The sequence below is a fragment of the Lepidochelys olivacea genome (genome assembly GCF_965140295.1).
Source record: "Lepidochelys olivacea isolate rLepOli2 genome assembly, chromosome: 23".
NCBI lineage: Eukaryota > Metazoa > Chordata > Testudines > Cheloniidae > Lepidochelys > Lepidochelys olivacea.
The window spans coordinates 2,858,056-2,959,771 of NC_140433.1; the positions used below are offsets into that span (position 1 = coordinate 2,858,056).

The 101,716-nt window shown below is 47.0% G+C and overlaps 2 protein-coding genes across 3 annotated transcripts; one reads left to right on the forward strand and one right to left on the reverse strand.

The window, feature by feature from the left end:
- Nucleotides 1-776: 776 nt before the first annotated feature.
- ACTN4 (actinin alpha 4) lies at nt 777-80,779 on the forward strand. 2 transcript variants are annotated; one of them, XM_084612346.1, is made up of 21 exons: nt 777-991; nt 42,164-42,278; nt 43,761-43,880; nt 47,995-48,081; nt 48,784-48,871; nt 49,401-49,479; nt 49,940-50,021; nt 50,956-51,041; nt 59,708-59,800; nt 60,080-60,310; nt 62,077-62,224; nt 66,569-66,719; nt 68,932-69,040; nt 69,186-69,326; nt 69,783-69,965; nt 70,872-71,006; nt 72,036-72,215; nt 72,947-73,093; nt 74,333-74,413; nt 76,707-76,865; nt 78,024-80,779. In XM_084612346.1, the coding sequence occupies exons 1-21, from the start codon at nt 842-844 to the stop codon at nt 78,180-78,182; spliced, it is 2,724 nt and encodes a 907-aa protein (XP_084468472.1). In that variant the 5' UTR covers nt 777-841; the 3' UTR covers nt 78,183-80,779. The 2 variants fall into 2 exon arrangements, with proteins under 2 accessions (XP_084468472.1, XP_084468473.1); XM_084612347.1 differs by lacking the exon at nt 50,956-51,041 and adding an exon at nt 51,620-51,705.
- A 15,478-nt stretch (nt 80,780-96,257) lies between these two features.
- LOC311511538 (galectin-7-like) lies at nt 96,258-100,805 on the reverse strand. The gene is made up of 4 exons (XM_084612220.1): nt 100,720-100,805; nt 99,547-99,635; nt 97,484-97,691; nt 96,258-96,589 (listed from the first exon to the last, which is right to left on the reverse strand). The coding sequence occupies exons 1-4, from the start codon at nt 100,756-100,758 to the stop codon at nt 96,434-96,436; spliced, it is 492 nt and encodes a 163-aa protein (XP_084468346.1). The 5' UTR covers nt 100,759-100,805; the 3' UTR covers nt 96,258-96,433.
- Nucleotides 100,806-101,716: the final 911 nt, after the last annotated feature.

Consider the following 101,716-nt stretch of genomic DNA (forward strand, 5'->3'; position numbering starts at 1 on the left):
CTGCCCTCCCCTTATGAATATTAACAAGGGGTTACACCGCACATACAATATAAATATTCATGAGGGAAGGGGAGGAGGGGCTAACCACAATATGAATATTCATGAGGGAAGACAATGTCACGTGCAACCTCCACTCAGGATATGAATATTCATGAAGCAGCGACGTTGTCACACCCACAATATGAATAGTCATGAGATATCACAACAATCCCACCTCTCATATGAATATTCATGAAGGAGGGCAGGCTCCATGAACAATATGAATATTCATGAGAGGGAGGTGCCATCCCACGCCACACATACAGAGGGCATTGATTGTCATTGGCCACACACACTGAATATTCATGAGGGGAGAAACAGGCGTGTGGCTCTCAAGAAGCCGTTGTGGGGACATGCGCAGGCGCAATGCTATGGCGCTGGGGGGCAGCGGGAAAGATGGACGCAGGCGCACTTGTCAGACCCCCGAGAGGGCGGGAGAGGAAAAGGGAGGCCAAGGGAGAGCGCAGGCGCAGGCGCAGGGTGGGCCCGAGGACGTGGACGGGGCAGGTAGTGACGTCCCGCGCGGGGGGGGAAACAAGGCGTTTTCAGCGCCTGCGCCCTGAGAGTTTGAGCCTGGCGGAGTGGGTGAGGCCACCCTTCGCGCCGGCCGGGCGTACGACGCAGGCGCCCTGAACCTCCCCGTCTCGGGCGCAGGGGGCGGGGCTCGCTTCCGGCCAGCCGCGCCCCGCGCAGGCGCCGCGCGCGCCGGCCCCTCCCCGCGGGGCGGGGCGGCCCCGCGGCGCGGCTCCTCCCCTCAGGCGGAGCGGCGGGTCGGGGCGCTGGGCCGGGAGCCGCGCGGACCATGGTGGATTACCACGCAGCGGGGCAGCCCTGTCAGTACGGCGGCAACGGGCCCAGCTCGGGCGGCGGCCTCAACGACTACATGGCGCAGGAGGACGACTGGGACCGGGACCTGCTGCTCGACCCCGCCTGGGAGAAGCAGCAGCGCAAGGTGAGGCGGGGCCGGGGGTCGGGGGAGCTGGGGGGGGGCCGAGGAGGGGGGGGACTGGGGTCGGAGGGACTGGGGGGACCGGGTCGGGGGTGAGGGGCTGGGGGGGGCTAGGGAGAGAGGGGGCTTGGGGGAATGGGGTCTGGAGGTGGGAGTCGGAGGGGCTGGGGGGGCCGAGGAGGGGGGGACTGGGGTCGGGAGGGGCTGAGGAGGCGGGGCTAGGGGAGAGGGGGGTCGGAGGGACTGGGGGGACCGGGTCGGGGAGGAGGGGCTGGGGGGGTCGGAGGGACGGGGTCAGGGGGTCTGGAGTCGGGGGTGAGGGGCCGGGGCGGGGCTAGCGGGAGAGGGAGGTTGGGGGGACGGGGTCAGGGGGTCTGGAGTCGGGGGTGAGGGGCGGGGGGGGGACTGGGGTCGGGAGGGGCTGAGGAGGGGAGAGAGGGGGGTTGGAGGGACTGGGGGGACCGGGTCGGGGGTGAGGGGCTGGGGGGGGCTAGGGAGAGAGGGGGCTTGGGGGAATGGGGTCTGGAGGTGGGAGTCGGAGGAGCTGGGGGGGCCGAGGAGGGGGGGACTGGGGTCGGGAGGGGCTGAGGAGGCGGGGCTAGGGGAGAGGGGGGTCGGAGGGACTGGGGGGACCGGGTCGGGGACGAGGGGCTGGGGGGGTCGGAGGGACGGGGTCAGGGGGTCTGGAGTCGGGGGTGAGGGGCCGGGGGGGGCCGGGGCGGGGCTAGCGGGAGAGGGAGGTTGGGGGGACGGGGTCAGGGGGTCTGGAGTCGGGGGTGAGGGGCTGGGGGGGGACTGGGGTCGGGAGGGGCTGAGGAGGGGAGAGAGGGGGGTCGGAGGGACTGGGGGGACCGCGTCGGGGGTGGGGGGCGGGGGGGCTAGGGAGAGAGGGGGGTTGGGGGAATGGGGTCTGGAGGTGGGAGTCGGAGGGGCTGGGGGGGCCGAGGAGGGGGGGACTGGGGTCGGGAGGGGCTGAGGAGGCGGGGCTAGGGGAGAGGGGGGTCGGAGGGACTGGGGGGACCGGGGCGGGGGTGAGGGGCGGGGGGGCTAGCAGGAGAGGGGGGTTGGGGGAATGGGATTAGGGGCATTAGAGGGGCTGGGGGGGCCGAGGAGGGGAGGCTAGGAGAGGGGGGACGGGGTTTGGAGTCTGAGGTGAGGGGCTCTGGGGAGGCTAAAGGAGGAGGCCTGGGAAGGCAGGATTCAGACTGGGGGCTGAAGGGGCCTCTGGGTGTGAGGGGGGACTTGCTCTGGGGGGGTGGCCTGGGTTGCGGGGGCTCTGTGGCTGAAGGGAGGGGGCTGAGGGGAAAAGCGGGGCTGGGGGGCTGAAGGGGGAGGCGTGGGCTGAGGTGACTCGGGGGAGAGGGGGGCTGGGGGGAGGGAGACCTGGGCTAAGCAGAGGTGCAAGGCGAGGGGAGGGTGTCTGGGGTGAGGAGACAGGGAGGGGTCTGTGGGTCTGAGCGAAGAAGTGTGTGAAAGGGTGCCCGGAAGGGTGGGGAGGGAGTGGCTCTCGGCCTTAGGGGCAAAGGGGGAGTGGTGAGTGACAGGTTTGGGTGGGGAATGGGGGTTTCTGTGGGGGTGAGTCTGGGACTCAGGCTGGGAGATGCCTCAGCGCAAGGGGAGGGGTGGGCGCTCCATGAAGTGGGCACTTAATAGTTTGGGTTGTGGGTCCTGACTGGGGAGTCTCTAGGAGGGGATTGAGGGTGTGTGTGTGCGGGGGGGGGGGGGGCAGGGTTAGGGACCTGCTACTGGACCCTGCCTGGGGAGGCATCAGGCAGGTGAAGAGAGAGCTTGGTCTTGCGGGGAGGGTGCTTGTTGCTGACTTTGCGGGGCTGTGACCTGGGAGAAGCAACAGTGTTGAGTAAGAGGGAGATTCAGGAAGGGCAGGGGTAGGAAAGCGGTCTCTGCAGGGGATGAGGACCTGCTGTTGAACCTAGTCTGGAGAAACATCAGCTCAGGGTGACGGGGGTTAGAGAGGTATAAAGGGGAAATGGGCTTTGGTCCTGGGTGGTCGGGCAGAATATAATGGAAAGCCTGGGTGCTTGTGGGAAAGAATGGCAAAGAGTCCTGTAGACCTTATAGACTAATGTGTGTGGGAAAGAATGGAAGGGGGTGGGGTGGGCCTGGGTGTCAGTAGGTGTTGGTTGCAGGAGGAAGCAAGAGTCATGGGGGTTGGGTGGGGCAGGTTGAAATGTATGTGATGTTGGGTGGAGAACAAATTCCTAGTCACTGCTTTGAGGTGCTCCCCTTTGAGTAATCTACCATGGGTGGGGAATGCTGAGAGCCCCTGGAAGGGAGGTGCCTGTTTCCCAAACCCCTTCCCTGGAATCTCCTTGAGATCTCTCTACAGCACCACTGGGAGCTGTTGACCTATGGAGTTAGTGGCTTCTGTAATAGATCCCTACTGCATCCCTGCCCCTTTGAAGCAATCTTCTCCACTGGCTGAGTTTCATTCCTTGCTCTTGTCTGGTCAGCTGAGAGAGCCAGATATGGAGTGACCATGGAGGTGAAGATTCCAATCTATATGCTTTCCTTGTATGTCTAAATAGTTTTGTGTAAAAATTGACTGGCCCCTGCTGCACCAGCTATCTATATTAATATATAAAAATGCACCTATTGTGATCTCTAGCTGCATGTACAAAAACGCTACAATGCACAGACATTCATTAATAGGCACATGGTCAACCATGGACAGCCTTAAAAATGCTGAGGGTGTTACCCTGCCTCTTATAATCACTCCTGAGGGCAGCTGTATGTCTGCTAGCAATAACTGATGTGGTTCTGTGAATCCTGCTGGGTTGCAGGAATCCTTCCTTCCATTTCTGTGGCCTGTGATTTGGAAATATTTGCTTGGGTGGACTAAACTTGCTGTGATGGCATCAGAATCCTCTCTGGTTTGTTCAGTGTTCAAGGTATATTGGAGTAGTTGTCGTCAATTCACTCATGGCTGAGCTCTGTGCTTCGGGCACCTTTTTGTGCCCGATGCATCTAAAACCATGCGCACATTTTAATGTGTGTGACACTTGCAATTCATATAGCTTTTGCGTTCCTCAGGATGAGAGGATATATTTGAATGAGAACTCATTTTACAAAACTACACCCTTAAATTTAGCAGGTCCTGTCTTGCAATGACTGCAGCTGTGAATTCAGTCAACTGAAGCCGGGAACTATTAGGACTGCAGCAGTATTAACACTTGCGTTCTTATATAAATCTGATGTCCCTCCCCCAACCTCATCCGATTTTATATTGGGAGTGTCACAAAGCTGGGTAGGGCACATCTTTTTTCCTCTCTCCCTTCAAGTCATAGGTGACTCTGGTAATTAAAAAATCCTATCATCACAACAGGGCAACACCTTGCTTGTAAGACTCGATTGTGAAGAATATGTGCCATTTTCTCTGCCAGTTTTTCCAGAACCCTGGAAATGTAGCAATACATTGAGCATTCGGACCTATAGCTGATTTTGCATTCATGTTGGTTAATAATTTGAAGATTATTTGTGTTTCAGATTTGTTTCTTTAGGCAGGCAGTGGAGAATTCAAGGTGGCTATCTGCTATTTTGTTTAATTATCTTAATTGCATGCTATTTAAGACACAGCTAAGAATATCAGAACAAAATTCAAGGAGGTGGAGGAATTTTTAGACTCCATGCTGGCAAGAGAAGAAACTTTCAAAGGGAGTATTTTATTCTAAATGTAACAAGTATGTGTTTGTTAAAACTATGTAACAAGTCTGTGCTGTCAAGCTTTGTGAGTTTAGGCTGAAATCAGACCGAAGATATTTTAAAAATAGCCAGTAGACTGTTTCAACAGTGTGTAAAAGCCAACTCACATTGCTAATGATTTTTCCATATTTTGAGGGATAGTGAAAATGGCTCACTTTTAAATCATGCTGATGCATTACTATTAAGAAAAGGTTCTGCCCTCTCTCAAGTATTGAACAATAGCTTAGTTCCACTTAGATCACCTGGCTAAAGGTTTTGTCACTGTGACGTGGCACCTTAGCTGCTCTTCTTGTGGGAGAACGCTATTAATGCTCATTGTTTCAGGGTGTGTGATTTCCATGATGTAGAGCTGCATGAAGCCCGTCCCATATTCTCTCCCCCTGCATCCATTTGTCCTTCGCACTTCACTGAAACTATTTTACTATGATATGAAACAAGCGGAGACACCTTTTCGAAATTGGGCTACAGCTCTGCAGTCAACTGGAAATTGTTTTAAATACATCTAAATTCCTCTAAGAATTGTGTGATAAGAAAAATTGATCGTTCAAGGCCTTGTTGATACTGGGCTTTGAACCACCATTCCAGCTAAACTGGCTTCAAATGTGGATTGACTGATGTGGATAGGACCAGACTCTCAAATCAGTTCTCCAAAAGTTGGTTTTCCAGTCAAACTTTTTTTTGAAAGCTATCTTAGAGCAGATCTACACTAGAAAGAATTGTTGATTTTAATAATGCTGGCATAGTTAAGCTGACAAAATCTTCCTATTGTAGATGTAGTTTATATAGGTATGAAATTCACAGCTCAGGGAACCAATATAAGCCATACTATTGTAAGCAATCTTACACCTGTATAACACTGTGTTTAGTAGGGCATGTAAGTAAAACTTTACTGGACATCAGGCCTTAGGCACTGTGGCTCCATCTATGCAGCTCAGATCATGTTTGGAACTGTGTTTAAACCAGATCCAGGCTTTGTTTTCAAATGTGGTTAAAAGCCCAGTGTAGACAAGGCTCTTGGTGTGGGGAAACCAGAGTGAGACTTGACCAAGCAGGATGATTGTTATAACATGACAGAGCCCCCTGATCATGCGATTTGGCCCTGTTCATATAGGCAATATCAGGGCACCGGTAGCTTGTTTTATGTAGTAAAAGATGAGAAGTCGTAGAACTGACTGACTTGGCCTTAAATGTGGCTGTTGTTTTTTTTTTAAAAGTCATTTTGGCTGTATATAATATATATTAGATGCTTAATTCAATTAGGACCAAGTTAAGAGAATGTTCTAAGAGAACAATGGTGATGGATGGGGAATGTCAAAGCACAGTCTAGACCAGTGCCTCTCAACCTTTCCAGACTACTGTACCCCTTTCAGGAGACTGGTTTGTCTTGTGTACACCCATGTTTCACCTAACTTAAAAACTACTTGCTTACAAAATCAGACATAAAAATACAAAAGTGTCTCAGCACACTCTTACAGAAAAATTGCTTACTTTCTCATTATTTTTTAATTATAAAATCAATTGGAATATAAATATTGTACTTACGTTTCCTTGTATAGAGCAGTATAAACAAGTCATTGTCTGAAATTTTAGTGTGTACTGACTTCACTAGTGCTTTTTATGTAGCCTGTTGTAAAAGTAGCCAAGTATCTAGACGAGTTGATGTGTACCCTCTGGAAGACCTTTGTGTACCCACGGTCAAGAACCAACTATCTAGACTGATACAAGCCCAATAAATGGGGAGGGGAGGTGACACTTCATAGTTTAGTGGTCACTGTGATCTTGATATTTGAACAGTTCAGTTTAATGTTTCATTTTCACACCTTATAGTGAATGAAAATGCTGATGTATACATAGCAGCTGATGTATACATGCCATTGCATGCTATTTTGGCTGTTGTACTGATTTCTGAAAGTTTAGTGCATTGCCTAAAGGTATCTAATCCTTCTCCCTTTAGCTATATCTCATCTCATTTTGCCAGATTTCAATGCGAGTTGCTGCAAGCTTCACTCAAACTTTGAGGAGATGATAAAATGTAGTTAATACTTCCTTTTACAAAAACAGTTGGCACTTCTAAAATAGCTGGAATGTTTGTGCTTGGAAAATCACAAACAAGTGTTAAGCTAGTGTTTGAGAGCTGAGCTTTCTGGCAGCTGTGGAAGGACAGGGAATCCTGGAGAAAAACGACATTTACTTTTGCTTTGAGCTTGTGCTTGGAGATCTGGTGCCACCTTTGATTAAAAGGAGGTGGAACAAGTGTTGTAGCCTAATTTTGGTGGATACTTGTCCACTATCACACAGGTGCAGTGGAGCTGTTTGGGGTAGGGACGGGACCGGAATATTAGGAAGGTTGAGATGAAATAGCAGGTTAGGAATAAAGTGTGTGTGCATGGATTTGTGGGGATTGGGTGCATTATAAGAATAATCGAGAGCACTGAAAATCAAGGATGAGGTGAATTGGAAGAAATTAAGGGATTGTGTCAGGACCAAAATGTAACTTACCAAGATGCACGAAGAAAAACTGTTTGTCTGATCTTCACTTGAGGTGGCCAGGTTTGCTCAGTAAAGAAATGCTGAATGTTCTTGCAGGTTATGTTTAAATTGGCATGCTAGTGGAAGTACAAGGTTCACTGATTTCAGAGCAGAAGCAGCAGTTTCAAATTCCAGTCTGCTCAAAGGCTAATCTAGTTTAAAAAAAAAAAAAATCCCTTCACCCTCCCCAAAATAATTCCTGCTTCTTTCTCAAAGAAATCTTTGCTGTATTTAACTGCATCAGTACAGAATAAGTCTCTTAACCAGTGGTTTCATCAAGACTATAAAACAGAGAACTCAGCATCTAACTTATTGAAATACTTTAGCTGTGTGTCCTTTTAGGTTTTTTTCTTGCAGCACAATGCTTGGAACAACTGACTGTACAGAGAAGCAGAGAAATTAGCTCTGCTGAATGTTAATGCTTAGCACTTGTATAGCAGTTTACTTCAAAGTGCTGTACAGAAATTAGAGGCAGTTTGCTCTAGTGGATTGAGCTCAGGACTAGGAGCCAAGAATGGATTCTGCCACTGGCTTACCGTGTGGCCTTGAGTAACACTAAACCTTTGCCTCAGATCACCTGTCCTTAAAAAGGCAATAATACCGAACTTCCTTGTGTGGGGTGAGGACTAATGCTTACAGAGCACCTGCACAATGTGCATTAGAACTGTTAGGTGTTTTAACTTCTCAGTGAGGCTTCAATAGCATGCCGGAACACCCACACATCAGAAACTCACTTTCATTTTATTGGTGTCTGAGCAAAAGGCAAAGACCACTTTGGCATATGCTTCTCTGTATTCTTGGATAGTCCCCTTAGCAACTTGGTCACATTTATTTGAAGAGGGCCACAGAATAAATAGCATGAAGCAGAAACACGCTTTCCTCTATAGGATGCTTTCAGCCATTATTGGTTCGTTGGTCATGTTCGTTCAACCATCTTGCATTAATGTCAATCCTTATACTTTTAGTTAGTTTACTTCGTGCCATTTCTACACCTGTTGTTAGTGGGCCCAAGAGTTCAAATTTGTCTGGAGTAGTATCAGTGTGAGGTGCTTCAATCATTTCTTTAAATTGCTCATTCTGTGCTGCATGGACAGTGATGGTTTTTAGTATCAAAGATGGTTGTAACTTACAAAGTTCAAGACTTTGCCTTTCAGTTTTACGGCATAATCACAGACTTGATTTTTGACAATTTTGGGATTTCAAAGATGAACATAGACCATTCCTATGTGAAGCTGATATTGAAGAGTTGCTGGAAGGTTTGAAACAGAGATATGAGTTGTCATGGCTATGTTTTGATGCAGTTGTCATCAAGTCTCATTTCCAGGGTGATGAGTCATCACTCTTCCATTTCAATAGACAAGGTTTCATTCAGTAGCAAATTTGAGCTTGAAAAATGCAAGTAAACTGATTTTTCTGCTGCTCTTGAGACTCTGACTTCCTATTTAACTTGTGATGTTTACACTTTACTGTAAAAGAATGATATAGTTCCATTATTTCAATTCCTTCAACTGCTTATTCCCCACTATTTTAGCTTTAGCAACTTGAGTCAGATAAATTCATACACTGGTGTGCGATCACTGAATACTAATCACCAACTTGCAATATTGATCAGCAGGTTTCATATTTCCTATATTTGAAGCGAAAACAACCACCTATGTTCTGTCTGCATTTGATTTAAAACCACATTAATTAAACACATCTACAGTGGAACTCCCACCGGTGCCATCACTGGTGCTGCTGGGAAACTTTCTGTAAAATTCCCTAGTGTAGATAAGGCTCCAGTGAATTCAACAGTGAAGACTGGAAAACAAGATGAGCTTGGCAACTTTATACATAACCACAGGATTGAGTGCTTTGTCCACCTGCTAGTATTTGCTAGATCCTAGCAAACCAAGTCATCTAGCAGTTCACTACTCCACCCACTCCCCTTTCTTCAACATCTAAAGGCTGAGCAACATCCAGAGTGACAGAGTAGTGCTCGATAACTGTTCTCCCTGTGCTTTTAAGGAGCAGTGGTCATTGTTTCTGTTGATTCATTGCTCGTAACAGGCTTCTCCTATGTCTTTTCTGATCCATCAGTAACAATTGAATGGCTTTGAGCTCCTGGCTGACCTGATGTACATTGGACTTCTAGTTTATTTCCTGCCAGTTAAACCACTTACAGGGATTTGGTGGCCAAGGCTTTCCTCTTCAGAAGTCACTTTTCTCTTTGAAAGAGGAAAAAGCTGCAAGTTTTATCTACCGAGCAAAGAATTTTGACTAAAAAGCATCTGTTATAGTGAAATGCAAGTCATCAAGGCTCTCTGGTCCTGAGAGGGAAAACTCTAATACAAAAAATATATAGGGAAGGTAAAATTTAAACTCAAATATTTTTTTGTAAGGATGGTGAAGGATGTAGTAAAGGTGGCAACCTCATGTCTTCTTGCTCTGTTGAGCTGCTACGGAAAATTCACTGTGTTGTAGCTCCCTGCTTTGGACTCCTTTCTAATGAGCAGCCCCACTGTTTAAACATATCTCATCTGTTTTTGTTGGGGGGGGGGGGTTGCACTAATGAATTCCTTGTAAACTTAAGAAGACATCACCGTACTGGTAACATGCTAGACTGAATTCAGTCATGTCTCTGAACTAGAAGGAGAAGCAGAAATAGCAGTGGCAGGCCACAGGGCTACTTAGATTCCAGCAAACACTGCAACACCGCAGGGAGTCCCTGACATTTAAACACTTCAGCATGCTATAGAAATAAAACTGTCCTGTTAGAGGGTTTACAGTGGATTAATGCATTGCTCAGTATGAATACTGACTCCTGTAGTGAAAGGGCAAGGGATGTTACAGTTCAGCAAAAGACTACATAAGACCATTTCACTGGTATTGAATAGGTGTATATCTGTGTGCATACACAAGCCATCCAAACAGTTGCGGTTTTACTGCTGGTATGTGTCCAGTCTCTGGGGTTTCTGTGATGGAATCTCAGCTATGTGACATTAACAGCAGGGCAGAATCTGTCTGCATCCTCTGCGTCGTTTTCCAAACACTAGCAAACAAAAAGCAAATGAGTGCCAGTATTCCGCCTTAATGGAAATGTATATCCTAGCCATATGTTCTGCACACTTATTTCCTGTTGTGTTGATGCTGGAGAGATCACCATTTTCACAAGAAGATGGTATCTTTGAGTGAGTCAGTGGAAGCCATCTCCTTTGCTGCGCAGGAAAGCAAAGTTGGAAAACACTGAGGCTTGTTTTACAAGTTAACTTGGTTTTCTTGTTCTTCCACAAGCTTGGAGTGTAAATCCAAATTGTGTAACATTGGATTTAGCTTCCAAGGTCTTAGGCTTGGAGACATACCATTTTTGTACAAAAACTACCTGCGTCCTTGAGCTGGTTTGAAGGGCATGCTAATGATTCAGCCTTTATTAGGTTATCTTGTAACCATGATTTAAACTTCCTTTGGACCAAATCCAGAATGTAAACATCCCACTGATTCTGAAGGTGGTTACATTTTTGTATTGTCTCGATTTAGATGCCAAGTTACAGACAACACGTTTGGTCTACAGTATGATGCTGTGCTGTGTACGGGAGAATGTTTGTGAAGGATTACTGTTAGTAACTACCTTACCTAACTGTGCCTTCTCACTCTGCATCGATAGGGCATTTGCCAGATTGAAACAAGTGCATATGCATAACTTCTGAAGAGAGGATTAAATTGAAATAAACAAAAGCTGTACTCCAGACAGAGAACCTAGGACTTACATGAAGAATGAAGAGATTGTAAACTCCCTTATCCATTAGCAATCATAGAATAGCAGGGATTTCTTTCTTCTCCTACTTGCCTCACCATATCTTTTCATAATGGTTTTATGACACTATGAATATGATGTAGGAGTGGCTACTTGTTCAGCTGTTAAAGATTCTCAATCTTTCTCTAAAAACATTCAGCTAAAAAGAGTTCTGGGTGATGGAAAATCTTCCAGTTTGTTGAGCTCCCTCAGCTCCCATTGGCTTTGGGATCTAGGGGTGCTCAGCACCTCAAAGAATCAGGCCATAGGAAAACTTAATACACGGAGGGTTGACCTTTGAAATATTCTCTCTGGAAGAAAGAAAAGGAGGACTTGTGGCACCTTAGAGTTACCCACTGCCTGTTTTAAATAGTGGATAATCCTCATTGTACTGTCTTCACATATCTTCATCTGTCACCAGTAAAACAGGTCCTCGTGTCAAAGGTATGCTGGACACATAATAGCAGTTATATTTGCAATCATCATGACAAAATCTTGTGAAAGAATGCTGAAATTCAATCTTGAAGAATCGTGCTCTTACAATGACTGCATTTTTGCTTTGAGTCTGTGTCCCATACCTATTGCTGACCAAGTGTAATAGTAGTGATCCATTCAAATGGTGGTGTGATGTAACCATCAACTGTGGTATCGGTGCCCGAGAGGGTACACAAGATGTAAAAGGTTTCACTAGGAGTACCCTTCTCAGGGCATAACAGCGGTTCATAGTTAGCTGTAAGAAATACTTAAACTGTATAATGGCTTACTTTCTAAATGCATAAGAGAGGATTGCAGAATATTAAACAAGGCAACAGCTTAATTATACCACCACCCATGAGGCATCTACTTTATTGGAGGAGTTGGCAAGTGTTGGGTTTAATAGCTAGCTTTATTATGCTGGATGATCTGCCAAATGCTTTGTGGTATGGCAACATACCTAGCAGAAAGCTAATGGCATTTTACTCCACATGGCACCTGTCTGTATACCAGGACTAATAACAAGGCTATCTGATTCCCACTTGGCTCAAATTCCTTTTGCCTCACTTCAGAGCTACAGTGGGAACACATGCTTCTTATTGTAATGCCAGTGTTAAAAGAAATGCCTCAGTCTTGCTCAGTTTGCATTATAGGCCTTGTTGTAAGACATGACTTACCAAATACCATCTGCATGTGTGGTTTCTGGGGGCAGGAAAGTTCATAGTTTAGAGCATGGCTTAAGTCTGAAAAGGCTGAAAATGGCCTGATGGAGTTCCATGTTTGTCACAATGTTTCCAAATCAAATGTGTTTTGTTCACAAGTAAAAAGCATTTTCTAATTTCCTGCCCTGCTAACAGGGATCTGTGAGTCAAGCTGGATTCTTCCCTCTGGATCTGTAGTAAAGATTCTGCAGGCCAAATCAGACGGTTGACACCTGTGTAACCTTATTGTCTTCAATAGGCATGTACAAGTGTAACAGACTGGAACATAATAAACTTCTCTCAACAAGGACTTGTGCTGTGTTAGATTTATGGAGGCAAGTTAGGGCTGGTCTATACTAGGTTGACATAGCTACATTGGTTGGAGTGTGGAAAAATCCGCATCCCTAATTGCCATAGCTATGCTGCCGTAATCTCCAGTGTAGACACAGCTATGTTGATGGAAGAATACTTCTGTCAAGCTACCTACCATAGTTCAGAGAGGTGGGTGGCTTAGTCTCTCAGTAGTGTCAACATACCGTCAGCTGAAAGCTTTTCTCTCTACTGGCAGAAATACATTTCCTGCACAAACAAATGTCAAATTAGACTTTGAATGCATGCAACTTTTTACACAGACGTTCTTGAGCCTTTGCTGAAGATGTAGCCAAGTAAACAAGATGGCCATTTCTGACAGCTGCACTTGGGATCTAATCTCTTGACTGTCAGGGGTGAAGAGAGTTGTAAGATCCCTTTCGGTCGGGAGGAAAAGTGGGAGCAGTATAACTTAAATACAGTCTGTCAACCTAATTCACTTTTTTCTTAGAGTCAGAAAAATTTCACTCAGTGAGCGTTTCTCTTTTTGTTTAGAGAATAAAAATATTCGGTTAGTATTGAACTAGGAAGGAGCATAGAGGTGTATACTAGTACTCTGTTTTAGATGCAAAGAGTTAAATCAAATGCTTTATTTAAAAGATGCAATAAGTAGCTGTTCTGGTAGTTAGTTGTCCAGCAACAGGAAGATATAAAACAGATACAAAGTTCATGTTGCATTAGTATCATTAACTTGAAACTTGTCACATGCTTTTTGTGACAGAGGATGGGAAAGGGTTATGAAATTGTAGGCGGAGACTTTCAAAGCTGCCTATGGAATAATCAGGCATCCAGATTCTCTCTAGATAGCCTTGAAAATCTTTAACTATAATCTTAGTGAGTTTTCTCCAAGTTCTGCCTACATTGGGGTAAAAAAATAACAAAACAAAAGGCTGTCTTTGTAAAGCATCTGTCTAGGAGTGTGACCCTGACCTCTAGGTTGCTACCATAATACAAAAAATAGAAGGCCGTTGAATTGAAAATAGGTGTTCATATGAGCTGTCTGGTCACTTCAGAGAGCACTTACTGAGATGGCTAAGGACTTGTCTGTGCTTAAAAGGCTGAAACAAAGACACTACCTATGCTGATGGCTTCTCCCATCAGGGTAGGTAATTCATCTCCCTGAGAGGCAGTAGCTATGTCAATGGGAGAAGTCCTCCTGTCCGCATAGCACTGTCTACGCTGGGAGCTAGGTCAGTATAACTGTGTTGCTCAGGGGTGTGGACTTTTCCACACTCCTGAGTGGTGCTATTATACCGACATAAAGTCTAAGGCTTTCAAGCCTGGTAATGCACCCGTGAGAACTTGCAGGCTCTTAATGTTTTTGTGGCTGAAGTTGGGATTTAAATATAGTATAAAACTCCCCCGATTTTAAGACTTCTTCTGAATGAGAGGACTTGAGTGAAGGGGGTTGCTGAATGGAAATCTTTCTTGGAGTCATAGATACCCCTTGTAGCAATACAGCAGTAAACTTCTATGGTAGGTGGCTTATTGCAAACTAATTGTGGGGCAGAATGCTTCCAGCCTTGCCCTTTTAAATGATGAAAGGTTTTCATTTTCTCCTGTTCAATAACTTTTCTAATTCTTCAAGGTCTTGTGAAGGATGCAAAATCCTGCAACTCTCAAATGATCTCTGTTAGAATGACAGTCTGGTGCACATAATAGTGAGCTGTGGTGTCAGTTACTTATATAAACAAAACTTCAGTCAATTCGGGAGTGAATTCCTGCACATGATCATCTTACTTGAAAGTCTTAATCTCCATCTGTTTTTCTTGGTTTCCTTTCCTTATAAGTGGAGTTTGTTTGCAGAAATGTGGTACCGAGTTCTGTCAAGATGACTGGGATGGGCCACTTGTCATGGTCAAGGTGCATAGCAAACCTGAAATTACAAGTTTCACAGTGATTAATTAAACATTATCCCACTGCATTGCTGAGCAAGTTATTGGAGAAACTGATGTATGCCGGTCACTGTACAAATGAATCTGAATTCTTTGTGTCTGTATCCCAGAAGAGCCATAAATTTGTCTCCTTCCTTTGACTTTGTCACCGGTCGGAGCCTCTTTACCATGTAAGGACATGAGAGCAACAGCAACGAACTTTAAGAGCAGCGTCTGTCTACAGGACAGGTAGAACAACTGTTCAGAAGGCTCAGGTTTGAAAACTCCCAGAGCTGAGAGTCTCTTTTGTTCTGATGAAGGTTCTCATCTTCTGCAGTGGTAGCTGGCATTCAATAGTTTGTTGCAATGGAAGAAACAAAATCTTACCATTGAATTGGGGAAGAAAACAACTGCTAGCAAATCAAGTGACCGATCAGCCTACGTCTCCCCTTGTGGGAATTGAATCTAAACTTGCTTATTAGTACATCTAGTCCTGTAGTTCAGCTTTAATAGCAGTCTCACTTATAGAGGAATTACTTCTAACATTCCCTGAAGGATAACTTTGACCTAAAAAAGAAAAGGAGTACTTGTGGCATCTTTAGAGACTAACCAATTTATTTGAGCATAAGCTTTCGTGAGCTAGCTGTAGCTAGTCTCTAAGGTGCCACAAGTACTCCTTTTCTTTTTGCAAGTACAGACTGACACGGCTGTTACTCTGAAACTTTGACCTACTATTCAAGCAAAAGTAATCCGAATGGGTCTCATGAGGTCTCAGCTGAAAAGTCTTGAGACCGTCACAAAAATTTTCTTTAAAAATCCTACTTTTATTGACCAGTACACCAGAGCAATAGTGAGCAACAAAATTCACAATAAAATAAAACCAGAGAAGAAATAAGAACAGGAGCTAGGAAAGGGGGAAAAAGATTTGAGTAAAAGTACATGGAATGGAATGGTATGCCAGCTTAAGTGATGTAAAATTGGTTGCAAGGCTTAGGTGTTGAAGACCTTGGTTAAGTCTGGAGTAACTTTCTCCATGGGAGAACCAAACAGTAATAAATGGGATTAGAAGAATCCTGCATGAAGTTGTTGGGACTCATCTTGAGTGTGACTTTGGGGGTTTTATAATACAAATACGCTTCACTGACTCATTTGGGTCAGGATTACATACATATCTGTTTCAATCAAATCGACTTGATACCAATCGGAAGCTATTATAATTGTGCTTTTGCCACAAGAGCATGATCAGATCTAGATTCTATTCTCTGCTCAGCCAGGTCTTGGATTACTGATGCTTCATTTTTTACTGAGTGTACTAAAACATTTACTAATATATTGCCAGGTAAGATAAGCAGTGTGAATGGATCAAAATAGTGAACAGTGTATCTTGTGGTATTCACTTATGATAATTTGCAAAATTCACCAACAGTGTGAATTAGTAAATTGCTAATATATTGTCAATCCCATGCTTTCCGGGGAAAACTCCAATAGACTAAAGCCTATTCTACTAAATCTTTCATAGCCGGATGTTTAATTCAAAGCTATCTTTCCCTAGCGCTTTGTAGCGTAAATCTGGATGTAGTTTTTTTTTCAGAACCCAAGATTGCTAAGGCGTAAACTGCTGTTTTATATTGATTTTAACACTTCTGGCTTTTTCTCCCCTCCCCCAAAATTACCTTAATTTTCCGTGACATAAATGGGGCAAACTTATATTTAGATCTAGAAATCTGACACTGGAAAAAACATCTTGAGGAAGATTGGGCATGCTGAGAATTTGAAGCACAAAAATAAACTTTTTACAGCTCTGAAAGTCTGCTTCTATGCCTCTAACTGGTAATTAAGTCATCAAATGACACAGCAAGCATACCAAGGTTTGAAAGAGGTGTGTCTGTTCAGACATCCGTTCATCCCTAACTGGAATATACAGTACATAGTATATCTATTAGACTATAGTATGAGTCCTCTTCAGTGGTGGCTTCATATGTTTTGTATTGCTGCTGCTTTGGATGAAAAGCATACCCATTGCAATAGCATACAATACCAAAATCCACTGCTGTCGTGCAATAATGGATGCCTAGGCATTTAGCCAGAAGAAACATGACTGAATGTGCTTTCCCCAGCCTTCATGGATCTTGTAAAATCTTTCCCTTTAAATATTCATATTTTAATTTTTAAAGAGAGCAGCATTAAACCTGTAAGAATTAAGTTGAGAACCTGTAAGTTAAATCTCAGCCCTTTTGCCTCCAAAGACTTTGCTCTCAAACACCTAATTGTGTATCTCTTCTTCGCTACATCTCTACTGATTGATAGGCTAGGGAAGTGGAATCTGCAACATTGTAATGAGTGCCACTTAAAAGCTAAATACAAGAATAAACTTGCTAAGTGACTTGGCCAGCAGCACTGAGTGCTACCCATGTGGCATGTCTGAGCTCACAAGTGCCTGTGGATTCAAGCTTCCTAGGCTAAAGACATTGCAGAGATTCTTCTTGTGAGGAAGAATAGCAAATGGCCACGAACAGGTGACTGCAGATGCAGTCAGGCTGTGCATAAAAATGTGTATCAACTGTAGAGAGGGGAAGTGGTTACAAAAACCTTGAAGAGGTAGGATATAGGCTCGTAGGGAAGTCTCTGAAAACATCAGCCTACCTCAGCCCTAGCCCATGTCACTTATGCCACACAGCCTTTAGTAGATCCTGTATATTTATGGTAAAGCGTCCTTGCTAATGGAATAGCCTGACTGCCTAATTGACTGATCCTCATAGAATCTTAGAAATGTAGGGCTGGAAGGGACCTCAAGAGGTCATCTAGTCTATCCCCTGTGCAGAGACGGGATTAGGCATACCTAGACCATCCCTGACAGGTGTATGCTTGACAAGTCCTTAACTACCACTACCAATGACAAGTGAGTTGTAGCTCACGAAAGCTTATGCTCAAATAAATTTGTTAGTCTCTAAGGTGCCACAAGTACTCCTTTTCTTTTTACAACTTCCTTAGGTAATCTCTTCAGTATTCAACAACCTTTAACTTTAAGGATATATTCTTAATATCTAACCAGAATCTCCCTAGCTGCAAACTAAGCTGATTTCTTGTCCTACCCTTGAGTTCTCCAAACTCAGCCTGATCAAATAATACAGCTTCACTATTTTAAAATCCTCATCAATCCAGATACTACATGGCTTAATTCCTTCTTCCCAGCTAAGTGTGAAAAGAACAGGAGTACTTGTGGCACCTTAGAGATGAACAAATTTATTAGAGCATAAGCTTTCGTGGGCTGCAGCCCACTTCATCGGATGCATAGAATGGAACATATAGATATATACATATAAGTTGGAAGTTACCATACAAACTGTGAGGCTAATTAGTTGCGCTATTATCAGCAGGAAGAAAAAAACTTTGGTAGTGATAATCAAGATGGCCCATTTAGACAGTTGACAAGGTGTGAGGATACTTAATTTAAGGAAATAGATTCAATATGTGTAATGACCCAGCCACTCCCAGTGTCTATTCAAACCCAAGTTATTGGTATCTAGTTTGCATATTAATTCAAGTTCAGCAGTTTCTCAAGTCTGTTTTTGAAGCTTTTCTGTTGCAAAATTGCCACTCTTAGATCTTTTACTGAGTGGCCAGGGTGGTTGAAGTGTTCTCCTACCGGTTTTTGAATGTTATGATTCCTGATGTGAGATTTGTGTCCATTTATTCTTTTGCGTAGAGACTGTCCGGTTTGGCCAATGTACATGGCAGAGGGGCGTTGCTGGCACATGATGGCCTATATCACATTGATAGATGTGCAGGTGAATGAGCCCCTGATGGCGTGGCTAATGTGATTAGGTCCTATGATGGTGTCACTTGAATAAATATGTGGGCAGAGTTGGCATCAGGCTTTGTTGCAAGGATACGTTCCTGGGTTAGTGTTTTTGTTGTGTGGTATGTGGTTGCTGGTGAGTATTTGCTTCAGGTTGGGGGGCTGTCTGTGAGACTTGACATTAGCTCTACATGTGACATAATTGTACCATTTTCCAGTAACTTGAAAGTTACTCTTTACTAAGGCACCCCTTGAATGACTGTTTCATTCTTAGGTTTGGATGATTTGTCTGAAATGGTTATTCAGCAATGCAAAAGCTTTTAAGCTTTCTGTTAAAGCTTCTGCAGCTTGTATGAGAGGTTAGGTTTGTCTATCAAATTTACTACATAACCACTGTGGGCTCTCAAACAGATCGGAAGAGAAAAATGTAAAATCATTCGTATCTCAATCCAATATCTTGCGATCAGGCTGGCTTATGGCTGCCTCAAACTGTTCTGAACCGTTTTTTCCCTGCATAGGGAGAATTGGTTTTGTTCAAGTAGGCAGGTTACCTAAACTATCAGAACTGAAAATACTGTGCTCAGGCAATCGTACAACCTACAGGTAGGTGAACCTGATCCGAGCTATCACAAGGATTTGTTATAAAGATGAAAGATTGAAGTCATTCTGAGAAGTGTGGCAGAAAACCAGCAGCAGCGTTTATTTAGGTACTGCTTGTCCTAGACGCCATCCGTCCCACTCCCCTCGCTTCCCCAAAGGCCACTTCCTGCTGTCATTCCTCCTCAAGTTAGCTTCAGTCTCACCAAACAAAATCAGATGAACAGCCTAATAAGGCAAAAGAATGATGAGAATCTCCCTGGCCGCGCTTCTTCCTAGTTTTTCTGTGTGGCAGCAAATTAGGAGAATCTTACCGAAACAAGTGACTCAGACCAGTATGTGAAGCATCCATTAACTGCCCCAGGAAATTACTAACCAACTTCTGGTGGCTTTGGGCAGCAATACCCAGCTGACACTAAACTGCTTAAATCAGAATTAACAGAGCCATAGTCTCTAAAACTGGCTGCTACTTCAGTTTCTTTTATACATTGTATTGAAAGCCCAAGGCTGGCTAAATGTGTTGAGTACTAATTTGCATACTTGCTAACAAGGGGCGAAGAGCTTGAAAGGGACTGTTCATTAACATAAGTTCAAGGAAGGCAACATCAATCACAACTGGAAATCCACAAATCACAACACTTCTAATAATTTTGCCTGTTTCCTTTGCCTAGGTGAGCATTAAAGCTGGTTGTCAACACTGGAGCTAAAGCATAGGGAAATGGTCACACACACTTCATCTGATTCTAATCAAGCCAGTGTAATACACAACTTCTATAGCATCTTTCATCCAAAGGCCTCAAAGCACTTTACAAACATTAGGTAATCTTCACAACACCCTCTGAGGTGGTATTGCAGATCGGAAGTGGGAGGTAAAGAGGAGAAAGACCTGACCAACATCACACGGTAAGTCAGTAGTAGAGTTGCAAGTAGAAACCATTGTTCTCTTCCTAGGCTACTGTTCTAACTACTAAACATCACTTTCTCTACAACCTGAGATAAACCTTGGGTCTCCTGACTCCCCATCCTATGCTTTAGTCACAAGATCCTCCTTCCTCAAACATGAGGATAACAGTTCTCAGGAGTCTAGTTCCTCTTAAGCCAACTTGCAGAAGTTAGTACATTGAGTGTGCATTTTCCAATTGGTTGCAAAGTTATAAGACTGTGATGCCCAATAGCATGAAGCTGATGCCCTAAATTAATCTCATTATCCAAGTAGTGTTTCTCTCTCTCTCTCTCAGCTACCTGTTTATCTGGAAGGCCATGTCTTGTAATTGCCTTGGTGGGACAGTTATGTAAATTAATTGCTAATTATCAGTGAAGAGTGAGGTAATGTGTAACTTGATTTTTCAGCTGTGCAATTAAGAATATGTTGAAAAATGTCTTACTCTTATTTTAAGGCCTCTGATGAATATTGCTGAGACATCTACGAACAGGCTGATAACTTGAAGCACAGGAGCTGTTTCCTGTCTTAAGAGCTTGCACAGGAAGTTTGTTAAAGATGATGTCGGTGACCCTGCCAAAGGGGAGGAGGTTAATTTTTTGAAGCAGCAGCTGTAGCGCTAGTATGTTAGACCAAGAGCTTGCCTACAGGGTTTGTTAAGCCTATTTGGTAATCCAGTTTTACCGTTAGCCAAAGTGATTAACCTTCCATTAATAATAATCTTCAATTGTCTCGTGAACTGGTAACCCATCCCCTCAAATCATCACTGATTCCTAATCATGTCACTTGCACTCCTTACTGCATTGGGTGGGTTTCTGATCTATAATCAGACTACATGGAAAATCCTCTTTATCCCCTCCGGATATCTCCCAAATGGAGAGATCTTGAAGCACAGAAATCATGGCTTCTGCCCGACTGGAAGGCCAGCAGCTGAACTGGAATCCAAAGGTATTTGAAACGTTGTCGCACTTGATAAGACTTAGTGGTCAAACTAGTAGTCTGTCGTGGATTAAAAACCTGTTGACAGTGTTCTGACCCCACAACGAGCTGCCTTTACACTGAGTCTTTAAAAATTCCGTAATGGATAATGTGTCATGAAGTCAACTGGCACTTGAATACTACAGTGAACGTGGTATAGGTGCCTAGACAGGTCTTTTGCTGTTCCAGAGCATTGGTTCTCCAACTCTTCATTCCATGGACCACTTTAAGAGACCTTTCAATGGGACACATCCCTACTACGTTGCCAGTGTCCCTGTTCTAATGACCACAGGCCAGTTTAAGAGCTAATACTTTAGAGAAGTCTTGCTTGCTGTAAGTGCAAAAAAAACTGTTTGGGAGGTGTCAGACTTTAGATATTGTCAGATGGTTCCATTGGTATCTGGGGAAGGGTTTTCAAAGGCACAAATGAGTTGTGTCCAACTCCCATTGGCTTTCACCCTGTCCACCCAGTTGCCCTTTGTGCCTTTGAAAATTTCCCACAAGGTGTTCAGTTTTTGGAATGAGTTGATTGAAGGAAAAGCACAGACAAAACATTAGCAGATATCGATGAAGTGAGACCCGTGAGGAGGTGAGATTCTGAAGAGAGATCAATAAACTAATACAAAAGAGGGATACAGTTTTGGGAGGGAATGTGGGTGAGGTACTGTCACTGCCCCTCTTCCACATATGCTCTGGTATTGGCTGGAACCCTACAATAACCACAGCACGCTTGTGTAGAATCTTCTCTTCCTCTAGGTGCTGCCTGTTGAAAATTTCACAAGAATGGAAGTTTGAAGCAAAATTCTTATAAATGTCCATTTCCTGCCAGGGTGGTAGAATGGGGCATACAGGCATGGTGGGTGGGGATGTCATTTTGTGCCTGAACTACAGGTGTAGTAAGAAGGTTGAGGATGTTCTTAACAGCTCACCCTGTGTTTGACAGACTACAAATTGGTGGCACTTTCATACCAGACAGATCTTGGCACTTCTCAAAGCAGGAACTGTCTCAAATACAGCATGGTGGTCATCCTGCCTCAGTGAGTTCAGCGTGGCCAACCAGTTTGACTTCGCCTTAGGTGACTGTTTACTTGCACTCTTACTATTACTTGACTGAACTTTAGGTATAATGATTAGGTTAAATGTTTCAGCTAAAAGGGTGGTTTGCTCAGTTGGGTAGAGATGATGTGGAAACAGATGAAATACTGGTAAAGCAGGGTTATACATTTGCATTTTTCATAGGATCCACTCTGGAAGAACACCCATATGACAACATTCATCAGAGCCTGCTTATCCCACAATTTCCCAAAGCTTGTAAGGGCCTGTCAGGAAATTGATCAGCAGACCTATACCACTGTAGAATTTCCCATGGGGACACTGTTTTGGAATAAAAGTTTTTTTTATGTAGAAGTAATTTATTAGGGAGTTGTATGGTATCGCTGTAACAGTATACAGGTTTCAGAGTAACAGCCGTGTTAGTCTGTATTCGCAAAAAGAAAAGGAGTACTTGTGGCACCTTAGAGACTAACCAATTTATTAGAGCATAATAATTATAGTAGCAGTATATAGCAGTATAATTATTCTGCTGTAGTTCAGTTGGTTAGTTTCTCAGTGTAGACAGGGTTAGCCTTTAAGTATATAAATGGATCTTAGTTTGCATGAATTCTTCTGTCTTCAAGAAGTCAGCATAAAGTCTGCTCTTATACACACTTGACTTAAAAGGAAGGTTACAAAAATATGAAAAAAAACTATTCATGTCTTGTGTCCACATAAAATAAGCAAAACTGATGTAACTTGCTGTGCGTACAATCAATAGCTAAACAAATTCAAATTCCCTCTAAACAAAATACATGAAAAATGATGGCTTTCCATCTGCATATCAGCTCTGTCTACATTTTATGCTAAGAGTAGTGTCTAACAGTTGTTAGTATGCGTACAGACTTGATCCAAATCACTAAATTTTACAAGCAAGCGGCATGATCAGAATCCAAGACTAGAAGCCAAGAACTCTTGAGAGCTAATCCGTCTTCTGAGTCCCTCTATGACTTTGGGTGGTAAGTATCTTATGGTTTGACTCTTAATGAAAGCTAGCTAGTATCCACAATTTACATTGAAAACCATGTCGGTTGACAGTTGGGCCCCGTCCAGTCACGTAGGCCAAGTGTCCAAATCAGAAGGCACTTAACTTCTGACTCTATTTTCCCATGTGAAAAATGGGGATAAAGTCTGTTGTAAAGCAGTGTTGGCATCCGTGGCCTTTGACGTGTGCACATGCTGCAAAATTTATGGTGTGTTGGGGAGCCACATGAAAAGTCTTCCCTAAACATCATTGGTTGTCGGGCAAATACTTGGCTAAAACAGTGTCTTATTTCAAAGGTCAAATTTAGAGCTCTGGATGGCCTGGTGGAGTAAATTCCACTGCATAGGAAATACCCTGAAAACCTGTCAGAGGCCGATACAACTTGACCCACTTTTAAAACTTTTTTTAAATTTGGTAGCAAACTTTTTTTATTTTTTAAAAAAGGTTCCTTTGAAATCTCATAAACCACAAGGTGCAGTTTATAAATGGATCCATGTTTCCATCTCCTGCATATTTGAATGGTCTCTAAATTTCACAGCTGTCTTTATAGCACTTCCTGGAATTCAGACAACATTGAGTCTCTGCATGTGTCACTTGCACTGTCTCTAAAACCAAACTCATAATGCCAGTTTTGTGTCTTCTGGCTTTTCTTTCTGGCTTTAAACCTGGGATGTCACCTTGTCACTTGACAGAGAAATGTCACCTTGGATGTCATCTTGTGTCACTTGGCAAAAATCAAATAGCTGTGAGACAACTGCCACTGCATCAATTCAGTGTGAGGCCAAGACTTGTTTTGTGTTAACCCAGCCAATGTTTGTTTTATGGTAGCACCAATGTTTTAGATCAGATTAGGTTATAAGCCCTTCTAGCATCCATGGGAATGCTTCCAGTGTTTCTCAACCTCTTAATACTGTGAGTAAGCTACAACAGAAGAGTTGCAGGACCGCCTTCCATCTAGCTATAAAGAGGGCGATTAGGAATCCCTGAAACCTGGTAACTCATCCGGTTGAGAACCTATGATTTAGTGTACTCCGTTCACACTGCACAAACTACTGTTAATTCTACAGCCACCTCCTCCCCCAGAACAAAGCCAGCTTTGATACAATGCTTGGAAAGCACTTCTCCAGGGCCTCACTGGGAGGGAAATTCTAGGAGCACATGTAGACTCTGCGGTTCCAGTAATGTGTGGCCACAACATAGCGTTCGTGTGGCAGCTCTTTTGTCCGCAAACTGCTCCTCTGTGAATTTAGATACATTATTAAATCTTACTCCCCTTGTTACTGTGCACGCCCAGTAGTGTTTGGCCTTCGCCAATATTGGTAATTTTAAATATCGTTGCAACTGGCAGAAACGTATAGTTCCGTTGAGAGTGGCTGACGTTTTCAAATTATTTTAATGGTTACTGGCTAGTTCACACCTTTATGAACTCGACCAAATTCCAAATGCTGGCCCAGTTTGCTGCTGTTTGTGGAGGAAGAGTTGGTTTGTAAAGCGATCGATGGTGTCTTGAACCATGTTTACATTTGGGTAGCTAATGAAACCTTTATTCCTTAGTGACAGAACTCCTAACCCTAAATGCCCCAGCTACACCCCAAAACTGTGAAGGAGCATATTTGTATATGTGGATCTCTGTTGAAATCCTGACAGGGAAAATTAGTGTTTTCTCACTACATAGGTTTAGTGACCGGTACCGCCTTCTGGGTGTTCCTAACTACACTCCTCTTCAGACAAGCAAGAACAAGAAATTGAATTATTAATGTCTGAATAGAAAGTACTTTCCTAGATCCTCAACCTCTGCTGAGGTGTTGTCCTGGTTTTGTTGGTTTTAGGACTTGAAAAAAACCTGAAGCAGTAATAAATACATTGATGAACATGCTCGTGGCTTCTGTTTCTCAGTGGTTTATCTGTCTGGCACTCCTCACAGCATGAGGGCTGGAATTCATATTGCTATCATATGTATTACAGTATGCATATGAAAGTGGCTAAAGCCTTAGTTCTCAGCCAAGCATTTCTATTAAAGGTCTTCACTCTTTACATAAAGCACATACAGCTTACTTCTCACACTTCACTGCCGTCAGTGAGACTGAAGTTATATAAAATGTTGTCTGCTTGCAAACTGTCTTGTTTACTAATTTTTAAGTGAGGACCGGACCTAGTATTGTGATGCCAGTGGCTAGTTCAACATGTTATGAAGCTTTCTCCCTAGAAATTGTACGGTGGTGAGCAAGAGAAGCGAAACAAATTGGAACTGCACTATTTAACCATGTAACTTGTGGAGTCATCGTGCGTGTTGTTATTCCCCAGTGGACAACTCAGCAGATTCACTTTGTGATGTTGTACAGATTCTATTGCTGCTAGAACATTCATGAAGATGACTTAACTTTGGATAGAAGTTGTCTCCAAACTTCATGGAAGTTGCAGCACCTTATTCTCTGTGTTGCTACTTTTCTGCTATGGTTAGAAAAGATTTTGGGTTTAAACATTTTGGTCCCTGTCTACAGTGGAGCTTCTAAAACTCATTTTATGCACAGTTGGGCCCCATCCAATCACGTAGGCCAAATGTCCAAATCCGATTAGCCTGAATTGGGTTTTAAACCCATCTGGCAAACTTTGGTTGAATCCCATTGTAGCTGGAAGCTTGTAACTTTGATTATCAGCAGTGATATAGTGATTGAGTCTGGCCCTTTAATTTTAAACTTAATTTAATTCATTAGATTAGATTAGAATTTAAAGGTACCGTAACACATAACACTTTGTAAAAATCGAGTGTATGCAAGGCAGCATGTTTAACATGTGATGAGCTGGTCAAGTTGGCTTGAATTCATTCAGATTTGTACACGTTAAAGCAGATGCTGCTTTGTCTACATTAGAGATTTAAAATATATTCATTAACATGTTCTAACACACACTTGTTCTCCTCCTCAAAACAAAACAACCCTATTAACTGTTTTTTGGCTACATGTTGTGACAATGTTAAGTTTAACATTAACTACACATCAAAGCCAGTGTGCCCATTAAGCTAAATGAAAAGAGCTGGTGTTTTTGAAAGTAAAGGTTACCTTCTGCCTGAATGAGGGGAATGTAACAAAGTGAATGCTAAACTTTGAATAGTGTAGTAAGAAAATGCTAATCTTGAAGAAAGCAGACCTTTGGGGTTCTGGGTGTGCCAAAGTGATTGAGCAGGGAATTCCTGTTTAGAGAAACTGATGTGGTGAATTTCGGTTGATTGCAGATTGATGATAAATATCTTTCAAAACTAGTATCATAGCTCATTACAAAAGCACTTCAGACTGGTAGCAGATTGTGCTACAGGATAAGAAAAATAAACAGTTTTTGTCCTGTGCCATTACTGAGCCTGAAGTGCTACAGTTGTGGCCCCTTTCATCTTGGAAGGCTTAATGGCCTCACTGTTTCCTATGAAATGACTTTGTTACTTGAAAGCTTTGTAGCCACACTGACTTAGATGTTGAATGACATCGCTCCCCTGCTCCTAAGAAAGGCTTGAGCCAATCATAAAAGCCACAGTACAACTCTTTGAAGAGCTAAGGCTATTGCCTGCAGGATAATGGCATCCTGTTAACCATGTTTACTATTACTTGTGCAAACTGAACTTCCAGCTCATCTTATATTAGTTGTGTAGACACATGCAGCCTTGAGGCAGAGGTGTCAGGAAATCTATATTTAGGTAACCATAAACCAGTAACTGAAGCTAAGCAGACGCCTGTGTAGTTTAAAGGGTTGGCTTATATTTGGGTTTGGCATCAGGATTCATTTCTCATACAGTGAGTCTCCCCATATAGGCACTAACACATCCTCCTAATGCTCCTCTGAAGCAAGTGTTGTCTTCATTACCTGTCTGTCCATTTCTTCATCTGTGACTTGCCCCAGGCCATAAAAGGAGTGGATGTTAAAACCAATATTAGAACTTGGGGTTCCTGTCTTTGAGCTGTTTCCATGTATAGTGCCTGCATTGTGTCCCCTTTTTTCCTCAGCCTTAATGTGATTCTATTTGTACTTGGATTCTGCATGTCTGTCTTCTCTGGGTTTTCTGTGCTGTAGCAGGCTTTTGGCCTGCTTCACTGATGAAGCACATCTGGAGATGGATTGAGTCAATGACTTGAATTCAAGCAGTTGGCTGTCTGATTTGGATAATGAATCTGCACTGTCTAGTGATGGTGAAGGAAGGGTTAAACAAATGCCTCTACTTTTAGATTCTCTAAATCCAGTTTGCTTTTGGATGTGGCAGAGCTTGTTTTTGAAGCAAAAGCTCTTTGTGAATGGCATTCGTGATACATTGGAGAACTGGCTGCCATCCCAGTTCATGTGTCCGCGCAGCCTCTGCACAAACCAGCCCTAACCCAAGAGGCCTGCTCTCCGGAGGCAAAAATAGACACAATTAGAGGCCTTTTCCTTTCAAATGCCGTCTTGTTAACGTTGTTGCGTGTGTGGTTTGGCGGTGGGTGAGAAGAGGGAAACACAACTTGTACAACAGAGGCAGCAGACCCACTAGCGGTGCGGACAGGAGCCTTTTAAGACCCAACATTTGTTCGAACAGCTTTTAATGGGTAAGAGAAGAAGGTAATTGAGTGAAGAAGTAAACAGAGGTCAGGGGATTGAAATGGAAAGAACTCTTGATTACCTCAGAGCAGTGTAGGTGGTGGCAGCTGCCTCATTTTGCACCACACCAGCGCAAGAGGACCTTGAGGGCTACATGCTGCCAATAGACAAAAGTCACCAAAGGTACTTTAACCTTCAGCAGCAATTGGCAGAAGGAAAGCTAGAGCTGAAAGTCGGAGAGGCATGGGCTTTTGGTATAAAGGAAGCACTCGTGCATCTTAATGTGCCTCAGATACACTGAGTGGGGTTTAGGGCCTTGACTGTACTGATTAAATGGAAGCTGGGAATCTAGCTGCCATTAGGTTTCTGAGCGGTGGCTGTGTTAGTCTGTATCAGCAAAAACAAACACAGCTAGCACTCGGAAACCTAATGACAGCTAGATTCCCAGCTTCCATTTAATCAGTACAGTCAAGGCCCTAAACCCCACTCAGTGTATCTGAGGCACATTAAGATGCACAAGTGCTTCCTTTTTATATATGTGTGTGTGTGTGTGTGTATATATATATATGTGTGTGTGTGTGTGTATATGTATAAAAAAAAATATTACAGCCCATGAAAAGATGGGATTTGCCTTGAGTCATGCACCTTATCTGTCTACCGTCACTGCTAATTATCAGGCTAACTATCTAAATGGCTTTCTCCACTTATCTGACTGACCCAGTCAGGAGCTGTCAGAAAGTGGTGTTCTTGCCATCCGTCACTCCCCTGTTAACTGAATGTAATGTCAGACCTCGTAGGTTTCCTCACAGAAGAAACTGGCTGCTGGGCTGTGATCCAAAGTTAGAGACTTTATCAGACTCTGCCTGCTCCCCTCCCTTCAGAGAGGCTGGCTCAGTACCTGCTTGGCTGGTTTCCTGTCTAAAAGTGGCTGAGGTTCTGGCCAGCCAGTTCACATGGAAGGAGGGAGGGTGGGCGGGCACACACTGAACTGTAATGTGCTTAGAAAAGGGAGTGCTTCTGTTAAGAGATTTTTGGCAATCAGCAAGATTGAAAAAGGAAATGAAGCATGCACTAGGTATAATGGAGTTTCAGTAAATGGATCTGAAGTGGTATGCTCTCGCCACCAGAACCTCAGCTCCACTTGTCGATATCTTGCTTCCTCCTGTTATATAGTAAGTGGCACAGGGAGCTAGAATCTAGGACCTAGGCAGCAAGGATTTTCACCTCATAGCTATTCTTCCTTCTCCCTCCTCCTGCTTCTGCCATGGACTGTCTGGAATACAATTATGTCTGGGTTAAGGGACCAACACAGTTATTACAGTAAAAATCGTAGTGTAGATGGGATCTAACCATGGACTGACAAAGGCTTTAACCCATGTAAAAGGGCTCTTGAGTAACTATTAGGTGTAGACCCAGACCCATGTAAAAACCGGTCTCATGACTTGGTATAACCATAGTGTTAAGGAATATCTGTGGGTTTCTATCAAGTCTGCCTGGTGGCAGCAGGGAAAGGGATCCCAAACGGCTTAGAACGGAGCTGGAGTCTCTTGAAGAAATAAGATTATGTGGAGGCTTTTAATTATTCAGCTCCTGCTCTTTATAACAATTTTTAAATCGTATTGGCTGTTTTCATAGTATTTCTGTAATGATCACTGGGTGAGTCCTGCCAGAGAGTAAGTCTTGCTTGTCAGACTATTGTAAGGGTGGGGTTCCTCTGAAGGCAGTTAAAACACTGCTCAAAAGGTATGGCAAGCTAGCTGGCTCTTGTACATCTACTTTGGTAATCAGCAGTCTTAAAAGCATGAAGGGAACAAAGACTATCGTGAGGACAACTGAAGCTGATCAGAGAGCCCTTTCTGTACAACAGTTTGACAATTACTTGGAGCAGAAAGCCAGTCTAATGTGTAACACAGCAGTTAGAGAAGTAGCTGCTCTTAAAACTAATATCATGCATGGAATAGTCTTTGCGGTGTTGTTTGGTAAAACTGTAACAAGACACACTACCATTGTAGTGAACCCAAGTAGTAAGACTAGCCCTCGAGTTGGACAGCAGGGCTAGAATTCTGAAGTCCCAAGTGTATTTTAACCCATGTGCCAAACATAGCTTGAATTAGTCAGAATATTGCATGGAAAAATCTGTTTGCATTTTGAATTTTACTCCTTTCTTGTACTTTGCGTAGGGGTTTTTGATGGGCAGTGGTTCCTTGTCTTCTCAGGTCTGATTCAGATTTTGACTCTCCTTTTCCATGTGCTTGGAGTAATTTAATTGGAGTTGTCTTGGTGAGAGCACTTAGGTTTTTTTTTGGTTTGTTTGTTTGTTTTGTTTTTTTGATGGCCATGCATACAATGACGTGGCAGGCACTGGTGCAAGACTGCTTTTAGTTCCCACCTTGTTTGGTGATGAAATTTTGGGTAAGGGTGGAATGGTCGAGCAAACTTCAGGTGGCTTTCTCTAGTGGAACTCTGAATAGAAAATACTTTACTTCCTGCATGAATCCCCCAAGACTTGACTGTAGCTCAAGAAAGCCATCTGTATCATGAAATGGAATTTATGATGGGCTATAACCTATATTGGCCCATAGGCAGTCAGAATCTGCTTATCAGATGACTTTCGCGTGGTACTGGAACACCTTATTCCACCTTTGTAATTGACTCTCTTGAAATCTGTCATCCTGTCCATATAAGGTAATCTCTGAGTTCCTTTCTGTTGGCACAGTGGTAGGAATGTCAAGGTAATGCAACTGCCTCAAGTAGCCCATTCTCCTCCTCGACACAGGAGCTAGTCACATGGCTTAGAAATGTTTCAGCATGTTCAAAGATCAGCTGCCATTTCACTCTCCACCTTACCCGTAGGAATTTTGGGCTTGATCCTGCAAATGCTGAGCAATTCAGGAATGTGTTCATCTTACTGACATCAATGGAAGTATAGGGTGTGCAGCACCTTCAAGGAGGCACTCTGCCTCATTGCATCAGGGAAATGGTTAGCAAGTTGCTGCTTTGATGTGGACACACATCGCAAGTTCATTTTTCTCTACGTATATGCTAGGGGTGTTACGGATCCACAGGATCGGTGCTACATCCTGAATTTTAAACACTCTTGGAGGAACCCCTGCTCCAGACCACCGGAAGGGGTCTTGCTCTTCTTTCAGGGTGGGCCACACAGTCTCGCCTCCTCCAAGTCTGATCCTCTGGACTCCAGCACTCCTGCTTCATGCTGTGAGCTCTGCCCAGCAACTCCAGTTGAAATAGACTCCTCGTTAGTGACTTGTACACTCTTCAGAGACTAATGCACCTTAGTAAGTTCGTGTTTGCAGTGACACCAAGCAACAGTTTAAAAACAGTGATTCATTAGTCAACTGGAACGCAGCATTGTTAGTCCTTGCGTTAGAATAGAGAATGACAATTAAAACATAGTCCATCTGATCAAGCCAGAGGAATCCATCAGCCATGTTGTAGCAGATTCCATGTTGTGCCCTTTCTCTCTGACGCCTTAGTCCTGGCTGAGAGCAGCCAGCTTCTTCCAGAAGCCAACTCTTTATCCCCTGCGGTTCACCTCCCAGTCCTTTGTCTCCAGACAGGGCCATGCTGAGCTCACCACTCCACCTGCTGGCGCTTCCTGCTCTTAAGTGTCAAGTGTTCAGTTGTTACTGCTTCCATTGTCTCTCTAGACCCTCTGTTTTGAGTCAGTTTCAGTAAGTTCCTTAATGAGCCTATTCATTGTAGCCAAGACAGCAAGGTGACCACCCACACTGCCCCAAGAGCTTCCACTGGGTAGCAATGGAAAGTACAGAGAAACTGAAGCATAGGATTCATAAAAAATGTTACAGAAAATTCCCACTTTGTCCCAATGAGCTAACTTAGGTCAGTAAAAGTCTTGTATTAAGGCATACTGTTTTGTAGTGTTTAGTTCTTAATAAAGAACTAAATACCAATCACTGTCTCTCTGCAATTCAATACCTTTATGAAATTTGCAAATACATGGCATAAGATTTAAAAAAAAAACCAACAGATTGTGATCAGACCACAACTGGCACTCATTGACCGCCTTGCTGGCAGAGACACCAAGGTTTGATTGTGTCTGAAGCTGGAACTGCTCCTGCAAGCCCAGAGTCCTTCCAAGTCACGTTTTGGGGCACACTGGCAGGGGTTACCATATGGAGGAAGCTTGTTCTGTCACTGCCTTCCCTGTTCTGGGCCGTCACTCTCCAGGGCTGACAACTTGGCACTTCTCAGCAGCATTACAATTCAGATTTTTTTGTGGTTTTTGGTGGAGGGAGGCAGTGAATTGAAAAGCTTGACTCTAAAGTTTTACAGCTTTCTGATTGCATCAGTTTTGGATTACCAGTAACAGGCCATCTTTTGCTGGCTAAGAAAGGTGCAGTTATAACTCTCTGCCCCCACACATCCTGTGTTGCAGTTGCTCTTCAGAGTGAAAATTTTAATGTGAATGTGTAAAATTAAAATTTCCTGAATCACAGTCTTCCAGGTTTTTTGTGTGCATTGGCTTGATCCCATGTTGAAGGAGAACACCACCCAACTTCTACAGCCGCTTGTATGGCTTGGCAAGAGGCTAGTTCCTGTGCCAGGCCAAGCCCTTGTGAAGCAATTGAGTCAGACGTTCCAGTCCCTTTCATCTTGCTCCTCCCATCCTATACTTACACTAAGCAATGTTGAAGGAGGGAGAAGGACTTAGTTTCCTTAATATTGTCCCCCTCTTGAGTACACAGCACTTGTTTGTTTAGCATTACACCCTAATTTGATAGTAAGGACCAAGGCGTCTGAATATGGATTCTAGTTTATTGGCATTCTGTCCTCCGTGTAGTCTTAAAGATGTGTGAGGTTGCTGGGAAACCTGAGCTGATTATCGTCAAGCTCCTGTTCTGACCCATCAGGTTAATGACACTTGAATAACATCAGCACTAAGTAGCATAGGCTTCACTGTCTGGGTTTTCGTTCTTCTCCATAGCTGCTGCTCCAAATTCTGTTCTTAAACCAGGGAGGGTAGTGCCATGCTGCACATCCTCGCTGGGACTTGATCCAGCAAGCTTCAGGGCAGAGAGAGTGAGTAATGGCAGCAATAAAGGGCTGAGATTAACATGTTGCTCCTCTCATTCTGGACTAGAGTAGGAGTGAAGACAGTGTGGCTAACTACATCTACTACACAAACATCTCTGTCTTCCCCAGGTCAGTGGGTGACTGTTTCTCTGAGGCTTCAGCACTAGGACAGTGTAGCACATGGTGGCTTTACAGAGCTTAATTCTGTTGAGTTTTTCTTTGTTCTGAGAAATTCAGGTGTTTAACCTATTAAATTAGAGCCAAACACGAATAGGTCACCTGCTGTATAATAACTGAACTAAGATATTCATGCAGATACTGAGAGCCTGTGAGGTAATAGGTAAAACTTAAGGTACAGAAGTTAAATGCCACCTGTCTCCATAACCCATAGGATAAATTCCTTTGTTTTTATTACCAGTTTAGGGTTGAAGTGTGGGCATAGAACATAAGCAGTTAGCAGGATTGGGGGAACGACGGTAACAAAGCAAGGCGAGAACTACTAAATCTAGGGTCCCAAGTCTACTCTAGTTAGGTTTATATTACACTTGGCTATCAGTCAAGTTCTTAACTGTTACAAGGCAATTCCAAACCAGCAGCCTGTGGGATTAGTATTAGGGTGGCATGGCTGTTTGTAACAGCAACAGACTATGCCTGTTGTTCACAAATTCTGTGGAAGGCTGTCGCTGCTATGGCCTCCCTAACTTATCTGCAGGCTTCACTCACGTGGTGCTGGGGAGCCCATTTTACTTGTGACGCTGTCATTCAGCAGTCCCCAGTCTTTACCCACTCTCTGTCCTCAAGGAGACTGACTCATTAGACTCTAGAGTGGCTTTTTACCAGTGTAAATGTTACTCTGACACGTCACCTTTGAAGGTGACCCAGCTAGATTCCCATTTAAGGTCAGTCCTGGCTTATTTGTATTTCTGCAGTGAAAATGACGTGGCACATGCGAAGAGCAGCAAATGGTGAGCGTCCTAATAGCTGCTGGGAGGAAGGTAGCGGGATTAATGTGCAGGAAGAAAGTGATCTTATTTCCCACGTCAGAATCTAGCTCATGGAGTGCTCCTGCCTCCACTGTAGTGCCAAGGAGCCCGAGTCATGGACCAGAACCGCACCACGCTAAGCGTGCACAAAACACGCTCCCTGCCCCAGAGTTTCAAGTCTAAACACAAGAGCCTACAGATGGGGAGTATAAGGAAACTGACAGTACTTGTCAGCATGATCGGCAGTGGTCTCAGCCTGTCAGCAGCCTAGCCATTGTCAAGGATGCTGATGAAATTGCTTTGAAGGTGTTAATGGGGAGCTCCTCCCAAGGGCCTAGGACAGGGGTTCTCAAACTGGGGGTCGGGACCCCTCAGGGGGTCATGAGGTTATGTGGGTGGTCACAAGCTGTCAGCCTCCACCCCAAGCCCCGTTTTACCTCCAGCATTTATAATGGTGTTAAATATATACAAGTGTTTTTAATTTATAAGGGGGGTCACATTCAGAGACTTTCTGTGTGAAAGGGGTCACCAGGACAAAAGTTGAACGTCACTGGCTTAGGAGAAAGCAGGAAGGTGCTTGTTTGAAAATTTAACAAGTGGCCAATGGAGACCGGCGTCACTGCCCATTGGATATTGAACTGTAGTTGCTCAGTGGGATTTGGTTCCTGCCCTTGTGTCTCTTAGCTTAGGATTAATTGGTACCATTAAGCAAAAACGGGTGCAAAGGCTCTTTACAAGGTTCCACTACAGCTTCTAACCCTATTGTATCCGGCCCCTGTGTCTCACTTATAGTTGTAGTGTAGACAGGGTCTCAACAGCACTGAGTGTATTGTGAGGTTGGCTGTGAAATACCTGAGTGCAGTCCATCAGGATTTAGCTAGGTGCTGTACCAAAGGCATAATGCCAGCCTTTCTTAGGGTACCGCCACATCATGCTTGAACATGGAGTCTGTTGGGAACTCTCTGCATTTTCCCTAATGGTCATTTTTGTGCACAGTACAAAACTACTGGGTGACACTCCGTCCTCTGATCGTCAGTGCTAGGACTGAAATAGCAAGGCGTCCAGTTCCCTGGCAGTGCTGTGGAAAATTTTGCATGGTACTTGCTCAGACTAGGTCTGGCTGTAACCAGTGCTGCTTAATTCGTTCCCTCACTTTCATAAATGCCAAATACACCCATTTATGTGTGGAGTTGGGTTCCTAATTGGAAATGGTGCAGTTCTACAGCTTGGCTTTACAACACTGTTCGCTTGGGAACAAATTAGCCTCTCAGGTTGGTCCTAGTTTGACTCTTAAGGATCAAAGTTTAAACCAAATAGTCTTTAACCTGTCCCCAAAAAGGTATAGGCCATAAGGGGTGGCTTGTACAGGTCAAGCTAAAATCACTGACTGGGGTGTGACAAAATAAATTGAACAGACAAAACCGAATACAATGGGATAGTAGTGTAAGGGCAAGTGTTCAATAAAAGAAGCTCTCCGGGTGCTTCACCTGTGCTACCAAAACACGGAATTGTATATTTGATGCAGACCAAGTCACATCTGTATTTCTTTCTGAAAACTTCTGCTTGAGGAACTTGTGCATATAGGAGGCATTTTGCTTGCTCCATCTTTTGTCCATATCCAGACCAAATACATCACTATGCAGACTAACAGTACATGAAAAACTTGCAGTACAAGAAGCTGAAAGGATCTTAAAGCATTAGATGGGGCATGAAGATACTTTAAACCTATATAGGTTTCAGAGTAACAGCCGTGTTAGTCTGTATTCGCAAAAAGAAAAGGAGGACTTGTGGCACCTTAGAGACTAACCAATTTATTTGCGCATGAGCTTTCGTGAGCTACAGCTGTAGCTTAGTCTCTAAGGTGCCACAAGTACTCCTTTTCTTTCTTTTTTTTTAAACCTATATAGTCTCCTTTAGTTGGGGATTCTGCATAAATGCAGTGGTGGCCATAATTCATTACCTTCTAAATATATATGGAATATCCACTGTTCCTTGGGCCCGTAGCTTCAGTAGCATTTTATATTTTCACAGCAGGATTATTACTTAAAACACTCTATCATGAAAGTAACTTTGTGGAAATTAGAGGTTAATTGAGTGAAACAAAAATGTTTAGAGTGCAAACTGGAGGCTTTCCAGATGCAATACAACTGAAATCTATACCACTGCGCCTCTCAAGGTATTTACCTTTTACCTACCCAAACACCAGAGCTTTTTCTTGTGTGTAGGAATGACTGAGTAAGAAAACAGAATTCTACTTCTAGGTGCTAAAACTTGGGAGCAGTTTGAGTGAATCAAACTAATTTATGCTATGACTAGGGACTAAAAATCAACAAAAGAAAGTATTCTTATCTAGTGGTTAGAGCAGAGGACTGGGAATAGTCTCTTGAGTTCTGTTCACAACTCTGCCGCTAATCCAGTGTAGGGGATCAGGGCAAGTTGCTTCCTTTTTCTGTGCCTCTGTTTACTAATTCACAACATGACTGGAGTGGGAGGAAAAGGGCAGAGAGCAGAAAAAAGCAACTCCCTATTGATATTGAGGCTTAATGTATGTGAACCATGCTGAGATTTTTGAGACTAATATGTACTGCCATAGTTACTAACCTGCAGTGATAATCACTGGGTCTCTTGTAGGGCACATTTTTCTTTGCTTTGTCTAGTGAGTCAAGCCAGTTCAACTAGAAGTGTAGAATTCAGGTGTCACTGAGTTGTTGCTGCATCGTGGGTCTCTGGTCAATGTTCCATGACGCCCTGGAGAATAAATTGCTCTTGGCCTCTGGAGCTAAAACCTCACTCAGTATGCTTATGTCAAGAGACCTTGAAGCATATCCTAACTGCATGGCCTTCTTAATCTCCCTTTGAGCTTTCAGGGTTTTACTTTGGTAATGCCTGGATTCAGACCACTGCCCAGAAAGAAAGTGCTGAGTCAATGGAATCTACCAATGGAGATTTTTCTTATAACTCAGATTTAATCAGTTTTGTTGATGTGCATAGAGTCTGTTTCAGAGGTGCTTTGACTCAAGGTGAACTGGAAGTCCCAGAAGTAACAGTTGGTGGAACTACTACTACCCAAAGTTTTCTGTAACCAATTTTAACACTCATAGTTACTTGCAGTAGTTCTGTTGTACTGTACTTGGTGCCATGATTTCCAAGGAGCTGTGAATGGTGGTGCGCTGCCCTCGAGTCAGAATTGAGTTAATGCCCTGTGATTGTGCTATCAGGATGTTCTACTATGGGAACTCCTGTCTAGTCTCATGCCAGTCCTTGCAAGTCTACTTACTAGACTAAACTGTCGTTTCGCATCCAGAAATCCAGCTTGTATTCCTCTTGGCTGCTTTTAGGACCAAGCATGTTAATTATTTATCCATTGTTGCCAGAATAGCATCCATTGGTGAGGATAGCCAGATCCACTTCCCTCCATGCAGAGTATTTTGGCTGAACCTATCAGAGGTTGTCCCTGACGATGTCATCCATAGGCTCTTGTGACGTGGTTGGCACTAATTTGTTAATAGCTATTACAGAAATTCTGACATCCGTGTGTCTCCATCTGTTGGCAGGAAAGGGTAAATCAGTCCCGTGGTTGGTAGAGGAATGTCCAGGAATGGAAACGTCCCCTCCCCTGCGGATCCCAAGGTTACAAAATGTGGGAGGAGGAAGCTTGAATGGAACACAGATTGGATAAACTTTGTCTATTCATGTGAAGACCAGATGGTTCTGAAGCTGGCTTTCATATCCTCCTTTTCATTGCTATAACAGGAAATGCAATTCAGTGATTAGGAGCAAGGGAGTGAGTCAGAATTCACTGGTGCTATTCCAGACTGCACAGCTAACTTGTGGGGTTCTGTTCACCCTTCCGTAAAACTGGGCAATATGTACATTAGAAGGGTTGTGTGGCTTGGTGTTTATAAATAGCTTAGTCAGCAGTTCTCAAACTGGGTTGGGGCCCCAAAGTGGGTCACGACCCCATTTTAGGCTTGCTGGGACCTGGGCAGCAGCTGAAGCTCCACCCCCACCCAGGGCAGCGGGGTTCGGCCTGCAGCCCTCTCTTCCCCCCCACCCAGGGCAGCGGGGCTTGGGCTCTGACCTCCCCTCCCCCCAGGGTCATGTGATAACTTTGTCAGAAGGTGGTTGTGGTGCAATGAAGTCTGAGAAACCCTGGCTTAGATTAAAGATGCTAAGAGTGGAGTATTCTAATAGAAAAATAACTCGTCCTCTGAGTCTAGGCTGGGGCGGGCGAACTGCAGCCTGTGGGACAGATTTGGCCCACCAGCTATTTTAATCCGGCCCTCGAACTCCTGCTGGGGAGCAGGGTCTGGGGCTTGCCCCACTCCAGCCAGGGAGCAGGGTCGGGGGCCGCTCGACACGGCTCCCGGAAGCAGTGGCATGGCCCCGCTCAGGATTCCACTGAACATGGAAGTAGTAATTGTTTACTTGTCTGTCCTCAGTGTCCATGCTAAAATCCCTAGAAATTCAGTGCAAAACCAAATGGCTCTGTACCTTTACTGTGTGGCATAAAGTGTCCCTTTTCAATGCTGTCCTGTGTAACTTCCCTTGGTACTTGCAGTGCTTTGGGAATGCTTTTTTGAAGGAAAAAAATAAATACTAGAACTGGGTTTACCTTTTTTCATGTGCAGCATCAGAATCTGCATTAGTGAACTTGGCTTGCTTACCATTCCCTTATTTTTCCCAAATTCTAAGTGTATCTTTGGTTCTGTTTAGTTACACAACTGAGGAGATCCTTCTCAGACACTGTTAATGCTTTCAGAGCTGCAGCTGTAGTTCAATGGCTTTGAAGGTCTCCACTCTCCTACCTGAATTAGAGCACACTGTGTTCCCAGACGCTGTCCCCCTGCTGTTTAGTGAAATAAACTTCCATTGTTGAGAGCTTACAGGATTGCTTCCTTATGACGTAGCGCAACCTTTGATTTCTGTCTTTGAAAGTCCTTTCCTCCCTTCACCTCCCCCCATCGCTTTGAAGATCCTTATGAGATGCTGATTTACCTTCCTCTCCTCCTTTGGGGTCATTAAGCACATGTTTCACAAGAGTAAGGTGGGGGGAAGGCACTTAAAATGTATAATTCTTGGTAAACTGTATTTCAGTGAGTGGCAACGTTTGAAATCTGGTGCCAGTTTATCAAGTGGGAAAACAGCGCTAGTGTAGTTCTGGGGTTTCTTTTAAAAGCTTACCTTCTAATTCTCTCATTGAAGGGGGGGGGGGCTTTTTTCCCCTCTCATCCTTATCAGATGAATGGCTCATTAAAAACTGTCATTGAAACATTCCCCAGCAGTGAGCTCACCAAAGCCACCAGGGATTGGCCAGCAATGTTTGGGGTAGAACAATACTTTCCGTTCATTCTTTCTGCTTCCTGGCTGTCCAGAGGGGTGTGTCAGCAGTTTTAGGAGGGGCTGTGCTGTGACACACATGGATGGATTTTGATCCTCATCCCTTCCCAGCAACCACGGACTCTGCCTTGGTCTGAGAGCACAATGTGTTGGTTGTGAAAGTTAATCATAAAAGGCACAGCTCCCCATAGCTGGAACAAGAGGTTCAATTGCTTGTGGATGCAACAGGTCTTGGAAAGGTGATTCCACCCTGTAATTTCCCATCCCTTCCAGGAAAATGTGTGGAAGAAAGGTGGCAGGCTTGCCTCAAGCCACGAGGAGGTCTGTTATGACTCATGTGTTTTTGAAACCTTGTCCTTGGAAGCAGGTTTAAGTGCTAGTGTTAAGGAAAGGGTATGGGGGAGTTGTAATTGATCTGCAGGGAGGCAGAATAGAATGTCACTTGAAGGAAATAAGTGATCAGTGTGGTCTTAACTTGCCAAGAATCATTGATATTTCTGCAAATTTCCCTTCTTAAGACCTAAGTTATATTTGATTCAGCTGAACTGGTGGGTAGCATCAGAGGGATTCCCCCGCAAATTCTATGGTAGAGACAGGACTGGGAAAGCAGGTATGCTGAGAAATCCAGAAGAGGAACTAATGTATCTATTTTTATGGTGAACTGAGTTCTGTGCTAAACCTTTTGGAGAGGAGGACAGTGGGCCTTAGCTATAGTAAAACGAGGCTTTTCCACGGTGGAAGTAACTTTCTCCAAAGCAGCATAACTAGTGGCTGATTCTGAAAAGTCTTTAGGGCATCACTTCTCAGCTGCTCTGAATAAGTACTGTGCTACTCACTTCTTGAGAAGGCAGAGCAGTTTGTGAATTTGATATCAATGGGTGTAACTCCGTATTACAACAAAAATGATGTTTGCCATTAAATCAGAGAGTAAACTTCCTGGAGGAAAGGGATGGCTTTTTATAGCATCAAACACGCTGGAGTTCAACAAATATTAAACTACAATGAGACAGCGGCTTCCTGTGACTACAGCTCATCACCCCAGCTGAGGAGGCAGGCTGGAGGGTGGGTGTAGTTACATGACCACAATTTGCCACTTGCTTAATTGCCTTTCTTTAGTGTTCCAGGAAGTGTAGCCCGTGTGCCTTACCCTGGCCTTTAGCAATCTTAACTACTAGGAACACAGTGTCTGAGGCTAGTTTTTTACACTTTAAGTTCAGACCATAATTCATTTGGGTAAAAGGCAGCACGAATGAGTTTAGACTAAGCAGCAGGAGATGTTCCTTACATTAGATGTGGTCTGGGTATTTAGAGGAGCTGGGAGTTGGGCTGAAGAGGTGCCTTTGTATCAGGCTGAGTGTCAGACTAAAACAGGGCAAAACTCATGGGAAGGGGTCTAAATTGTAGGCCACGCTGTAGTAAAATGGGAAATGGCTGCATATGAAGAAGAAATTACACCTCAAGCATTAGAGCTTCCTGTGCCTCTGTTCATGATATATGGGGATCTTCACTGCACTAATTCTCTAGAACTACAGCTTTCAGCTGTGATAAGAATTTTGTGTATCTAAACTAAAAATACTTGCTTGTAAAACTGCATGGAGTCTCGCTAAAACTGCTGGTAAAGTGAAGTCGTTTTCTATTCCGTTACCTGGTTGCTTCAGAAAATGCACACTTATATCTAAAGCACATAGCTGATACCTAAAGCTACAAGAATATGAAACATGTTCCATGTTTAGTGTGTCACATAGTTTTCGTTTTACGCTCTGAAGAATGTTTTATGATGCTGAGTATCTAATTCCTGGACAAAGAATGAAGTATGGTCAACAATCTTGCATAGACAGTAGGGGGGAATGGAACATTCATTTTACTTTGATTGTGTGAGTGTGCAAAATGACCAATCCTCTTCTTCCCCACAGTAGACTCTCTAGTAATTCCTAATGCATGTTCTTCTGTCCCGCCCTATGCATTGGGCATGCTGTCCTCTGGATGAATGGAGGAGAACTGTTAGAGTGAATTGCCATTTCTAGATTGGTGTAAATTTCTACCATTGGTTCCATTACACTATTTTTTCCAAGCGCACACAATCAAGATGGATGGTTATGTAAGTTCTCAGACTTGCCAAAGATCATTCTTCATCCTTGCAGTCTCGCTTCCTTTGCTATATGGTCGTGTCACTTTCCACTTTCCAAGTGCTCTTCATCAGATAAAGAGGGTAAATCTGTGGCAGCTCTTGAAATGGGCATATCAAAATCCTTAGAGTTTCACATTTTAACCTTGCCATATTTGCTGTCTGAAGGCTGTGTGTAGGGTAGAGTGTCAATTCAGCAGCTACTGTCTAGGAGTTTTTGAATGAACAGGGTTAGTAACAGTTGCCAAAACAAATGGTGACTGGCTTGAACACTCTTTTGCCTACTGCTTCTGACTTTGCAGCAGTTCATTGTGTTCATCTGGTGGCAGTAGTCTTGTGTTTTTTTGGATGTGTGGAATTGTTAATGTAGTGTTTCTAGAATGACAGATCGTAACATCTTCACTAAGTGTCTCCCATCTGAACAACAGCTTACAATATTGCATGTGTTTAATATTGTTCCCTGTAGCAGGGGTCGTTGTGATGTTTGTGTGGGGGCTAATTAAATTGACACTAAATTGGAAGGATTGAACTCCTACAGCGCAGGAGCTAAGCCACACCGTGCCATTTAGCATGTGGTGGTTTTCACATCGGAGTTTTGGTATGTTACACAAATAAACTCGTGCAATTTTAAGCTCCGTAGCTCAGTGTTTAATTGTTTGCCACAGCGAGGAGGCCACAGGAAGCCAAGAATAGACCGAAGGCGTCCAGCTAGAGCCAGAAAGATCTTTCTGTCGTTCAGTGCAAGAATTGCTTGGGCGCTCTGCAGCAGTTTTTTCGTCCCTGTTAACCACATACCTCAGCAGCATAACAAGGACCTGGTCATATGTATTTAGAAATGCTCACCATATTTAGCAATGTCCACTAAATGCGATTCTGTCTTGAAAACCACTCAAGCTCCCTCTGATTCTACAAACGCCATATTGGTACTTGGTCAAGTCTAAAAGGTTGGGTCAGGCTGTGTTGTTCTACTGCAACCAGTTAGTCTTGCCACAAAGCAGAATAAAGTGGTGGTTCTTGGAATAAGTTTAGGGAAACGATAGCAGAGCTAAAATCTCTGTAAGATGGTTATGATCCTGAAAGGGGGTGATCTGACCTAGAAATGAAGAGTGAGCCCAGTGAATATAATCACCAAAGATAGTGAATTAATGTACATGTGCATTAATGAGACCTGCACCACGTTTTGGTGTATTGGATCCAAATAGGTTAGTTCATGTAAAGCTGGATGGCTTGTCCATTTCTAAACTGAATGCTGCAATATCACACCCTCCTTATCTTATTCTTCCAGACTTTTACAGCATGGTGCAATTCTCACCTGCGGAAAGCTGGCACGCAGATCGAGAACATAGATGAAGATTTCCGCGATGGCCTCAAACTCATGTTGCTCTTGGAGGTCATTTCAGGTGCGTCCCTGACACTCTACTGCTACTGTACCTGGTACTTAAAGAATCCCTGGACCTTGTGCTCCCTCCCAATCTGTCACTTACGCTTGGGTTGTAAGTTTTTTGGCCTAGGACTGTCACCTTGTTTTGTGTGGAAAATGGGGCTCTTCTCTTCTCTTAGGGTATGTCTACGCTGCAGTGAAACACCCATGGCTGGCCCCTATCAGCTGTCTTGGGCTGTGGGACTATAATATTTCTGGGGTCTATGTTCAGGCTCGGGTCCCACAGCTCGGGGTTCCACAGCTCGGGGTTCAACCTGAGCCCAAACATCTACACCACAAGTTTACAGTCCTGCAGCCTGAGAGGCACCTATCACAATGTAGGTTAAGTATGATGCTGTCTTTGTAAATATTTATATTACTGGAGGGCAGGGGTGGGCAAAATTTTTGGCCCAAGGGCCACATCTGGGTATGGAAATTGTATGGCGGGCCATGAATGCTCACAAAACTGGGGGTTGGGGTGTGGGAGGGGTTGAGGGCTCTGGCTGGGGGAATGGGCTCTGGGGTGAGGCCAGAAATGAAGAGTTCAAGGTGTGGGAGGGAGCTCCAGACTGGGGCAGGCTGTTGGAGTGGTGGGGGGGAGAGCTGAGGGCTCTGTCTGGGGGTGTGGGCTCTGGGATAGGGGGTTTGGAGTGCAGAAGGGTGCTCTGCGCTAGGATGGAGGGGTTCGAAGGGCAGGAGGGGGATCGGGGCAGGCGGGGGGGTGGAGCTCAGGGGTGCAGGCTCCAGGTGGTGCTTATCTTAAGCAACTCCCGGAAGTGGTGGCATCCCTCCTCCAGCTCCTACACAGAGGCGCAGCCAGGTGGCTCTGTGCGCTGCCCCATCCGCAGAGGTCGTCCCTGCAGTTCCCATTGACCGTGATTCCTGGGCAATGGGAGCTGCGTGGGCAGCACTTGGGGAAAGTGCAGTGTGTGGAGCTCCCTGGCTGCCCCTACGCATAGGAACTGGAGTGGGGACATGCCACTGCTTCCAGGAGCCACGCAGAGCCACAGCACGCGTGGAGCAGGGCAAGCCCCTGACCCCGCTCCACAGCTGGAGCGCCAGAGCGGGACAAGCCCTGGATCCTGCTCCCCAGTGGGAGCTCGAGGGCCAGTTTAAAACATCTGAAGGGCCAGATACAGCCCCCGGGCCATAGTTTACCCACCCCTGCTGTAGGGCCTAGGAGCCCTAATAATGGAATCAGGACCCCTTTGTGCCAGGCATTGTACAGACACAGAACAAGGAGACAGCCCCTTCCCCAATAGTCAGGTTTATAATGCATGTTTTAACAAATTATTCAAGTATGAGTAACCTTTGCAGCAATCTAGAAACAGATCTTCTGCCCTTGACATCATGGTAAAGGGACTAGTTTCATATTAAACTTCTTCACTTGTCTTTCCTACCGGTGATTTTAGCTCTCACCTGAGACTGTAAAAAGAAGCTGTAACTTTTCTGTTTCCTTTAGGAGAGCGATTACCCAAACCAGAACGAGGGAAAATGAGAGTGCATAAAATCAACAATGTGAACAAAGCTCTAGACTTCATCGCTAGCAAAGGAGTGAAGCTGGTCTCTATAGGAGCTGAAGGTATGTAATTTAGGCTTCTGAATGTATCAGCAGCCAGCCTCAACTCGTGACTACAGTAGAACCTCAGTTACGAACACCTCAGAAATGGAGGTGGTTCGTAACTCCGAACAAAACGTTAGGGTTGTTCTTTCAAAAGTTTTCAACTGAACATTGACTTTATTCAGTTTTGAAACTTTACAATGCTGAAGAAAAAACGTTCCTTTTAACCCTCTTAATTTAAATGCAATGAGCACAGAAACAGTTTCCTTACCTTGTCAGATCTTTTTTAAAGGGGAAGGGTTTTTTAGTAGCTTATGTTTAACACAGTACAGTACTGTATTTGCCTTTTTTATGTTTGCTGTCTGATTGCGTAATTCCAGTTCCAAGTGAGGCGTGTGGTTGATCGGTCAGTTTGTAACTCTGAGGTTCTACTGTATTAGGAGTCATAGGTCATACCATCTAATTGGAAGTTATTTTCTCTATACAGTAAAGTGTTGGAACATTTCAGCCCTCCTCTCCGTCAGGAACTAAGAGAAGACTGGATTATTCAAATAACTTGAATGACACCAAATGCCTATAATTCAGTCAATAGAAAGAGAGAAGTTGGGCCAGAGGTTCATATTACTGGGAGCCTAACTGCATTTAAACAATGGTAGTTGGTTGCAATTGCTGTAGTTTTGCTAACATGTGGGGTAAACACTTTTTAGTAGAACTCATTCATTTCTAAAATGTAACTTGATGCTCACCATGCCTGTTTCTTAGATGGCAAGAATAACACTTGGAGAATAAGAGTTATAGACAGCTAAGGTCAACTCCAAATTCTGGGTGTCCAGACCTTTGGTAGGCAAATCACCAGGAGTGCAGTAAATGTCAGTTCTGGTGTGGGTTCATCCATCTCATCAGTGGTGGAGTTACTTCTCTCCTCCCTCTATTTTGGATTAATGCGTTAAGCTAAAACTCACCCCCTAAGTAAAAGAGCTGTCCTTCTGTTGTATGTACCAAAGCATATTTGGCGAGGGAGGGGACATTTATCAGGAGTTATTACTGCAGTTGGAAGTAGATGCTGCTCTTTAATAGATGAATACGGTATGCATGGGGCTTTACAGACAGACATGGCCACAAAGCAGGGCTTGTACTTGCCATAACCATAAATATCAGTGTTGATGCCTGCCATAAAAATACTGAAGAGACCTTGATCCCACCTTACTGTTGTCTGAATGCTAATGGGGTGGGAAAGGAAAAAATCTCAAACTTATGGCTCATCCTGGGAATTGTTATGCAGTCAAATGTCAGTGGAATCAGCAGCAATGTTGGCTTAGAGTATCTGAGCGTAATGCACGTGGTCTTAGCCCTGGGTGAAGAATGTCTTGTACTGAACAAGGCTTGTAAGTATCTCCTCTTCTCCACGGTTAGGTCCATCCAAGGGAAGCCAAGGATGCTCAAGGCAATTTAAAAGCTTTTTGGGAGCTTGGAAATTAATATTGAACCGTGGTGACTGCCTATAAAGCCATTGAACAGTTAGTTCAAGGCATGTTTCTTTCTCCATGGTCAGTTGAATGGCGGCATGCTGCTGTTTTTTTAAACTAATTGCCATTACTTCGTGGATCAAAGAATGTGCCCAGAAAAGCAAAATATTTGTATTTGCATTGTTCCAAGTCTCCAGGCCTGGTATTTCTTTGAGCTTTGCCAAACATATATATGCTGGCAGTCAACTTGTTATGATTTAAAAAACAAAATTCCTGCTCTCAGATCAGAACCTCAGATTTTCTTTAGTGGTTCTTTACAGCTGGACCCACTCCCGGCTCTGCCTCTCCTAGCTGCATTTATTTAATTTGTCCAAAGAAAAACACCCTGGTTAAACAGACCCCCCAGAGGAGCTTCACAGAATTGCAGAATAGTGAGAATTTCCAGATAGATGATCCATTAAAATGCTATTAATGGTGAGTTCACTTTGGAAAACTATTTCTCCATTTACGCAGACCAGAGTTTTTTGGATATTTCCATAATGAAACTTTACAATAAAGCCTGATAGCATGAAAAACAAAATAGTTTTTATCCTGTTTTTTTACATTTGTCTGTGTCTCTGCAGTTTCTAAATGAGAAGTTTGAGGGAGAAGTACTGTATTTTCTCTCACTATTGCAAATAACTTAAAATCTGTCAGTTTAAGATAACTAGTTTGAATGCAAAGTATCTCTCCTCTCTTCCTTCCCAAGAAGGATAGTCTAGAAGAGAACTAAATTCTTCCATCTCCGTATTGGTGGTTTCTGTACGTGCATCAGTACTCATCTATTTATAGTTCTCCACCTTTAGATTGTCCAGGCTACTGCCTTTTTAAATGTGTTTTTCCCCTTGATATTTTTGTTGGAGTTTAGAATGTGGGACTAAATTTGGTTAAATTACCCACTGAGGAATATAGTTACATTAGACAGAAATATTTTATTAGCATATTTGAATCCCTTATGCCTCAGGGTATAAGCAAACCACCGAGTGGTGGGGGTTCGGAAGAAACTCCCCTTGGAGCAAGAAACCTCTGCCTGTTTCCTCCCTCTAAAGCATCTGGTGCTGGCCACCATTGGATAGGATTCTGGGCTGATCTGATATGGCAGTTGGTTCCCCAGGAATACAAGCTGCAGCTACTTTCTCTTTATAGAACCTGTTCTTGCTCACAAGAACCATGACCTGTTCCTTGGACTTGTGAAACTCCCACTGTTGCTTAGACACCGAGGGATGTTGCTAGGACATCACTTGGCACTAGGCTACTTGCAGAGCCAGTTTGAATTAATCAAGTAACATGGCTTGCACTGAGGTTACATCTCTAAATCTAGTGACTGGTGTCTTTTCTCTTGACTATACCTGAAACCAGTGCATGTTCCAACTAGTGCCATGTTGCAATTCAAGATGTAGGGGTGGGGTGTTCAATTTACAGAAGCCAACTTATCCACTGAGCTCTCCTCCTAGACATCAGCTGTTGCTGTGACTGTTCAACAGCCCCCTTGGTACCCAGACTTAATTCTCCATGCTTCCAAGGATTTATTTGGTTTGGAAGAGGCTTTTAGCTGCTCAAGAGACGTGAGAAATTCCATGTCTAGTTGTTCAAAGAAATGATCATCTTGCTATCACTGTTTAACTAAAATAGGGTCTCTTAATCTCCATAATCAACAGGTTTCCCACTCTCCTTCATTTCATACGGTTGAAAGTAATGGCTGCAAACTCATCATTTTGAGGGGGATTGAAAGAGGCTTTCTTGCTGTATCTAGATGGCTCCTGGCACTGTGACTAACTAGCATTGTCACATACTGAGTGCAGATGTAGTTAGCTTTGTCCACATGGCAGTGGGTGTTGCAGCCTATTACTCTAGAGAGCTGGGTTTAAATATAGGTTTGTGGTGAGGTCATTAATGAAATCTCCTGTGTCCTTGCATGATGATGCCGAGGTGTCAGTTTTGTAGCCATTAGCCTTGGCTGCTCATGGAATCTGGGGGGGTGGAATTTGAGTGGGGATGAACTGTGCGTGGCAAGCTTGTGCTGTCGGGCTGTCCCAGTGCTGTCTGACTCTCTTTGAAAATTGCCAAATGTACCCGGGTATATTAGACACAAAGTCTAAAGTCTGGATTCCAGAAACTCCATGAGTGTTGCTAGTGAAGCTTTGAACACTGGTCTGATACCTCTGCTCCACTGTCTAGTATGGATATACAAAGTGGAGGCCTTCTCTCATTGCTGCTTATTTGTCCTTCAGAGATTTGAGTCCTCAGATGTGAGCTCCAACTTTGAATGAAAAGATGAGCCTCCATATATCCTTTATTCAAGTGTTGTCCCTCTGTCCTCTATAGAGTAAAATGTAAACTGGTTAAAGACACACCAGAACTTAAAATCCTGAAGTGTTTGAGTCAGAAAGCAATAAACTCTTTCTGGATGTGCGGACAGTGCAGTGAGCTCAGTATTTGGCTTTAAACTGGACCCCAGGAAAATTCTAGGTGTTAATGGCTGTTTACTGTAGTGCCTCTTGAAATCCTTCTCCTAGCTTGCTTGCACCTGGAAGTTGTTTGCTGATGTGTCTGTATTAAGAAAGTGAGGTTTTCCTCCATCCCTGGTGAGTTTAATGTCAATGTTCTTCTCTCCACTGTTGCTTTCACAGAGATTGTAGATGGCAATACAAAGATGACATTGGGAATGATTTGGACAATTATCCTTCGATTTGCCATTCAGGACATTTCTGTGGAAGGTAAGAGCCAGGCGTGTGCAAGCTGTGTTCTTATGGTCTGCTTCTTTGCTCTCCAGCACATTAGAGGGATCCGTGTAACTACAGCACAAAGAATGTATGATGGGGAAGATAAAACTGGTGCAGTGAATTGATGCAGTTTTATGGTAATCCAGGACAGCTCATGCATCACGTTTCCTAGACATACTTCTTTTGCATAGCTGTCGGTTTCAGTAAATCAGTTACTGTGCTTCTGCTTCACTTGGTTTGTTGGCTGTTAGTGCTAAATACCCGATCCCTGTGAATCTGGGACTGCATGGTGGGTGGCCGGTGTTTTTCCCCTGTGCTGTTCCAGATTTTGGGATAGTCCCGCCAACCACCTAATGGTAATAGAAGGAAGATGAGCTTTTTTACCCCATACTTGCAGCTGTCTTGACTCAACACGCCAACTGGAGACTGTCCTTCTTAGTTGGAGACAACCACAGTGGAAAATAAACTACCCTGAATATGAATTGCAATACTTGACTTGCATGTTTGTGATCAGGTTGGCTTGTGACTCAGACACATGCTGTAACACTAACACTAAACGGGGCAGGTTGCATCCTTTACTGTCTGTGGATAAGTCTGTCATCTGTTGCACTCTTGTCTCATGTTCTTGGCTTAAAACTCTACCAGGAGAGAGACGCTCCTGGGCACAGTCCCTTAATTGCCCTGTGCCTTTTGCAGAGACCTCTGCCAAAGAAGGCCTGCTGCTGTGGTGTCAGAGGAAGACGGCGCCCTACAAGAACGTCAATGTACAAAATTTCCACATCAGGTAACTGCCTGTCAGACCCCCTCTTAGCAAGTGCTTGAATCTGTCTGCTCCTTTACACGCTTCAGAAAGAGCTCTCCATGTTGTCAGGCTCTGCTGCGTGTCTTGAAGACAGCAAGAAATAACCCATTCCCTTGGCCTCACAGGCATCTCCATGAAATATTCAATGGGTTTGCCATTAGGGAAGCGATGCTTGTAGCATGGTTTGGCCGGAACAAAACCCCCAAATTCATGCATGTTTTGCTCTTGTTAAATCTGCAATTCCAGCCATTGCTGCCTCTTATCTGGGCTGTCATTCTCAGGAGGGCCTGGGGGTGGAAGAACCTGAAATGCCCGATCTAAAGGAAGCATGCAGTTAACTGTGCATAGTACTCAGTCCTGCTGCTTCTAGAGGCATTAAATCAAGGTGAATGGAAAAAAAATAATCTGTTGGACTCTACTGTGTATTGGTGATCATTTTCTGTAGTGTATTATACAGATACATGTATCTAACCCCACGCACCAAGCCATCTAACTCTGATCTCTTTTGTAGCTGGAAGGATGGTCTTGCTTTCAATGCCTTGATCCACAGACACAGACCAGAGCTCATTGAATATGACAAGCTCAGAAAGGTACATCTCTGCAGTGGCCATGTTATCCTTTCTTCAGAAGCTAAGTTGTGCTGCTAGACGCACCCCAGGGAAACACACGTCCCACTTAACCTCTCAGACCCCCATTGTCGCTGCTAGCTGTGTGTCTTATTAGAAGGCAAATTCAATGCTAGAAGGCAGGATTTGAAAAGATCTTCCTGTCATAAGTTAGACTCTGTTCCATTCAGTGAGACAGGAATTTGAGTCTGGCAGGGAATGGTCGGCTAATGGGAGCAGGTGACTAAGGAACTTTTGGGTCATTGGTGGAAAAGGTTAGACATGAATGCTACAGCAAGTCTGCCTTCAAGTGGAAATAGGGGAGATGTTAGACCTCCTGCCAAGCAGCCCTTGCAGCAGCCATGCCATCTGTGTTAGAGGGAGCTGTCAGAGACTCAGGTTCATAACACCCTCACACGACTTTTTACAACTGTCCTTTTCCCAGGATGATCCTGTGACGAACCTGAACAACGCCTTTGAGGTGGCAGAGAAATACCTGGACATCCCCAAGATGTTGGATGCCGAGGGTAAGCATTCCAGGCACTCGCAGCAGGAACCACCTGGGTCAGTGGAAGTTCCTGCCATTGTTGTGGAGATGACCCAGTCCCATGAACAACTTGCTTGTCAAGGCAAGAGGAAAGTGCATTTCCTCCATTGCTGTGTCACGTAGGACTGGGCATCAGGTGGTCTGATCTGATAGGGCAGCCAGCCTGGCTTGTGTTTAAAAGTCAGAACTGGCCTTCCATACAGCATTCACATCTCCCACCCTTTCCATGACTAGGCTTATATTTGAAAGGCCACGTAAAGCTCTGTAAACACATGATGGACCAGAAATTTGTTGTCAAATGCATCTTGCCATATTCTGTTTTCACTAGCAGTGAAGCTGTCCCAACCGGAACAAATTGCCCTCTGTTACCTTGGCCTTTTCCAGCTATTCATTCACATTTGTGAATGTAATGCTCACGGAACATAGTGACCTTTCCTGGGTAGGGCCGTGGTGTGTACTGAACAAGAAGTGAGACCACAATTGAGTAACAGTTGGTTACTTTGGGTAAAAGTGCACCCCACTTCTTGTTTTGTGTGGTGGTAATCTCACTTGACCATCACCACCACTAAATCCTGGGGCCAACATTCCCTTTTTAAAACAGTCGCAAAAACAGTAATAGCTGCCCTATGTAAAATGCAGTACCCGTAGCTGCAAATGGCTTGTGTTCAGTCTTCGTTGACAAGCTTATCTTTCACGTTCTGTAGTATATCCAGGACAGTTTTGATGTCCTCTTCTGACCATCCAGATATTCTGGCACTTCTTTTTTTAGAGAACTGCTTATCTACAGGACTCCAGAGTGGTGAAGAGCGGGTTTCTTGAGATGATGTGCGAGATGTGCCTTGGCAATCAAGTCTGACTCAGTGTGAAACCAGGCCCTCCCCGTGAGGGCATTAACACTTATTGTTCGCTTGCAGACATTGTCAACACAGCTCGCCCTGATGAGAAGGCCATCATGACCTATGTATCCAGCTTCTACCATGCATTTTCTGGCGCGCAGAAGGTACCGGAGGCAGCTGTGTCCATCTCGTTATAACTCTTCGAACTGCAGCATCCTACGCTGACCCAGTTTTTCTTGCAGATGGCAGTGGTCTCTTGCTGACTGGAAAGCAAACCTCAGCTAGTTCATACATGCTCCGGGAGCTGTCCAGCTTCCATGGCTCCAGCTATTATGTAACACTGGAGGGACCAGAAAAATCATCTTTATAGAGTAGGTGACTGGGCTATATCATTAGTGGCGGGGGAATTACGTAGCAATAAACAGCAGGAGAAATCAGCTTTTCAACCAAGACCTTTGTGAATCTGAATACCAAGACCGATAGCCAGTGTCTCAAATCAAGGGCTGCTAGAGGAGTGTAGCTACTCATCTTGGGAGAGTCTCAGACTTTAAGGGACAGAAACTCTGAACTGAGTGGGAAAGATTTAAAGCCGCAAAATAGCCCATTTGGCTGAGTCACGCTTCAGCTTAGGTTTGGATTCCAGTCTGAAGCAAGTGCTTGTTCCCCCTCAGCTGCATGCCAGAGGGGCTGGGAGGTTCCCACGCTGCTCTCTTCACTCTCTCCTCCCTTTCTTTCTGCGCAGATATTGTAGGCACTCTCAGGCCCGATGAGAAGGCTATCATGACATACGTTTCCTGCTTCTACCATGCTTTCTCGGGGGCTCAAAAGGTGAGCTTTTGGCAGGTGGAATTGCTTCTGCTTCTACGCATGTTTTGTCTGGTTCAACTGCCACTAATCTTGCACACTAAGCAACTCACTGAGGCTTGTTACATTGGCATGAAGGGCTTATGAGAAATGTGACGAGTGAAAACGGCTGGAATGATCGCTGGCCACTGAGATTGGTGGAGAAACAAAAACATAGTCACCGGCAATAATAAAAATCTGGGGTGGTTTGTACTTTGTACGTAGCGCGGCCAATGAAGGGTCACTACTTCAGCAGCCAATGGGGGTGAGAGAAGAGAAGTAATCACTCAGTTTTTAATTGATTGTTTCACTGTCCTCCAAACACTAGTGTTAGATTCAAGATCTTCACAGTAGCATTTTATGGAGCTGGAAGGGAGTAAGCTAGCACTGTACTGGCTTACGTTATGGCAAGCCATTCTCTGTGACAGTTACAGGGCTGCTTGCCATAATCCCCTGGCTGAGTCTCGTTTAACACGCTTGATACAAAGATGTCTAAACTCAAACTGCTGGCCCAGTAGAAATTTTAAAAAAATATTCCAGCTGGGGATGTGCGGAAGAGGCATTATTAAGTGCCCAAATGACAGCCCCCAGTGGCTGTTACGGTGCAGGAGGATAGCTGACAAAGTGCTCAGCTGAAATTAGCATGCAAGTATTTATGATCGTAGTGGGACTCTTGTATCACTAGCATAATGAGCACAAATCTGGATGACTCTGCTGACTTAATCAAATTTGATTCTGCATTAGGCTTTTCATTTCCCATGAAAATGCCATGTCTGTGCAAATGGCACTGCTGTCAGTTGATTGGCGCGTAGGATAACAGCATCACCAAAATCATTTGAAAGTCTTTGTGATGACAGTTTAACCTTGTGTATATCCTGTTTGCTTTCTCATGCGCGGTTACAGTTCTTATCCAGAACACTTATCACTGCTGTTAATATGCCTCTCATACTAGGCACGGCAGCAAAAGTCATGCCAAATGAAATTGGCATCAGCATTTCTATTAAATGCTGGTTTCCCTTGTTTAGCTAGAATATCCTTCTCGGCCCCATTTCATCTTAAATATTGCCATTTGGGGTGGTTTTGTTTCTTCGGCGGTGGAGAATATCACTAGGAAGGTTAGGTCTGGGAACACAAACTTGTTAGAGTTCTGTCAATCAGACATTGCTTAAACACTGCACAAGCAAACTAAACAGTCAACTCTTTGAAGAGTTTACCTGACAATGCCCAAATCCATAATAGGTTAGCCTTGCTGTTACCCTCTGCTATTGTAGGGGAAAGGACAGATGTTCTCTGAAACCAATATGGCTTTTAATGTAGACAACTGATAGGGAAGAACATCTTTCAATGGCAGCTAGATACCGCCACTTGATGACTTTTACTGTCATACCATTTTCAAGAGCGTCTAAGTCCCATTTTCAAAAATGACTTTGGTTCTGGGGTCCTAACATGCCTCTTAATTTTCAGTGAGACTGTCTCCCAAGTGCCTAAGTCATTTTTGGAAACGGGACTTACGCTCTCTGGAAAATCTTACCTTAGACTCTGGCATTGCCCTGACTCACTATGATCTCAATTGTGATAAGTCATTATACCTCTGGTTCTTGGAATCAAGCACCTCTGTTAATATCAAATCTACTATGGTTACACTCTTGCCGGGACTCTGCTGACTAAAATCTGAAACTAGATTACAAGCAGGAATTTCTGTGCTGCTTCTGCTCTTGGTGTTCTTAAACTGTGGTTTTCCCTTCCTTCCCTTACCACACTAAATGCTAGCATCTTTTTTAGCATTTAGAATGCAAATCCAGGTCAGTTGGATTGTCTTTAATTGCTTGTGTAGCTGCTGTAGTTTAGACGTTCGAAACGCATCTTTACTTGCTGATTCACTTTAAATGCCATTTTAGTGCTAACTAGGTTTCAGGGGATGAATGAGACATTTCGATGCCTTGCTGCAGACCAAGGGTGCCTGTCCGGCTTTGATTTTTAAAGAGAACTGTTGAGTAAACTCTTTGGGGGCAGGGACCATGATTGCCCTCTAGGCTTGTACAGAAGCCAGCACCACTGGGGCCTTCTGATGCTACTGAACCAAGTGTTACTGTAGCGTCTGTATTACTTGTTAAACCGGTACTGGAGCAAGGCTGAAACTAGTCTCCGATCTGACATCAGTAACTGAGGCCCAAGTCCAGATTAAGTGCCTGGCCATTACACCCATGTAAAATGGCACTATTCTAGTTTGGTAGTGTTTCCTCCCGCCTTTTCACTGGTGTGAATGATTACATGCAGCACAGGGGAACAGAGAATCCGGCTATGAGAGTCCAAGAGGGGCTCAGGCAGAACTAGAAACATTCCATTTCAAATGCAAGGCACCAGATGTGCTACACCTGGGAGTTCTTGGACCAAAGATGGGGGGAAGCTTCCTTTATTACTTGTTACCCTAGTTCTGAAGAGCCCCATTGTGCTAGCCACTATACAAACACAGAACAAAAATGAAAGTCTGTGCCCCGAAGAGCTCACAGCCTGAGACAACAGATGAATACAGACACATGGCGGAGTACAAGAAAACAACGAGACCATATTAGTCAGTGGGATGGGCAGTGGTCAAAGCACACTAGTATCATAGAATCATAGAATATCAGGGTTGGAAGGGACCTCAGGAGGTCATCTAGTCCAACCCCCTGCTCAAAAGCAGGACCAATCCCCAATTAAATCATCCCAGCCAGGGCTTTGTCAAGCCTGACCTTAAAAACTTCTAAGGAAGGAGATTCCACCACCTCCCTAGGTAACGCATTCCAGTGTTTCACCACCCTCCTCGTGAAAAAGTTTTTCCTAATATCCAACCTAAACCTCCCCCACTGCAACTTGAGACCATTACTCCTTGTCCTGTCCTCTCCTACCACTGAGAATAGTCTAGAACCATCCTCTCTGGAACCACCTCTCAGGTATTTGAAAGCAGCTATCAAATCCCCTCTCATTCTTCTCTTCTGCAGACTAAACAATCCCAGTTCCCTCAGCCTCTCCTCATAAGTCATGTGTTCCAGACCCCTAATCATTTTTGTTGCCCTTCGCTGGACTCTTTCCAATTTATCCACATCCTTCTTGTAGTGTGGGGCCCAAAACTGGACACAGTACTCCAGATGAGGCCTCACCAATGTTGAATAGAGGGGGACGATCACGTCCCTCGATCTGCTCGCTATGCCCCTACTTATACATCCCAAAATGCCATTGGCCTTCTTGGCAACAAGGGCACACTGCTGACTCATATCCAGCTTCTTGTCCACTGTCACCCCTAGGTCCTTTTCCGCAGAACTGCTGCCTAGCCATTCGGTCCCTAGTCTGTAGCTGTGCATTGGGTTCTTCCGTCCTAAGTGCAGGACCCTGCACTTATCCTTATTGAACCTCATCAGATTTCTTTTGGCCCAATCCTCCAATTTGTCCAGGTCCCTCTGTATCCTATCCCTACCCTCCAGCGTATCTACCACTCCTCCCAGTTTAGTATCATCCGCAAATTTGCTGAGAGTGCAATCCACACCATCCTCCAGATCATTTATGAAGATATTAAACAAAACCGGCCCCAGGACCGACCCCTGGGGCACTCCACTTGACACCGGCTGCCAACTAGACATGGAGCCATTGATCACTACCCGTTGAGCCCGACAATCTAGCCAACTTTCTACCCACCTTATAGTGCATTCATCCAGCCCGTACTTCAACTTGCTGACAAGAATACTGTGGGAGACCGTGTCAAAAGCTTTGCTAAAGTCAAGAAACAATACATCCACTGCTTTCCCTTCATCCACAGAACCAGTAATCTCATCATAGAAGGCGATTAGATTTGTCAGGCATGACCTTCCCTTGGTGAATCCATGCTGACTGTTCCTGATCACTTTCCTCTCATGTAAGTGCTTCAGGATTGATTCTTTGAGGACCTGCTCCATGATTTTTCCGGGGACTGAAGTGAGGCCGACTGGCCTGTAGTTCCCAGGATCCTCCTCCTTCCCTTTTTTAAAGATTGGCACTACATTAGCCTTTTTCCAGTGATCGGGGACTTCCCCCGTTCGCCACGAGTTTTCAAAGATAATGGCCAATGGCTCTGCAATCACAGCCACCAGTTCCTTTAGCACTCTTGGATGCAACTCATCCGGCCCCGTGGACTTGTGCACGTCCAGCTTTTCTAAATAGTCCCTAACCACCTCTTTCTCCACAGAGGGCTGGCCATCTATTCCCCATGTTGTGATGCCCAGCGCAGCAGTCTGAAAGCTGACCTTGTTAGTGAAGACAGAGTCGAAAAAAGCATTGAATACATTAGCTTTTTCCACATCCTCTGTCACTAGGTTGCCTCCCTCATTCATTAATGGGCCCACACTTTCCTTGGCTTTCTTCTTGTTGCCAACATACCTGAAGAAACCCTTCTTGTTACTCTCAACATCTCTCGCTAGCTGCAGCTCCAGGTGCGATTTGGCCCTCCTGATTTCATTCCTACATGCCCGAGCTATATTTTTATACTCTTCCCTGGTCATATGTCCAACCTTCCACTTCTTGTAAGCTTCTTTTTTATGTTTAAGATCCGCTAGGATTTCACCGTTAAGCCAAGCTGGTCGCCTGCCATACTTACTATTCTTTCGACACATCGGGATGGTTTGTCCCTGTAACCTCAACAGGGATTCCTTGAAATACAGCCAGCTCTCCTGTAGCCGAATCATTCATGTGTTTTGTAGGCATCATGGCTTCCTTGAAATGTATTCTGGATTTGAATGGTTCTCTTCGTTAGGAATTGATTTGCCCATAGTAGCAGATATTGATCTAATCTGTTGTATAGTCTAGGGAAGAGCTGAGGATCCTTACGAGGGCTATTTTATGCAAAGAGTAGCTGCTTGCATCTTGACTGCCTATCAGTTTTGACGAAGTTTTACTCAGCTAAAGGCAGAATGGCATAGCTGTACCTAATCAGTAAATTACCTCATCCACAGGCACTCTGATGACTGATGTTTTAAGGCTCATAGATTGAGACTAGAGGTGACCTTTGTGACATCTCGTCCGACCTGCGTAACACAGGCCATAGAACAGGGGTGGGCAAACTACTGCCCGGGGGCAGCATCCGGCCCTTCAGACGTTTTAATCTGCCCCTCGAGCTCCTGCTGGGGAACAGGGTCTGGGGCTTGTCCAACTCTGGCGCTCCAGCTGGGGAGTGGGGTCGGGCTTGCCCCGCTCCGCACGGCTCCTGAAAGCAGTGGCATGTACCTGCTCCAGCTTCTATGTGGAGGGGCAGCCAGGGGGCTCCACACATTGCCCCTGCCCCACACGCTGCCCCTGCAGCTCCCATTGGCCAGGAACCACGGCCAATGGGAGCTGCAGAGGCAGCACCTGCGGACAGGGCAGTGCACAGAGCTGCCTGGCCGCACCTCTGCTTAGGAGCTAGAGGGGGGATATGCCGCTGCTTCCGGGAGCTACTTGAGGTAAGTACTGCCTGGAGCCTGCACCCCTGAGCCGCCCAGCCCAGATTCCCCTCCAAACCCCTGCATCCCAGCGCAGAGCACCCTCCTATACTCCAAACCCCTCATCCCCAGCCCAACCCCAGAGCCCGTACCCCCGGCCGAAGCCCTTTCTCCTGTCTCCCACACCCCAACCGCCTGTCCCAGCCCAGAGCCCCCTCCCACACCCTGAACTCCTCATTTCTGGCCCCACCACAGAGCCCGCTCCCCCAGCCAGAGCCCTCACTCCCTCCTGCACCCCAGCCCCCAATTTCGTGAGCATTCATGGCCCGCCATACAATTTCCATACCCAGATGTGGCCCTCGGGGCAAAAAGTTTGCCCACCCTTGCCGTAGAACTTCCCTATAATAATTCCTAGTGCAGATCTAGGATTCTGGGCAAACATTTTCCACATGCTGCATAAGTTTGTCAGCGCTAGATCCTGTTCAGCTATAGGATGTGATTATTAAAGATCAGGATTAACTTGGTTCGTAAAGTGTGAAACTTTTATAGGCTGGAAGCATTAACCTTGTTAGCCAATGTTTGAAAAACACACACTGGATACGTATTCCATCTGGACTGAAATTTTTCTATTAAAGTCTGAAGTTGAGTGTATTAGCTAGCACTTCTCCCAGGCGCTCCCTGGGAGGGTGTAATGTGTGAAATTCTAGCCTGGCCAGTGTTTTTTATTGTTCTTTGTCTGATCCCAATCTTTAGGAGCACAGCTGGCATGTTCGTGGCATCAGCTGGTATTTATTAGCTTCTCGTAGCATGCGGTGGTTTTTCCAATGTTCTTGTGTGTCGTGCTCTTAATTCCAGTCCCAAGTTTGAGGTGGCAACTGATGTGTGCTGCATCATGAGCATGTCTAATATGTTTAAGTGGTACCCAGCAGTGTGAGGAGAAGCATACAGCCTAGAATCCAGACTGCTTATCACTTATGTTTTGTTGCTAAAGGGAATCAAACTTCTGATGTCTAGTCTTTTTGGCAATTCATTTCCCCAGCTCTGTTTTCCTCTCCCCATCCTCCTATAGACCCTCTTCACTATTTCTGTTGATGTCTGGCTTTCAACTCCTCCTCTTGGACTCTTTCTGTGCTGCCTACAAGGTACTTGATCTCTTGACTTTCCTTCTTTGCATCCACGTATGCCACTCTCCTACCTAATACACAAGGGAATTTCACCTTACCCCACCTGCCTCACAGATGAGGAAGGGGCAGAAGGAAGGCGTGTGTACGGTACGGAAGGCTGCAGTGAAATCAGTCAGCAAACGGGAATCAGTCAAAGAGAAATGATTGTTAAACACGTGGATGCTTATGGCTCAGTGCCGTAGTTCTGGGAAGACCCAAACCCAAAATGCAGCTGCTGAAATGCTGTGGAACACTACCCAGGCAGTGATTTGACAAATAGCTAATTCTGGAGCTAAATCCTGAGTTCGTTAATTATTAGGAGTCAACGGGTGTTGAATAAGGAGTGGAATACACAAAGTGGAGGGATTCTGACACTACTACAAACACACTTACTTGGCAAAATACTAATTTACGAACTCTGCGTTAGTCCAGCCAGTTAACACTCCAAGTAAGAATGCAGCAATCTGGTCTTGTACTGTTGGCGGGTGCAACTGACCATGTGCTCCATTCTTATAAACCAGAGAGCCAGGTGCGGTGCCTAGGGGAAGATATGGGATGCTGGGGAGGGGTTCTGGGAGCAGCAGTGGGAAGGTGCCAAGTCAGAGACTTTCATAATTGGTATAGGCTGGCGCCAGAGTCTTGCAGTGATGGGCAGATCCTCACTCTGGTAGCTAGCTAGCTGCTTTCACAAGGCCATGGGGATGGGTGGCCTTGGAGATACAGGCACATGAGGAGCAGTCATGAGATCTAGGTCTTTCTCCTTGCTTTGCCCCAGACTCAGTGGCATGTCACTTCCATTTCCCAATCTGTAAAATGGGGGCATGCCTACCTGACTGGGGTGCTGTGGAAATGCACATTAATGTGCAGAGGGCTTAATCTTCCCCCTCAAGGCAGTGGAGGGGCTCTGGCCAATAGCCATTCAGATATCACCTGCTTATGCTGAGCTTGGAAAAAGCTTTGATCAGTTGGATCCAACCGAGCCCGAAGACCCAAGCGCTGTTGGAGGTTCCCAGGGCAGCTCAGGAAGCGGGCACATCTGTAACATGGCACCTACTTTCCAGTTAGTCCCACTAGCACAGGCAATGCCGGTCTGGGAGCCGGAGCCACGGGAGCCTCCCTGGTGGGTGAGTTGCGCTGTCATGGCAAGTTATGCAAGGGGCATCCTCTAGCTGATGAAGCCTCAGGGTAAATCTTCCACATGACATGGCAAGTGCGGATTAAACCTGCCAGCAAGCCCTTCTGAGGGGACTGGTCTAGCTTCCGAGTGGCTTTCCTTTCCTCTCTGTGGGGGCTGGACAGATCGTAACACTGCTGGCTTCTCCTTTCATGCATTGTCCTTGCAGCTCTGCTGCAAATGGGTCTAAAATCTCCCCCTCCTCCCCTTTTGCCTCCCCCCAGGCTGAGACAGCAGCAAACCGGATTTGCAAAGTGCTGGCTGTGAACCAGGAGAACGAGCACCTGATGGAGGACTATGAGAAATTGGCATCTGATGTGAGTCCCCCTGCCTTCTGATTACTCTCCTGTGTGGAGAGGAGCTCTGAGCTGGAGGCCGACAGGGATCCTGGTGGTTTATTGTGGAGGGTGGCCTACACGTCTGGGATGTGAGAGAGCAGGGATGTCAATAGCCGGAGAGACATGGCTCCATGGCATATTCTGTGTCAGTTGGTACATTCCCCAGCATGACTGCGACTTCCCCATTGAAGGGCCAATGACAGGTATGTTGCTGCTGCTCCTCACGTCCTACTTAACCAGTGTCTGCTCGCCCCGCAGCTGCTGGAGTGGATTAAACGCACTATCCCCTGGCTGGAGGACCGGGTCCCACAGAAGACCATTCAAGAGATGCAGCAAAAACTGGAAGATTTCCGTGACTACAGGCGTGTCCATAAGCCTCCCAAAGTGCAGGAGAAGTGTCAGCTGGAGATAAACTTCAACACCTTGCAGACTAAACTCCGGCTGAGCAACAGGCCTGCCTTCATGCCTTCGGAGGGCAAGATGGTCTCGGTGAGTAATGGTGTTTGTCTGAAGCAATGAGGCACTGAGGGGGAAGGGTAAAGCAGAGTGAGGCCTTTACCACAGTGGAGTGAGCAGAACTGAATTTGGCAGAGATGAAGAGGGAGCGGTCTGTACCGAAAGCTGACTTGAGTCTGCTTACTAGCTCCTATTAACAGTCCAGAAGCAACTTCCTCTTGGGTGACCTGCTTATGGGGTACTGCAGCCAAATGTTGGATGCCTTGTGGGTGGTCCCTCCGTACTCTGCACGCTTCCTGGCAGTGCTAACACGAGTGTCTGGAGGAGAAGGACTTGTGTGCTCATGCTGGAAGATTGAGGGCCAAATCCAAATCTCTCTCACACCTACAAAACCCTGCTTGGGTGTGCATGGGTGTAAGTGAGGGTCGTCAGCAGTCAGCTTCTCCCTTCATGTGCATTGGCTACTATTTCAGAGCCTAGTGTCTCCTCAAGGCCTGCAGTGTAACCGACCTTACTGCATACTCCTTGCCTATGCCCAATGTAACAAAGAGTACGTCGGCACAGCAGAAACTGTGTGTGGATGGGTCAGCCTACCCGAGCTAGCGTGAATCCCGCAAGCATGGCTAACGGCCGTGAAGACAGCACAGCTTGGGCTGCAGGCCAAGTAGAACAATCCCAGCATATACCCGACTGCCAACTCTGCTCGCTCTGAAACCTGCAGGGCTGTGGCCTCGCTCTCCTTGTTATCTGTGCTAGTCGGTTTCTGGCAAGCTCAAGTGGGCTAGCTCTGGCACTGTTTTGACCATGTAGTCGTACCCTAAGCCAGTGGTTCTCAACCAGGGGTCCAGGGCCCTCTGGGGTCCGTGAGCAGGTTTCAGGGGGGCTGCCAAGCAGGGCCAGCGTTAGAGTCACTGGGCCCAGGGCGGAAAGCCGAAGCCCCACCACATGAGACTGAAACCCCTGGGGCTGAAGCCTGAGCAATGAGGGCCCCTGTGGTGTGGGGCCCTAGGCTACTGCCCTGCTTGCTAACGCCAGCCCTGGCTTTTATATGCAGAAAACCAGTTCATGGGCACGATGGGCCATGGAGTTTTTGTAGCATGAAGGGGTGGCCTCAGAAAGAAAGGTTGAGAACCCTTGCCCTAAGCAGTGAGGTCTCAGTCCCGTTTCTCAGCTGTATGTGCCAGAGATGCACATGCTTTTTTGTTCCTGGTAGCAAATATTGTGTGGCATGTAGCTTCCCCCAATGACTGGTGTTGCTGGTCTGCCAGTCTCCCAAGGGTTAGTTATTACATATACACATGCATATGGCATGGCAAACGCTAATGTTATAACGGAGATGGTGTTAACATCCAGTATGGGAAAGGGAAAACCTGATGATGTCACCCTGGAAGTATGGGCCATTCATAGATTCTGAGGCCAGAAAGGAACCATTGTGATCATCTAGTCTTACCCCCTTGTATTACACAGGCCAGAGAACTGTCCCAAAATAATTCCTAGAGCAGATCTGTTAGGAAAACACCCCATCTTGATCTAAAAATTGTCAGTGATGGTTAATTACTTGTACTGTTAAAAATGTACATCTTATTTCCAGTTTGAATTTGTCCAGCTTCAACTTCCAGCCATTGGACTGTTAGATCTTTCTCTGCTAGATTGAAGAGCCCATTAAATATTTGTTCCCCAAATATGTTCCCTGTCATGTTGTGATTCCCCTTAGGTGCTTCATAATCTTGCTGGCAGTCTGACACAGCCCTTTCTTGCTCTAAACGCCTTGTTTCCTATACTCCCCCTCCCCCCCACAGGACATTAATAATGGCTGGCAGCACTTGGAACAGGCGGAGAAAGGCTATGAAGAGTGGCTGCTGAATGAGATCAGGAGGCTAGAGCGACTGGACCACTTGGCTGAGAAGTTCAGACAGAAAGCCTCCATCCACGAGTCCTGGACAGAAGGTAGTCACTTCTTTCTGAGGCCAGAGACGGGCTGAGGGCGAGCTAGATCTGGCAAAGGAATCCTTTTAAAGCAGGCTGAATGGCTGAGAACAGTTGCTCCTCTGGCTCTGATAGCATGGCCCAAGAGACGGAGGCCTGAACCCCAGCAGGCGTTGGGAGCTCTGAATTCTGATTCTGCGCTATTGACTCTGTCACTCTTTGAGCAAGTCACTTGGCACTCAGTCCTCCATTTCTGGAATAGGGAAACTGATCCTTGGCTACCTTTTGGTAGTATTGGGATCTGGAGATGAAATGGCCCAAGGAATGGTATTAGCTGCATTAGCAAGTCACTTTGTGCCTTCCAGCTGTCAGCATTATGGAGCCGTTGTACTGTACTGCAGCTTGGCCGTGTTTCCAAACTACTCTCTGGGCATTGGGTGTGTGTGCGTGGGACTAGTTTAAGAATAGAAGCTACTGCTCTGTACTCAAGTCCTCACCGCAGGCAAGGCCAGGAAAACACTTGTCCTGTGTTTTGAACTCTGAATGAGCACTCCAGGTGTGGTTGGACCCCGGATTAAAGCAGACAGGTTCCCCGAATGCATAGGCAGTGCTATTCTTGACAGCTTCGTCATTTTGTGCAGGCGTTTTCAGATGGGACCAGGTGAAGTTTAGACACTGGCAGAAGCTTTACTTTCAGCTGAAGCTGTCTGTTTAAATGGTCCCCTAGCCAGTCCCGTAAGCAAATGCAGGCAGGTTAGCAGTCTTCCTCTTCCTCAGAGGCTGTGCCCTTTGACGCAGTCACTGTGGCTTGTTTACGGTTTGCTCGGGCTTTTTTGTCTCCCCTCCCTAGCCAGATGGCTAAACGTGACTGCTAACCCTCCGAGCCTTCCAATATGGCAGCTGCATCTGATTCCATAGAAAATACAGTAATCCCCTCTCCATACTAGAAGGAATGTTCTCATCGCCCAGGCTGGGAGAATACCACACGGAGCATTAAGGGGAGAAAGGGGCTTGCTCTGTCTTTGGGAGCGGTGCTTGCAGCAACTCAATCTGGTTTTGCTTTTTCCTTCTTAAAAACGTGATTGCAATAACTGAATTCGTAGAACGGATCCATATGGTCCCTTTGGGCAAAGATGGGGGGGATTCTGGAGTGGTGAGGAACAGGACTGATGCATCAGGCAGGAAGCCTGCTTTTTGGAGAGGTGACTGATGAGAGGGTGTAGGATAGCTGAAATGCTGCTTTGACGGTGTGGCAGTTAAACAGTAGTGTTGTGCCAAAGTGGTATCTGACTGGCACTGAAGCTTCCTGTAAGTTGCTATTAAACTCCACCTCCCCTGGAGAAGCTGACATGGGCGGGGGCAGACAAGCTACTAAATGATTTAGGCTCTGTTTCTCTGGAGAAACTGCCCTCCATGATGACTAACTTGCCCCTTGGTCCTCAGCAGTGTGAAGTGGTTTTCCGTTACCTATAGTAACTTTCCTTATTGTGACCTTGCTGCGTCCTGCCAGTACACAGGAGCTCAAGTCCACCAGTCCTCCCCCCACACTAGTCCCTGACTGCTTGGACAACGGAGACCCTAGTCCTTTAGTGCCTAACGTTCCCTCATCCTAAAACAACTTCATGTGCTCTGCACAGCACTGCTGAAATGCAGCCAGCTCTGGGGTTGAGGGCAGCAGCGAGGTGCTCAGCATGCTGCAGATCCCTTCTAGTATCTGGTAGATCTGTGGTTTAAAACAGCCATTCCTCTCTACGGATTGGTGACAGGGCTCAAGTGAAAGCTGGCAGTTTGGGTGGGGAGGAGTAAATGGAAAAAGTTCCCATTATATTTCCCTCACTTTGTCATCTATTTGGGGCGGGGTGGGGGGGAGAGAGAATGTGAGCCAGGAGAAAATTTAGGATCCTCTCTTCTGCCAGTCAAATGTAGACTGGCTGGGGCTACTGCAAGTCTCCAAAACCTGGCTGTTGAGAAGGCACATGGTGTCCGTCAGTTTGTCTGATGGCTCAAGCTTCCAACAAGCCAGCTGTCTCCTCCACAGCTGAGCTTATATTTGGTCTTGTCCTTTGTCACCATCCCGGGTGAGGGCCCAGGAGGTGTTTATCAGCCTCACTACAGATTCCTGATCAGCAGCTGTATAGCCCGTTTTGCTGCAGCAAAGATACGGGACTAGTCAGTTACCAGCCACACCCTGCTACCGCATCCATCAAAGCGGAGACCAAGGAGCTAAGTTACCAGGGAGGTACGGAGTCCTCGAATTGCAGCTCTAAGGGGGATGGTTCTTTGAAGTCCACAAGCTGTTGAGCTTGGTGCTAGAAATGCCATTTTAAGATCCCACCTTGACTCCAGAATAAAGCTGTCAGTGCTCAGTAGTGTTTGGGGAGCTGAGAATATAATTCCATTCGTGTCTCCAGACTCTGCCTAAAGTCCTTGGTCCCTGTGTAAAGATCCTTGCAGTACCCCGTAGATTGTGTGTCCCCTTCCTTAATGCAGTGTTGTATGCTGGAAGCAGGAGAAGGGAGAGAAGTAACATGTCCCTTTGGAAGACAGGAGATCTAGATGCCTATTCTTATGACTAGGGCCTGATACTGTGCTCTCTGGAAACAGTCAAGCTCTGAAAATGGGGCACTGTTTGGAGGGTAGGTGCCCCTCCTTCTGGGATCAGAGGAGGACAGTAACTTGACTTATTAGCTAGTAAATTATGTTGGTATTGCCTGGAAGCCTCAGCCAAGACCAGGACCCCATTGTGCTCATTGCTGTACATGCACATCGTGAGATAATCCCTACCCCTAAGAGCTTAGTCTAAATAGGCAGGATGGATAAATGGGGTTGGGGGAAAGTGGGGCGTGGAGAGGGTCTTGATTTGGTCCTGGGCACCCAGAAAGTCAGTGGCAGAGCCAAGAATCAAACTCGGGATTCAAGTCCCCGCTGTGCCCTCACCACTGGAGGCACTGCTTCTCCTGCAGATGCTGGTTACGCTGATAAGCAGTTCTGTGCAGCTACTTCCTGCCTGCCTCTGCAGAGAACGGTCTGGGAGCCATTAGCAGAACGCAGACGGTAGCCACTGCCAGAGGGCCCAGGCCGGCTGCTGGCAGCACCTCCCGAGCAGAACATCTTGGGGAACAGCTGACTGGAACCAAAAGGCATTTCAAGCTGAACAGACTCGGCACTCCCAACTCAAATAGCTTTCAGATTAACACAGAAACACCAATTATGTGGTAGGTTGCCAACAAACGTGGCTTGCTAGCCAGACCCTGATGCTGGAGGGGGATGGAAGCTTGCCTTGCAGAGCAGGCTCTCTCTCCAGCTCCAAAATGTGCCAGGAGGAATAAAGAGCATTAAGAATATGTAATCAGCACCATTGTCTTAGTTCCTGGCACTTTAATTACACCCCAGTCTGATTCGTCCTTGTGCAAGAAGGCAATTTGGAGTACACTTCCTGTGTCTGGCTTCATGCTGCAGGCTTCTCTTTGACAGGGGCTATGGAAGGAGGGGCATGTTGCAAAGCTCCCCCAGGAACTGAGGGTTTCAGCTCCTTCTAGTGGCCGTGGGTGTGTCTTTTCCTAAGCACTGAACTGCAGCGTCCCCATGAGCACAAGCAGAAACTAACCAAAGTGAGGCAGGGCTGTCCCCGTCTCCCCGTGTTAGTGACCCTTCATCTTCATTCCCTCGCCTCGCCGTCGCTGCACTGCAGGACTCCTTTCGTGCCGATCCCCTTCGTTTGGGGCCAACCTGCACTTAGCTGACTTCCTGGCCAGTCTCCCAATCGTTTGTACATCACTCTGTTATCTTGTGTTGCATCTGTCAAAGCTGTAAGCTTTTCAGAGCAGGGGCCATAACCCTGCGGGGCTGCTTCTGCTCCGTTAATATCCTGCAGTGGCCCTGCCCTAAAACATGTGAGCACTTCATCGTGCAAGCCGAGAGGGTGGGGCTAGAGTACGTAGGGACAAAATCTGTTCAGGCCAAGGCAGTGCAGGTGGCGGGATGCTCTGTCAGTCCTAGGGCCAGCTGAACCAGGGAAGGAAGGGGTGCGGTGGGAAACTGCCACTCTCCCAGCCTCTTCTGCAAGGTCCTCATCCTGAAGATGGAAGTGGGAGGCAAAATTATTCCTCCTCCTGGTGTCTGATGACGGGCTGCTCCACGTCTCATTAAAATGATGCAGTGCGTCTGGGCGGCAGACCTGCCTCTGAAACCCTGCTGCCGCATCCCTCCCTCCCGCACCAGGGAATCGGCTCAGCACGTTCCTGATGTCTTTTGAACAGCACGTGCTGCTGCTTGTTTAATACCTACCCTGTTCCCCCGTGTGTATCTTCTGTGCTGCAGTGTGGATCTGGGGTGTAACGGGCTCTGTTCCTCTCCATCCCCCAGGGAAAGAAGCCATGCTGAGGCAGAAGGACTATGAAACCGCCACCCTGTCAGACATCAAAGCCCTAATCAGGAAGCACGAGGCCTTCGAGAGCGACCTGGCAGCTCACCAGGACCGTGTGGAGCAGATCGCTGCCATTGCACAGGAACTCAAGTATGCCAGCCTTTCTCCCCTGGTATTCCACTGCGGGGACGTCAGAGACCCTGCCCCCTTTGGCCTAATCCTCAGGGTATTTAGGCTCCTAACTTCCACTGATTCCCCGAAGGTTGGGGGCCTAAACACCTCTGAGGATTTGGGCCTCAGTACCTAGCCTTCCTTACTCCTAAAACTGTCAGCACAGCGCCATCAAGCTACAGTGTAGCCACCTCAGGGTGGAAGACAACAGTACCCTGCAGACAGGGCACAAAGACAAACCCCAGCTTGGTGTCCTGTGGGGGGTTTGTCCAGATAGAGCTGTCGGGCTGTCACATCGATCTCACCACAAAAAACACACACACAGTCCAGTGCATGGATCTTATTCTGCCTGTCCCACCCCAATCTATTCTGCTCCACTTCCCCCTTTGTTGATCCTAGAGTGTGATCTTAGTTCACTCAGTGTTGTCCTGAGAGCCTTTGTGCTCCAAACAGGCCGCCTGTACCCCATCTGCAGCAATTCTGGCTCAGGCTTTCAAGCCCTCTTGGTTGTTTGCTGTGTACCCATCTTACACTGGCACAACATTGACACGAGCATACTCTCCTGCAGCGAGGGGCTGGGACAAAGAGACACTATATGATATTTTTGGCGGAGTTAAAATAGTTTTTTTAGGCTTTGTCATGATCTTTTTTTCCAAGAGGACCTGGCTTTTGCAACTGGACTGTTGGGAGCACCTCTGTTTGAATGGGGTTCTAATAGGGTTTTTCTCCCCAAAATACACACAGTACCCCCATTGTTCTCTCCCTGTCCCCTCCCCCTCTGTAAGAATGCAGTTATTGTAAGAGATTCCACGGAGCTGCGGTCTCTTTTTCCAGCCAGATAAACTTGCACACAATTAGTACACTGAGAGTCGAAGTTGTGAATGGAGCCCTTATTCCAGCGGCCTGAGTGGCAGAGAACCTGGAAACGGAGCTGTGTGGCTTGGAGCATTACTTAATGGAGAGAGCCCTCCCAGTGCACAGCCCACAGAGTGGGGAGAGCGCAGAGGCGGCTCTGTGTCCTGGAGCACAGTCTGTTCCCATGCATGTTGGGCTCCTTGGACAAGCCACTGGGCCGCCTTCCGTAACTCCCAGCTCATTGGAAAGTGGGAGCACTCTGGAGTGACTTGCAGTCCTCCTGCCCTTTCAGCTGGGCTTTAGTCACTCTCTCGGGTGCTTTTAAAGACAAAGCTCTCACTGCTAGCTCTGCCACCATCCCTCTGTCTCCAGGACATTCCACTCCCCGTTTCTCTCAGCTTTAATCTCTCCTCCGGCCCTGCCTTTGAAGCATCCTGGACATGCAGCAACTTGTAACCTTCCAGGAGCACTTTTCAAACTTAATGTATGGGGCGGGTTGAGTCTGTACCATCATGGGGGCAGGGCACAGCCCTGGCTAACTCCTCTGTGGGGAGTTGGGGGACTTTGAACCAGCAAAGCTGCTAGGTTGTCATGCAGGTTAACCTCCCCTTTACTAACTGGCCATGCTGAAAGCGGCTGCCTCCGAAGAGCAGTCACTGGGTATGTCTACACCGCACACCCGCTCACGGCAGGGTGTAGAACACGTACACTGGGTAGAAATAGCAGCGTAGATGTGCGCCGTTGCTTAGGCCATGTTCCCAGTGTGGCTCTCTCCACGCCCAAGCTGTGTCTCCTGTCTACACTGCTGTTTTTTAGCAGTCTCCTGCTGCTTCCCTGCCAGAGAGAGGCTCCAGCAGAAAGACAGCGGAGAAAGGCTTCGGCAGCTCTCTGCTGCTGCCTCCCCCAGCCAGAGCCCTTCATTGCTGCGTGTAGCTACACATCGCCGTGTGGACGCAGCCTGCTCTTCCCCGTGGTGTGTGGCTACTCGTATCCTACGTGCTACTGCCAGTGTAGTCTGGGCCACTGTGGTGGGATCTCTTTGAGAGAGGAGGGTGGTATTAGCTGGTGGGGTTGCTGCCTTTGCCGTCCTTAGACACACCCATGCAACGTTCTCCCAGATTCCCCAGCCAACTAGGTTTTGCAGTGCCCTGACTGGGAGGCTGGAGTTGGAGAGGAGCCAAGCCATACAAAGGTCTATGAAAGAATGAGACACTGGGGAATGTCAAACTATTTTAGCATGGAAATTACTGCACTTTATGCAGCCCCACATCAATTCTGATCTGTACTTGGCCATGTCGAGTCACTTAATACCTGTGTCCTTCCCCCTCCATCCCAGTGAGCTGGATTACTACGACTCTCCCAGCGTGAACGCTCGGTGCCAGAAGATCTGTGACCAGTGGGATGCTCTGGGATCCCTGACCCACAGTAGGAGAGAAGCCCTTGAGGTAAGCAAATCTCTGCCATGTGCTGGCTCTGTGCTCAACATCCCAGAGGCAGAGGAGGAGGAAATGGTGCTACTGAGGCCTCCTGGCGGGAAATTCATCTGTATCTGTTCCTAACTTAGCTGTGCCCTGTGTGTCACCCCTGCAGAAAACAGAGAAACAGCTGGAGACCATTGACCAGCTGCACCTGGAATACGCCAAGAGGGCAGCGCCGTTCAACAACTGGATGGAGAGTGCCATGGAAGACCTTCAGGACATGTTCATTGTCCACACCATAGAGGAGATTGAGGTAGGAGAGGCCTGGTGTGTCGTGGATGAGCTGGTGGTCCAGTGAAAGCAGAGATGCTGCACTCTGCAGTTTTCTCCCCAAGTCTAGAAGGCTGGTCTGTCTGGCTGTGCAGAGCATGTGCTCCTTTTTGGAGAGGCACTTTGGGGTTTTGTTGCTACTCGGTTTCACTACCAGGTTCTCGGGCATTAGCCTCATGCTGCTGCAGTTAGGTTGGGTTGCTGGAATCCAGAGCATCTGTTCTCATTGAAAAGGGATTCAGACATTTGAGCTTGGGTAAAATCTTCTCGCCCAAAGTTTCTGTTGGTCCCAAACTCCCAGATCCGTGTGAAATGCAAGATCAGCGCTTCACCGGGCGGCAGGGGCTCACTGCACCAGGTGGGGTTGGGTTCACGAAAATTCTCTCTCCATCTTCTTGGTTTTCAGCAGTTTGTCTAACTGGGATCCTGTGTCTTCCAGGGCCTGATTGCTGCTCACGCTCAGTTCAAATCCACCCTGCCGGATGCTGACAAAGAGCGCGAGGCCATCCTGGGCATTCAGAACGAGGCTCAGCGGATTGCGGACTACAACAACATCAAGCTGCCTGGGAACAACCCATACACTTCGGTTACCCCGCAGATCATCAACTCCAAGTGGGAAAGGGTGGGTGCATGCTGCACGGTGATAGCAAGCCCATGCTCTGCTGCCAGGGTTGCCTGGCAATGCCCAGATTTACAATCCGCTGTTGACATAAATGGGCCGTTATTGGCTTTTTTGTAAGAGATTGCAGGTGTCCCAGGCTGCCTGTTTGGAAATGGCCCTGCAGCCGCCTTAGAAAAGTGACCAAATAAAACAGACTTCTGGGGATGTCCAAGGAATTCAGGCTAAAATTGACCCCCCAGCTTGATCCTTCTCACATGGGGAGTGCTATGGACATTCACCCTCAGATGGTTCCTCTAAAACGTCCTATCCCACTTGCTGGCGGCGAGGGCTGCCATAGCATGGCTCTTCGGTGCTTATCGTGGCCGATCTAGAAGCAGCAATACCCTTGCTGTGGAGCAGCAGTTTTCCATCCGCGGTCTGAGGACCGCAGTGCTGGGGTGACTTGCACTGCTGGCTCTGCATTTGAGACCCCCGATGCGTGTCTAACGCTGCTGTGCCATGCACGCAATGGCTGTTGTGGCCATTCGGATCGTGGCTGCAAGCAGGGAGGTAGGTGTGACTGGGAACAGCAGAGGTGCCCATGAAGCTTTGCTGCGGAGCAGTGGGCAGGTTGGGAGCAGGTGCTTTGTCAGGATCTTATTGCACAATTCAAACAGTTGCCCCGTGAGTGGCATTTCACATGCTTCGTGTGGTGACTGCCTGGCCTTCAGTGGCTGTTACAGCTGAACTTCTCCCTGCTGCCAGTCTCTCCTCTCCTGCCAAGTGAAACTTGGCTCCACGGGGCTGTCAAGAGCCCAAGGCCTGGGCACATCCCTAGGCCAGGCAGGCACTTGGCACATGCTGCTTCACCAGCACTGACCAGTGCAGAGATGGATCAGTTCCATGGGCGTTCCTTGTTCCTCACAGGTTCAGCAGCTGGTGCCAAAGAGGGACCATGCTCTGCAAGATGAGCAGAGCAAGCAGCAGTCCAATGAGCACTTGCGTCGGCAGTTTGCCAGCCAGGCCAACATCGTTGGGCCCTGGATACAGACCAAAATGGAGGTAGGAGCTCAGTTTGCAAGAACTGCTTCCAGCTGCGGGGCAACCAGAAACTCCAGCCTCCATTCCTGAGTGTGGGCTTATTGGGTCATTCCTGCTCCAGCCAACACTTGAACTCCAGAATGACCCAGCTGATCATCCATTTTCATCCTCTCAGCATTAGAGTTAGTGCCACCTAGTGACCAAACAGCTGCATTCAGAACCATTGTCACCCTGCTGGAGCAAACTGTACTGACCGTGTCCACCTGCCTCTGGTGGGATCCGGCTGCAGAGAAAGCTAAAACTTCCCTTTTCACTGCAGATAGCCAGTTCTGTGCTGCCTCAGCCCAACTGTGCTAGGAAGAAATTTCCCTGCTTGCGATAGCGATGTCCTCAAGCACAGCTGCTTTCCCTTATACTGCACTTTTAGGGCACGCCTATTCCAGTATAAAATGGGTGTGTATTTCAAGCACTCTAGCTATTCCAGAATGAGAGCCCAACCTGGGGTTATTTCATGATAGCTATTGTGGTTGATTTCCCCATAAAGCGAAGCCCTAAACCTGACCTGGGTTGGCTCTTTTTATACTTCAGTCCCCTAAACTCCCATTAGTGTCTTGAGGCGCCATATAAATGCAAGTTATTTCCTGGCCTTACAGTGCCCTGAGAAGGGGCAGTATATGCAACTGGCACCTTACTCGATAATCAGCTCCCTGTAGTCTGTGTGTGTACAAACAAGTTCATATTCCCGTGAGTCCTGCAGAGGCAGCCCATCTATGAGTGAACTGGATTTTCTTCCTGTTCTATCAGCTGGATTGCTTCCTGATTTCCAGTCACACACCTCTGCGTGCTCCTTGAAGGCAGGAGGGCTGCACAGGTGCCATGGAGGGCAGAATTAGGCCTGCAAGCCCTTTAGTATGAGAGCAGGAAGGAACCCAGCTTGGTTCTCGGGGGACACCAGGCTGAGTCTGCAGGAATGGCCCAAAAAGGGCGTTGCTGAGTACACCATGGAGCAGAGCTCAGCGATGGAGAATGACCGGCTGGTTTCCTCCCCAGGAAATAGGGCGCATCTCCATCGAGATGAATGGCACGCTGGAGGACCAACTGAATCACCTCAAGCAGTATGAGCAGAGCATCGTGGACTACAAGCCCAACATCGACCTGCTAGAGCAGCAGCACCAGCTCATCCAGGAGGCACTGATCTTCGATAACAAGCACACCAACTACACCATGGAGGTAGGGTCAGTGCCTAGCCTGCAGCCAGAGCACCCTGCACAGCTAGCCTGTCGCCGGAGGGGAGGGATAGCTCTGGTTTGAGCATTGGCCTCTTAAACCCAAGGTTGAGAGTTCAATCCTGGAGGGGGCCATTTTGGGATCTGGGACAAAAATTGGGGATTGGTCCTGCTTTGAGCAGGGGGTTGGACTAGATGACCTCCTGAGGTCCCTTCCAACCCTGATATTCTATGATTCTGTGATCATGGTAGTGGTTTGTTAGCTCGCAGTCGGTGTTAGGTGCTGTTGTCCTGCCACAGTAACCATCACTCAGGTAAAGCCCTCAGCAGTCTTCATTAAAGATCCCACAATTTTTTTCCCCCAAGGGTCAGGGTGTAAACCCAGATCAAGTTTGGGTGACTGCCTTCTGCCGGCAGTTGTGCATCAATCCAATATTCTCCTTCCCGTCTGTGTGATCTTTATAAGTTGCATATCAGTTTAAGTGTCAAAGGCTCCATATAAATGCAAAGTATCTGCATTAACCTGGCACATCAGGTGCTCCTGGCTAGAGGGAGGATCTTTTTTTAGGCATTGGAGGCAGTGTACAACTTGCGTCCATCACTGCCAGCAGGAGTCGGCCCTTTTAGAGCTGTATAACTGCTGCCTGTTTGAAGAGGCTCCCAACTTCTCTGGGGTATTGTCAAGTCTCCTGGAGCTAGGTGCCCTATTAACTGCCTCTCTCCTGGTGACCTCAGCATATTCGTGTTGGCTGGGAGCAGCTCCTCACCACCATCGCCCGCACCATCAACGAAGTGGAGAACCAGATCCTAACCCGCGATGCCAAGGGAATCAGCCAGGAGCAGATGCAGGAATTCCGGGCTTCCTTCAACCACTTCGACAAGGTAGCCAAGGGCCCCTCACACGTGGCTCTCAGCTGGGCATGGGGCCAAAGGCAACTAGGGTGCTAATGCTGGTGATAGCTGCAGGATTTGGTGTCACCTCCTCCCCCCTTACATGCTAGCCTAGTGCTTGCTTTTCTCCATGTTGTCCCAGGAAAAAGAACAGACCCCTCCCACGTACTCACTGACCACCTCTATTACTTCAGCAGGAAGGAAGGTTAGATGGGGGGGAGGGGTTGTTTTAAAAAAAAAAATGGAAAAAAATTAACTGCTTTCTAGCAGAGGGGGAGTCCCAGCTGTGCAGGAGAGATGGAGCCATGGGCAGCTGTTCTTCCATGAAAGAGAAAAGTGGGAGGTGCCATTGGCTTGGAAGGGAGGCCGGGAAGAGAACTGTCCCACATAAAATACCCTTCATCCTCTCAAATCAGAGTCATGGCGCCAGCTTTAATTGCTCCAGCAGCTGATTCAGCCCCTACCCACTCCAGCCAGACTCTGATTTTGGAGGTGCCCTGGTACAAGTGAAGGAGACTTGTTCATAAGGAAGTGGCTTTAGAGTTTTCCTCCCCGGGAGCCTGGCGTATTACGAGAGCTCCAATTTTCAATGTCGCAATAGCGCCTAAATCTGCTTTCCAGAAGTGACTTTAGGAGCATGAGCCCAACTGAGTTTCAATGAGACTTAGGTTCCTAAGCCACCTGGGCACTTTTGAAACCGTTCTCCCAGATTCCATGGCTGATGGATCCATCCCAGCACTGCTGCTGTCTCCTGAGGGTTTAGCTCTCGTTGGGCCCCTGTCAGTACAGGTGTGCACTGCAGAGCCACCTGGGTCAGAGCTCAGGATGAGAGCGAGCGTTGGAGCTCGTTGAGCATTTTATACATTGCTTTCATAGCTGAAGTTCCTTGATGAAGTGCTAGCTTTTGGCATGTGGCTGCTCCATCCTGGGGTAGGCCTGTCTTGGGCATAATGCCTAGGATGTAGCGCGCTCCTTCTGCACGGGGCAGGCTGCATCCGGGGTTACAAATTAGAATCAAGTTCGGTCTTAAACTCCTTCCCTCCTGAAGCAAAGAGTTGATTTCAGTTCAACTAATGGCGTATTTTTTCCCTTCTCCCCGCCCCTCTCATGTGCATGTTGTTCCTCCCCACCCCAATGTGCATGCCATCGTCTCTGTGAATCCCGGTGCGGCCACCACGCCACGCTCTGACCCCCCTCCATCCTGCATGTTGTGTGGTTCCCCGACGGCAGGACCACGGCGGTACCCTGGGACCTGAGGAGTTCAAAGCCTGCCTCATCAGTTTGGGATACGATGTGGAAAATGACAGACAGGTACCAAGCGTCATTACTGCACAGCCTGCCGCTGATAATTCAATTAACATGATCTCCTTTCTCTCTTCCTTCACCACATTCTTCGCTCCTCTCCTCCTGCGCTCCTCCACCCATTTGTTTGTGTTCAATTCTGGCATTCAATCTCCACTACATCGCCTGGTCACATGCGGCAATTTCCACTATGCCTCCTTAATTAAACTTCTCTCTGCCTCTCTCTCCCTCCATGGGGCCCTTTCTTCTCTCCCCACTCCCCTATCTTCGTGTCTTTGCATGCACCGTCCATCTGCCCCTCTCGGGGCTGGCCCACTCCTCCTCTGTCATGCCCTCGGAATAGAAGCGCACAGGAAGCATGGACACAGATGACTTCCGAGCTCTCCTTATCTCCACAGGATACAGCCTGGTATGCTATCCACTAACTTGTTCCCTTCTCTCTCTCTGATCTTCTCTTATGGCGTGATCCTCAAGCCGTGCTCTTGCCGAAATGTGGCGCTGAATCACTCAGCGGTGACCGACCTGCTTCCGGGGGCATTGTCTGTTAAAAGGCAGTTCTGCTGAGAGGTGGTTGCGTGACCAAAGGCCCTGCTCCCTGGGTCTCCCACGCTCATCTGCAGAAATAAGTTTTCACTGCTCTGCAACTACTGTAGAGCCAACCTGGAGCCTCCCACTGCCTTGCGCAGCGCGATGCTCCGCAGCGAAGCTTCCTGTCGAGAGATCTGTTTCCTAGTGCCTAATGGCTAGGCAGCAGTTCTGCAGAAAAGGACCTAGGGGTGACAGTGGACGAGAAGCTGGATATGAGTCAGCAGTGTGCCCTTGTTGCCAAGAAGGCCAATGGCATTTTGGGATGTATAAGTAGGGGCATAGCGAGCAGATCGAGGGACGTGATCGTTCCCCTCTATTCGACATTGGTGAGGCCTCATCTGGAGTACTGTGTCCAGTTTTGGGCCCCACACTTCAAGAAGGATGTGGATAAATTGGAGAGAGTCCAGCGAAGGGCAACAAAAATGATTAGGGGACTGGAACACATGAGTTATGAGGAGAGGCTGAGGGAGCTGGGATTGTTTAGCCTGCAGAAGAGAAGAATGAGGGGGGATTTGATAGCTGCTTTCAACTACCTGAAAGGGGGTTCCAAAGAGGATGGCTCTAGACTGTTCTCGATGGTAGCAGATGACAGAACGAGGAGTAATGGTCTCAAGTTGCAGTGGGGGAGGTTTAGATTGGATATTAGGAAAAATTTTTTCACTAAGAGGGTGGTGAAACACTGGAATGCGTTACCTAGGGAGGTGGTAGAATCTCCTTCCTTAGAGGTTTTTAAGGTCAGGCTTGACAAAGCCCTGGCTGGGATGATTTAACTGGGAATTGGTCCTGCTTTGAGCAGGGGGTTGGACTAGATGACCTTCTGGGGTCCCTTCCAACCCTGAGATTCTATGATTCTATGATGTACAAGGCGGAGCCCAGCTAGGTTTTCAGATCCCAGGTGGAGCTGGCAGCATCCCCAAGTTCGGAAGATCCTCTCGTAAATTGAGCTGCTTTGCTCAGGGAATGAACACGAGAGCCCACGCTGCAGCTTAGTCACGCTCTGATCGAGCTGGGTTTAAGGCATCTGTGCTGGGGAGAATTTATGCTTCCACCTTCCTGTGCATTGAGGATAGAACTGCCCCTCCCAGTCATGCGTGCTGTGCAGCAGGTCCTGGCCAAACTTCGGCCGTCTCATTAGATGGGTGGTAAGTCCTGGTCCCTGGGGTGCAGGCCCAGCTGAGCCCCTCTGCCAAAGTGGGATCAGCTAAGATCTCCTGTGTACAGTCGTCAAGGATCTGCCCCCTGGCAAGCTGCATAACACATCCATTGCTTCTGCCTCTGTTAGCTGGTGTGCTCTAGTGTGGAGTAGAGAATCGCGGTGGCATCTAAGTGTCCCCTAGTGCCTCTATGAAGAAGGGGGTATAGCCAGAGAAAGTTGCGAGGCCTGTAAAAGCAGACTGCAGACAGGCATGTGCTTCCCAGTGCTAGTTGAGGGGGTGGAGGCCAAATGATTCCAGCTGTAAAAGGAGCTGGGGTGCAGATAGCGACTCTCCGGTCGTTCTACGCCTGGAAAGATGAATGCCGTTGGAGCTGGTCTTGCTGCCCAGGCATAGGAGCTCTATGGGCTGCGGGAGGCCGAAAGATCTCCATCCTCGAGGGTCTGCTGTTTACGTCCCCACTGGGTGTGTTCGGCGTCACCCTTTCAAGTACCACACCTGCAGCTGTACCTGAGCTGGTCTCTGAATGTCCATTAAAGCTTCTCCTCCCACCCGTGCAGGGAGACGCCGAGTTCAACCGTATAATGAGTGTTGTGGATCCCAACAACAGCGGGATTGTGACCTTCCAGGCCTTCATAGACTTCATGTCCCGAGAGACGACTGACACGGACACGGCTGACCAGGTCATCGCCTCCTTCAAGGTCCTGGCAGGAGACAAGGTGAGCTGTGGCCGCGGGAGACAGCTGGGGGTGTTTGCTCCGCGCATGTGCTCTGAGCCCTGGCCTTTCTGCTGCTCTGCTGAGGCCAGCGCTGGAGTGGGCGAGCAGAGGGGTGGGGACCCTTGTATCTTTGAGGGGGTGCAGAAGCTAAGCTGGGGCAGGGAAGACATCTGGCAGCCCCTAAACCCTCGCCTCGGAAGCTAAACTGAGCAGCAACAGGTGCCTAGTAACAAGCCTCTCACTGCCATCCCCAGCATAGCTTAAGACATCGGGCATTGGGAGAGACCTGCGTGCTCGCCTACACAGCCCACTGGGAATTCCCATGAGCCTGGGTGAATTTCCAAATCTAGCGTCTGCTGTGCTCATTTACCCACACACTTCAATGCAGCCATCTCTATCCCAGCATGGGTGTTTAGGTGGGGACAGAGGAGCAATGCCTCCGGGAAGGGTTTGTGGAGAGATGGCCGCTTAGCCAAAGATCTGTGTCTGTCCTGGGGAGTGGGAAGCTACTCAGAGTGGTGGCTGCTTCAGCCTGTTAAAATAAACCCTGTAAGCGGCTCCAGTGACCCTTTCTCTTCTGTAGCTGGGGCTGTCATTAAATTCAGCGCCGCTTTGTGTTGCTTAGACTTTCTTACCGACACTGCACATCCCAAAACGCTGTGACGTTACATGGAGGGAGAAAATGGAAGGGAGTAAAGATGTTTAAATCTGAGCTATGATCTGGAAATGTATCAGGAAGGCTCCTCCAGACAACAGGAGACGAGATGCAGAGGAGAAGGCCCTTGAAAGGACAGGAGAGGCTAGTGCTAAGTGAACCCATAGCCAGAGCATGTTTAAAAACAAGGCAGGCGGCTTTGGGTCCGGAAACAGAGGGAGCCAGAGGAGCTGGTTGAGGATCAAGGGGACTTGACTGCACTGCTTTGAAACGCATTTCAGTGCCAGTTTGAGGACATCATCGGAGACTAGCTTCAGACTTCTCTTTCCTGGTAGGCCTGTGCACAGGGTGGGCTGGCAAAGCAGCAGCCCTGCACTACATCACTCCCTGGGGCTTCTGGCTCGGAGCCTAAATTGAGAGAGCAGCTGTCAGTTTTGCCAGTGCTCACGGGGCTCTGGGAAGAGCACAGGCATTCAAGGGATATTTATCTCCTTCCACCCCAGAACTACATCACAGCAGAGGAGCTGAGGCGAGAGCTGCCCCCAGACCAAGCGGAGTACTGCATCGCGCGCATGGCACCGTACCAGGGTCCCGACGCCGTCCCCGGAGCCCTGGACTACAAGTCCTTCTCCACGGCACTGTACGGCGAGAGCGACCTGTGAGCCGCGGGCAGCGGCAGCAAGTGCTGGCGCTTTGACGGCTGGAGCGAAGGCCTGATTCTCTGCTCTGCATTTACACACACAAACTGTCCCGCGGGGATCGCCCTTCCTCGCCTCCAGAGGATGGAAAGCCACGTTCGCACCGGCTGATCCTGGGAGTTAGCCTCCATTCCGGTTGCTGTTGCATATTCTGTGAACCATGTACCTATGCAATGATTTTTTTCACTTTGCTCTGTTAAACAGGTTGGGAGGGCGGGCTTGAAATGTTTTTTTTTCTCACATTTAATTGCTTTGGGATTTCTTGGCAAGGAGGGAAAAGGGAGAGTCTGAAAACATGCCAGTGGCTCTGGTTCAGAGGGTTATTTTTGTTCAGTGTATCCCCTTCTGTTTTTTCAACTGAGCTTAAAAAAGAAAAACAACTGTCGGCTGGTATGGTTTTGAAATTGAGCCTTTTCCCTTTGTCTCGGTCTCTCTGCCCTCTGTAATTTATGCCACTGTGTAGCAGAAATCCGAAGAGCTTTGTCTGTCTCAGTCACCCCGGCAAAATCCATAGACGGAGCCTTTTTCAGGGATTCCCTGTTTCCTAAACCTGCCTCAATCCAGATCTCATGCGCCTCAATCCAGTCTCTTCCTCTTCCCCTTCATTTCTACAGCAGTGATGGTATCTTCCAGCTAGCTGGGCTCGGCAGTATGTGGGATGGGGTGAAGTGACGTAGCATCCCTTTAATGTAGGTATCCGCAATGCCTTCCCTCCACTCCCAGACGGTGTGCATGCAGGAAAAGCAGCTCCCTGCTTGGTAACATTATCTGCTGCCTCTTCCTGGTTATTTCCTTAGTGAAACTAACTGGACTCCCAAGAGACTTCAGTTCTGTCTCTGAATGCTGACGTTGCTACGCTGATCCGGCCTGCAGACGTGTCTATGTTGGCGGCTAACACAGTACTGGTTGTCTAGTAGTCGTGGGCTTTTTGTGGTTTAATCTTCACTACTCACAAAATTGTAACGTTCCCTTTTTAAGAAATTCGGTGCTTCCATTTTTTGGACTTTGTGGGGAAAGGTTTGAATTCCTGTTACACAGCCCAAAGTTTCTGAGATCTGGAGGCAGAGAACTCTGTGCCTTTCTTGTGTGGTGGCTTTTAATTAACCGGCAACATTTAGCAAGAACAAAGCAATAAGGTATAAAGACACAACCTACTTTATCACTGAACTGTAATCCTGTTTGCATTGTACGTACTCAAGTGACCTCTGGGTGTCAGGCAGGGAGACGCAGGGGTTGGGGTTTAAATTCTGAACAAGCTTGTATGTGCGGGAGGGGTTGGGGTGATCCAAGTGGAGTCATTTTGTATTCACATCACTCAACACTCGTCACAAATTCACTGCAATCAGCTTCATACCAAGCCATAAAACTTCACTGTTCATTATCGCAGCAATGTTGACCCAACTCTATTGAAGGCTACTGTGACTTACAATGGAGGTTTTCCCATTAGGGTGAGGCCCAGAGCTGGTGTGGGTTTGCCAGTAGCTATATTTACACATAGTGGAAAGTGCTTTTCTCCTTCACGTGGTTTTCTGGCTCTTCAGGATCCTTTAGCACACTGGAGTGAGTTGGAGACTTTGGGTGAAGAAGAAAATGATGACAGCACTAGTTTTCAAAGCAGTTTAAGGAGCTACAGGCCCCTGCTGCTGTCTCCTCGTCCTTGGATCTCCGCCACCCTTAGCCACAGAGTCAGATCCCCATTGCACATATTGTCAAGTGAGCTGTTTAGCAAGAGGATCCTGGAAAAAGGCAGCTAAGCACACTTGGCTGCATGCATGTCAGGCACAGGCCTGTTAAACTAACCATGCTCTCAAACTGCAGCTCCGCAGGGCTGGGAATCTCTTGGGTTTTGGAGAGGGATGATAAAATATCTCTGTACACCAGCAGCCTTGCCCAGCAAAGTCAGAGGGCCAGAGCTTTCCAGTCAGAGGGAGGGAAGCCAGGAACTCAAAGCATATAGGAAATAAGAGTTTCAAAGGCTCTTAGCATCTTCTTTGAAGAGCAGGAATGCTAGCACACCCAGTCTGTTTGGCTGTCAGAGCAAGCACCCTCGCCAGTTCACTGCTGGGGCATCTCCCGACACCCTTTTTCACAACTGTCTTGGAGCAGGATTTTCTGAGGACCAAAAAAATCACCTTTTTTTTAAAAATTAAAAAAAATCATAGGGTTCCTATTTACTTTATTAACTTACGGATTTATTATATAAATATATATTCACCTAGCATCGTATATTACAGTTTTTCTTTGTCATGTAATTAAAATATTGCTGATTATTGTAACAATGGAAACTGTAACATTCCATGCCTTTGTCATTCATCCTTCCCCTTCTGCCCCCCCCTTTTGGCATCGGAGAACGGTAGTCATGGAAGCATTTTACTGTGTTCGCTACTGAATGTCCTTCAACGGCTGGGGGGGGGATGCAAATGTCCGCAGGTAGGAAGACAGCAATAGGCAGTAGTTCGCTTTTATCTGCCTCTGTTATGTTCTAAAAAAGCTTTGAGGTTTCTGGGAAACCAGCCCTCCTCCCTCTTGGGGCAGGACAATAAAATGTGTAATATTTTTAAGGATGATCATATGTATCCTTTCTCCCCTTCCTCCTAAGTACACTTTACACTTCCTGTTGGTCACTCCATTCAAAGCCAAAGGAGAATTTCAAGTATGTCTCTGATTGAATCTTCTAATCAGTGATCATCACTTTGGGTCTTCAAAGCGTCTTTCAAACACTGCTCTCCCCTCCCCCTGCATGGGGGCTGGAACAATGTTCTCCCTGTGTTGTAGGCAGGTGCGGAAGGTAAGTCCATGCAATGAGTTGGGAGCAGAACCAGAGTCCTGATTTTGCCAAAAGCTGGGAATGGGTGACGGGACGGATCACTTGATGATTCCCTGTTCTGTTTGTTCCCTGGCACTGGCCACTGTCAGAAGACAGGACACTGGGCTAGATGGACCTTTGGTCTGACCCAGTTTGGCCATTATGTCCTGTACTTGGATCTGTATACCACTCCTCTCCCTTGTTCAAGTCTGATCCAGATTCACATTGACTCTAAGCTGATCCATCTCATGGGTTTTCAATATCTTCTAAGTGAGATTAATTCATTCCCAGTACTGTTGCTATTGGGAAATGTATATTGGATCCCTCACATCTAGGGTCCTCTGCATGGGGCTGGGGGACTCTCAGAGCTGGGAACCTTCAATGCTTTGTGAATGCCCCTTGAAAAACCAGACACAAGTGCCTTGCTTTCCAGCGTCTGCAGGCCCTCTGGAAGAAGTGGCTGGAATGGGATTGTGTTGTAGGGCTCATCTTAGAATTGAGGAAGCTGGAGAAAGTCTAGCTTGATTCAATGGTGCCAAAATCTCATTGGCATACTGCCTACATGGGGAGACACTTAATTTCATTTGCTCTTGTAAATTTGAGCAGAATCCAAACTTGAATGAGGGACAGCAAACCAGGCTCCTGCTGAGTCTGGAGTGGCTTTAGCACCGTGGGCAGGTTCTGATGCGGTGAGTCAGATCTGACTGCTCTGAAATCGGAAGTCATTTTACGTCCATTGTTTTTTTTTCCTATGACTCTTGTCCCTGTATCTGGATTTAGGTCATCCCTATTCTGAAGGCGACTCCTTTCTCCAACAAGGAGTGTGTGCTGCTGTAAAATCCCTTCAGAGGCTAAACTGCAGGCAGGACAGGAATGAGACATCCAACTACTCCACTTGTCTGGTCTGTACTCAGTAAAACGACAGCTGGTATCACCGTGCTAACAATTGAGTCTTCAGGGACAAAGAGGAAAACATGCTATGTCAGGAAACATTCGCTACTGGTGCTAAGCAGGGGGGAGCAGACTAGCCCCTGCAAGCCCTATAAAAGTGCCGTCTCTTAGCCCACTTGGGACCAGGCAAAATGGATTATTGGGAACAATCCCACGCTAGTCTCCAGCTTCCCATGATGGCTACCTGTTATCCTACTATGTTCCGAATGATTTCTAAATCGCTGGTATCCCAAATCCAATCTGCATTGTGCAATCAGGCTTCAATCACCGATTGCAATTGAAGCTGTGGTTGTGACTGTTCACAGCCTCCCCGTGGCTCTCAGCATCAAAAGCCCAGTTTCCTTCCAAGGGGCCTGTTATGGAGTCTTGATGCTCCAGAGGGTTGGTATGAGTCAAACCCAGCTTGGCCAAGTGACTCTTCTAATGCAGTTACAGCTCCTCAGCAAGGAGGCCATGAATGGGCCTTGAAGCCTGAGAGAAGAGGGTCCCTCTGGCCGGGACAGGGTTGAAAGTATTGGTGGAGTGAGTGTAGGAAGCATGTCCTGCTGCCTCCTGGGCTCAACTCGCTTTGGATCACAAAGGCTCCAGGGTGGCCAAGGCTAGATTTATGGTTTCCATTATTTGTAAGCTCCCAGGCAGCCTTGGGAGTTGGAAGCTGTTTGCATGAGAGGAGGATTACTTGCTAAAACCCTGGGATTATTTCTATTCTTATCCTGCTGCTCTCTTAAGGAAGTACCTTGTGTTCTTTAATTCACACCTGCACAGCAACAGAAGGGACCTGGATTTCACATTTCACTAAGAATGGCTCCTTCTGTAGTCTGCGCTATTCAGCTTGGCTTCTGAGCCAGCGTTCAGGGCTGCTGGGCCATAGCTATCTGCTTTGGTCCAACCTGTAACTGCATAGCACCCGTTTGTTCTTAAGATCTGGACCAGGCTTCCAAGGGAGCTTGTACAATCCCTGTCATTGGAAGTTTTTAAGAACAGTTTGGACAAACACCTGTCAGGGATGGTCTAGATACTGTTTGAATTCCTTCAGACAGTATTCACCCAAGAGTTCTGAAGGAACTCAAATATGAAATTGCAGAACTACTAACTGTGGTATGTAACCTATTCCTTAAATCAGCCTCTGTACCAGATGATTCGAGGATACTGGGCTAGATGGACTATTGGTCTGACTCAGTATGGCCATTCTTACGTTCTTGTGTCTCAGCACAGGGGGCTGGACGTGGTGACTTCTCCAGGTCCCTTCCAGGCCCACGTTTCTGTGATTCTGTGAACTTCGCTATCAGCACTGGGTACAAATGCACCCAGCTTCCAGCCCTGTTGTTTCCTGCCTGATCCATACCTACTTTCCATTGTTCAATCCTCTTCCAAAGCTGCTTGAATTCCTCCAGGGAGAGCTGCCCGTCCTTAGTTTTCTGATCCTCAGCTTGAAGGGAAAACAAACACTTGGTGCACATAGAAGAGACGAAGTTGCCTTTTCTCTTTCCCATGTCAGGCCTAAATACTCTCCTGTCCTTATCACATCTCCCTCTATCTGCCTGGGCGAGCACAGCATGTGCCCCCTACAGCCTGGGACTAATTGCACCTGGAGCATGCAGCGAACAAGGACGATCATTGCTAGCTCCTGGCTCTGTCAGATGGAGGTAGTGGGGATGTCTCTTGACTCCTCTGGTATTCCAGCATCTGTGTGCAATGGGTAGCCAACTGACTTTTGCCATCACGGACCGGGGAGGTGGGGTTGGGTAGGGCAGCTTGTGAGAACATATTTGCCACCTCGTTGTTTTATCATGGCATCCTGCTGAAGAGCTAATTTCCCCTCCTGCATCTCTGCAACCCTGTGGGGTTCAGGAAGGCTGGCTGCAGTCCTCATGCTTTCTAGGCCTGTGTAAGTGAGGTTGGAGAGCGGGGAGGATGGCCTTGTGTGTTAAGCACTGGTCTGGGTCTTGGATCCATGTGCACTTCCTGCCTCAGAGAGACTCCCTCTGATCTTAGGCAAGACGCTGTGTGCTGAGGTAGGTTTTAAACATGGCGAAGTCAGAGCAGTTTAGACTGGACACGTTAAATGGCGTGTCAAAATTGGGCCCGGACCTACTCCCCAAGTTCTCAGATCCAGATTCCAATCCAAGCTTCCTCCGAGGTCAGGGCTATTCAGGGCCAGGGTTCCAGTTTGAACCTATCATCACAAAGTCGGGACCACATCTGGGATGTGACTTCAAAACCGTCATAACGCAGCGTGGCCTCTTCACACCATCTAGACAGAACACAGAACCTAGGTTTGCTGGAACACTTCCAAGCTGATTCCTTAACTTTTGGTTGGAACTCAGTGTTGACTTGACCCAAAGACAACTTTGGCAGGTGGACAGCAGAAGGCAATTTCAAACTCTCATCAGCGCCTCCCACTGTTCAGAGCAGCCCAAAGACCTTCTTTTGGTGTTGCCCAGCATCCAGGCCTCAGCCATGTGATGATCTTAACATCTGTGTAACTTTCCTTTTCCAAAGGATGCGTCAAAGAGGCAGATCATTTGCTGACATCTCTCCAGTCGAAATTCCTGTGTGTTTGAACCAGCTTCTGCAGCAAGACGTGGGGGGGATGGGGTTTATATACACTTACACCTGTCATTGTGCCTAACGCAGATATTATTAGCACAGCAACAATCAGGAATTTCGCTTTTGCTTGTTGCCTTGACGCTTGCTAGGCAGGACAAGACCAGGTAGGTCAGCCCCTGCTTCTAAACGCCTGAATTTCGGCATATAGGAACTGACTCTTTATTTCCCATGGCGTCTGTAGGGCCCAGATTTGAAGAAATGATAGTTGTGGTTAACCTTCCCTTTCTTGCAGGGGAAACCTAGATCTCATTCACATGAACAGACTGGAGAACATAAATGAAGGTAATACCTCGCCCCTCTAGTGCTCTGTCATATTTTGATGGGCATATAGTTTCTTGATGTTTCATGTCCCTTCTAAGGTGAAAAAGACCTAATTCTGCTCTTCATGCATCTTATGCTCCCATTCCCCTCTGAGGGATGGCTCTCTGCATCCGATGAAGTTATGCTCAAATAAATGGGTTAGTCTCTAAGGTGCCACAAGTCCTCCTGTTCTCTGGCTAGACTACGTCTCCCATGACGCATCACTTTCTCCCCTCTTCGTGAGGGGTGTCTGTGACACAGGATTCCATGGCCGGGGTGCATCATGGCACAGAGAGAGACTGAGCCTGCTGTGGGAAATATAAGATGCTTAAACTACAAGGCCCAAGACTCTTTGCTTCTGTTGGTAACCAGCTGTGGTGTAGTGGAGCAGGAATGCGCCAGAACAGCTTCTCCAGCCACTGTCGCCCCTCGCAGCAGGGGGGGCCAGGGAAAGGCTGAAGTTTAGGACTACAGCGCTTGTAACCAGAGCAAGAGGCAGCCTTATCTCAGCCAAGTTAGTCTTGTTCGCTGAACACTTACCCCTTGCTAAGGTCACGGTCAGTATCTTCTGGAGCTCAGGGGCATTGCCTTGCTGATCCTGCAAACGAGCACAAGTAGGGGACTGGATGATTATGATGACAGACTCCTGTTTTCTCCATCCCCCAGACAGGTTTTGGTTGGAAATGTTGTAGATATTTACTTGAGACACAAAGTGTCTGAGAGCAGCACTTCTCAAACAGGGGTCTGAGGCCCCCTAGGGGGCCGTGAGCAGTTTTCGGGGGTCCATCAAGCTGGACCACCATTAGAGTCACTGGGGCCCAGGACAGAAAGCTGAAGCCCCACCAGCCTGAGCCCCATCACCTGGGGCTGAAGCTGAAGCCTGAGCAACGTAGCTTTGCGGTGCCCCCTGTGGGGTGGGGCCCTGAGTAATTGCCCTGCTTCCTACCCCCTAACGCCGCCCTGGGCCGTGGAGTCTTATTGCGTGTTGGGGGGGGCCCTCAGAAAAAAGTTGAGAACCCCTGCTCTAGAGAGCTACATTAGTCCCTCATTAAAACACTAGAATTCACTTAAACCAGGTGGGCGGAGCAAAGCAGGCAGAGATGGACGGCATCCCCTTAGCGAAGGAATCCCTCAGGCTGAGGGAAGTCCCCGGGAGCCTGGTGCAACACAGCTGCCTCCTAAGCCAGCTGTCTTAGGTGCTTCTCTGGTCCCCTCGTATCTGAGCACCTCAGAACACCCATTGCTATCCCCATAGTACAGATGGGAACTGTGGCCCAGACACCTGCCCAAGGTCACGTAGGGTTTTTTTTAGCAGAGCAGGGACTTGCACCATGATCTCTCAAGTCCTAGGCTAGTGCCTTGATTGCAAGACCATCCTTTGTCTCTGTGCCGTCCTTCCTGCAGCCCCTGGCACAGGGATGGGGGAACGGGCAAACAGCCATGTGATTAGAGCATGCAGCACCCTGCTGATGCTCAGCTGGCTGATTGTCCCTTGGGAAAAGCTGCCGACTGGCACAGGCTTTAGCAGACTCTAGGCTGCTCTGATCTGCAGCTGGCTTCCTGATGGGCTCCCCCCACACGTGTGCCCAGCAGAGAATCTGGACCCATGTTTGCTTAACGGCCATCATTGAAATCTGTTAGCAAATTAACTGACTCTCCACGATGCAGGAAAATTTCAAGGCCTTCTGAGAGCCCTTGCTGGGGTGCTTTCACACCACGTGTATGCCAAGGGATAGGTCTATGGGCTGGCCCCACATAGGCCAGCAAGGAAGACCACATTGGAGGAATATCCAGTAGCCTGTGCGGGCAGTGCAGATGGTCTGTAGATGCCCTTGGGTCCAGCCTATATTAGGGCATGGCATAGGCCAGAGTGGAGTATGATTTTTGTCCCAGCTGTAATAAATTCAGCTACAAACAAATATTTTGTCCATCGTACATCATGGAGACAGTTCATCTCCCCTTAGTATTAGGAGCTGTGGTGGGGAAAGGGACCCAGTCACTTGTTAAAGGATTCTCTTCCATTTACCCATCCTGCATACTTCATAAAGATCCTCTCTATTTCCTTCCCTAGTTCCACTCGGTACCATCTGGAAAAGGAGGACTGGAGAGTGAGTTGCACTTTCAAGCCATTAGCCCAAAATGTTTCCATCCATCTCAAATCTTTTCACCCTCCCCACACTTATGTGGAGCTTGCTACAGTATGGGGAGGAATGTGTATACACAGCATAGTGGATCCAGTCCTGGTCAGCATCAATGCAAACCTAATGTTAGCTTGACTAGGGAAGCAGCCCTCTGCAGCAATTAGATACCAAGAGCTCTAAAAACATAAAAATTAAACACCTGACCTCCACTGGGAATTCAGGTTTGTGCCCCTGCCTATAGTGGACTTTTTGTAATGAAACATGTCAGGAATCTGACAGATAAAGATCGTAGGGAAGCAATTCTAGAAATCAGTGCTGGTGACCTCTTGGCTCATCTAGACCATCTCTCGAGCTGTGGCCAGTACAGAATTGTTCCCTACAGCATGTTCTCCAAAGCTTTGTCCTGTCTAGATGCACTGCTAGCTGCTCCCTTCCAAAGAGGGTGAAATGGAGACTCCTACAATACACATTTATTACAGAACTGTTACCTGAAGGGCTTCTAGATCTGCGCTGATTTCATTGTCAATTTCACTAGAAGACGGAAGGAAATTGCAGAGTAATTTTTAAAACGGACTATTCCTGGGGCATTGTCTAACCTTTTCTTACCCTTAATACCCACCACCACCACCACCTTTATTTGCCATTTCTCTTGTCAATTAAAAAAAAATCAATTTCTGAAATATGTTAGTTACAGAGATCCACAGTGTAACAGTGCATCTTAATTGGACAATGACTGATGCTGGTGGAGTTCCCCGGGTTTTTTAGCAGATGGTGCTGTTGCATAGGGCAGTGTCTGCTTTCCACCTGCACAGACCACTGACAGCAGGAGTGAAGCTGAAACTGTTAAAATCTGTTACTGAACAAGAGAAGAGAAATACTGCCAGAGACACAAAGTCACTAAGTTTCCAGATGATCAGGTTGTTGGAGTCTTAGGATTTAGGAGAGTTGTTTGTTTGTTTTGTTTTTCGTGGCTGGTGTGGGGGGAAGAAGAGTTTGCTGGTGGTATTGTGTGGCTGGAAATCTGACGAATTACTGGATGGTTGTGGGGTCGTTTTGTTTAAATTAATGTGAGATGTCTAGAGTCTAGGACAGGCACCAGATGTAGCCAAGTATTTAAAATGAAATAAGATGAGAATTGGGGTAAACTTTATCCTGGCCATTTTCAAAATAAGGTACCAGAACCAGCTTTTAGGTGGGCCTCAAGTCTGATCCAGGGACTTCAATCTGGGCATTCCTGTGCCCCCGGAGATTCTCTCCAGTCCCACCTTGGAGTAGCCCAGTGGTTCTCAAACTTTTGTACTGGTGACCCCTTTCACATAGCAAGCCTCTGAGTGCAACCTAACCCCCCCCCCCCTCAGTTAAAAACACATTTTTATATATTTAACACCACACCAGACTGGAATTTTAAAGACACCCGAGACTATCAGTTCCCATTGCTCCCTCTCCTGTTTGGTGCTGCCACCCAATGGGCCGTGCATGTGTGAACCTCCTCCATTCAAATGCGTCTGTCTCAGAAATCCCAAAAAGCAGGAAGTGCCTGCAGCATATGTTGATCAAGCCAACAACTGGAATTGTTTTTGTTATGTTAAAGTCTATATCTTGGGTCGGAGTCTGAAGGTGTCCAACAGGGGTAAAGGGGAGCAAATGTTTAGCACCATCTATTTATTATATAAACTGTTGGTAAAATAAGGAAGTGTTGCAGATCAAAAGACTGATACAAATTGCATGTGTTTAAACTCAAAGAACTGACTTGAAAGCTCCAAGGCATTTGGTGGGATCCCACTATCATTTTAGTGCTGGATGACAAAGTTGCTGTGACGATGGGAAGTATCTGAAATTTGGGATCACTAAAGCTGTGTTCTGATTGGTTGATTTTGACGGAGTGAGCCTGTCTTCCTGTTCTGGACATTGGTCTTTGGGCGCTTACTTGACAACCTGCTTAAGCTTGCAGGGAGGAGCAAGGAAGGTGTACTGCATGTCAGCCAGCATCACCATCGTGGCTGCCCCCCCTGCCACCAACTGCTGGGACCCCAGGATTTCCCACCATAGTGTGCCCCTGATCCTAAAACATGTCCTGAGCAGGCAAGGAAAAGGGACCAGGTGGCAACAACCCCTCCTTCCCACAGGGCAGCTGGACCCTGGACAACCCCTGCAATATGAGCCTGAGGTTCCTGCTGTCACCTCCCCCTAGTGTACCATTTTCTGTCCTTACCTTTCTGGTTTTCTCTTTCTAACCAAAAAGAGTCTAGTTTGGCTTAGCCAGCTGGAATACATCTATACATGTTACATTGCTCTAATAATAATAAAAAGACTATAACCTGACTAGAACCAAAATATATATTAAAAAAAAAAATAACCACCTCAGGTGCTGAAGTGATTAAGAAGGTTGTTTGCAGTGTGATGTCGCTCAGGTTTGTAATCAGCTGCACCATTTTCTCTGGGATATTCTTTCTCCTTCTGTATCCCAACAATAACTCAAGGCCAGCTGTTGCTGCCTTTCTTTTCTCCTAATAAAGGCCTTCAATACCACCTAAAAGACTGGCAGCAAGGGGGGTTTCCCCTACAAAAACTCTAGAGACCAGGTTTCCAAAGAACTCCATGGTTTGGGTCCATGTTATATGGATGCTGAGTTCTTTTGAAAATCTGGCCCTAGCTGTAGGTGCAGAGTCTTTGAAAATTTGATGCTTAGCTTTCTGGATGATGCATGAACCAGAAAGAACCTCTCGGAGCGCAGACTCTTTGTGGGACTGATGATTAGAAAACACATTTTGCCCTTTTATTACATGCAAGATAAATGTATTTGGTCTGGAGTCCTTGAGACAAACCCAGAGCCCTGCAATTCTTGCAGTCACTTTTCATAGGGTAACTGCACTTTACACCTCAATTTATTTATGACAGAGCTCTAAGGTGGGGTTAAGGTTGCTCCTGCACAACAGGGCCTTTTCTTGCTCCTTGTATTAAGTTCCAGAACAAGAGGCTTCCAGCCACTAGAGGGGGACTATGACACACAGACATACACTCTTTACCAGTGTGTTACACCAGCCAGCTGCAAAAAGCACTTGGGCAAATTACTGCCCAAGATGAACCATCTGGCCCACCAGCGGGCCCTGGAGCACAGAAAATTTATTTCTGACAGAAAAATATAGAACAAACCATTTCTGAGAAATGTCAAATTTATATCAGTAATCTGCATCCAGTTACTGATTTTATAAACTCTTTGGGCTAAAGACCATATTTTCACAGTGTCTGTACAGCACCCCTAGCACAGTGAATCTGTAGAAGGGAGACAAAGGAAAGGTTATTATTAGGGGACTAGTGGGAGCCAGGAAGATTTCTATATAAAGAGAAATTGGAAAGATTAAGATTATAATTTAGAGAGTAAATTAATAAGAGTTGACACGTGAGAGGCATACAATGGAATGAAAAGTTTAGAAAAGGTAAATGGAATGCTCCTATTCTCTCTCATAGGACAAGAACAGGGAGACATTAAATGAAATTAGAATGTCAGCAAACTTAAATTTGATACAAAGAAACACTTCGTTTTACATAAGACACTTTGGGGGAAGAAAAGGGAGAGATCAGTGTGACGAAGTGGGACTGTTCTTAATGTTTTCTCTGAATATTGTGGGGGTGCCTCAGTTTCCCCTAGGCAGTTCTTAAGTATCTAGGTGGTGGGATAAGGGTGTATGATCGTTGCAGAGCCCTAGAGAGCAGGTGTGTGCAGGGGTCTGGACACAGAGAACGGCCAACACCCTGTTTCCTGGCAACTGATGGCCTGGCCCTTCCCCCCTCAAGGTGAGAGCTAAAGGGTTGAAGACCGAGATTAGGTGACCTCCTGGCCCGGGAAAGGGACAAATCCCAGAGGAGGAGGGGTGGAGGATGAGTTAGTTTGGAGCTGGCTGGGGACGAGGAGTGAAGTGCAGACGAGGTTGTCTGGCTCACTGCTCCCCAAATGGACCTGCCTGAGGGGTCCTTTTCTCTGTACCTACAAGCTCTGTTTTAGACCATGTTCCTGTCATCTAATAAACCTCTGTTTTACTGGCTGGCTGAGAGTCACGTCTGACTGCGAAGCTGGGGTGCAGGACCCTCTGGCTTCCCCAGGACCCCACCTGGGCGGACTCGCTGTGGGAAGTAAAGAATAGTAAATATGGCAGGCGACCGGCTTGGCTTAACAGTGAAATCCTTGCTGATCTTTAAATACAAAAAAGAAGCTTACAAGTGGAAGATTGGACAAATGACCAGGGATGAGTATAAAAATATTGCTCGGGCATGCAGGAGAGAAATCAGGAAGGCCAAATTACACCTGGAGTTGCAGCTAGCAAGACATGTTGAGAGTAACAAGAAGGGTTTCTTCAGGTATGTTAGCAACAAGAAGAAAGTCAAGGAAAGTGTGGGACCCTTACTGAATGAGGGAGGCAACCTAGTGACAGAGGATGTGGAAAAAGCTAATGTACTCAAGGCTTTTTTTGCCTCTGTCTTCACGAACAAGGTCAGCTCCCAGACTACTGCACCGGGCAGCACAGCATGGGGAGGAGGTGACCAGCCCTCTGTGGAGAAAGAAGTGGTTCAGGACTATTTAGAAAAGCTGGATGTACACAAGTCCATGGGGCCGGACGAGTTGCATCCGAGAGTGCTAAAGGAGTTGGCGGATGTGATTGCAGAGCCGCTGGCCATTATCTTTGAAAACTCATGGCAATCGGGGGATGTCCCGGACAACTGGAAAAAGGCTAATGTAGTGCCCATCTTTAAAAAAGGGAAGAAGGAGAATCCTGGGAACTACAGGCCAGTAAGCCTCACATCAGCCCCTGGAAAAATCATGGAGCAGGTCCTCAAGGAATCAATTCTGAAGCACTTAGAGGAGAGGAAAGCGATCAGGAACAGTCAGCATGGATTCACCAAGGGCAAGCCATGCATGACTAATCTAATTGCCTTCTATGACGAGATAACTGGCTCTGTGGATGAAGGGAAAGCAGTGGACGTGTTGTTCCTTGACTTTAGCAAAACTTTTGACACGGTCTCCCACAGTATTCTTGTCAGGAAGTTAAAGAAGTATGGGCTGGATGAATGGACTATAAGGTGGATAGACAGCTGGCTAGATTGTCGGGCTCAACGGGTAGTGATCAATGGCTCCATGTCTAGTTGGCAGCTGGTATCAAGTGGAGTGCCCCAAGGGTCAGTCCTGGGGCCGGTTTTGTTCAATATCTTCATAAATGATCTGGAGGATGGTGTGGATTGAACCCTCGGCAAGTTTGCAGATGACACTAAACTGGGAGGAGTGGTAGATACGCTGGAGGGCAGGGATAGGATTCAGAGGGACCTAGACAAATTGGAGGATTGGGCCAAAAGAAATCTGGTGAAGTTCAACAAGGACAAGTGCAGAGTCCTGCACTTAGGACAGAAGAATCCAATGCACTGCTACAGACTAGGGACCGAATGGCTCGGCAGCAGTTCTGCAGAAAAGGACCTAGGGGTTACAGTGGACGAGAAGCTGGATATGAGTCAACAGTGTGCCCTTGTAGCCAAGAAGGCCAATGGCATTTTGGGATGTATAAGTAGGGGCATTGCCAGCAGATCAAGGGACATGATCGTTCCCCTCTATTCGACACTGGTGAGGCCTCATCTGGAGTACTGTGTCCAGTTTTGGGCCCCACACTACAAGAAGGATGTGGAAAAATTGGAAAGAGTCCAGCGGAGGGCAACCAAAATGATTAGGAGACTGGAACACATGACTTATGAGGAGAGGCTGAGGGAACTGGGGATGTTTAGTATATGGAAGAGAAGAATGAGGGGGGATTTGATAGCTGCTTTCAACTACCTGAAAGGGGTTTCCAAAGAGGATGGCTCTAGACTGTTCTCAGTGGTAGCAGATGACAGAACAAGGAGTAATGGTCTCAAGTTGCAGTGGGGGAGATTTAGGCTGGATATTAAGAAAAACTTTTTCACGAGGAGGGTGGTGAAACACTGGAATGCGTTACCTAGGGAGGTGGTGGAATCTCCTTCCTTAGAAGTTTTTAAGGTCAGGCTTGACAAAGCCCTGGCTGGGATGATTTAATTGGGGATTGGTCCTGCTTTGAGCAGGGGGTTGGACTAGATGACCTCCTGAGGTCCCTTCCAACCCTGATATTCTATGATTCTATGAAGCACACGGAGGGGCAAAGGATGCTGAATGCTCCAAGGTCAGACCCAGGAAGGTGGAAGCTGTGTGAGCTGTTTGCCCTGGAGACAGTCTGCTCAGAGAGAGGAGACTTCACCAGAGTTCTGACTGGCTTCATAGGGAGCAGTTCCAGAGCATCGCCCGGGGACTCCGTGACAATCAGCAATTGTGGGGAGGTTGTACAGATTTCAGGGATGAATTAAGGAGGGCTGTGGTAATGCCTTTAAAAATGGCTCCTCCTCACATCCCAGCCTGCTTCCACGTGTCCAAGTTTCACAAGCAGATTTGGTTGACTCTGTTTTTTTCTCCCATTAGCCCTGTTGGGAAATGGAGCCAGAGACACACATCATCAGTGGAATCACCAGCTCCATTCCTAGTGGGGGATTATCACTGAGGTAGAAGCAAGAGGCAGGCTTGACAACAGCGGGGTCAACCTGAGTCAAATGTGAGTAGGAGCCGAAACCACGGATGGCGATGGGATATCAAGGATCCCCTCTGGAAGAGGAAGGACGATCCAGCAATTAGGACGCTAGATGGAGCAGGGAATTCAACCCAGGACTCTATCACAGGTGCTCTGTATGACCCTGGGCAAGTCACATAGCCTCTCTGTGCCTCAGTTTCCCATTGGTACAAAGGAGATATTAGCACTGCCCTGTCTCATTGGGCGGGTTGTGGTCTTAAACAGATTAAACATTGGGAGATATGATTATGGGGTTGCATAAGTCCCATAAATAGTTCTCCAGAACCAGCTGTGGGACGGCATGTGCATTGATCAACTCCACACAGCCCAGAGCCAACTAGCTAAAGGGGGAAATGACTACAGGGGGAGAGGGAGCTGCCTTGTTCTGAGTCTTCCTGCCAGTCAGTCCAAAAGGAGCTGCAGAAGGAGTGGGGCTGTGGCTCCCTATGCAGTGTCGACTCTCACTGTTTGGTGCCACAAGGGAACCCCACAGGCCACTGCTTCCAGGGAGCTCAAGCCTTGCATCTCAGGAGCCTCCAGCTGCAGGTGTCCCTGCTGTTGATTTGTTAATATTTGGCATTAGGGCAGTGGCATGAAAGTGCTTGGGGTGTGGACGGGTGAATTATTATCATGCACAGAGAGTTCTATGGAAGGATCACAGCTTTCAGGTAAAGGTGAGATTAAAGGTAAGCAGATCCACCCCTTGCTACCCTTGTGAGGGCCTGGGGCCAGCAGAGCCTCTACCCTCCTTTCCCTTCCCCCTACCCACCCCCCTTCTACCCCTATCCTTTTTGCCTTCTGTCTAATAAGAACGTGTCTTAGCTGGCCAATACTGCATATTTTGGAACACTGCTGTAAGCCTGTGGCCAGAGAGGCAGCTAAAAGAAATGCCCTAAAGAGCCCGATGCTGGTACCAGTTCAGAGTGGCTGTTCAGACCATGTGCCATGCCTGTGTTTTTCAGCAGCGAGATTTCGAGTAAGAGACAACACCAGGGACAGAAGCTGTATTTTATGAGTTTGCTTTTCTTTTCTTTTCTTTCCCCTCTCTTGTGTATTTGCCTTGTCGGAAACAGGATTGGACTTTAACAACAACAGTAATGACAATGGCTCCAGCCCATCTCAACTAACTGCTTCTCTCTTCCCCAAAAAGGATTGTTATTACCATCTAAGAGGTGTGTTTGCTCCTGAGATCTCTCTCTGGCCAATGGGAAAGGGACCAAGAGATGTTGTTAAAATGAAAACCTTACTTAATACTTTACATTTCAAAGGCTTTAACTGTTTTTCCTTCTTTTCTGTGTCTCTGATAAGAGGTAAAGTTTCTGCAGGGCAAATGAAGTGCTCATTGATATCTCTGCAACCCCATGGCCCTCTCAGTCACTCCCCAGAGATGGGAATAGAACCTAGGAGAATCCGAGGCCTCCTACTCCAGCCATTAGATCAGACTCTCTCCCAGAACTGGGAATTGAACCCAGGTGTCTTTAGTCTCTAAGCCATATTCCCTGGGCCACACTCTTTCTAGCCCAGTGGTTTCAAACTTTTGTACGGGTGATCCCTTTCACATAGCAAGCTGTGACGAAGTGGGACTGTTCTTAATGTTTCCTCTGAATAGTGTGGGGGTGCCTCAGTTTCCCCTGTGCAGTTCTTAAGTATGTAGGTGGGGGGAGAAGGGTGTATGATCATTGCAGAGCCCTAGAGGGCAGGTGTGTGCAGGAGTCTGGACACAGAGAATGGCCAACACCCTGTTTCCTGGCCACTGATGGCCTGGGCCCTTCCCCCCTGCAAGGTGAGAGCTAAAGGGTTGGAGAACAAAGGAATCAGGTGACCTCCTGGCCTGGGAAAGGGACAAAGCCCAGAGGAGGAGGAGCTGGAGGGAATTTCAGTTTGGGGCTGGTTGGAGACATGGAGCGAAGGGCAGATGTGGTTGTCTGGCTCCCTGCCCCCCAAAATGGACCCAGCTGAGGGGTCCTGTTCTCTGCACCTACAAGCTCTGTGTTAGGCCATGTTCCTGTCATCTAATAAACCTTCTGTGTTACTGGCTGGCTGAGAGTCACGTCTGACTGCGGAGTTGTGGGGCAGGACCCTCTGGGATCCCCAGGAGTCCACCTGGGGGGACTCGCTGGGGGAAGCGCACGGAGGGGCAGAGGAGGCTGAATGCTCCGAGGTCAGACCCAGGAAGGTGGAAGCCGGGTGAGCTGTGTGTCCTGCAGACAGGCTGCTCACAGGAAGGCGACTGCCCCAGAGTCCTGACTGGCTTCATGGGGAGCAGTTCCAGAGCATCGCCCAGGGACTCCGTGACACAAGCCTCTGACTGCGACCCCCCCTTATAAATTAAAAACACTTTTAAATATATTTAACATTATAAATGCTGGAGGCGAAGCAGGGTTTGGGGTGGAGGCTGACCGCTCACGACCCCCCGTGTAATAACTTCGCGACCCCCTGTTTGAGAACCCCCATTCTAGCCTATTGCTCCTGGACTTTTTTTAGAAGCCATGAATAAATTATCATTACTCACAATAACAGGCGTGACTGCATGTGTCACAGCAGAATTTATTGTGTTTGGAATAATTCTTCCCTGATTCTACAAACTGATTTAAAATCAACACACACCATTGTTTTTATTTTATCAGATTCAAAAAGTGCCCCCGTTGGAGGTGGGGAGAACAGAATGGCCTGTTTGTTGGCACATCCTCAATCCCCAGCAACCTGACCACATCTGCTCAGTGGTCACCTCACCTAGTTTCCTGCGACTGCGTGCTTATCGTGGCTGTCACCTACATCACTGCCAGAATCACACTATTTGGATTCAGGGGATGTAGAGCTGATGATGTTGCTGTCTTTGAAGATCTCAATTTGCTGCAACTCCACAGCCCCACCCACCTGGAGGAATTTCACTTGCTCCAGCTGGACACGATGAGAGTACTCATAGAAGGGCTTGTTGTCCACAATCACCTGGTAAGTAAAGGGGAGCGTTAGAAACAATGACTCTCGGCCAAGCCATAGCACAACGGTTCTTTGGGGGTTGGTCAGAGGTTCCTTGCCATCTTAGGTAGGTCAATGGATGTTCGCAGAGTGGAACCAGTAAATCAATCACCAGTACGGAGCAGGGTGAATGCAGAGCCAGGGGTTTGTTCCCACCGTACTCAACCACTCTAGCTGTTGCTCACCCAGGCTGGCAGGAGATGGAACAGAAGCAAGGACCGGGTGTTCCTACCACCCTGCCGACAGAACCAGCAGGGTCTGGGGGCACGAATGGATGGTGCCGTCTCCAACCAGGAAATGGATTGTGTTGAAGGAGGGGTACCTGTATTCTTGCCAGGCGCACCCACCCAAAACATTCTCAAAGGAGACAGGTCGTTGGCATTTTAAAACTGACACTTTCCCTGATTGAGGCAGTTCAACAACCCTCCTCGTCCTCTGAACCTAGGTCAGACACAGGCACAGCGGCAGCTCCCAGTACAGCATTGTACTAGGCTCACCATTCCCTCCCCACCCCAGCCTCACCTTCCCCTCTTCTTCCAGGCCCAACTCAGTAAACTCTGAGACACACTGTTAAAGAAAAAGACCCCACTGTATTCAACCCCTGACCCTCATCTCCAAACTCCCCAAGTTATTTCAGCCCTGCACCAGGCTCAGTCATGCCTGCTGACCTTTCCCCAGGCCTTCCTCATTCCCCTTGTCTCAGGGCTTCACCACATCTCCATAGCCAGGCCTCCTGCTCCTCTAGCTCCCAGTCTCCTGTCCAATCTCCCCGCTATCCTCCTTCCCAGTTTCTCTCCCCCAGTCCAAATGCAGAGTTGTCTCCGGTCCCCGATGCAGAGGCTCTGCTCTGCTTACATCCCTTACCTTGTAGCCGTTTTTAGTAATGACAAACTGCAGCTGGAAGTTCTTCCCTTTGTAGAAAGGGCTAAAACACTTCTCTTCCTCTTGGCCCCACTCATTGTTCAGCTTGCTGTTGAAAATGGCCCTGGCCCTGTCCTCTTTGAAGAGAGTTTTAAAGTGAAAGGCGATTTCATTCATTCTGTCCCCACCACAGAGAAAGTTCACATCAAACCTGGGCAGGAGGAATAGGAAAGTAATGACCAAGTGGCCTGTGAGGCCTTTGGGAAGAGCAGCTACTCCCCTTCCCCTACCCTTAATATAAACTGGGGAATGGATTAGACCAGGGGTCTCAAACTCAAATGACCACGAGGGCCACAGGAGGACTAGTACATTGGCCCGAGGGCCACACTGACCGCGCCCCACTGCCCCGGCCCTGCCCCCACTCTACCCCTTCCATGAGACCCCGTCCCTGCCCCACCTCTTCCCACCCCGCCCGTGCCCCCATTCCAACCCCTTCCCTGAAATCCCCACCCCAACTCCGCCCCCTCCCTGCCCCCAGGGGGTGCAGGGTGCGGCATAGGGCTCAGGGCAGGGGGTTGGGGTGCAGGAGGGGTGTGGGGTGCGGCAAGGGGTTGGGGTGCATCGGGTTGGGGTGCAGGAGGCGGTTCGGCTGCAGGAGGGAGTTTGGGGGGCGGCTCCGGCCCGTCGCGCACCGAGGGCAGGGCAGGCTCCCTCTCTGCCTGCCCTGCCCCCGCACTGCTCTGGGAAGTGGCTGGAACCTGGGGCGGGGGGGGTGCACAGGGGTCTGTGTGTTGCCCTGGCTGTGCCTCCAGGTACTGCTCCCCGCAGCTCCCATTGACGGGGAACAGGTGGGGATTATAATTACCATTAATCATGTTTATTATGACAATATCTAGGGGCCAAGGAGTTAGCAGACCTGGGTTCAATTCCCTGCTCTGCCGCAGGCTTCCTGTGTCCTTGGGCCTGTCACTGAGTCTGTCTGTGCCGGAGTTTCTCCAGGTCACAGTTTCAGGGTAGCGGCACCTGTATTCTCCATCCACAGTCCCTCAAGGGCACCCACTTAAAGGTTTCTGGCTCCCGGCTGTCACCTCTCTTGTGCAGAGACCTTCATGCGTCTCCCTCCTGACTGCGGTTTTTAGGCTGCACAGCTCCCTGGATTTACACTATATCTCCAGCAAGCCAGACTGCCTACGCAGGCCAGTGACTTTGCTGTCTCCCCAGAGCCTATGCTCAGTGTATTGCTATCAGTTACCACACAACTTCTTCCAAGCAAGCACACTTATTCTTCAGGGAAAATCTTTACAGAGAAAACCCATTAAAAACAATAAACATTCCTGCATGCAACCAGCTTTCCAGAGGTCACCATCAGTCTTATGGGGCCCTAGTATGTCAAGCCCTTTCAACCCTTATGCAAGGGTCCCCCCAACCCCTCAGGCAGAAAGTCCTGTCCATTTGCTGGCTCAGAAGGAAGGCCCCGAGTTTAAACTAACTCCGGCTCTTTGTCCCAAAGGCCTTTCTTTGTCTGTTGCTCTCTGGAGCATCTACTTTGAACTTTGTACATGTGAGTCTCCCCAGGAAGTCGTACCTTTTGGAGGGGAGGGGGGTTTGCAGCCTGGCTGATTTGCCTTAACGACCACCCCGTTTTTAGTTCCTGGAGGAGCTGTACATAATTATACATAAGCCATTCACTTAAAACAAGGGACCCCAAAGATACTGCATGGAGTTGCAAAATCTGTCACATCTCCCCACTAGAGAGGTTACAGGCAACCCCGGCCCACAATAATATATAAACTTTATGCAATGCGGTTTTTTAAGGCTATTGCAGGAAATTGCCACATCGAGGGCTGATGGGCCGGGATGTCTCTCCCAAGTGGGGGCAGTGTAAAGGGGAGCAGTGTTTTTGGGAGAGGGGGGCTTACACTGTATCTACCCAGCAGATAAAGGGGGAGGGGAATGAGGGTGTTTCATTGAGGGGCATTGAGTTTTTTTATTTTTCAGAGCGGCCTTTTCCTAAACCCTCATGGGTGAAAATCTTGTAAATATGTGAAGAAATCCTTGTTGGGTACCTCTGGCTGTCCTTTGGCACTGAGCCACGGATATTCACCAACATCCCAAGGAGAAAGCCCCCAGCGACAGAGATGTTGCAAGGAGTCCCCTGGAAGAGAGAGACATCTGAGGAGAAGAGGTTTGCAGCCCTGACAAGTCACACCCTATGTGGATCAAACTAAAGCAGATCTGACAGGATCTCTGAGAACCCCACACCCACCTGACCCCACCGGGCTGGATGTGGCAGCAGCATGACACTGGGGAGTCTGAAAGCTTCCCGCAGCCTCATCTCATAAAGGGTAAGTGTACACTGCAATCATGGTGGATTGTGAGTCATGGTGGATTCTCCATCACTGACAATTTTTAAATCAAGCTGGGAAGTTTTTCGAAAAGATCTGCTCTAGGAATTATGTTGGGGAAGTTTTCTGGCCTATGTTGTACAGGAGGTCAGACTAGATGATCACAATGGTCCCTTCTGGCATCAGAATCTATGAATCGGGACAGCACGTTTAGATGTACCCGAGCTAGCTGTGATCAAGATAGCTCACAACAAACAGAAGTGTAGCCACAGTGGTACGGGCAGCGGCATGGGCTAGCCACCCCAGTATGCACCTAGGGTCGTGGGCGGGATTGTACTCAGGAGGCTAGACCCTGTCACCAAGGCAACTTGGCTACTTTTAGTACAGTAGGTCGATCAAAGGTATTTTGGGTGCATCCACACCTGCTGCAATCCGGCCTCCCAATTGTTGTGAAGACTAACCTACAGAAACATGATGGATGCAGAGCAGATGCCGCGGGAAAAAGCAGTAGACAAAGGATTAACATGAATTTGGGTTTTAACTTCCCCTATCAGAGGCTTAAACATTTTTCAGATTTACAAACGTGCCTGTCACGTTCCTCTAAGGGCAGTGTGTGAAAACAAAATGCTCTATACTGAGGCAAATTCACAGAACTAGGTAACACCACAACACAACATCCCTGGCACAGTCTGCAACCGTGACATTTTTCAGTACAAACAGTGCTGATGCTTCTCTTCATAATGAAGCTTGTAGTAAAAGTTTCCTTGCATGACCGCTTCACAAACTCACCATTGCTGCTCTGCATCCCTTTACTTTATTCCTGCCCCGGCCTCTGGCTGGCCTGAGGCAGCAGCACCTACAGGAGCCCTGAGTGGAGAGAGGATCAGTACTCACCAGGTTGGTGATAGAAACCAGAGCCATTGGAGCTGTCATTCTTCCTGTGCAGTGAAGGAGCTGCTGTCTGTTGAAAGCTCACGGCACAGGTAGCACCTTATATACAGTCCTGGCTCCTGAGAGGTGGGGCCTCCACGCTCACTTCTACAGTTCCTCTTGCCTCTGGATTCCACCCACTTTTGTTAGTAGGAATCTGCATGTCCATGTGTGACGTTATTGACATAAACTGGGACCGTATAGATCATTGTTGCAACCAAGGTCCTGTAAAAAGAACAGGAGGACTTGTGGCACCTTAGAGACTAACAAATTTATTGGAGCATGAGCTTTCGTGAGCTACAGCTCACTTCATCGGACGCATAGAATGGAACATATAGTAAGATTACATATATATTGTGACGGGGCAAGACCAGATGGCTATAGAAAAGAAGTGGGAGATAGATATATTAGCTCCAGGCTAAACAAATTCCTGGTACCAGGTTAAGTGAAATGGAAGCTGCTCCAGGTCAATTAAGACACCTGGGGCCAATTAAGAACTTCCCGGAAGGCAGGGAGAATGCTAGGTTGATTGGGACACCTGAAGCCAATCAGGGGCTGGCTGAAACTAGTTAAAAGCCCCCTAGTCAGTCAGGTGGGGGTGTATGTCAGGAGCTGTGGGAGGAAGTTGCGTTGTTGGAGAGGCTGAGCAGTACACACCATATCAGGCACAATGAAGGAGGCCCTGAGGTAAGGGTGAAGCGGAGCTTGAGGAAGTGGGGGCTGCTGTGGGGGAAGTAGCCCAGGGAATTGTACATGTCGTCATGTTTCTAAAAGGTCAGCTACCATAGCTGATACTATTAGGGTCCCTGGGCTGGAGCCCGGAGTAGAGGGTGGGCCTGGGCTCCACGCCGACCTTTGTCCCCTGATTAATCACTGAGACTGGGAGACAACAGGGACTGTGCAAGGAAGGATAGCTTCTCACCTCCCTTGCCGGCTTATGATGAAAATGGCTCGGTAGACT

Coding starts and splice junctions, on each gene's coding strand:
- LOC311511538 (XM_084612220.1), bottom strand. CDS start 100,758: ATGACAGCTCCAATGGCTCTGGTTTCTATCACCAACCTG. Junction 99,636..100,719: donor TGGTTTCTATCACCAACCTG/GTGAGTACTGAT, acceptor TCTCTCTTCCAG/GGGACTCCTTGCAACATCTC. Junction 96,590..97,483: donor TTACTAAAAACGGCTACAAG/GTAAGGGATGTA, acceptor TTTACTTACCAG/GTGATTGTGGACAACAAGCC.
- ACTN4 (XM_084612346.1), top strand. CDS start 842: ATGGTGGATTACCACGCAGCGGGGCAGCCCTGTCAGTACGGCGGCAAC. Junction 43,881..47,994: donor GGTCTCTATAGGAGCTGAAG/GTATGTAATTTA, acceptor TTGCTTTCACAG/AGATTGTAGATGGCAATACA. Junction 51,042..59,707: donor CATTTTCTGGCGCGCAGAAG/GTACCGGAGGCA, acceptor GCCTCCCCCCAG/GCTGAGACAGCAGCAAACCG.